The 139841-nt window shown below is 52.0% G+C and overlaps 3 protein-coding genes and 5 non-coding genes across 12 annotated transcripts; 7 read left to right on the forward strand and 1 right to left on the reverse strand.

The window, feature by feature from the left end:
* The first annotated feature begins 13194 nt into the window (after window positions 1-13194).
* On the forward strand, window positions 13195-19603 carry RPL3 (ribosomal protein L3). Its single transcript, XM_027540742.1, has 10 exons — window positions 13195-13362; window positions 14339-14531; window positions 15270-15438; window positions 15994-16129; window positions 17030-17216; window positions 17707-17867; window positions 18370-18471; window positions 18842-18937; window positions 19183-19302; window positions 19508-19603. The coding sequence occupies exons 1-10, from the start codon at window positions 13210-13212 to the stop codon at window positions 19550-19552; spliced, it is 1362 nt and encodes a 453-aa protein (XP_027396543.1). The 5' UTR covers window positions 13195-13209; the 3' UTR covers window positions 19553-19603.
* Window positions 13826-13889, forward strand: LOC113893839. Its single transcript, XR_003511362.1, has one exon. It is a non-coding gene; the product is annotated as a small nucleolar RNA SNORD43 (small nucleolar RNA).
* Window positions 15938-15993, forward strand: LOC113893866. Its single transcript, XR_003511386.1, has one exon. It is a non-coding gene; the product is annotated as a small nucleolar RNA U82P (small nucleolar RNA).
* Window positions 17276-17369, forward strand: LOC113893860. The gene has a single exon (XR_003511383.1). It is a non-coding gene; the product is annotated as a small nucleolar RNA U83B (small nucleolar RNA).
* LOC113893861 lies at window positions 18636-18729 on the forward strand. Its single transcript, XR_003511384.1, has one exon. It is a non-coding gene; the product is annotated as a small nucleolar RNA U83B (small nucleolar RNA).
* A 2598-nt stretch (window positions 19604-22201) lies between the features above and the next one.
* Window positions 22202-22336, forward strand: LOC113893849. The gene has a single exon (XR_003511372.1). It is a non-coding gene; the product is annotated as a small nucleolar RNA SNORA2/SNORA34 family (small nucleolar RNA).
* Window positions 22337-23562: 1226 nt separating this feature from the next.
* On the reverse strand, window positions 23563-83623 carry LOC113892211. 2 transcript variants are annotated; one of them, XM_027540743.1, is made up of 3 exons: window positions 81462-83604; window positions 64312-64384; window positions 63145-63536 (listed from the first exon to the last, which is right to left on the reverse strand). In XM_027540743.1, the coding sequence occupies exons 1-3, from the start codon at window positions 82202-82204 to the stop codon at window positions 63342-63344; spliced, it is 1011 nt and encodes a 336-aa protein (XP_027396544.1). In that variant the 5' UTR covers window positions 82205-83604; the 3' UTR covers window positions 63145-63341. The 2 variants fall into 2 exon arrangements, with proteins under 2 accessions (XP_027396545.1, XP_027396544.1); XM_027540744.1 differs by lacking the exons at window positions 63145-63536; window positions 64312-64384 and adding an exon at window positions 23563-24103 and having other exon boundaries at window positions 81462-83623.
* Window positions 78571-99894, forward strand: PDGFB (platelet derived growth factor subunit B). 4 transcript variants are annotated; one of them, XM_027540747.1, is made up of 7 exons: window positions 78571-79956; window positions 88224-88320; window positions 90620-90709; window positions 91848-92056; window positions 93309-93450; window positions 97790-97943; window positions 98445-99894. In XM_027540747.1, exons 1-6 carry the CDS (start codon window positions 79894-79896, stop codon window positions 97915-97917), a joined length of 729 nt encoding a protein of 242 aa, XP_027396548.1. In that variant the 5' UTR covers window positions 78571-79893; the 3' UTR covers window positions 97918-97943; window positions 98445-99894. The 4 variants fall into 4 exon arrangements, with proteins under 4 accessions (XP_027396548.1, XP_027396547.1, XP_027396549.1 ...); XM_027540746.1 differs by having other exon boundaries at window positions 78572-79956; window positions 98296-99894; XM_027540748.1 differs by having other exon boundaries at window positions 78574-79956; window positions 97793-97943; window positions 98296-99894.
* The last annotated feature ends 39947 nt before the right edge of the window (window positions 99895-139841 follow it).

Genomic DNA, 139841 nt, shown 5'->3' on the forward strand with positions numbered 1-139841 from the left:
GAAGGGATAGGCTACCCACTCCAGTATTCTCGGGCTTCCCTAATGGCTCAGATGGTAAAGAGTCCGCCTGCAATGCAGGAGACCTGAGTTCAATCCCTGGGTTGGAAAGATTTCCTGGAGGAGGGTATGGCAACCCACTCCAGTATTCTTGCCTGGAGAATCCCGATGGACAAAGGAGCCTAGCAGGCTACAGTCCATGGGGTTGCAAAGAGTCGGACATCAGTGACTGAACATTAGCACTAGCACTGAAGAAGCTAAGTTAAAATCCACAGTGTGGATAACGTCTGAGGAGGGGAGAGAGACTGGTTTACAAGATCAAGTGACTGGGGAAGGCTCCCGAAGAGATTATATAGAAGGTACAATCTGAAGAGTACAGGGATATTTAAAGATTAAGAATAAGCAAGAGAGATCACTGGGACTTCCCTGGTGGTTCAGTGGTTACGAATTTACCTTGCAACTCAGAGGAGGCAGGTTCAATCCCTGGTAAGGGAAATAAGATCTCATGTGCCTCAGGGCAACTAAGCCTGTGAACCACCACTATGGAGCCTGAGGACTCCGGGGCCGTGCTCCCCAATTAGACAGTCCCTGCACCACAACGAAAGATCCCACATGACACAAGCAAGACCCGATGCAGCCAAATAAATAATTATTTTTTTTTAAAACAGAGATCCCTAGTTATCCTTTTAATGACAAGCTAGAGTTTTGAGATTAGTTCTTTGTAGTTTAAAGGTTCTTCTTTGCCCTTAAACTATTGTGCAGCTCTGTACATTGTAGATAAAGGACAGCCATACAAATAAGCCTTATCTGTACACATGCAAATAAACCCTGTCCAGAGGAATGACACCTCCCAGCCCAGCAGAAAAAGCCAGTTTTATGTCTATTTGTAAATTTATTTAAACATTTCTTGACTCCATATAACTACGTGATTCTGTGTTCTACTTTGATCCGTTTGTGGCATATGCCTGGTTCCCTCGTCAATTAATGAGCTAAATAAAAATCTTTGACATATGTTCATTTTATATCTGTACAAGTGTCGTGATTTTATCATCTTTTACAGTTTATGCTTTAACAAGAATAGAAGTCAGCTTGTGTTCCAGGCAGGAAGAGAAGCAGATCTCAAGGTTCTGCTTTGGGTGGGGTCTCAGGTGGAAGCGGAGAGGTCAGTGAGAGGGGCAACCTGAGGAACACGGAATGTGATGGGTCCCAGGTGGCAGTCCTGCGGGTCTCATGGGAAGACACTGGAAGATCTTTTTTTATTTTTATTTATTTCAGTTTGATTGCTTTGGTTCTTTGTTGTAGCACGGGCTTTCTGTAATTGCGGCGAGCAGGGGCTATTCTTTGTTGCGGTGGGCAGGCTTCTCGTTGCGGTGGCTTCTCTTCTTGCAGAACACATGCTCTAGGCACATGAGCTTCAGTAGCTGCAGCACACAGGCTCAGGAGTTGTGGCTCTTGGGCTGCTCTGTGGCATGTGGAATCTTCCCAGACCAGGATTGAACCCGTGTCCTCTGAATTGGTAGGCGGATTCTTGTCCACTCTGCCACCAGGGAAGTCCATGGAGGGTCTTTTTTTTTTTTTTTAATTTATTTATTTAGCTGTGTCAGGTCTTAGGTGCATCATGCAGGGTCTTTAGTTGCCGCCTGTGAAGTCTTTATTATGGCATGTGGGATCTAGTTCCTGGACCAGAGATCGAACCTGAGCCCCCTGCACTGAGAGCACAGAATCTTAGCCACTGGGCCACCAGGGAAGTCCCTGGAGGGTGTTAATCTGTGGTATAATGGTCTGATTCTTGGTGTAAAGGGCATCTAGCAGCTGGGTGGAGAAAGAATGTATTGAACGGGCAGGAGGGGGACCACGAGGATGTGTGTGGGGACGGGTTCAGCAGTCCAGGTGGGAGGTAACCGTGGTCTGGCCTTAGTGGGTTGAGCATTGAGGAGGCAGCAGTATCAGCTTGAACCACAAATAAATGGGGATGGCACAGGCGAAAGTCTACAAGGGGACACCACATCTGATTTCATTCACAGGGTAAATGCCCTAGGCCTGGAAACAGAGGGAACTCAGCTGAGCTCGCCTTCACGACACCTTCATGACACCGGGGCGTCAAAGTGGCCACAGAAACCCTGAGCGGGAGGGGAAGGCTTGTGGGTGAAGGAGAGAGCTCCACTAGATGATCTCAGGGAGTTACCTAATTCTTTTTTAAAAAATAAATATATGTATTCCTGTTGTTTAGTCGCCAAGTCGTGTCCGACTCTTATGTGCTTCCATGAACGTAGCCCACCAGGTTCTTCTGTCCATGAGATTTCCCAGGCAAGAATACTGGAGTACATTGCCATTTCCTCCTCCAGGGGATCTTCCCAACCCAGGGATCAAGCCCACGTCTCCTGCCCTGGCAAGCAGTTTCTTTTTCGCTGGGCCACCAAGGAAGCCTAAATATATATATATATATATATATATATATATATATATATATATATATATATGGACCTGGGGCAGATGATAAGTTATATAAATATGTATCTATATATTATATTAATAATAATTATAATCTGTATATTATATTCTCTCTATATATAACATGTATATTTATGTAATTTATCGTCTGCCCCAGGTCTTAATTGCCGCACTCATGATCTTTGACCTTTGTTGTGGCATGCAGGAGCTTTAGTTGTGGCATTTGAACTCTTGGTTGCAGCATATGGGATCTAGTTCCCTGACCAGGGATTGAACCTAGGCCCCTTGCATTGGGAACATGGAGTGTTAGCCCCTGAACCACCAGGGAAGTTCCAGGAAGTTACTTCTTTTGAGAAAGCTCCTTTAAAACGGAGATGATACAAGAGTGGGTTGATTGAACAATCCAATGAAATAAAAAACTATTCCACCCTCAGTAAGTGGCAGCCAATTTCATTTCAAAGAATGAATGCCTCCAGCACATAACTAACCTTTGCATTGCTATAGTGCTAAAAATGTTTTTGAATCTTCTCTAGAGCTGAGATACAAGATAAGATCTGTTGTTTCCTGTGGCCGCTGAAACAAATTATCAAAAACTGGTGGCTTAAACAACAGAAACTCTACTGCAGTTCTGGAGACAGGAAGTCTGAAAGCAGATGTCGCAGGGCTGGTTTCTTCCAGAGGCTGAGGGAAGAAGCCGACTGCTCCACGCCTCCCTCCCGGCTTATGGCGGCTACAGGTGGCATCAACACCCCTTGGCTAATCTGTTTCCCTCTTCTCGCGGCCTTCCCTTCTTTTTCTCCTCCCTTAGATTCTCTTATTAAGATGCCTGTCATTAGGGTTAGGCCCCATCCTAATTCAGGATGACCTAATCTCTAGATCCTCAGTTCAAAGTATCCTTGGCAAAGACCCTTTCCCCAAATAGGGCCACATTCACAGGTTTTAGATGGGCATGTCTTAGGGATGAGATGGTTGGATGGCATCACTGACTCAATGGACATGAGTTTGAGTAAACTCCGGGAGTTGGTGATGGACAGGGAGGCCTGGCGTGCTGCAGTCCGTGGGGTCGCAGAGTTGGACACGACTGAGCGACTGAATTGTTGAACTGTTGTCTTTGGGAGAGCACTATTGAACCAACTAGAAAAACCCACGTTAATTTATTTTTTCATGTGGTGAACCAGCTTCTCCAACTCTATCTGCTAAATAATCCCTGCTCTCCCTACTGTTTTGTTTTTTCGTTTTGTCCATGCTGCAGGACTTGTGGGATCTTTGTTCCCCAACCAGAGATGGAACCAAGGCCCTTGGCAGTGGTGAAGAGCTGATTAAAGACCCCAATGCTGGGAAAGACTGAAGGCAAAAGGAGAAGGGGTGGCAGAGGATGAGATGGTTAGATAGCATCAATGACTCAGTGGACATGAGTTTGAGCAAACTCTGGGAGACAGTGAAGGACAGAGGAGCCTGGTGTGCTGTAGTCCATAGGGTCGCAAAGAGTTGGACGCAACTTAGCCACTGAAAACCAACAACCACCTTGGCAGTGAGGCCCTTGGGCACTGGACCACCAGGGAAGTCCCTCCCCATTCATTTGTGATATCACCTTTTCAATGTACTAAGTACCTATTTGTACCAAGTTCCCATTTGTAGCCAGCTTATGTCTGGACTCTGCATTCTATTTGTCTGCCTGCTTTTTCTGCCACATTGTTTTAATTACTGTGATTTTGTAATATGTCTTAATATTTGGTAGAGCAAGGCTCCCACCTTAGCTCTGCTTTTTTTAAAATGCCTTAAGATTTTAAGGACCTTGATCTTCCATGTACATCTTAGGATCAGTTTATGAGTGCTTCCCTCCCTGCCCCAAATGCCTTGGGATTTGGGTTGTAATCCTAATGACTTTATAATTTGGAGAAAATTGACTCCTTTAAGACATTAGGTTAGTTCACCCATGAACTATGTCCGTCTTTATTCTGGTCTTCTTTTTATGTCCTTTAGTAGAATCTAAGTGTTCTCCAAGAAGGCCTTGTATGCTCTGTTAGGATAATTGAGAGGGAAGAACATTCTACAACTTACAAATGACTTATTTTTATATATCCCCTCTCTCTGGAGCTTTTTTATCCACATTTTACAGAAAAGGAAACTGAGGCCCAGAAGGGTCCAGGAACTTTGCCAAGAACACACAGAAGCGACAGAGCTGAAACCAGGCCCCCTAGCCCAGGCCCTGGCACTCAACGTGTCTTGCACACTGAGTACCACCCACCCTTGCCCCCGGCTCAGCAAAGGCTTGGGTGAACAGATCTGATGCCAGTCAATCTCTGATTGACAAAGGTAAACCACGGACATTTCGGAGGCTGGCTCACACTTAGTCATTTATTTTAAGACCTGCACAAAGAGACACGCAGCGTAGATATACAGAAGAACAATAAGAATACAGGTTGCCTTGACTTGTTGTGTGAGGGCTTGCCTGGATGAAGATCTGAAGTCTGTCTTGCTTGTGCTACTGCTGTGGAACCTGGTGCTAATGGGCACCTTGCTGGCCCCCAGACTGCAGCCTCCTTCTCCCTCGCTGGCATCCTTGTCCTCAACCACTAGGCACAGGCTGACGGAGGCTGGCCTGAGCCCGCTCAGGGTGGCCGGGTCAGGCCCAGGGAAGCGCTGGCTAAAAGGAATGGTGGTCACTGGAAGGACGGTGGTGACCGCATCCAGATCTTTGGAGGGTGCCTTGCGCAGCCTAGCCCATCCCAGGGACTGCAGGCCACCGCCCCACAGGGCCCTGGCCACCTGTCCCATGGCCACCCCAGCCTGTCCAGGCAGCGGAGCAGCAGGGACACAGCCGTCTGCTGCAGCACAGCCTGTGGCAGCAGCTCCAAGGCCTTGCTGTGCTCATGGTGGAAGTCGACCAGGCTGTAGTAGGCACACTGGGCCACAGACAGCAGAGCGAGGTGGGCCTCCCATCGCAAGTGCCGCTGGAGCCATGGGACGCAGCGGCAGGCTCTGTGCATCAGGGTGGCCAGCAGCTGAAGGCCCCAGCCCCGCGCGATGGTCAGCAGCCGCCACAAGGTCTGCTGGACGGGCAGCAGCACCTCCATGCACAGCCTCTGGGCCAGGAAGAGCACCCCCGTCACCTGTAGATTGCTGCCCCAGAAGACGCAGAAGCCCAGCACGTAGAGAGGCAGGCAGTGGGAAGCCATGTTTGCCATGGCTGCCTGCAGCCCCAGAAGCGGCCGGTAGAATCTCAGCAGGCTGGGCCCACACAGGAGCAGGAGCTGCCAGGTGCCTCGGGCCAGCCCGCTTCCATTCTGCGGCGCATCACCTTGACAGATGGTGGTGGAGGAGCCGGGAGAGGGGCCTTCATGACCCAGAGGCTCTGTGCCCAGCCTCCCGTTCTGGGGGCATGGAGCTGCACTCATGCCACAAGCTCATAGTAACTGGCGTTCTGGCCCAAACGCCCTGTCAGCTGAGCCAGGAGGTTGTGCAACAATCAGTGACAGCACAAAAGGTCAGGGTGTGAACTCTTGTCAAAGAGGGAGCATTGTTGCCTCAATGGGTAAGGGAGGCAGCCTCTGAAGCTATGAAGTTTAGGTGGGGCCTGCTGTGTTCATGCCCACACCTGACAAATGACAGCCTGAGCCTTCTCGGAGCTAGGCCCTGCAATCTCGGCCACCATGAAGCTTATGGTCTGGCAAGAGAGATGACAAACCCAGACAGTGTATTAAAAAGCAGAGTCATCACTTTGCTGACAGAGGTCCATATAGTCAAAATTGTTTTTTCCAGTGGTCATGTACGGATGTGAGAGTTGGACCTTAAAGAAGGCTGAGCGCCGAAGAATTGATGTTTTTAAACTGTGGTGTTGGAGAAGACTCTTGAGATTCTCTTGGACTGCAAGGAGATCAAACCAGTCAATCCTAAAGGAAATCAACCCTGAATATTCATTGGAAGGACTGATGCTGAAGCTGAAGCTCCAATACTTTGGCCACCTGATGCGAAGAGCCGACTCATCGGAAAATACCCTGATGCTGGAAAAGATTGAGTGCAAGAGAAGGGGGAAAGGGAGGATGAGACAGTTGGATGACATCACTGACTCAGTGGACATGAGTTTGAGTCAGGGAGATAGTGAAGGACAGGGAAGCCTGGTGTTCTGCAGTCCATGGGGTCACAGTCAGACACAACTTAATGACTGGACAACAACAAGAGAGATGGACACTGAAATACGCTCATGACAAAACTGCCTCACTCAAGTCCTCTCTTCCCTCTTGCCCTCACACTTCTCCATTTTTTTTTTTTTTCTCTTTCTGCTATGAAAGAAAGCAGAGGGATTGAACCTGGGGCCCTGGAAGTGAGAGAGCTGTGTCCTAACCACCAGACCACCAGGGAATCCCCCTGTGCTTCTCCATTCTGCTTTTCTGGTCCTCCTAACCTCCTGCCGCCAAGGCTGGTCCACACCTTGGGTTTTACCTAGCAGCAGAGAATAACTGCCCTTCAATGATTTGAGCAAAACATGGGCCCTTTTCCATTCCTTACTAGCTCCATTTTGAGAAACTATTGACAGAGGACCATTTATGAACAGTCAGTTCATTTCTTTCCAGACTCTTGATTTTTTCTTTGGATTAAATCAGTAATCAGGGATCAAGTAACCTACCTCCTTTGTTTTGACCTGCTGTAAACAGCTCGCCCAGATGGGCTCGGTGTGTCACCCGGATTTCACTGGTCTGCACAAATGTGCTTAACTGTGTATTCACTGTGGGGTGATGTTCAGGGTGTCATTAGCTGCATCCCATTTTGATCCCTTTCGGAGAACCCTATCTCCCTGAGAAATTTCTTTAAAGCCTTATTCCAGGCACAGTGGATTCCTTTGGCCAGTGTTTATCATGTGGATGTTGTGAATCATGTTACTAAACATATTTATCTTTTGTATTTGGCTGGAAGAGGCTTGAAGCCAAATGGAAGGACTACTATGGCATGAACAGTGGTCTATAATGTGTGTTTTGGGTGTGATCCTGAAACTGAGTGGTGCCCTGTCGGGTTCCCGGTCATGGAGGCCTTTTTGTCCCCCGTTTCTTGTAGGCAAGACTCCAGCCTCCATGACCTTCCCCGAGTTCCAAAAGGCCAGTTCCAACAGTTGCTAATCAAGGGAGGTACAGCCAAGAAACTTTGGCTGAGGAAAGATTAAAGAGACTGTCCAGTGGTTAAGAATCTGCCTCAAAATGCAGGAGACGCAGGTTCAAGTCTGGTCCAGGACCTAGGATCTCACCTGGCACAAAGTAACTAAGCCTCCACACCATAACTACTGAGCCCACATGCTCTGGAGCCACACGCCACAACTAGAAAGTTCCTGTTGCAATGAAAGATCTCATGTGCCATAACTAAGACCCAAGGTAGCCAAATAAATAAATATGTCAAAGAAAAAAAAAAAGATTTAAGGCATCAGAGAAGCTCATCAGAGACCCTACACATACCCTTAATCTTATCAGCAACCTCACCGAAATCTATTGCCATAAAACTTCTCACCAAACTCCCAAGCCCTTTGCCTGGCAAAGCAATAAAGCTTTTATTTCCTGCTTCAGCCAAAACCCTCTGCGTGATTCAATTCTGCACTGGTATATACAGAGAAGCTGAGCTTTTGCCATCAATCCCTCTCTGGCTTCATATTATTTCCCTTCTCTCACATTCTTAGTTTCTTCTTGTTGATTTGCATACATCTTGCTGTATAGCCTTAGACTTGTTCTTAGAAGAAGAGATGATACAGTTAACTCCATAAATGATTCTAAACTTATACACAGAAGTTAATCTATCCTTTATAAAAGTAACACTGTGCTGTGCTTAGTCACTCAGACTCTTTACAACCCCATGGCCTGTAGCTTGCCAGACTCCTCTGTCCTTGGGGATTCTCCAGGTAAGAATACTGGAGCGGGCTGCCAAGCCCTCCTCCAGGGGACCTTCCCAACTCAGGAATCCAACCCAGGTCTCGCGCAATGCAGGCAGATTCTTTACCATCTGAACCACCAGGGAAGCCCAAGAATACTGGAGTGGGTAGCCTACCCCTTCTCCAGGGGATCTTCCCGATTCAGGAATCGAACCAGGGTCTCCGGCATTGCAGGTGGATTCTTTACCAGCTAAGCTACCAGGGAAGCCCCAAAAGTAACACTATCTACCCAATATTCCAAAATGGTTATCTTAACTCCTGCTATCTCTGCTTGCTCTCCCAGGCCCCTAACAGTGACTCATACAAATAGTCCCCAGATCCTATAGATCCTAAAGATCTCCTGATTCTGATCGTTCGTGTCGACTCTCAGGGTCCTTTTCCTGGTCATCCACCTGATGGCTTGCAAGGAATAGTGAAAGCCATACTTTATCCCCATCTTTCAGTTCAGTTCAGTTGCTCAGTTGTGTCTGACTCTTTGCGACCCCATGGACTGCAGCATGCCAGGTTTCCCTGTCCATCACCAACTCCTGGAGCTTACTCAAATTCATATTCATCGAGTCAGTGATGCCATCCAACCATCTCACCCTCTGTCGTCTCCTTCTCCTCCTGCCCTTAATCTTTCCCAGCATCAGGGTCTTTTCAAATGAGTTAGGTCTTCACATCAGGTGGCCAAAGTATTGGAGTTTCAGCTTCAGCATCAGTCCTTCCAATGAACATTCAGGACTGATTTCCTTTAGGATTGACTGGTCAGATCTCCTTGCAGTCCAAGGGACTCTCAAGAGTCTTCTCCAACACCACAGTTCAAAAGCATCAATTCTTCAGTGGTCAGCTTTCTTTATAGTCCAACTATCACATCTATACATGACTACTGGAAAAACCATAACCTTGACTAGACGGACCTTTCTTGGCAAAGTAATGTCTTTGCTTTTTAATGTGCTATCTAGGTTGGTCATAGTTTTTCTTCCAAGGGGCAAGTGTCTTTTAATTTCATGGCTGCAGTCACAATCTGCAGTGATTTTAGAGCCCCCCAAAATAAAGTCTGACACTGTTTCCACTGTTTCCCCATCTATTTGCCATGAAGTGATGGGACTGGATGCCATGATCTTAGTTTTCTGAATGTCGAGTTTTAAGCCAACTTTTTCACTTTCCTCTTTCACTTTCATCAAGGGGCTTTTTAGTTTTTCTTCGCTTTCTGCCATAAGATGCAGATGGTGTCATCTGCATATCTGAGGTTATTGATATTTCTCCCGGCAATCTTGATTCCAGCTTGTGGTTCATCCAGCCCAGCATTTCTCATGATGTACTCTGCATATAAGTTAAATAAGCAGGGTGACAATATAGAGCCTTGACATACTCCTTTCCTGATTTGGAACCAGTCTGTTGTTCCATGTACAGTTCTAATTGTTGCTTCCTGACCTGCATACAGATTTCTCATGAGGCAGGTCAGGTGGTCTGGTACTCCCATCTCTTTTAGAATTTTCCACAGTTTGTTGTGATCTACACAGTCAAAGGTTTTGGCATAGTCAATAAGGCAGATGTTTTTCTGGAACTCTCTTTTTCGATGATCCAGTGGATGTTGGCAATTTGATCCCCATCTTTAGTTGACCTTTTGTCGTTCTTAGGCACAGTGGGCTCGGTACACATTTGCTGAATGAATGAATGAATCCTTCACCTGACAGATGGGAAAGCTGAGGCCTGAGGCAGTATCTCTAGAGGAAAACAATAGAATGGGAAAGACTAGAGATCTCTTCAAGAAAACTGGCATTAATGAAGGAATATTTCATGCAAAGATGAGCACAATAAAGGACAGAAATGGCAAGGACCTAACAGAAGCAGAAGAGATTAAGAAGTGGCAGGAATACACAGACGGACTATACAAAACAGTTCTTAATGACTCCGATAACCATGATGGTGTGGTCACTCACCTAGAGCCAGACATCCTGGGGTGTGAAGTCAAGTGGGCCTTAGGAAGCATTACTACGAACAAAGCTAGTGGAGGTGATGGAATTCAAGCAGAGCTATTTAAAATTCTAAAAGATGATGCTATTAAAGTGCTATATTTAATATGCCAGCAAATTTAGAAAACTCAGCAGAGGCCACAGAACTGGAAAAGATGATGCTGTTAAAGTGCTGCACTCAATATATCAGCAAATTCGGAAAACTCAGCAGAGACCACAAAACTGGAAAAGGTCAATTTTCATTCCAATCCCAAAGAAAGGCAACACCAAAGAATGTTCAAATTACTGTACAACTGCGCTCATTTCACATGCTAACAAGGTCATGCTCAAAATCCTTCAAGCTAAGCTTCCACAGTACATGAACCAAAAACTTTCAGATGTACAAGCTGGATTTAGAAAAGACAGAGGAACCAGAGATCAAATTGCCAACATCTGTTGGATCACAGAAAAAACAAGGGAATTCCAGAAAAAATCTGCTTCTGCTTCAATGACTATGCTGAAGACTTTGACTGTGTGGATCACAACAAACTGTGAAAAATTCTTAAAAGATGGGAATACCAGACCACCTTACTTCTCTCTCCTGAGAAACCTGTATGCAGGTCAAGAAGCAACAGTTAGAAAAAAAAGAAAAGAAGCAACAGTTAGAACCGGACATGAAACAACAGACTGGTTCAAAATGGGAAAGGAGTATGGCAAGACTGTATATTGCCACACTGTAAATTTAACTTATATGCAGAGTAAGTACAGCATGCGAAAGGCCAGGCTGGAACTGGGCCAGTGCCCCTTTCTCATCTTTGATGGCTGGCTCGGAACTGGCCAGTGTGCCGGTAGCTTGCTGATGTGTTCCAGTGAGCGTACACTGAGGCTCAAGGTCTAGTGGAAGCGGACTAGTCTGTTGTTTTGGACCTACTTGGTTTTAATCAGTACGTGGTGTCCTTGGGATTTGTCATTCTTTCAAAGGTTGTGCCCTGCCCCCTTCCCTTTTGTGTCATTCCCACAGCCTGGTGCAGCATCTGACATGCAGCAAGACTTCAGGAAGAATTTCTTATTGAGCGAATGAGTGACTCAGGACCCCGGAGCTCCTTTTCCAGTGAAGAGGCGACTGAACCCTGAGTCTGATGTCATGAAAACCTAACCTAGAATCAGGCTTGAGCTCTGTCCTTTCTTAATTGTATGACTTTTGCCAAATTATTCCTTTTTGGCCTGAACTTAGTTAAGGGACAGTGTGGGCCATAATTCCTTGTCTGCCATTCTGAAATAAAAAGTTGTTATTTATAATGTTAAGTTTCTGGTATAAAGGACAGTGATTTGGTCATATATTCTTTTTCATATTCTTTTCCACTATGGTTTATTATAGGATATTGAATATAGTTCCCTGTGGCATATAGTAGGACCTTGTTTCTCTATTTTATATACAGAAATTTGTATCTAATCCCAATCTCCCAATTCATTCCTTCCCTAACCCTTTTTCTCTTTGGTAAGCATACCTTTGTCTTCTATGTGAGTCTGCTTCTGTTTGGTAAATAAGTTCATTCGTATCATATTTTAGATTCCATGAGTGATATCACAGTATTTGTCTTTTTCTGTCTTCACTCAGTATGATACTCTCTAGGTCCATCCATATTGCTGTAAATTGAATTATGAAAAAACTTAAGTCAGTTGGTGGCAAAAACGAAAGTAATCTGAATTTTTTAGGCAGCAAAGTTAGCCTTGAACTGTGGGGCTATTTATTCCACTCCATGTGAATATTCATGTCTCTTTACAGAATTAATGTGTTTCATTAAAGAGCTTAGGGAGGATTACATAATATACAGTATGTGCACCATATTGCATGATATTATCTAAAACATGAAAAATGCTGAATTTGGAAACAGATCTGGCCCCAAAGATTTCCAATAAGGGGCTGAGAACTCTCAACACTGCCACTGAGGGATGGAGTGAAGGTTAAATGAGAACGCTTTCTTAATAACGGTGTGAGCAATGGCCAGGCCCAGAATCAAAGAACAGAACAGGGTGGGATGGAGGTGGAAAGTGGAAAAGTGTGTGTGTGTGTTCACCCACAGAAAAGAGGCTGGAGCAGCTAGTTAGGGCAGATTCTTGGCTTGCAGGCTCAGGAGTTAAGCCTTAAACCAGAGGAAATAACTAGGAGTGGGGGTGGGGAAGGGCACGGGAAGTAACCAAAAGATAATAATCTGGATGGACAAGCCTGGCGGCAGGGAGAGCAACTAGGAGACTCCTAGGTGACCACGAGCCCAGGCAGAGATCAGCGAGGGTCCTTCATGCAGAGGATCTGGGAGGCAGGGAGAGCCAGGCTTCGTGACACCCGGCAGCTGGTGAGGGTTTCTCCGCCTCAGACCTTTAGAATCAAGCGCCAGTCCCCGCAGCCCGATACTGGGAGAAATGGCCTAGATGGAGCTAGAGGGAGGGGAAACCCCAAATTAGCACGCATTAAAGGCAAGCTGGTGTCGGGAAGCGCCTCTGAGTTGGGAACCAGGAAAACCAGGGGCTCAGTCTTTTCTCTCCAACTTTGAGTTGGTGGGGGCTGTGCAACTGATTCCACTTCGACATGCCTGCAAAATGGCAACATCGATGATCTAGAGTGCCGGACGGAAATGATATACCACGTGAGAAAACGCTTTGGAACTGAAGCCCCAATAGGGTTATTCAATTCCAGAAGTGACTGACCCTTTTCCTTCACCGTAATAGCGCGTTTCAACGTTTCCTCAAAAGTTGGCTACTGTCCAACGCTTGTAGGGCGATAGTATTTTGATATTCCGCCGGCGCGTCCTAGAATTTTCAGGAAGTGTGATCCCAGCCGCTCGCCGTAGGACCTCTAAATCCCACCTACCAAACTGACGCCCTGGTCGGAACGCAAGCAAGGCGAGAACGAGCATGCGCGGAAATGGAGTCCAGCGTCGGCCCCGCGACCCGACGTCTGCCGCGGGTGCGCGCTCGCACGCCGGAAGGGGCGGAGCCAGACTAGGATTTATATATCTCGCGCGGCTAGCGGGCCGACCTCTACCGGCAGCTTCCGACGGCAGCATGGTATGTAGTGTCATGGCGGCTTCCTCTTTGTCGTGGTGGCAGGGCTGAATCCGCGGCACATCCCCGCCATCTCGGTTCACCCGGCGCCGGGGTTCTGCTGTAATATCACGGGGCACTCAGCGGAACCCGCGGCCAGGTCTATTTCCTGAAAACGTCCGGGACTTGAGGGTGGTTTGGGGCCTGCCTGTCGGCTGGCTAGAGGCCTTGGCTTGTGGGGCCTGGGCCCGACGGTTTTCAAACCATGGACTATTCCTAGATTTTTATCTCAGCATTTGAGATCCAAGTCGTGAGCCCTTTGGCAGGAGGACCTTGTGTGCGATTGTTTGGCTCTAGTGTTAAAGAGGTTCAGAAATCCAGGCCGGCAGGCTGGAGAGGGTATTCGGGACAGGGGTTGTTGAGGCCTCATTCTGAAACGTCTGGGAACGTTGGTACAACTCCTTTGGCCTCTAGAGTTGTCAGAAACCAGAAATGATGAACTTACTGACGGGCGGACAGAGACACTGTGCTGATTGTCAGGTTCTGATTTGGCTCTGTCGAATTCTAGTGGCCACCATTTTCCGGTTTGGCTCCCGTTGGGAGCATGGGGAATCCTTCAGTACCATTGTCCACCACCCAGCCCTTTGACAAGGAGTCCCTGGGCAAAATGGCAATAATGATGATCAGAGTCTTGAGTGTAAGGCTTGTTAAGCGATCCTTAATGCGACTCTCTGCTGTGTGTTTGTCTTCTTAAAGAGGAAAAGGGGGATGGTTTGTTTTTAAGTTACAAGGTGAGGGGTTGAGGGGTTGAAGTAAATGTTCAAGTTTGACTGAGTAATACCTTTTGGATGTGTGATTACAAATAATTAAACAATTCTGAATGTAGATATCTTACCTGGGTTGCTGGCATGGAGTCGTCATTGCTTGAAATCCTCCTAAAACCTAGGCCTCTGGGAACAAAGCTCCTCAGAAGGTGCTAATGTTCTTCTATTTCTCTTAGTCTCACAGGAAGTTCTCTGCTCCCAGGCATGGGTCCCTGGGCTTCCTGCCTCGGAAGCGCAGCAGCCGGCACCGCGGGAAGGTGAAGAGCTTCCCCAAGGATGACTCTTCCAAGCCTGTGCACCTCACTGCCTTTCTTGGCTACAAGGCTGGCATGACCCACATTGTGAGGGAGGTCGATAGGCCAGGGTCCAGTAAGTACATGCTGCATCTTTCTAGCTGATGGGAGAGCTGGAGTTGACTAGATGGGGCCAAGCAGTCAGAATGGAGCAGGCTTTGGCGAGATCAACAGAACTTCTGGACTTCAGAATGGAAATATATTTTAGGATTGATTAGTATTCCGGAGTTCAGGTGACTGGCATTGTTCTGGGCAGAGGGGTGTAATGAAGTCAAGGAGCGTGGTGAGTAAATTTGTTAAGAGCCAAAGAACAGAAAGGTTCCCCCGCTGGCTCAGTGGTAAAAGAACCTGCCTGCTAAGCAGGAGACCCCTGGGTCGGTAAGATCCCTGGAAAAGGAAATGGCAGCACATTGCAGTATTTTTTTCCTGGGAAATTGAAGTAGAAAAGTGACTAGAACATGTAGCACTGATGACTGAAACAGATAGTGTTAGACAGTTAAAACGGTTTCTGGGCTCTAGTGTTACTGCCTTACTATACTTAGTATTCTTGTATTCTGAAAGCAATAAGGAATTTGTCTCTAGAGATGGCTGCAACAGACCAGAGCTGGAGCCAGACTTATGTGGTTGAGTAGGGTCCAGATGGTTTTCATTGAGTTGAAAATATCTGCGCGCCAGCTGAACAGTCTGCAGTGAGGACAGGCCTGAGAGGTGCAGACTTCTGCAGACCCGTCCTGTGAAGCAGATTGCTGGCCTGGAAGGGTGCGTGTGGGGACTCGCTAGTCCACTCAGCTTTGACCACCTACTTTATTTGCAGAGGTGAACAAGAAGGAAGTGGTGGAGGCTGTGACCATCGTGGAGACTCCGCCCATGGTGATTGTGGGCATCGTGGGCTACGTGGAAACACCCCGAGGCCTCCGGACCTTTAAGACCATCTTTGCTGAGCATATCAGCGACGAGTGCAAAAGGCGCTTCTACAAGAACTGGTAAGGGAGCCGCGGCTCGGCTCACCCTGGGCTGGGCCAGGGGAAAGGGCTGTGTGCTTTGTGGGGCCTCAGCTCCGTAGTCGGTGGCAGGGCAGCTGCTTTGGCGTCACATTTAGTCGCCTCTTGGGCAGAACAGTTCTCAGGAACAATGGGAGCAGCGTCCCGGGACATTTCCTTTGGTGTTGACCTCGGGTGCTGCCTCAGTTCGGCAATCCTTTAGGTTGCTGACAAGTATGGGGGTCTGTTTAGAGTGGTAACTGATACCCCCAGCCCACCCCAGGTGTGTGGTCTGGTTAATGGCTAATTTGGAGCAAGAATTTATTTGTGTGTCCGAATGTTGTGTTTCATTATTAACCTTGTGGACCTCTGCTCAGCTCCGCTCGGCTCTGCCCGATGAGCTCCATCCAGGCTCCGCTTGCCGGTGGAAAAGGCTCCTTAGAAGCCGGCAATGAGCCCCGTCCCCACACGGTGCCTGTGTGCCTCCCCCTCACCCGTTGGAGGGCTGATGAAGGCTGGCACCTGGGCCCCCTCCCCAACTCTGCTCTGCTCCTGAAGGCATAAGTCCAAGAAGAAGGCCTTCACCAAATACTGCAAGAAGTGGCAGGACGCAGACGGCAAGAAGCAGCTTGAGAGGGACTTCAGCAGCATGAAGAAGTACTGTCAGGTCATCCGTGTCATTGCCCACACCCAGGTGAGTGCTGGCCAGGGCCACGGGGAGGGTCACTGCCCGCTGCTGCCCGGCTGAGGGATGGCCTACGTGGTCACCGGTGGCTCTGGGGGGCACTCTGTTATCTTCTGAATTGACTCTGTGCTCAGACTGGTTTTGTGCCAGACCTCGTGATTTTAGGGACAGTAAGATTTTCAGGTCCTTAAATGTATTTTCCTGGGGGACGAGAGATTGTTAAAAGCAACAGTCCAGCCAAGGCCCTGCCTTGAGACCTGGGTTCCTGAGGCCAGAATATAAGGACGCAGGGTAGCTTGAGAAAGCATCCAGTGGCTCCACGCAGGGTTTTTTGTTACCAGCAGAGGGCACTGTGTCCCCAGTGAATCTTAATTAGATAAAACCATGACCTGTTTTTAGGAAAACTGGTTGAAGGAATTGGTGAATCATAACTTACGTAGGTAGTCTAGCACCTAACTGAAAATAGTGTTGAGAGGCTGACTTGAGTTGAATTAGCTTTAGCTTTTAGTTTTCTGGGTTAGACTGGGTATAACCCAGTTGTTAAACCTGTGTGTGTACCTGTCATTTCTAAGTGAAGAGTAGTCTTGTGTGGTTAGTGGTGACCACGTTACCACAGATCCGTGCTGTGTCCACTAAAGGTAGCTCAGTAGTACAGCACTGGGCAGCTTTTAAAAAGCTTTGTTTGGATTTTGGTCCTCATAGCTTGTATTTGCAGCCTTACACTGCTCTTTTAAAAAGTGGCTTATTGGCAGTTAACAGCGTGCTAGATGGCTAGGGTAAACCAGAGCAGATACCCCAAAGGCACTGGCCAAAACGACCAGTCGGGAACAGGGAGCTGGTTGGTGGAAGGTTCTTGGTATTTGGCCCGGCTTGTGGTCCTCTCACGCTGAATCCCCTGTGCCTTTCTAGATGCGCCTGCTTCCTCTGCGCCAGAAGAAGGCCCACCTCATGGAGGTCCAGGTGAACGGAGGCACTGTGGCCGAGAAACTGGACTGGGCCCGTGAGAGGCTCGAGCAGCAGGTCCCTGTGAGCCAAGTGTTTGGCCAGGATGAGATGATTGATGTCATTGGGGTGACCAAGGGCAAAGGCTACAAAGGTGAGCTTTGCAGTGGCCTGCGTTGCTGTGGTTACCCTGGGAGAGTGATGTCGGGCCGCGCTGTTCAGTGATGAGGCCCTGGAATGAGCGCTGGGCACAGCGCCCGAGTCAGACTGCGGAAATGTTCCTTGCTGCCTTCCTTCTGAGAACAGCTCTGGTCAGGTGGTTGGGTCAGCGTGTGGGATTGGGGTGAATGGTTTTCAAACACACTGCAAAACACTGGGCTCGGGGCTTCGTGAATCCTCTTGGGTCCACGTGATATTCTGGTACAGGGATGATTCTCTAAGACCTGAACTTGTTGCTGAAAAGGGTTATGTCTAAGCTGATAATCACCTTGGATGGATGGAGGTATAGTAAGGGAGAGGATTGTTGCAGTCAGGTGTTGTATTTCTTTGGACAAAGTACCACGAACTGAAGTTGGGCATTCATAGCACGAAAGGGCCAGTGGCATGGTGCTAGGCATCATGTTAACAGCCTGTGTCTCTTCCAGGTGTCACCAGCCGTTGGCACACCAAGAAGCTGCCCCGTAAGACCCACCGAGGACTGCGCAAGGTTGCCTGTATTGGGGCGTGGCATCCTGCCCGGGTGGCCTTCTCTGTGGCTCGGGCTGGGCAGAAAGGCTACCATCACCGCACTGAGATCAACAAGAAGGTGAAGTGCACGTGGGGGCCCTGTGGAGACTTCAGCCTTAGGGGAGCAGAGTGGCTCCGCTTTGGGGATTGTGTGGGGTTCTGGTCCTTGTCATCAGTCCACTGGGTGGAGCATCACGTGGACTTAGTTGCTCATGCCTGGTGGCACAGTTGTGACTCGTCAGTGTCCTGGTTTGTAAAGTGCCATCCTTGAACGTGATTCTGGTCAGGTTGAGGATGGGAGCCTCGTTTATCCTCTTCTGTCCCGTGGTGTTGGAGAGGCCCCATCCCTTATCTCCCTGGATGGCATTGTTCAGGCCCAGGCAGCTTTTCTTTGCTGCAAACCTGGGACGCCCCATCACGAGGGTCAAGGTCATAACTGCTTTCCCAGAGTCCTTTGCAGGCTACCCTGCCCCCAAGTTGGGGAATCATTTGTCCCTAATGGCAGTCCTTGCCTCCAGTCAACCTGAGTCCCTGCCTTGTTTTCTTGTTAATCAAATATTTATGCTCATTTCTTCCTTCAGATCTACAAGATTGGTCAGGGCTACCTCATCAAGGACGGCAAACTGATCAAGAACAATGCCTCTACTGATTACGATCTGTCTGACAAGAGCATCAACCCTCTGGTGAGTAATGGGAGCTGTCCTTGCAAATCCTGTCTGGTCTGGCCGGGGATTTCCCTGAGTCCCAGGCCTCCCACAAGGGCCAGGATCAGTTTTTACCCACAGTTCACTGGTCCCCTGGGCAGCATCCAGCTGTGGTGGGGACTGTTTGGTGCGGGGTGGGGCCAGCTGTGCAGTGATGAGACCCTGGAATGAGCGCTGGGCACAGCGCCCGAGTCAGACTGCGGAAGTATTCCTTGCTGCCTTCCTTCTGAGAACAGCTCTGGTCAGGTGGCTGTCCTGGGCCCACGAGGCCCAGGGCGTGGGTGTTGTCAGACCTGGCTACAGCCTCATGCTTGATCTGTGCTGACCCGATGACCTTGCTCCTTTCCAGGGTGGCTTTGTCCACTACGGTGAGGTGACCAATGACTTTGTCATGCTCAAAGGCTGCGTGGTGGGAACCAAGAAGCGAGTGCTCACTCTGCGCAAGGTGAGGCTGGGCGGGGAGTGCCGAGCTCTGTTAGGGGAGTTGGTTGGGAGGAAAAGCAGGAACCGCTATGCCTGACGTCTTAGGAGGAGAAGATTCCCTGTCTGGCCTGGCCCACATGTTTGTTGCTTGCTTATATATATATTCCTCATCTGTATCCTTGCCTCATCCCTCTAAGATGAAGGGCTGTGAACTAAGGTGGTACAGGCAAAGGCTTGGCTCTCTAACCTTCCCCTTTTGGCCCACAGTCCTTGCTGGTACAGACCAAACGGCGGGCCCTGGAGAAGATCGACCTCAAATTTATTGATACCACCTCCAAATTTGGTCATGGTCGCTTCCAGACTGTGGAGGAGAAGAAAGCCTTCATGGTGAGTACTTAGCTTGCTGCCCTCAGGCTGGGGTGGGGGTGGCTTTCAGCTTCTGTCACCTGTCAGCCTGCCCATGTGGTGCTGATACAAAAGGTGCTTCTTTTGTGCCAGGGCAGGGGAGACCAGTCCAGAGTCTGGCCACTGGGGTTGGGAAAGTTGTGACTGCTGCCTTCCGTCTCTAACCTGGCTGCTTTTCTCTCCACAGGGACCACTTAAGAAGGACCGAATTGCAAAGGAAGAAGGGGCCTAATAGAACAGATTGTACAGCTGGTAGAACCTCAATAAAATTATTTTCCAGTGACATCTGCCTCTGACTTTGCTTTCTCAGTTTTGGCTGCTTCCCTTGGGCCCTCATGCTCCCTGGGTCCCCCCAGCTGTTTGCCCTACCACGGTGGCCCCATGCCTGGTGAAGATAAAGCAAAAGTTGAGAGCCAGCAGCTTGGGGAGTGAGCTTTGTGTGAAATGTTTGTCATTGGGTAAGGCGTCTGGGTCACTTGGGTGGCAGTGCACGATCTGGAGTCATTGTCACCCACTGGCAGGGCAGACCCTGGCTCTGCTGAGTGTCCAGCTACATGGTTTAGTCACTGATCACTGGAGGGATTCCAGTTGGGGCTTGCTGAGGTTCTTTCGTAGCCATCAGCCAGATTCTGGCTGTGGGAGAGAATGGATGTCAAGCAGAAGGGCCCCTTGGGGCTCAGAACACGAATTTGCTTTGTGGCAGGCCCTGGTGATTAAAATCGACTTCATTAGAATGAGAATACGGGTTGGTGGGGGCTGAGTGCCTTGACCTGGCTCACCTGGCTGGTCATGTTACTGAAACCCTATGTGCATTCTGGTCTCTCTCCGGTCCCTCTGTTGTGCTGACCATTGTTGAGCATCTGGCATCTTGCAGGTCAGTCAGCAAACTCCTGGGAGATGGAGAGGGAAGCCTGGCGTGCTGCAGTACGTGGGGTTGCAAAGAGTCAGACATACAGTAACTGAACAACAGGCTGTTGAGCAGCTTGGTTCCTGGATCTCTGCACTGGCATCTGGGGTCTCGCCCACCCTTTGGTGCAGTGAATCCCAGCATCTCCTTTCCAATCCAAGCTGCCCACATCATCTGCCTATGTGGCATGTTTTGCTTTGGCCCCACCTAAGCAGGGCAGAGACCACAGCCCCCGCACTTCTGACATCCCTGCCCCGCATCTTGGCAGCCAGCGTTCCGGTATTCTCTGAGCCTTGGTTTTCTATTCTTTGGAGGAGTCGTAATGGGAAGATTGGCCCAGCGAGCATGTGTGCTCCACTGTCGACTGACCCAATGGACTGTGTGCAGCATGCCAGGCTCCCCTGTGCCATTTTGCAGACAAGAGTCCAGGAGTGGGTTGCTATTTCCTTCATGGGATCTCCCTGACCCAGGAATCTAACCCAAGGCACTGTGGGTTCTGTGTCAGGATTACTGGAGGCAGCCTGAGTTGAGCCTCTGGTTCTGAATAAACATGCCCCCCCACACCCCCACCCCTGCCCCCTCCACGCTTGGGTGGGTTCTGTGGTAGAGGAGGCTGAGCAAGAACCCTGAAGTCTGGGGCCCCTCCACCATCTGTTTGCCCAGCTTTCCTGGAGTCCCTTCGGAGCTGAGTAGGGCAGTGGGCCTCAAAGCCAGCCTCTGCTAGTTTGCTACCCTCGCAGCACGTTTTCCCAGGACCTGGGCCCTTACTGGCGGGAGCTGCACTCAAGGCTGGAGCCACCAGGGGGCGAGAGTGGGCAGCACCCAGTTGGGACAGCCTTGCAGGACTCTGGACTTTGCGGGGGGTTCAGTTCCCTCCCCAACCAGGGCTCTTCAAGATGCCCCATAGTCCCCGGCGTCAAGCCCACAGCCAGAGGGTCAGGACCTGCCCCAAGGCCCCCAGGCAGCTCTGGCAGAACCAGAGCATGGGAGCTGGGTTCCTGGTCTTGTCGCTGCAGAAGCTCCTCTCCAGTCACGTTCTGGGGAAGGTGCTGAGATGGTTGAGGCCCCACCTCGTCCCCTCACCCACCCCAGTTGCCTTTGCCTCTGAGCCTGTGGGCCTCCGCGGACCTTATGTCAGCCCTGGAGCCTAGCTGCCCATCCAGCCCAGGTTGGAAAGGCTTTGTTGGTTTGAGATGTCTTGGCTGGGCCTCACTCCCTTTTAGGAATCTGCCCAGGTGTAGAGGATGACTGGGGATGTGGGGTCCAGAGAACAGGCTGATGGCGTCCACACATGCACCCAACAGCAGAGACAGACCGCACCCTCCTGGCCCCACACCTGTGCACAGAGACTTCAAGAGCAGGCTTGCCTGACTGAGCCCCTGTCTGCCGACCATCCCCATATCCCCATGTCCCCATCTCCTTGTTTCTGCCCTGCCCCTGGCCAGGGACTGATCTTGGGCACCTCCCAAATCACAGATCTGAACCTCGGCCTCAGCTGGTTGGAGACAGACACCTTGGCAGTGGTGGTTGTGGGACCTAGTGCAGAAGGTGGGTCCAGTGGGTGCACAGAACGGCTGGAGCTGTGGTCAGAATGAGAATTTGGGCTTCCCAGGGGCAGCAGTAAGCCCACGCATGTGTGTGGGATCAGCTTCACTCTTAAGAAACCCAGAGTGCCCGCCAGACACACAGGTGCTGGGGAAGCCGTGCTGAACTTAGAGGCCCAGCTCTTGAGCTTATCCTCTAGCTGGGGAGGGCAGACAGCAAACACGAGCAAACAGGACAGTTTTAGGAGTGACGAGGGACTTCCCTGGTGGCCCAGTAGTTAAGACCGCGCTTCCACTGCAGGGGGTACAGATTCTATCCCCGGTCGGGGAAATAAGATCCTAGGCTGTGTCTCACAGCCTAAAAGAGTAAAAAAAATAAAACACTGGTCTGCTAAGGTTTATTATTTAGATAATAGAAGCGATGGATGCTTTGGCCCTGAATCAAGGCCAGAAGTTTGCGGAAGCTGTCAGTGTTAAGCAGGAGCCTAAAGAAATCTTTGTGTGGTCTGTTGGCCTTTTCAGAACTTTAAAAATGAAATAGTCAAATGATTCGAAAGAAACGTCTGAGTCATTGGTGATAGATGTGGGCTAATACTTGCTTGTAGTTGATTAATGCATTTGTTAGTTGATTCCAGAATTTAGAGATCCCTGATATAACTTGGGGCTTCCCAGGTAGCTCAGTGGTAAAGAATCTGCCTCCCAATGCAGGAGACATGGATCCAATCCTTGGGTTGGGAGGATCCCCTGGAGGAAGAAATGGCAACCCACTCCAGTATTCTTGCCTGGAAAATCCCAGGGACAGAGGAGCCTGGCGGGCTACAGTCCATGGGGTTGCAAAGAGGCAGACAGAACTGAGCATACACACAGGATTTAACGTGTTCTTTAGAATTACGATACTGTTAGTAAATCCAATTACTACAAAAAGAATTGCTGTGGATCTAAAAACAGTAGGATGATTCTGAATTGTGCGTGCTGTGTAGCTCCAATCCATGGGATTCTCCAGGCGAGAATATTGGGGTGGACTGCTATTTCCTCCCCCAGGAGTTCTTTCCAACCCAGGGATTGAATCTGTGTCTCTTGGCAGGCAGGTTCTTCACGACTGGGGCCACCCGGGAAGCCCCTCTAAACTGTGAGCTTCTTTTGAATATTACCGTTTTGTAAGGTCAGGGTCCTGACTGGTATATTTTACTCTTCATTCAAATTGGAAACTTATATTTACTATTGGGTTGTAAAACTTTTTGAGCTGAGTCTTGGATTATGAGGGGCTTCCCAAGTGGCACTAGTGGTAAAGAACCTGCCTGCCAATGCCGGAGACTTAAGGAGACATGGGTTCGATCCCTGGGTTGGGAAGATCCCCTGGAGGAAGGCATGGCAACCCACTCCAGTATTCTTGCCTGGAGAATCCCATGGACGGAGGAGTCTGATGAGCTACCGTCCATAGGGTCACAAAGAGTCGGACATGACTGAAGCGACTTACACACACGCGCGCACACACACACATTGGTTAGTGAAAGGGCTCTATATTATAGACATTGACTGAGAACGTTACTTTCATAGTGTATGCTTTTTTGGCTGTGCCATGCAGCTTGTGGGATCTTAGTTCTCTGACCAGGGATTGAACACAGGCCTCGGCAGTGAAAGCATGGCATCTTAACCATTGGACTGCCAGGGAACTCCGCTAAATGCACTTTTAAAAGAAGAAGAGGGAGGGGGGTTCAGGATGGGAGACACATGTACACATGGCTGATTCATGTCAATGTATGGCAAAAATCACAACAATATTATAAAGTAATTAGCCTTCAATTAATTAATTTTTAAAAAAGAAGTGCTAAATGCTGTAAAGAAATAAAACAGGGATCGAGAGAGATGGGGCAGGGGAGGCCTTTCTGAAACCTGAGGGTATATCGGATCCAACCTCGTGGAGCTCTAAGGGCTGAACATGCCCCACTCAAAGAGACCAGTGGGCACATAGGCCCTGAGGTGGGAACGAGGCTTTGGGGCTCAGATCTGAGCTCTCAAAGGAAGCAACTCTCCAGGGGAAGTCTGGAGAGTGAGTGAGCATATAGTAGATGCTCAATAAACGTTCCCTGCATCTCTGGGACTCATCAATGCTTGGGTTCATCTGGGTGTCCCATATGGGGGTCCCCAGGCCTTTCCGTGGACCCGCAGTGGGCGGAACAGCAGTCCGGGCCTCCTGAGATCCGTGTCTGAGCGTGTCACGGAGAGCGGTCTCCAAGTGCCCCCGGAGGTCTGTGCTTCCTGTCACCAGAACCCCATACAGGCCTCTCTGGAATCCTGCGGTGACAAAACAAGGAGCCTCATTCCATTCCTCCTGAAAAAAAGAATAAAGAAAATACTTGCTGGAAATTTCTGAGCAAGTGAGAACATGGAGACGGCAGAAGCCACCATCGCCTTAAAAGGCAGAGCCAGCGACTTTGTGGAGCTCACCTGGAGACGGGCTTGGGGTGGAGGTGCTCTTCCCCAATCCTTGTCCCTCAGTCCTCATCCCCCATCACCCCCAGCCCTGCCCCTGCCCCGTGGGTGCCTGGCCTTGGCTTCCAGCGACCTCACCCTTCTCCCATCGGCTCTCTGCACGCAGCGGCTTGTCTGAAGCTTCTGTGGGTCCCCCGCCCTCCTTACGACATCCTGCTGCTAGGCTGGCACTCAGAGCCTGCTGTCCCCTCCAGCTTCCTATGCCTTCCGGAATCCGGTCTCCTGGCTGCTCCCAGGAACCCCCAAGAGCTCTTCCTGTCCTTCCAGCAGAGGCTCCAAAGCCTGAGCTGGACCCCTGCGAGGAGAGAGGGTTAACATCTACGAGCCCAGGAATGAGGGAGGTGGCATCCAGGACACTTCCAGGCCCTATTAACACATTGTTGTTCAGCCGCTAAGTTGTGTCTGACTCTTCTGTGACCCCATGAACTGTTGCCGGCAGGCTTCTCTATCCATGGGATTTCCCAGGCAAGAATACTTGAGTAGGTTGCCATTTCCTTCTCCAGGGATCTTCCTGACCCAGGGGTTGAACTCACATCTCCTGCATTGGCATGTGGATTCTTTACCACTGAGCTACCAGAGAAGCCCCTATTAACATCAGAACTGTTAAATGTTGAATGACTGCCCGTGGCACCCATCAGCCCTCTGGATCCACAATGCTGCCCAGGGCCCAACTTCACCAGCTCCTTGCCCTTGATAACCAGCACTCACGTTGACTTTGAAGGCCTCCAGAGGGTGGTGCCTGGGTTAGAGGTGGTAGTAACTATGAATAATTTATACCTATCGGGCACTGTCCTATATCCTTCATATATATAAACTCAATACTCAGGCAAAGGAGAAAAGGAAAGATACATTCATCTGAATGCAGAGTTCCAAAGGAGAGCTAAGAAAGCCTTCCTAGGTGATCAATGCAAAGAAACAGAGGAAAACAATAGAAATGGGCAAGACTAGAGATCTCTTCAAGAAAATTAGAGATACCAAGGGAACATTTCATGCAAAGATGGGTTCAATAAAGGACAGAAATGGTATGGACCTAACAGAAGCAGAAGATATTAAGAAGAGGTGGCAAGAATATACAGAAGAACTGTACAGAAAAAATCTTCATGACCCAAATAACCACAATGGTGTGATCACTCACCTAAAGCCAGACATCCTGGAGTGTGAAGTCAAGTGTGCCTTAGGAAGCATCACTATTAACAGAGCTAAAGGAGGTGGAATTCCAGCTGGGCTATTTCAAATCCTGAAAGATGATGCTGTGGAAGTGCTGCACTCAATATACCAGCAAATTTGGGAAACTCAGCAGTGGCTGCAGGCCTGGAAAAGGTCAGTTTTCATTCCAATCCCGAAGAAAGGCAATGCCAAAGAATGTTCAAATTACCTCACAATTGCACTCATCTCACATGCTAGCAAAGTAATGCTCAAAATTCTCCAAGTTAGGCTTCAAAAGTACGTGAACCGAGGACTTCCAGATGTTCAAGCTGGATTTAGAAAAGGCAGAGGAACCAAAGATAAAATTGCCAACATCCACTGGATCAAAGAAAAAGCAAGAGGGTTCCAAGAAAACATCTACTTCTGCTTCACTGACTACACTAAAGCCTTTGATGGTGTGGATCACAGTAAACTGTGGAAAATTCTTAAAGAGATGGGAATATCAGACCACCTTACCTGTCTCCTGAGAAATCTGTATGCAGATCAAGGAGTAAAAGTTAGAACCGAACATGGAACAATAGACTGGTTCCAAACTGGGAAAGGATTATGTCAAGGCTGTATATTGTCACCTTGCTTATTTAACTTATATGAAGAATACAGCATGCGAAATGCCAGACTGGATGAAGCACAAGCTGGAATCAAGATTGCTGGGAGAAATATCAGTAACCTCAGATACACAGATGACATCACCCTTATGGCAGAAAGTGAAGAGGTACTAAAGAGCCTCTTGATGGAAGTGAAAGAGAAGAGTGAAAAAGCTGGCTTAAAACTCAAAATTCAAAAAATGAAGCTTGTGGCATCCGATCCCATCACTTCATGGCAAATAGATGGGGAAACAATGGAAATAGTGACAAACTTTATTTTTTGGGCTCCAAAATCACTGCAGATGTTGACTGCAGCCATGAAATTAAAAGACGCTTGCTCCTTGGAAGAAAAGCTATGACCAACCTAGACAGCATATTAAAAAGCAGAGACATTACTTTATGGACAAAGGTCTGTCTAGTCAAAGCTATGGTTTTTCCAGTAGTCACGTATGGCTGTGAGAGTTGGACTATAAAGAAGGGCTGAGCGCCGAAGAACTGATGCTTATGAAGTGTGGGGTTGGAGAAGATTTTTGCAAGCCGCTTGGACAGCAAGGAGGTCATACCAGTCAATCCTAAAGGAAATCAATCCTGAATGTTCATTGGAAGGACTGATGCTGAAGCTGAAACTCCAATACTTTGGCCACCTGATGCAAAGAATTGACTCCTTGGAAAAGACCCTGATGCTGGGAAAGATTGAAGGTGGGAGAAGGAGGTGACAGAAGATGAGATGGTTGGATGGCATCACTGACTCGATGGACATAAGTTTGAGCAAGCTCTGGGAGTTGGTGGTGGACAGGGAAGCCTGGTGTGCTGCAGTCCATGGAGTCGCAAAAAGTCATACACGGCTGAATGACTTAACTGAACTGAACAATACTCAGGATCACCCCTTGAGGCAGCTCCTATTATTACCCCATTTTATAAATAAACTGAGGCTCAGAGAGAGTGTGCAACTTGCCCGAGGGCACACAGTGTATAACTGATGGGGTAGGATTTGAACCCAAGCATCTCTTCACCCTAATCCTATGGTATTAGGACCTGCAAAGCATATTTTGGCTCAAAGGAGAAGGAGTTGGTGCTTATTTGGTTTTTGTTTGTTTGGGCATTGCTATGTAGCATGCAGGATCTTAGTTCCCTGACCAGGGATAGAACCCCTGCCCCCTGCAGTGGGGGGCATGCAGTCCTAACCACTGGATTGCCAGGAAAGTGCCCAAGGAGGCTTATTTGTTGAGTACCTACTATGTGCCAAACCTTATGTTAGACCCTTTCAAAGCTACTTTATTTAATCCTTGCAACCACTAGTCCCATTTCACAGATGGGGAAAATGGAGGCCCAGAGAGATTCAGAGACTCTTCCCAGGTCAGAGAGTTAGAATGTTCTCTGCCTGACATCTTAGATGCTATCTCCCTGGGTGATCATGACAGTCCTCTGAGCGGTGTGACAAGGTTCCTGGCATCACTCCTGTTATCACAGTGAAGACATTGAGACCTGGGAGACTAAGTCAGAGCCCCTCACTCAGATCGGACTCTCAGCAGTGCTGAAGCAGAGAGCCAAGTCCAGGCGCCAGGAGGTTGGTGCTAACCATTGCGCTGCATTGCCTTCATCGACTAGGGGCCTGGAGGCTCCCGGTGAGGAGTGAGAGAGGATGCCACATCCCAGCAGCTCCCGCGGCACCAACCCCCCCTCGTAGACACACGCTCCGGCCTCTGCTTGCTTGAGAGGTGGCAGGGTGGGGGGGCACCAGGAGGTGCTGCCCTCAGGGCGGCCAGCACACTGGCGGGGGTGCCAGGTACCACAGTCGGCCCCCTCCTCTTGCCTGAGCCCCACAGCTGGCCTCCGGGTCACCAGGCTTCATGTGACTATGGAGAAGTGACCTCTTCCCGCCGTTCCCCGCCCCAGCCCCTCGCAGCCAGGCAGAGGAAAAGGGCTGTGAGAGAAGGCGCTAAAGATAGCTGACCGGCCAACTTCCCCATCTCCCTGGCCACTACCTCGTCCCCCGCCAGGGGCTCCTCCAAGCAGGCCCCCCCCCCACAGCAGCTGCTCCCCAGAGCCTTGTCACCCAGCCTGGGGCATCACACAGGGACCCAGGCCGTGGTCCTAATGTGAAGGTTCCCCACCATCCAGGCACTAGGCCAGGCAGGGATGTGACTTGTCCATTCTCGAAGTCCCTGCCCCCCTGCCCCCCAGGCTGACAGGAGGGGAGCATTTTTATCACCCCCATTTTCTATGTGGGGAGCCTGAGCAGAAGGGGGCAGCAGCTCCCTGGAACACAGCAGCCCATTCACGCCCCAGTGCACACAAGCACACCTCCACCCTGACACAGTCACCTGGTTCCATCTGACTGAACACACCAGCACGGCGACACGAAGGCCCATGGAGACAGCATGCCTTCTTGTTTCCTCGGGTCAGCTGCTCACCTGAGCGCTCCAAGATGTGTGCCATCAAAGGCAGGGCCCTACCCTGCTCCAGAGCTTTCCATGACTCTGCAACACATTTCTTTGTGCATACAGCAAAAACATGTATTAAGCACATCCTGTGCATCTGGCTGAGCACCGAAGAATTGATGCTTTTGAACTATGGTGCTGGAGAAGACTCTTGAGAGCCCCTTGGACTGCAAGGAGATCAAACCTGTCAACCTAAAGGAAATCAGCCCGGAATATTCATTGGAAGGACAGATGCGGAAACTGAAGCTCCAATACTTTGGCCACCTGAGGCGAAGAGCTGACTCACTGTAAGAGACCCTGATGCTGAGGAAGATTGAGGGCAGGAGGAGACGGCGGTGACAGAGGATGAGATGGTTGGATGGCATCACTGGCTTGATAGACATGAGTTTGAAAAACTCCAGGAGATGGTGAAGGACATGGAAGCCTGGAGTTTTGCAGTCCATGGGGTTGCAAAGAGCTGGACACGACAGCGACTGAACAACAGCAGTGCATCAGGCACCTTGGTGTGGCATTCAAAATGCATCACCATTTAGCCCCAGTCAACCTTCCAGCTCATCGCAGGCTGGTGTGCCCTGGTCTTGTGGGACCACCAGAGTCATCCTGCCCAGGCCTTCTGGCTGTGCTGTGATGACCTCACAAGGTGAGTCAGGCTGGATCCCAGCTCAGCCCCTTCCAGCACTGTGACAGATCCCGAAGACCGCAGTGAGGATTCAGCGGGTCCTGTGTGGGACACGCCGCTGACCTGAGTCTTCACTCCATGTCCAATCCACACTCCCTATCAGTGAATACTGAATGTGTGGACAGAGCCCCAAGGAGGCAGTATTTTACTTCTGTTCCACAGATGACCAAACCATTTGCCACAAGAACTCAGTATCTGGGCCTCAGTTTCCTCATCTGAAAGAATGGGGGCTCAAGGCAGCCTGGGTTGGATTTCGCAGGACCCTTTTAGCTCCAAGGCTGAGACAGTGAAAGCCAAAGGCCATCACAGAGCAAGGAAACAGAGAGTGAGAAAAAGGGAGGGAAAGAGAGATTCCACGGGCAGCAGTAGTCAGGGAAGGCTTCCTGAAAGGAGGAGGCTTGAGTTGAACTCTGAAAGCTGAGCAACACCCGGCCAGGGCTAACCTGAATAGGAATGTGTGGTTCTGGAAGGGTAGGAAAGCACAGTGCAAAGGAATGAGTTTGTAACAGGGATTTCAGGCACAGCAGGAAGCAAGTCGAGAGAGATTTGGGGGTGGCTGGTGGGAGGTCTCCCCTGAGACTGTCGTTGCACCTCATCGCAGGGAGCCCACTTCTGCAGACCAGGTTGGAGTGGGTGGGAGTGGGGCCTCGTGGCCTTGTGTATCTGTGTATCTGGAGCTTGCCACACATTGGCTGTCTCATATTTTATTTTTTATTTTTGGTGAGGCACAGGCTTCTCTAGGGCTTTAGTTGCCCTGCAGCATGTGGGATCTTAGTTCCCCAACCAGGGATCAAACCTCTGCCCCCTGCACTGGAAGGCAGATTCCTAACCATGGGGCCACCAGGGAAGTCCCCTCTCTCTCTTTTTTAAAAAATATTTATTTATGTTTTTGTTTTAGTCGGGGTCCGGGATCTGCACTGTGGTGTGCGGGCTTCTCTCTAGTTGTGGCATGTGGGCTCAGTAATTGCAGGGCACGGGCTTAGCTGCCCTGTGGCATGTGGGATTTTTAGCTCCACCACCAGGACTGAACCCGAGTCCCCTGCCTTGGAAGGTGGATTCTTAACCACTGGAGCCCCAGGGAATTCCCTGCATTGGCTCAGTTACTCGTCACATCTAGAGGGGCAGCCGGCACAGAGAGGACAGCCAGTTCACAGACTAGGAATCCAGGCTTGACCACTGGGGTTCCTCTGTTCCCTTTTATCTAGAGGAGGGAAGGGAGAGGAAGTTTTTCACAGAAGCAGGAGGCCCACCCCTCAGAGCTTCTGCCAGGCTGTTCCCCCTGGCAGAACGTTTTCCCCTGACGCTCTCTCTGCTTCCCCTGCACCATCCGCACCAGCATTCTCACTCCATTACTTTTGCTGCTCTTTGCTCCATGTCTGTCTTCCCGGCCACATGGCACCACCCCGGGTCAGAGGCCAGTCTGTTCTGCTCGTTCTGTGCCCTCTGTACACAGCACAGGATACATAGCAGGTGTTCAACAGATACTTCTTGAAAGACCAACTGACCGAAGGCATGAATAAACAAGCTTAAGAATGAACGAAATGGTTTCTCCAAGGTCATCCAGGTAGTCAGGGAAGCTGGGCCCCGGGGGAACCCAGGGCTCCTGCCTCTTGCCTTCTGTCTGATTTTCCTGCTTCTGTCTGGACGTCCTTGTGGAGGGTCCACCCAGCAGCTGGAGTGACCTTGTTAGAACTCAAGTCAGGTCACCTCCCTCCATATGGAGCTTCAGTTTTACAAGATGAAAAGAGTGACAGGGATGGGTGGTGGCTGCCAACCGGGTGAATGTATATCAGTATTTATTGATTTATGTCTTCAGCCGCACTGGGTTTTAGCTGAGGCACGTGGGATCTAGTTCCCTGACCAGGGATCGAACCCTGGCCTCCTGCATTGGAAGCGAGGAGTCTTAGCCGCTGGACCACCAGGGGAGTCCCATGAATATATTTCATATCACTGAACTGTGCACTTAAAAAGGGTTAAGGTGGTATATTTCACCTTACTTGTATTTTAACACACACGCATGCACACACATGGCATCGTTCCTCTGCTCAGAACCCTGCATGGTTCCCATCAGTGCCCAGTCACTAGAGGAGAAGCCTGGGCCACCTTAGACACCCTACCACCCCGACCTCACCTCTCTCACTCTGCCCACACTCATGCTCATCCACGGCCACACTGACCTCTCCGTTCCTCTAACATGGCAGGCTCACTCCTGCCCCAGGACCTCTGCACTGGCTCTGTCCTCTTCCTAGAAGGCCTCTCCCTAGAAGTCTGCAGTGTGTTCGTTGCTCAGTCGTGTCCGACTCTTTGCAACCCCGTGGTCTGTCTTTGGAATTCTCCAGGCAAGACTATTGGAGTGTGTGGCCAGAGGGGATCTTCTTGACCCAGGGAGAGATGCTACTTTCTCACTGCAGACATCACCCTATTTACTGCTGCTGGAACCTGCTTCCCCAGTACTCTTGACCTGGTCCCCCCTCCACACCTTTCTCTCTTCTGCAGCCTGTCCCCTGATACTGAAACCAGAGAGAAAGGGGCAGGGCACAACCTTTAAAAGAATGACATAGCCCGAGGACACAACATAAACGGAGTAGAACCAAATATGTTCGAGATGGCAGATGAGCCAACTTCCGCTAGACCTTGAGCCTCAGAACACGCTCATTATAACACATCAGCAAGCCAAATACACGCCCACAGGCACCATGACAGTCCCAAGGCCGACCATAAAGGTCAAAAAGTGAGCGCGACCCGATTCCTGGAAATTCCCCACCCCTTTCCCCCAAACAGCTGGAATACTCCTCCCACTCATCAGCCCATGAGTTTACCCTCCCCTATAAAAACTGACAACCCCCATGCCCTGGTGGTGCTCAGATAAATCTGCTTCTTACCTATCAGTTTGTATCTTATTGAACTCTTTCTGTGACGAGACATCGAGAACCTGAGCTTCATGAAGTCCTGACTCCAAGAATGTGGTCTCAGTGCAAAGACTGCAGGTTCAGGTCCCAAACTAAGCTCCACGGTTCCACTACCATCTGCAGAATGGGCTTACTCATCATTTTTACTGTTTGTAGTCCCCTCTCCTGTTCTCCAGGTTTCCAGAGAAGTTGGGAGTGCGTGGAAAGGGATGTGGTCTGGAGCGCGTGAGAGAGAGAACTCCAAGAGGCCAGCAACTTCCTCAAAGCAAATTTAGGAAAAAGCTGAAGTGAAAAAGGCTTGGGCAGCTGAGGGTTTCCTGCAGGCGGTCCCAGGGGCTGGGGGCTTGTGTCCAAGTCTGAGTGTGCATGTGTGTGACTGTTTTTCTGTGTGTGTGTTTCTCTGCACACAGGTATGTGGGTGGTGGGCAGAGGGGGTCCTGAAATAAGAGCTCTGCCCTCTGTGGGCTGTAGGGGTCGAGCTAAGTGGTCTCGAGACTCCCCAGTGCTTCGGGCTCAGCGCTTCTGCCCCTCGCCTGCCCAGGGCGACATGATCTAACAGGACGGCATGTGGGCTCTGGAGCCAGATTCTCAGGGCCCCCATCTCAGCTCTGCTGCTGACACTGTGACTTTGAGGAAGCCATTCAGCCACACTGGGCTTGGTCTCATCATCTGTAAAATGGGCGTGATCTGCCCAGAATCCGTTCCTAGGTTTGTTGCTGGGATCTGATGAGCGGAGGCCTGTGAGAGGCTGGAACCAGCCGTGGGGCCTCAGTAAAGACCCACAGTCCCCATTAGTCTAAGACCCAGGTGGGGTGAGACCCCACCCAGCCTCGGGGAGTGGGTGTCCCGGCAGAGGCCGCCGCTGGCAGGGCAGTGGGGCTGCAGAGGGGAAACCCAAGGTGGTCCAGAGGAGACACTGGCCCCAGGCAGGTGGTCTCACTGAGGCCTCAGAGATGAGGATGCTCTGGCTGCGGAAGGATGGGGGAGTCAAGGAGGCTGCAGGGAAAGAAACGGCCTGGCAGAGGCCACCAGGAACTCAGTGAGACCCATGCTTGTGGGATCAGGGATGAGACTGAGTGCAGCCACAAAGCCCTAACGAGAGCCAAGCTGCCTTAGACTTTGTCCCTGGGCAGTAGGGAGCCATGGAAGTGTTTGAGCAGGAGCTTAGAGGCCTCTGCCCAAGGCTTCTGAAGAAAGTGCAAGTGTTAATCACTCAGTTTTGTCTGACTCTTTGCAACCCCATGGACTTTAGCCCACCAGGCTCCTTTGTCCATGGGATTTCCTAGGCAAGAATACTGGAGTGGTTTGCCAGGCCCTCCTCCAGGGGATCTTCCCAACCCAGAGATCGAACCCTGGGTCTCCTGCATTGCAGGCAGATTCTTAACCATCTGAGCCACCAGGGAAGCCCAAGGCTTCTTCTTCCAGGTTAATGAGGAGGCACTCTCCCAGCATAGGCTGAGAAGATGAGACATTTTTTGTACACAATACTGAGACAGCAAGGCCTGAGTAATTACAGCATGCAGCTTAGTGGAGGAGTGAAGTCTTAAGCAGGCAGAGAAGCCCAGGGGAACATGATCTGGGAAGGCTTCCTGGAGGAAGACGCCCTGGAAGTGAGCCTTAGTGGAAGCCATAAGAGACTGCTGCAGTGAGCTGGGTGACTTTGGGTGAACGGCTGCCCTCTCTGGTCTCAGATTCCAGGTGCCCTGCCAGGCTCAACTGAGGCCCCTCCTCTGTGGCTGTCTCAGCTCTGACATTCCGCGGTCAGGGAAGGGGACGACTGGAATCTGCCAGGGGCAGATTCTTGGTTTTGACCGAGAGCCCGCCTGCCTCGGTTTCCCCTCTGCATAGGGCTGGGGCGAGGCAGGGAGAATAATAATGCTTGATTGTCAAAACCTTGTACGCCTCGGGGGCCAGATGCCAGGGATTGTTTTCCATTCCTAGGAGGGTGGGCCCTTCCTGCCAGAAGAAAATTCCAAGCTCCTCCAGCCAGGGAGGGGGTAGACCCTGCCACCCTGTGACCACACACCCGCCGCCCGAACCTGTGGCATCAAGGGCCTTCTTTCTCTTCTCCTCTCTGTTGGCAAAAGGAAGCCGCCCAGGGCGTGGAGGAGAGGCCCTCAGCTCCTTCAATTTGCTCAGAAGCGCCCCCTCTCCCTTCCTGCCTTTGCTGTTTCAGGAGCAGGGAAACCTGCCCAAAGCAGGGGCCAGTGGAATGACCCCACCAAGGCCTGGCTTGGTCTGCTCCTGGTTGTTAGTCTGGGTGGTGGGAAGATTCCCCGGGCTTGTGTCCTCTGAGATAATGTGCTTGTTGTTTGGGAATTTTCTGCTTAATCCTCCTGTCAATGCAGGAAACTCCAGCTTGATCCCTGGGTTGGGAAGATCTCCTGGAGAAGAGAGTGGCAACCCACTCCAGTATTCTTGCCTGGGAAATCCCACGGACAGAGGAGCCTGGCGAGCAACAGTCCATGGGGTCACAAAAAAGATGACTAAACGACAACAGAGAGCTCTTGATCCCAGAACTCCACCGTGGAAATCCACGTTTCTGTGGTCCTGATCTTTGGTTGCAAGAGATTGCATTTCTGAAATTATTTGGTTCAAAGAGTCTTGGGGGCCTGGAATAAAAATATTCCAATATCTGATGGTCCTGGAATTTTCTCACGGTGAGAACCCACAGTTCTAGAATGTTCTAATTCCCAGTGTGGTCCTGGACGTCTGGATCCAGTTGCCTGTAGTTCTGTTGCCACACCTTGTTTTGAGGATGCCCCAGGAGCTGGTGGTAGAGCAGGAGGAGCCACTGGGGAGGGGGCAGTGGGGGGGGGTGGCACAGTGGCAGGCCAGGTGCACTGGTGTGGGTGTTGGCGGCAGCTCTTGCCGACAGCTGGGCAGGGGCCATTGTCTGAGCTCATGGCACCTGGCCCTGACCCAGGACTGGGAGGGGACCCAGAGAGGCCAGGCTGAGAACCTTCCAAACACTCCGGCACCTCCTTCCTTTCCCTGGGACCCTCCTCCCGTTGCCCACTGAACTCACAGTGGCCGAGAGTGCTGGCCCATTGAGGGAAACCCCCCCGCCCCCCATGAACAAGTAGGAGAGTCTGGGTGCAGCCTGGTCCCACTGAGGACAGGGGCAGTCCAAGAACTGTCCCCAGCTTCCTGCTGCCAGTCCAGGGCTCTTCTCATGTGGTCTTACATTATGCATCCCCTCAAACACCCCTCTTCCCGAGACGTTTGGCGTCTGGTCATAGACTCTCACCCCCACAGCATCCCGGGTCAGGAGCTTAGAGTTTGATACCCGGGGGGCCTCAATCTTCCCACCTGGGTCCTGGAGGAGGTGCGCCGTGTGCCCCTGGGGCCCTGACCACATCTGCTCTGACTGTCTGCTTCTTTGGCCCCTGGCCCTTCCCCAGACTCCCCTGAGCTCTCCTGGCTTCCGTGGGGAGGGCCTCCCCACCCTGCCCCACGGCCCCACTTGGCTCGCTCCCAGCAGGCTCGTGGGAGCTGGAATTTGGAGCGGTCCCTGGCGTGTGCACGCTGCCTCCCGCCTGCCGGGGCACCTCCCTTGACTCGGGCCAGAAATTCCTCCAGCTTGCTCCCAACAACCCCCCGGGGAAGGAGGAGTGGTGGGAAGGGGCAGGGAACAGGCTGGAAATCAGGACTCAGTGGGGGTTTGTTGGGAGGGAGCCATGGTCTGGAGACACCCAAGGCCGGACAGGCCTATGAGAGGAAGAAGAAGAAGGGGAAGTGGGTTCTGACCACGTCCCACAGCCCTTGTCTCCAGTGCCATCGTGTATGGTTGAGGATGGCCTTTGGGTCCTGCTATGCCCTTCTCTGATGCTGGGAAAGATTGGGGGCCGGAGGAGAAGGGGGCGACAGAGGATGAGATAGTTGGATGGCATCACCGACTCGATGGACGTGAGTTTGAGGAGACTCCAGGAGATAGTGAAGGATGGGGAGGCCTGGCGTGCTGCAGTCCATGGGGTCGCAAAGAGTCGGACACGACTGAGCGACTGAGCAGTAACAACAACAACATACACTTCTATGGATTCACTGATTCAAGTATTTAACGAGCACCTACTGTGTGCCAGGCGTTGCACTAGGTTCTGGGCTACACCTGTGAGTAAAAACCTGCCCACAGGGCACTTATATTCTGGGTGCAGACAGACGATGATGGCAGACACATCTGAGTTGTACTCCCTCAACACCTGCTCCCCAGACTGTCAGTTCCTGGGGGTCAGGACCATCCGACCTTGAAGCCTCTGGATCATTCTGAACTCAGCCCTCTTCCAGCACTCACGCCTCCCCTACCACCCTAACCCAACAGGGTGCTGGGGACTGTGGTCCTTGGCTGAGCATGTTGTCCCAGAGAACATCTGCCCCCAACTCCTATGTAACCTTGGGAGAGGTGTGGTCCTCTCCAGGCCTCAGTTTACCTATCTGTAAAGTGAGACATTGGGACCATCTGCGATGGGCCCACCTCCTCCACCCCGATGGCTTCGCACTCAGGTGTCCAAGGCACACGGGAGCCAGTCATCTTCCAGTGGCCTTCAGTTGCTGGGGAGGTTGGCCTCGGGGCTGGTGACATATTTCCAGCTGCCTGCTTGGCCCCGCTTCAGCTTGCCTGGTCCTCTAGCTGTGTAGCCCACAGCAGTGATGTCACTGCTGGGGAGACAGTGACCTCAGGTGGGGGTTACCCTGCCTCAGGCTCCTCTGGCCTGCTTCCTACAGGGAGCCTTCATGGGTTACTCTGCTACTCTGAGCACCTCTCAGCTAATCCAGACCCTACTATGGGCTAGACCCTCATCTGGGTGCCAGTGGAGCCACTCCAAATCCTTCTGGCATGCCTAGAGGGCTGGGCAGTGGTCTCCCGAGCACAGCGAGGAGTTTCTGTGAAACCTAAGCTGCTGTGTGCTCTTGGGCCAGTCACTCTTCCTTGCTGAGCCTCCACTCCTCTCCTGAAGCAGGAGTAAGTTTCCAAACTGGGTCCTTCAAGGCCCTTCCATTGAAGAGCAGGTGGGAAGCCTGACCCACGGCAGGTGGCCCTGAATGAGTAGCAGAAAGGGATGGTTCCCTTGGTAGCAGGGACATCTGGAATATTCCCTACCCTCAGGCTGTAATGGCATCCCCGAGCTGAGCTGATGTCTAATCCAGTCCCGTGCTGGGCTGCCTGCTCCCCTCCCAAGGCCCAAAACAGAGCTCTAGACCCCCCAAACCTGCTCCTCGCCGGCGGTCTTCAGCTCAGTAAAGGCACCATGCCCACCCAGTTGCTTAGGCTAAAACCCACCAGTCCCCCTTGCTGCCCACAGACAGTTACACAGGCGAATCTCACTCAGCGGGCAAGAAGCCAGGGCGTGGAAGGAGCATGGGCTGTGGCTGCACGTGTGTGAAAGTCGAGAGCAGGCAGATGTTTCCCCTTGGGCAGGAACGGGGTACCGACCAGAGGGAGAACGAGGATGCTTCTGGAGGCCAGAAGAGATCTCCTCTTGATCTTGGAGCCAGTTTTGTGGGTAGGTTGAATTAAAAAAAAAACTATCAGTTTTGATTTTACTTCATGCAAACATGCATGCTAAGTTGCTTCAGTTGTGTCTGACTCTTTGCGACCCCATGGACTATAGCCCTTAGGATGGCGCGGATGAAGGTTCAGGGAGATGAGACCAGAAGGAAGTGAGGAAAGGGGCCTGGGAGGACAGTGCGAGCAATGGCCCTCAGAAGAGAGATAAGGACAGGGTCCTGATCCACCCTGCGGGGTTAGAAGAGGTCATTGTGAGGGGAGGGGCATTGGAGGTTGTCATTTTAGGGACTGATATATATATATATATACATATATATATCAGGTGGCGCAGTGGTAAAGGATCTTTCTGCCAGTGCAAGAGATGCGCGGGTTTGATCCCTGGGTCAGGAAGATCCCCTGCAGTAGGAAACAACAACCCACCCTAGTATTCTTGCCTGAAAAATTTTGTGGACAGAAGCCTGGCAGGCACAGTCCACGGGGTTGCAAAGAGCTGGACATGACTGAGCATGCACACACAACAACATGTATGTATATTTAAATTGAATATTTATTTATTTATTTGGCTGCCTCAGGTCCCAGTTGCATCTTTCTTTGTGGGGCACGAGCTCTCTAGTTGCAGGGCATGGGCTTGGTTGCTCCACTGGGATTTTAGTTCCTCAACCAGAGGTTGAACCCACATCCCCTTCATTGCAAGGTGGGCTTGTAAGCCCTGGACCACTGGGGAGATTTCTCTCTGTGTATTTTGATTGTGCCACCCAGCATATGGGAATCTTAGTGCCCTGATCAGGGATGGAACCCGAGCTCCCTGCAATGGAAGCATGGAGTCTTAACCAGTGGACCCCCAGGGTAGTCCCTACTTGATTTAAAAAAATTTTTTTTAAATTTGTTTGACTATGCTGCGTCTTAGTTCCAGCACTTAGGATCTTCAATCTTCCTTTTGCACGCAGCATCTTCAGATGTCACACGTGAACTCTTCGTTGCGGCACGTGGGACCTGGTTCCACCAGGGATGGAACCCTGGCCCCCTGCATTGGGAACGCGGAGTCTTAGCCACCAAGCCACCGGGCAAGTCCTGAAGAGCACCTCTTATCTGACCCCATCTGCACCTGTTGTTTTCTCTTGAGGGGGTTCCCATCTCCCCTGGGCCAGGGTTGCCCTGAGTCCTCACCCTGCATTAAAGCTTCCAGCTGTGCCTCCCCTGGGCGTGGGCTGGGACACGTGTGCCAGGTGAGTGAACAGTCTCTGACAGGCTGCCCGGCCTTTGTGTATCAGGCACACATCCTCGCCGTGAGGATTTGTTTGGACATTTCCCCCACTGGGTGCAGCTCAGAGCTGTTCTCGCAGGAAGAAGAGGGTGTGGGCTGGGACTCACGACCCGGGCTATATCTCATCACTGTGCCTGGGTGGCCTTGGCAAACTCCTTCCTCCCCAGTCGGCTTCCCGGCCTATAAAATGGGGATATTCACACCCGGGCAGGGGTCGTCAAGGGCCAGTCCAAGGCTGGCCCACTGGAGGGGTGTCCAGCTGCCCAGGAGTGCAGGTATAAAGGAGAGGAGGCGTTCTTAAGAAACAGTAATTAACTAGGGAGTCCAGCGATTTGGATTTTGGCCTCTGTGACTTGGGGCAAGTCATCTACCCTCTCTGATCCCTGCTTGGCTCCAAGATAGGTAATGTGGCTGCCCTTTGGGGCTGGGGACTGGGACAGGGGTGTTCCGCTCCTAGAACCCCACCTGGCAATGAAAGGACGTGGGGCGGTGTTGGCGGCCGGGGGCAGCGGCTGCTCAAAGTGTCTGGGGCAGACAATGGCTCTGTGTGCAGGGGAGCGGGCGGGGCCAGGCGGGTGGCACAGTGGCTCCCCAGCAGGAATGTGCCAGCCTGTCTGGGAATGCAAGCATGTTGCTCCCCGCATGGCCTGCTCCCTGATGGGGGCTCCCACCCTGCAACACTCGGTGTGTAGCCCGGAATGGCCAAGGGAGCAGAAGGCCAAGGGAGGCAGGCTAGGAATTCCTGGGTCCGCATCTCCTGCAAGACAACCTCCTGGGCTTTGGAAGAGTGAGGGCGAGGGGAAGGTGGGGAGCTTCTCCATGCCATTGACTTGCTGGGTGACCTTGGACAAGCCCTTGCCTCCCTCTAGCCTCGTTTCCCCGTTTGGCAGATGGTCTCTGATGGCCCTGTAGGGATTTCCTTGGTTAAAACATTTCTCATGGCCCAATCATGAGAATCCCTCTGCCTCATTCTGCTCCGTGGAGTGGGGACTTGGTCTGTCTGGGTCACCACTCTGTCCCCAGGCCCAGAACAAAGCCTGGCTGTGGCTGTGCTCAGGAAACGTTTGCTGAATGAAGCCGCATTCATATTATTTGGATTATTCTCTGCTTGTTGCCCCCAGGCCCTTTCTCTGCTCATCTCATCCTGCCTTTCAGCTGTCCCATCCTGTGGGTTCTCGGGGCAGTGGGTTTCTGGCTCAGCAGATTCCACTGGGTTTCAGCCAGTGGGAGGCGCTGGTGGGTGGGCAGGTGGGAGGATGGAGGAGGGGTATTTGTCCCCCCGTTCTCCTCCTTGGTCACAGCTGGGCCTGCCACAGCTGTAGCCCCTCTGTGTGTGGCCTGCGCCCTGCCTCCCCTCTCACCAGCTTGCAGACCCTCAGGCCTCCTTGTCCTTCCTCGGCTCTGGGGACGCTCACAACTCCTCGGACACTTTTCCAGGGGCTTCACATCTCATCTGCCCGTAGCTCAGAGGGGTCCCTTCCCCAAGATTTCCTCTCCTAAAGCCCCTATCTCTGTTTCCTGCCAGGACCTTGACACGTTCACTTGCTTTATCCTCCCAGCCACCAGGCCAGGTAGCTTCATGATCCCTATTTTAAGACGAGAAAACTGAGGCCCGGAGAGGGTTTATGAATGACTCCGAGGCTTGTGGCCAGAGAATGCCAAGATTTGAACCCCTGTCTCTGTTACTCCAGCGTCGAGGACTTTGGTCCTAGGCAACACATTATTGTCAGCTTTTTAGATGATCAGCTTTTTAGATGGTAGTTAAAGCTCAGAATGCTCAGCTGGAATGGCCATCAAGTAATAAAAGAAACAGTCATGTGCCCTGACTCTTACGCGAGCACAGCCTGGAGTCCCTGGCCCACTGCCCATTCAAGGGGTCCACTTCTCTCTTCTCCCTGGCTGGGGTGAGGAAAGGAGCTGGGTGGGCGAGGAGGTTTGCAGTCAGGGCCAGCGGAGTCCAGGGCTGGGCGCTTCCTCCAGCAGGGCTATCTCCAACCTGTAGCCAGGGCGGACAGGAAAGGTGTGCAGACAGCCCTCTCCCAAGGGAACTCCCCGGCCGGTGAGTCCAAGGACCAGACAAGCTCCTGCACTCCGGAGGTGGCTGAGGCTGTTGGATGACTTCATGGGCCTTTCCCACCCCTGAGTCACCCACACCTAACTCACCCGCCCCTGGGCACCTTTGGAGGAAAGGAGGCGGCTGGCTGGGCTGGCGGACAGGGTGGGGCTCTATTACCTAACGGTGCGGGGCGAGATGGGGGAAAGGAGGAGGGGGTCCGCCCCTGGACACGGGGTGCTGCCTCTGTGTTGCCTCTGGTGCATCACAACGTCCCCTCGGGGGGGTTCATCTAGAATCCCACCTTCCAGAGCAGGCTGGCCCGAACCGGCCACTTAAGGACTGTGGGTGCGGTTGCCTCAGTGCAAAGAATATGTCCCTGTCTGTCTGTCTGCCTGCCTGCCTCCTGTCTTGTACGCTGCACAGGTGTGAATCAGCCCAGGTGAGGAAGCTGATTCACCTTCCCCATCTGGCCCTGGAGAAAGGGCCACTTTCTCTTCCCTGGGGGTTGGAATTGAACTTCAACTTGACTGTTTTATAAAGACAGTGACTCTGCCATGGGGGATGGGGGGAGGACTCAGGGCCAGGACTTAGGGTGTCAGACCACTAGGAGAATGTCACGGACACCTACTAAGCACCTGGCTTGTGACATCCGTTCAGCAGGCATTATTTCAGACAGTCCTCAAACCAGCCTGCTGGCCATGTCCTCATTTTGGCAGGTGAAGAAAGTGAGGCTCTGGGGTTGGGGGGAGTGACCCACCTAAGGTCACACTGCCCAGGTAAGTGCCTGTGGGTGGAGGAGGTCTGATCTAAGTCCAAGATTCCAGGGGTTTTTTTTGAGGGGTGTTGTACTGGCGGGTATGCATGGGGTGTGGGTAGGCTCTTAGTTCCCCAACCAAGAAGTCCCTAGCCCAGGGGTCTTGTCCTTGGAGGAACCCTCTTGCCCCAGGTAAGGCCGGGAGGGGCAGAGGCAGAGAAGGGAGGGGGGTTCAGAGCCAGCCTCCTTTTCGCACCCCCACCCGTGTCTCTCGGTCCAGGGGTCGCCTGGGAAGGGCTGAGCTCCTCCTCCTCCTCTGTTCTGCTGTCGTTATCCTTTAAACAGCCTGACGGTTAATTAATTACCGAGACTCAGAGGGGCTCGGTCTAGTGCACTGGGTGCCTGTGACCCGGGAGCCCTCTCCCAGCCCCCAGGTGAGCAGGCGGACACACAGGCAGGGCCTGCCCAAGTCCCAGAGACAGTCAGAGGTCACTCTCACTGCTGTCGGGAACCCTGCTCGGTCCCTGGCCGAGGGTACCGCACAGCCAGCCATCAGCAGCAGGGCAGGGCAGGGCAGGGGCTGTCGGAAGGAGGACAGACCCGAAAGGCCAGGCAGGGCAAGGAGGGCCGCTGCGCCCCGTCCTGGCTTCTGTTTCATGGGTCTGTTTGACCCCCGGCATGCCCTGCCCACCTCCGCGCCAGCTCTGAGGGCCCTCTGAGCCCAATCAGGGTCTGCCAACTGGACAGACCGTGCCCAGCTGGGTTCTGACCCCCTCTGACCCTTCGCTGGGCTGAACCTCAGTTTCCCTAGCCTACCTCGCTGCCCAGCTTGCCTCACAGGGTCACCTGGGAAGAATGACCCTCCAGTGGAAACGCTGGGGGCTGCAGTTGGTGGATGTGGAGAGTGGGGGGCAGGTCCTTGCTGAGACAGGATGGAACACATGACTCCTAACTCAAGGGCTGACCTTGGCCTAATCCTTTCTCCTTTTCCAGCCTCGGTTTCCCCATGTATAAAATGAGGGGTCGCATCAGTGAATGCCCAGGACCCTGGGGGGACTTTTAATGGGTGAAAGAATGGGTTGTTGGTGCTATGCAGAGCCCCAAGCCCACTGCTCCCCTCCCTGCCCCCACCATGTACTGGGTGCTCAGCTCATCCTCCCAGGGAGGCGCTGGGCTGTGAACACCAGCAGCCATCTCTCCAGTAACACGGGAGGCTCCTGATCTGGTCATCTGAGGACCCCTGGCGACTGTCAGCTTGGTCAGCCAGGGCCCGTGTGGAAGAGCTCAGTCCTGCCCACGGTGACAATTTACCTCATCGCTGAGGAGACTGGGCCTCCCGGGAAACCTGAGACGCTGACCCTGGGAGGCAAGGGATCTTGGAATACATCCGGTCTTCTGGGATTTTAGAATTGTTTTAAATTAAAATGAAATATGGGACTTCCCTGGCAGTCCGGTGGTTACAATGCCACACTTTCACTGCAGGTGGCATGGGTTCGATTAATTGGAAACTAAGACTCCACAAGCTGAATGGCAGGGCCAAAAAAGAAAAACAACTAAAATGCAATAATACAAGTAAAACCAAAGTCCGTAAAGACACCTTCCGTGTAGGAAGGCACATTCACCTGCCCCCCTGCAGGGGTTGAAGAGTGTCCCCTAGATTTTTGTCTACCCAGAACCTCAAATTGTGACCTTATTTGGAATAAGGTTTTTTTTTTTTTTTTTCAGATGCAATTAGAATAAGGATCTCAAAATAAGATCATCCTGGAATTGGGCAGGTCCTAAATCCAAGGACAATGTCCTTATAAGAGAAAGGAGAGGGATTTGAAAACGGAAACATGGAGAGAGGAAACAGGGACAGAACAGAGATGGGAGGGACGTGGCTGCAAGTCCAGGGTGGCGGGAGCCACCAGCAGCTGCGGGAGGGCAGGAAGGATTCTGCCCTAAGACTTTGGAGGGAGCCGGGCTCTCATGACACCTTGCTTTCGGACTTCCGGCCTCTGGAACTAAGAGAATAAATGTCTCTTGCTTTTAGCCGCTCAGTCTGTGGTTGGTTGTTACAGCAGCCCCAGGAAACCATTGCAGACTCATCCCAGAGCCCTTCCTAGTGCCCTGTCTGTCCCTCCATGGCTTCTCTCTGCTCCCCATGCAGAACTAACTTGTACACAAGAGACTGTGCTTTTCAAATAGACACACAGCCCACATCGTGTCCTGTAAGTGGCTGTCACCCCTGTCCACTGTGTCTGGGGAGGGCTCCAGGTTCTTACTCCTACAGCTAACTTCATCATTTCTAGTATCTGCAGTTAGTCCGCCCCATGATTCTACACGGCTCATTTAACGAGCCCTTGCGGATGGATGTGCAGGTAGCTTCCATCTTTTCTCCGTGTGCGCAGTGCCACCATGAGCATCTTTGCACTGTCTCTTTTGCACGTGCCTGATGATTTCTGGGGCACAGAAGATCCCTCAGAAGAAAAATTCCTGAATCAAAGGGTAAGCCCGTGTACAATTCTATTGGTTTTGTCAAATTGAGTTAAAATGTGTTAGAAACTTAGATACCTGAGGAGAGAAGCAATGGACATAGACTTTTCGGGTTTATCGTGTTGGATACTTCCAACCCCAGAATCGTGAGGGAGAGAGGAAAGGTCCTTGGAAAGGACATCTATGCTGGTGTCTCACTTGGGGTGACACAGGAGTGACCACTCTGAGTCCCTCTGGGGTGAGCAAGAAGAAAGCAGAGAAGATAGGACCGGGGGTGGGGTGGGCCCTGGGAGAGCCCTGGTAGGAGCGAGGCACCTCCCCAGCCTGGGCACCCGGCTCCTCTGAGGCTGCCCCTTTCCAGCCAGGGTGCAGGGCCAGCTGGGTCCCTATGGCCACGCACACTGGTCCCTCTGTGCGTGGCACTGAAGGAGCCGTGAATGGAGGGCAGGGTGGGGACGGGGGAAATGGGGCCACCTGCTCTAGGACTGATCTGCTAGCTGTGGCTGGAGGTCTGGGCTCGGGCAGGGCTCAGGGGGTCTGGGATAGACAGTAGTTGCCTGCCTTGGGGCCACCTCTGTCTTCAATTTGGTGGTTTTAGAAGATGCCCTGCCCCTTGGTATCTGACAGTCTTCTTACAGAGAGGTGGGGGGAGGTGTCTGTGTTCCTTTCCCTTAAATCTGGGTTCTGGGGATGCTTGGGCAAAATGATGGAAGTGATGCTGTGTCAGACCCAGGCTGTAAGAAATGGCAGCTTCCACTACCCGTAACCCGGGTTGCTCACGCTTGGAACTCAACCACCATGCTGTGACAAAGCCCGCCAGCTCCATGGAAGGGCCATGTGGAGGGGAACAGAGGCCCCCACCCCCACAGAGCTAATGGATCCTCCAGTCCCCTACTGAGTTGCCCCATGCCTCCCGGAGCAAAACTGTGCCTTCCCCGATGAGCTCTGCTGAACTTGCAGATCTGCTTGCTCTTGTTTCAAGCCATCAAATTTGGGGGTCATTTGCTACACAGTGACAGCTAACTGAGACACCCCCACAGCCAAGAAAATCAGCACCAGTGCCTGAACACAGGCTTTGGGGTCAGTCCCACCAGTCTTATCCCAAGATCTCTCTCAGCCTCTGTTTCTTCCTCTGCAAACAGTGGTTGTAATAGCACCTGCCTTGAGAGGCGCTGAGAGGGTGGAATGAGATGAGGGGTGGAGGGGCTGGCAGAGTGCGAGCCACGATGCGTGGCAGCTTCTATGGCTGTTGCCCATTACTCTTATTTTCATAGGCACTAGAAAATGACCCACTCCAGGCTTCATTAAAATAGTCAGATCCTTCACTGATCATTCCTTTGGGGGCCTCCTCCTCCAGGAAGCCTTCCCTGACCATCCCAGGCTGAGCTGCTATCATCTTTGTGCACCTACAACCCCCTGTTTTCTCCCCACCATGACGTGGGTCCCACTGTGTGGTCATGGCCTGTTTATAGCTGCCAGGCTGGGAGCTCCTCAAGGGCATCAACAGAAGGGCTGGCAAGGGGTTGAAGAGCCTCATGGGAGGACGGTATGTGTGCACACAGGTGGGTGCCCTGGAGCTGCTTGCTGTGGCTGCGTGGCCCTCAGCCAGCCAGTGCACCCTGAGTGTGCCCTTGCGTGAGTCTTGCGTGCGAGGCCTCTGAGTATTTTGGCCGGGTCGTGCTCACGAGGATCCGTGTACACATGTCTGTAGGTATACGTGGCGTGGGTATGTCTCAGTGCTTGTGCCCTGTGTGCACGCCTCTGTGCACAAGCATGTTTGTGTACATGTGCCCGTGGAGGGGCATGAGTGCCAAGTACACGGGTGTGTCCATGTGTGTGGGCGCGTGCTCCCGGGGGCAGGCTGCGGCAGTGAAAATGCTCCCTGGAGCAGCTGCTACATCCGGGTCTCACCATTCCTCATTTGGGAACTAAAAATAGCCCGGGCCCAGCCCTGTCCCAGCGTGCCGGGGGCGATGGGCAGCCCCACCGGGCACCCTAGCCAGGCTACTGCCCTCCCCCCTTCTTGGGCGACTGCCCCGCCTGCCAGTCCCCGCCTCGGGCTCCCATGAGCTCAAGCATGCCCTGTGCGGCCAGGGCAGTGAGGGGGTGGGGAGGTGCAGAGGCCCTGCCCACGTCCAGGCGCTGGACGCAACAAGGCCTGATAAGGTCAAGCGAGGCGTGGGGTCCGCCTCTCCCTCAGCCAAGGCCAGCCGGGCGGATATGAGTCAGCACAGGGGGCACTGGGCAGCCCAGGCCTGACCACTGGCTGGTGACGGGGAAGGCCCCCTGGGGTGGGCTTGCCTCCCTGGACAGGACAGGAACTGGCTAGAAGGAATCACCTGCTGGTGTTGGCCAAGCCCTGACCTCATTCTCCACCTTGAGGAACCCGACCTCCACTTCCGCCCAGAAAGCCCCACTCAGGGCCTTCCTGTTCTCGTCTGGTCATACCCTGGGTCTCCTGAGGGCTGCTCTGCCCCACAGCCTTCCATATGCCCCTTTCTCTGGAAGTCCTTACTGACCCCCAGGCTGGCCTCGGGCATCCCCTGGGCTCCCAGCTCCCTCTCTGAGTTCCTCACTCTCAGAGTCAAGCCTGTTTATTTGTCTCTGGAGCCTGAGCTTCTAAGGCCCAGGAAGCCTCTTTTCCATCTGTGTTCATATGTGGACCCCCACTTCTTCCCTTCATAGCCTAGGACGTGTCATTCTATCCTCCTCCACAGGGGAGGAAGCTGAGACCTGGCCAGGAAGTGACTGGCCCAAAGTCCCCATTTGCTGTGTGACTTTAGGCTGATGGCACAACCTTTCTGGCCTCCTTATCGGAGGAATCAGTGGGACACTAGCCTCTTGATGATGCTGTGTTGTCTAAGGGGACACTATGAATTCTTGAGGTATCCTGCCTACAAATCCCACCCTGGACAGGCTGCACTGGGGGGTCCCAGACACAGGCTCCACTGGGGTCTGTGTAGCCCCCAGCTAGATCGGCGGTTCAGGGGTAGAAATGCTTCTGGTTGGAATCCAGATGGTTTCCAGACCTGGGGTTGAGCCATTCCCGGAAGGAAACCAGCCGCTCTAAGCCCGGCTTGATGGGCAAGAGCATGAGGGTGTGTCTGGGGGCCCGGAACTGCCCTCATAACTTTCAGGAAGGAGTCTGAAGAAGGCGCCAGGGGTCTGGGGCCTGGGTTGGGCCAAGAAGACCTCAGACGGTGGATCTTCAGTGGACAAAGGGAAAGGGAGGAGCAGGGACGCCGTGGGAACCTGGGCCCTGAGCTCTGAGCCACCTTCCACAACTTCTGGTCCTGCAGCTCAGTTTCCTCATCTGTAAAATGGGGTCATAATAGCCTCACCTCCCAGAGTTTTTGTGAGGACTGAAAGGCTCACATGCTCAGGGCCTGGACACATATAGCAGGCCTCAGGGGGTAGCTCTCCTTTTCCATCCTCTCTAGCTCCCAGGGAGCTTGCCCCCGACCCCAGGACACCTGCAAATCCCCCTCCATGCTCCAGGTTCAGAGAGTGACAGGAGGGAAAGAAGAGGGGACAATGGAAACAAATAAAAAAAGGATTCACTTGCTGAAGGCTGCTGCTCACGTGTCCAACAATTAAAATACATCACAGGAGTGGAGTGAACAGCTCCCACTCCATTCCCTAGTCCAGTTTCTAGAGTCTTCCAGGGATGACCTAGGCAGACACATGTCAAGAAATGTTCACATGCTTTCCTCTGCCTTAAACACACGCCCGTCGGTGGCCTAGCTCTTCCTCTCCTGCACCTTGGCGAGTGGCCCCGTAGGCCCCTTGCAGAGCTTCCTCGTTCTTTTCTTGCGGCCCTGCCTGCGGGTGTTCCAGCACTTGTTCAACCAGACCACAGATGGAAGCTGGTCTGCTTTCCCTTTCTCTCTTTCCTCCTCTCTTTCTTTTTTCCTCCTTTCTTTCTCTCTTTCTTCCTGTTTCTTTTCCCTCCCTCCCTTCTCTCTCTCTCAGCAAGGGGACAGTAGAATGGAAGTGTTTTCCTTTGGGAATCGGGGACGGGAGACGTGGGCTTGAGTGTGGCCTCTGATTCCCATCCCTCAGGGGGTCTTATCCATCTCGCTTCCCCTCCTTCAGCCTCAACTTCCTCCTCTGTCAAGGGGTGGTTGCTTCTATCAGTGAGACAGCATCGCGAACTGGTGGCCCACAGGCTGCATCTGTTTACGGACTGTTTTGCTCCCCTCAATTTTGCCCAGATCTAGAGATTTCGCATTAAAACACAGATATCTGGCTTCTCTTGAAAAACAAAACGTCTGGCAAAGGCTGCCTATAGTCAAGTAGCAGCAGCCTCCTTTGGACGGGCGGGGAGCTCCCTTAGCCCACATGGCTCACTGACCTTTCTGCCTGCTCCACAAGCAGGTTTGTGATGTTGGGGTTAGAGTCCTGCAAACATGGTGGTGGCTTTGTGAGCTCCCCGAGGGCACGGTCCTCAGTGCCCAGCACGGGCTCCAGCTTTACCTCTTGCCAGCTTCTCAGGCTGTCTGGGACTTTGTAGCCAGAGCCGTGAGCAATCCAGGCCTGAGGCCCCAGGCCTTGGGTGGGAGGCTCCAGAGCGTCTCCCCTACCAGAAGGGAAGCGGAAGCGCCGGCACCACGTCTGTCTGGGATGGGCTCCAGGCTCCAAGCCAGGCGGCTGTGTCCTGGGAGGCGGCAGCTGAGGCTTCTTCCCTAGGCTGGAGCCGGAAGCTAGGCTACGGGCACCTGGAGTTCCCATCTCCTGGTCCCCAGGATGTGGGTTCCTGCGCACAACCTCCCACAACTTCCTCTTCCCCACCTACAGGCAGTCACATCCTGTAGGGGTGGGCCAGGCCTGAAGGGGAGGCAAGGATGAGGGTGGAGTCCTGGTGGGACCTTGGGGGGATCCTTTCTCAGGGGCAGTTGAGATCTCTTCTTGGTCGCAGGGTACCTTGGAACACAGTTTGAGAACCACTGGTGGAGCCCTATAGACAGATGGAAAAACAGGCCTGGAGAGGAAAAGGGTGGAAGGGCCAGAGCCGGGGAAGCCCTTGCTGTCCCCCTTTTCTCCAAAGTCTACTACAGACCCAGGCACATGAAAATGTAGCTAATGGTGCCCTAACTCACCTTCCCTGGAAAGGCTGCCCTGACAATGTCTTCCCAGCATACACACACATACATACACACAAATGCCCACCAAGTGCCTGCTTCGTGGGGTTGTAAAGAGCAAAAGAGATGATCGCGCAGGGAACAAAGCTGCCAATCCTAGCTGCTACCACCTGTGAGTCTAACCAGATGCTGGACAGGCAAGCTTGAGTATCTCATTTGTTAAATAGCTTTATTGAGATATAATTTACATACCATAAAGTTCACCCATTTAAAGTGTGTGGTTCAGTGGTTTTTAGTATATTTACAGAGTTGTGCAAACATCACCATAATCTAATTTTAGGATTGCCCCGCAGAGCAAACTGATACCCATCAGCAGTCACTCCCCGTACCCTTTGCTCCAGCCCCAGAACCACCACTCTAGTCTCCATGGATTTGCCTACTCTGCACACTTCATACAAATGGAATCATACAACATGCGGTCTTTTGTGATGCTCTCACTTAGCATCATGTTGTAGCATGTATCAGTACTTCATTCTTTTTCATGGTTGAAGACTATTCCACTATATGGATGTGTTCCTTTTGGCTCATCCATTCACGGATGGACATTTAGCTTGCTTCCGCTTTTCGGCTATGAGGAAGACCACTGCTACCACCATTCCTGGACAAGTCTTTGTTATGGACATGTTTTCATTTCTCTTGGCTATATACTGAGGTGGGGAGTTTCGGTCTCAAATGGTAACTCTTAGTTCAACATTTCAAGGGGCTGTTCAACTGTTTCTAAAGTGGCTGAATCATTTTACACTCCCACCAGCGATGTATGAGAGCTTCATTTCTCTATATCTTCACCAACGCTTTTTCCCCATCTGCCTTTGATTATAGCCATCCTTATGGGAGTGACGTTTTAATTTTTATTTCTTTAACCATTAATCATGGTCATCTTTTCACGTGCTTATTAAGATATGTTTTGGGGAGAAATGTCTATTCAAATGACAGCATCTCATTTAATCCTCACTAAAATGTCATGAGATCTGTACTATTATTGTCAGCTCCTTGATGTCAGAGGAAAACTGAGGTTCAGAGGAACTCATGAGAGATGGTAGGGCCAAGGCTATGAGCCCTGGGCCCTTACACTGGGATACCACGTCTGGGGAGGAGAGCCTTGTGCAGCTCAGAGTCATGGAAATGGAGGGCACAGGCAATGAGGGCAATAAGGAGGCCTGAGGAGCCCCCCTGGGGCTTCAGGCTCAAAGAAATGAGCCCTGGGACTTCCCTGGCGGTCCAGTGGTTAGGACTCCGCGTTTGCACTGCAGGGGCACACGTTTATCTGCTCTGGGAACTAAGATGCTGCGTGCTGTGGGTGCGGTCAAAAAACACAAATGAGCCTGTAGTCCTCCTAATGTCTTGCTCTGTCTCATTCTGGGGCCTTGGACATCTGCCTCAGCCTCAGTTTCCCCATCTACCATTTATTCTGCCATGAGCATAAGATTTGCTGCTACAAGTGAACTCCTTGAAAGCAAGATGGTGGGGAGCTTCCAGACCCCCAGGTGGCTCACCCTCCATTCACTGGCCTGCCGGGGCCAGCTGAGGGCTGGGGTCTCTATTCTGGGTCTTGGGCCAGCCTGCACTCCTGGGGCCCAAATGCTGGGAGGTTCTGGGCTGCAGGGAAAGCCTTGCTCAGGCTGGGGGTGGGCGGAGGGCAGGCAGGCAGTGCCTGGGCTGCTGGGCTGTGGGAAGCAGCACGCTTGTCCCTGGGTGAGCGCGGCCTCCTCCCCTCTGTCCACCTGCTGTTTGCACCTGGGTGAGGGGGTGAGGCAGGAAGCTCGAAAGGGGGCAGGGCTGGGGTCAGGCTGGTGAGCACACGAGGCTGAGAGGCCCTCCTCTGGTAAGAAACCGAAGAGTGACTCGTTCACTTGTCCATTTATTCATTTATTTAATTTTATTATAATTTTTTTAAATTTAATTTTATTTTGGCTGCATCTCAAAGCATATGGGATCTTAGCTCTCTAACCCAGGATCGAACCCATGCCCCTGGCCTTCAAAGGCAGTGTCTTAACCACTGGTCTACCAAGGAAGTCCCGTCATTCATTCCTTTATTCATTCATTTGAGTGTGTGGGGCGGGTCAGAGCGGGCTCCCCGGGGGAGGTATGGGTGGAGCCAGGCTTTGGGAAGAGTGGCTGCGGCCCTCAGGTCATTTTCCAGGGGACACTGGAGACTGGGCCCCCTCCTGCCCAGGAGCTCTGGCTGGCTTATCGCCTGCCTGTCTCGGGCGGCTCTTCCGATCGGCTCCTTGGGTTTCAGCCCCAAGTCTGTGATAGTGGGGATGTGGGAGACCCAGAGGGCAGGTGGGTGGCCCCGCTGCGAATAGGGCTCCAAGCATCCCGACTCCCCCGGGTTATCTCTGGCCTGGGACAGGCTGGGAAAGTGAGAAGCTGTGTTTATCTCCTCCACTTCCCTCTGGAGATAGGGCTGCCTCAAAGCCCTCTTGTTCTGCCCCCTTCACACCCAGCGGTCTCGTGGGAAGTGAGGGGGGTAGGGGGCTCCCTGGCAGCACCGAGGCTGTGGTGGGGGAGCCAGAAGTGAGGCCAAGTAGACTGAGCACCGGGCGGGCAGCAAGGGGCTGCGAGGGGTTTCATGCTCACCGAGCATCTACTATGTGCCGGAGCAGGGGAGAGATTGATACGCGCTCACACCAGGGGGGCCCAGGCAGCGGCCAGTCAGCTGACCAGGGCAAGCAGGTCCGAGGACCCCCTTCTAGGACAGGTGAGACCCGCTAGTTACTAGCTCATGAGGAAGCCTGAGGGCTGGAGGCGGGGGTCTGGGCAGTGCAGGGGGGCATTTGGAGACCTGGAGCCGAGGCTGGTTACTGGTGGATTTGGGTGTACTTTAGGATTTAGCAACCTGGAAGGTCCCGGTGACTCCCCAGCCTATACGGTGTCGAGGTGAGGGGCTCAGGGCAGAGACAGCGGGAGATAACGTCTGCTCGTCTGTGAAGAGACCTGAGCATGGCTCATCCTGCACAACCGAGGCGGAAGCAAGGTCCCCGAGCCGGTGGCCGCAAGTGGTGCCGGCGCAGACTAGGGCGGCCGACTGGAAATTTCTGTTTGACCATTTTTGACAAAAACGGCCATTTCCTGTGCTCAGGCAGTCGTGAGTACTGGTGAATGTAGGAATTCAGGTTTCTCAGGCCTTGTTCCAGGTACTGGAGGCACAGAGATGAGTGAGGACGGCCAGACCCTGTATTCAAGAGCCTAGGGCCAGTGGGCAGACAGGTAATTGCGGGTAAAAGGTGGCTGATGGCTCCAAGGAAGGCGTGGCAGACAGAGTAACTGCGCCCGCGCCCCCCACCCCCACCCCACTGCCCAGGATAGCCAAGTCCTAATCCCTGGAATTTTGCCTTTGGGGCAAAAGGAATTCTCCAGATGTGATCACGAGATGGGAGGAGATTAGCTGGATCATCCATCAGGGCCCAATGGAATCACCAGGGTCTTTGTCAGAAGGAACAAGCTGAACTGCACACTTAAAAGCAGTTGAAAGGACAACTGTTACGTTAGATCTATTTTACTGCAATTCTAGAAAAGTAATAATGTAGTAGACCCCACGTCATCGAATTGTATACTTCATTTATTCATTTACTTATTTTGACCACATGGGTGGGGGTGGGGCTTGCGGCATCTTACTTCCCCAACCAGAGAGTGAACCCGTGGCCCCTGCTGTTGAAGTGCAGAGTCCTAACCACTGGACCACCAGGGAATTCCCTTGGAACCGGATACTTTAAATGGGTGAATCGTATGGTATGTGAGTTACATCCCAATAAAGCTGTTTTTAAAAAACCAAATGGAGGGACAAAATACCCAAGTAGCACTCCTCAAACATGTCGAGATCAGGAAAGACTGAGGAACATCACAGACAGGAGGGATGCGGGTAACAGAATGTCACGTAGGATCCTAGACAGATTCTGGAACAGGGAAAGTACATTGGTGGTGAAGCTGGTGACATCTGAACAAAGTCTGCAGTTTACAGGGCCGTATATACGTTAACCATCTCATCCTCTGTCGTCCCTTCTCCTCCTGCCCTCAAGCTTTCCCAGCATCAGGGTCTTTTCCAGTGAGTCAGTTCTTTACACCAGGTGGCCAAAGTATTACAGCTTCAGCTTCAGCATCAGTCCTTCCAATGAGTATTCAGGGTTGAGTTTCTTTGGGATTGACTGGTTTTGATTTCCTTGCGGTCCAAGGGACTCTGAAGAGTCTTCTCCAGCACCACAATTCAAAAGCACCAATTCTTTATGGTCCAACTCTCATATCCATACATGACTACTGAAAAACCAAAGCTTTGACTATACGGATCTTTGTCAGCAAAGTGATCTCTCTGCTTTTTAATGCACTGTCTAGGTTTATAATAGCTTTTCTTCCCAACCTGTAAGATTAAAAATTTATGTTGCTTTAAGTCATCACATTAGTGGTCATTTGTTACAGCAGCCACAGGAAGCTGATACCGAGGGTGAGGACAGATAATAACGACAGCCACAATAATGAACACTTAGGAAGGGCCCAGCATGGTTCTTGAAGCACTTCACATGTGTAAACAGTTGGTTGTCAAGCACTCCTCAGTAGACGGACCGTTATGGTATTCCCACTATACAGATGAGGTGCCTAAGGCACAGAGAGGTTAAGTAACTTGTCGAAACTCACACAGCTGGGACAGCAGAGTGGGCTTCTACGATGGCAGCTGAGTGTATGCGTGTAGCTGCTGCCCTCACTGCCTGGCTTCACCCTGGGTGTGAATTCTGACCCCGTTTGGCCCGTGTTGAGACCTTTGAAAGAATTTGATTAATCTCACAACCATCCTATGGAGTAGATGTTTTTGTCATTCTGTTTTACAGGTGAGGCAACTGAGGCCCACTGAGATGGAGCCCCTTGCCCAAGTCACAAGGACAAGGCTGGGCAGCGTTTCCTAAAGATGCTGCTGCTTCCAACTGGGGCCTTGGAGCCCCTTCCTGCCCCCTTCTCCACATTCCCTGTGCTCCCTGAAAGGGAATGGCATCCTCGTTAAATGTCCCCACACCCCTGCATGCCAGAGAGGGACATCCCGGCCCCATTGTTCAGGCCAGGAAGCCACCCCCTCCTTGATGGCCAGGAGAGGCAGTCTCTGGGGGGAAGAGTTCCTTCCCAGAGAGGTGAATGCTCCGGGAGCAGGCCCTGGCTGGGTCCAGGACAGAAGGCATACACTGGTCCTTTAAGGGCCAGGCCAGGGGTCACTGAGTCTCTTAACCTTTTCTAGCTGGGTGGACCTAAGACCAAGGGCAGCTGCTGACAGCAACTGGGGGAGGGGAGAAGAGGCTATTGTTTAAGGCATGGCCTCCTCCTTCTCTGAACTCAGTTTTCTCAGCTGTAAAATGGGAGAGAGGGGCTGGGGCTCTGTAAGCCCCTGGCATCCTCTGAGCCCGTGACCCCAAGGATGCCTGCTTCCTGTTCATTCATAAAACAGAGTGAGCACCTATTGGGGCGCTCACACCATGACTTTTCCAGTTAAATCTCACAGCGACTGGGAGTGAAGCATACCATTACAGTTTTTTATTTTTTCATTTTTTAAATAATTTTTGTTTATTAATATTTATCTTTATTTTTTGACTGCGCTGGGTCTTCACTGCTGCACGGGCTTTTGCTCAAGTTGTAACGAGTGTTGGCTACTCTCTCATTGAGGTGTGCGGGCTTCTCATTGTGGTGGCTTCTCTTGTTGAGGAACACAGGCCCCAGGGCGTGCGGGCTTCAGTCATTGTGGTTCCAGGGCTCTAGAGCACAGGCTCAATAGTTGTGGTGCACGGGCTTAGATGCTCAGTGGCATGTGGGATCTTCCCGGATCAGGGATCGAACCCATGTCTCCTGTGTTGGCAGGAGGATTCTTTACCCTGAGCCACCAGGGAAGCCTTACAGTTTGTTTGAGAAGTGAGGAGGGGATTCCCTGGCGGTCCAGGGTCTAGGACTCAGTGCTTCCACTGCCTTGGGCCGTGGGGGCTTCCATCCCTGGTTGGCAACTAGGATCCCATATGCTGTGAAAGTGAAAGTGTTAGTTGCTTAGTTGGGTCCGATTCTTTGCGACCCCACGGACTGTAGCCCGCCAAGCCAGCCAGGCTCCTCCATTCATGGGTTTTCCAGGCAAGAACCTGGAGTGGGTTGCCATTTCCTTCTCCAGGGGATCTTCCTGACCCAGGGATTGAACCCAGGTCTCCCGCATTGCAGGCAGACTCTTTACCATCTGAGATACCAGGGAAGCCCCATATGCTATGCGGTGTGGCAAAAAAAAAAAAAGTGAAGAAACTGAAGTGCAGAGAGGTTAAGGAGTGCCCAAGGTCATCCATCTGGGGAGCTTAAAGCTGGGATATGCACCCAGGACTCAGACTCCTTGGGCTGTCGGAGGCCACTAGCCATCCCCTCTGGTCTGTAGTCACCATTCACTCTTGCTTTCTCTCTAACCTGCACTGAGGGGTGGGAGCTGTATTAGGGATTGGGGGTTGAAGAGTGAGCATCAGAGGGTCTGGCTTGTGAAAATTTTTTTTTTTTTTTTTTCTGGCTTGTGAAAATTTAAGAACCCAGATGATGCTGGTGCTCCAGTAACTCCTACCCTGCCAAGCCCTGTGCTTTCTCTGGGATGGACCAGGGCTCAGGAGCCAGTTGCAAACTGCCCCCGGGGTCAAGGAGGGCTTCCTGGAGAAGATGGCATCTCAGCTGAGCAAGAGTATGCATTAAGCAGGCAAAGGAAGAGGGAGAGGACCTTCTGGGCAGCGGGAAGCCCAGGTTCAGAGAAACAGGAAATCTCCAACCTGCCTTGTCAGCTCCCCTCCCCCTCCCCCTGGCCTATTTTCTCAGCACTGCTTCTTGGCCTGGGGACCCCTCTGAGCTTCCCCTGGCCGAGGCATGGCTGTTTGTCCACCTGCAGGTCCTTCTGGTACCTGAGAGCTTCTGCACTAAACTGTTAGCCAGGTGCGGTCGAGAGCCTGGACTTAGGAGCCCGACCACCCCATTTAGACCCTGCCTCTCGCCTGTAGCTCCGTCACCTGCCTTGAGACTTGGCCTCCTTGTTACTGTCTCAGTGTTATTCACGATTGTTACTGTTCTTAGTCCCTCCAGCCCAGCTCACATCACGAAAGGCCCGTGGACTGCACTTGTGCAGGAAGCACAACTGAAGAGCCGAGCACGGCGTGGGGCCAGGTGGCCGGGGGCGGGGTCTGGGCCGCAGCAGTCCCCAGGGACCATCTGGGAATCTGGCCCTGCCTGGCCAGGTCTGCAGAGTATTCAGGAGATGCCAGCAATCCAAGAACTCTCCCAATTTTTAAGGGAAGGCCAAATTTTAGAAAACAGTTCGGGGTTGAGAAAAACTGGGCTGGATCCTGCCCTCGGGGCTGCCAGATGTCACCCTCTGCCTCCTCAGCGCTGCTCCGATTCTGACAGGCCAATGAGCATCTTTTCTCGTTGGCACAGAGCCGAATGCCAGGGCAGTCTTCCTGTTAGCTCTCTCCCTCCATGCCTTCGGGATGGAAATGTCTTGAGGGCAGGGGTTTTGTCTGTTTTGCTCACTGCAGTATTGCGAGGACCTAGGCCGGTTCCTGGTGGCTCAGAGGTTAAAGTGTCTGCCTGAAATGCGGAAGACCCGGGTTCGATCCCTGGGTCGGCAAGACCCCCTGGAGAAGGAAGTGGCAACCCACTCCAGTATTCTTGCCTGGAGAATCCCATGGACGGAGGAGCCTGGTAGGCTATAGTCCACGGAGTCGCAAAGAGTCAGACACAACTGAGCGACTTCACTTTCACTTTCAGGCCTGTTCCTGGCATATAGGAGGTGCACCTCTTCTGCTGAATGATTAGAGGAATGCCTGATGGTACAGGGAGGTGAGGTACCAAGGAAGGATGGTGGGCAAAGCTGATTGATTGGCTGAGTGACTGTGGACACTTCACATCACCTCTTGGGGCCTCTCTTTGCTCTTCTGTAGAATGGATGGTGCTTAAGGCCTTTGGAAAGCAATTCGACCCAGTGTGCCAGAAATCTATATGACTCACTGACCCAGTAATTCCATTCCAGCCAAGGAGATATCCCTAAATATGGAAAAAGGAAAGCTTTATGTACAAAGATCTACCAAAATACATTATTTATAACATCGAAAAACTGGAAATAACGGAGATATCTGACAATAAGGGAATGGCTAAATAAACTATGGAACTTCCACTTGACAAACTATTAGGCAGCCAATAAAAATGAGGTTCAGAGAAGAGGAAAAAGAAACGGGGTTACAGGGAGTGAAATAACCAGAAAAGTGCCCATGATATAATGGCAAGTCAAAAAGGCAGGATACCACCGTTTTGTTTTTTTTCTTTTAATATACAGTATGACCTCAGCCAGGTTTAAAAAAAGGTTCCAAACAAAAAACTATAGAAGGAAATCCATCAAACCTTAACAATGATTGTCCTGGGTGGTGGGGCCGTGGGTGGTGATTTTTCTTCCTTATTTTGACTTTTCTGCATTTTTCAGGTTTTCATAAATGAACATGTATTGTTGCTTCATTAAAAATGAAAAAGAATGTGAATTGGGAAGTGGGAGTTGATGCAGTTTAAAGTCTACCCAGGTCTCTGAGAGGGAAGGTCACAGTCTCCTCCGGGGAATCAGAGAAGGTTCTGGGCTTGGGGTTGGCAATCCAAGTTCAGAACCAGGAGTGTGTGTGTGTGTGTGTGTGTGTGTGTGTGATGCTAGGCAAATCGTTCCATCCCTTTGGGCTTCAGCGATGTCCCCTGTCAAATGGGGCCCGGTCCCTCACTTTACAGTAGCAAGAACAGGACAAGAACATGGCTTTCTCATGCCTTCTGAAACTCCAACTGAACGAACCCAAAGGTACCCTTATTAGCAGTTCCTGGGAAGGCCAGTTCTGCTTCCAGTCACCTTGGGAAGATGTCAGCATCTTTGTTTGGAGTCCTTGGGAGTATTTTTGGCCCCCCAAGGTACAGATGTTCCTGACTCATTTTGGAAAGTCGACCGGGGGTAATTTCCAGAAATGCATCACTGTGTGGAGGAGGAACAGGGCCAGGGACTTAGAGTCCTGGGTTCTTGTCCCAGTTCTTCCTCCACTGCTGTGCGACCTTGGGCACTCAGCCTTCCTGGCCTCAGCTTCCCCCTGCCACAGGCTCTGGACACAGCAGTCACTAAGACCCCTAAACTCTGTTCACCCGAGGCCCTCTCACCAGCCCTTAGGGGCAGGGATGCAGGACTCTGAGAGGCAGCCCCTTAGTGGCTGGGATCCCCAGAACCTCCCGTGTGTGGCCTGTGACCTCATTTCTGGCCCACCATTCCCCGGGAGAGTGTGGGGGTAGGTGGGTGGGTGGTTTGGGGGGATATATCCCAGAGAGTGTCTTGAAGCTCAGTCCATGGGGTGGGATTACCCTCAGTTTCCCTCAGTGCCCACTGTCACATTTGACCCCTCAGAGGGTCCAGCAAGGGGAGGAAGGGCAGAGGCTGCTTTAGGGCTGGCGGTGGGTGTACAAGAAAGAACACCTGTGTACGCACAGCCGAAATATACAAGTGGTGTGCACCAGTTCTCAGCCAGCGGTGACAGTCACCCCGTCCTTGATACCACAAGGAACCCCAGAGCCTTAGTCCTGGATACTCCCAAGCCTCCTGCTCTGACACACAAGAGATGTGCAACAGACCTGTCAGCCCTCAGGCACAGATCAAGGACATCGGCCCTGATTACTGTCTAATTAACCTGATGGTTAATGCGTGTCCAGTGCTTCCCATAGGAGCCACCACTGTGAATCTTCAGACCCGTTCCGTGAGATAGGCCCTGAAGCTCTTCAGCATCTATAGATGGGGGACTGGAGAATCAGAGGGGTTAAGAAACTCCCCCGTGATCACAGCTGGCATGGGCACAGGGCCAGGATTTGACCCAGGCCACCTGGCTTGAGTTCACACTCGTGATCATAATGTTTCGAGACCACTTAGCCTCTTCCAGCTGCGGCTTTGGCAAATGCGAAGCTCAGCACAGGTCAGTGGCTTCCCAAGGTCACACAGTACATGTGTGCAAAGCCCAGACCGGCTCCAGACGTCTGGCTTTGGGGGATGGGGTCTTTACACTTGAACTCGAGGGGATCTGTCTGTCATAGTCATCTTTGACTTCCGTGGCCAGCACGATGCTCAGCAAACAGGCCAGTGGCTAATGTGCCAAGTGGACCCGGATAACTTCCCTGTTTGTTCATTCATTTATCCGTCTGTCCACTGAGATCCTTCTTGATGCCAGGCCTATGCCTGGCCCTAAGGTATAGAGATGAGCAAGACCTCTCTTCTGCTCATAACCCAGGGACCTCCAGGAGGCGGTAACAGCTGAGATGTGAGGAGGGAAGAAAGGGTGTTCTGGGCCCAAGGAATGGCTGATGCTTTTGGGGAACCCCCAAGTTGTCTGGGAGGGTTGCTGAAAGGGAAGGAGAGCAGGCTACCAGGGTCCGACCCTACTGGGAGGGGGCGGTCAGTGGGTGGGGGAGGGGTGAGAAGGCAGTCAGTCGGTCAGCCGCTCCGACCTCCGCCATCCTCTCTGGAAGTCCAAGAGGGAGTGAGGAGGGAAGATGCAGTTTCGTAAAGGATGCGGTTCCTGCCTTCCCGGGTCATAACTAGAAGGGGAAGTGGCGGCTGGGCGGGGGCTGGGCTGCAGCTGAGGTCACAAGGCAGGAGGGGTGGTGGCGGAGCAGCACCCTAGCTCGGGCCTGGGGGGCTGGTGGGCAGTTCTGCAAGCGCTCCTCCGTCAGAGGCAGGAAGGGGAGAGGGAAGTGGACCCAGCACCGGGGCTCCTCTGACGGCATCTCCTGCTGCTGCTTCCTCACTTCCCACTGGCCTTGTTGCTGTTTCTCCAACGCATCCCACTCCTTCCTACCTCAGGGCCTTTGCACCCGCTGTCCTTTCTGCCTGAAATGACTCTGTTCTCTCATTCATTCGCCTCTTAAATATCACCTGCTTGACCCCTCTGCACTGCCCTGCCCCCTCCCAACCTCCTTCCCCATTGCAGCACCACTTTCAGTTCAGCTCAGTCAGTTCAGTCGCTCAGCCGTGTCCGACTCTGCGACCCTATGAATCGCAGCACGCCAGGCCTCCCTGCCATTTAATCAGCTTGTGCTTACTAATTTATTGTTCTTCCTCTCAGGACGTAAGCTCTGTAAGGACAGGATCTTGGTCTGTTATGTTCATCCCTGAATTCCCAGCTCCAAGCACAGTGCCTGGCACACAGTGGGCCCTCGACAACATAGCACTGGGCATTCACTATATGCCAGGCACCATCCCGTGGGCAGTTACTCATTTAATTCTGAACATGCCATGGGCAGTGGGCCAATCCTGGATTGGTGGGGCCTGAAGCTGAATCATTCTTGAGATCTGTAAGGAAAATGTGATTAAGAACATGAAATAGATGATATCCCTTACATGCAGAATCTTAAAAAAAAAAAAAAAAAAAAAAGGTACAAATGAACTTCTTTGCAAAACAGACTCACAGACTTAGGGAACGAATTTGTGGTTACCAGCCGGGGAAGGGTGGGTCGGGGGAGGGAGAGTTAGGGAGTTTGGGATTGCCATGTTCGCACTGCTGTATTTAAAATGGATGTAGGGGTGGGAGGGAGGTCCAAGAGGGAGGGGTTGTATGTATACATAGAGCTGATTCACTCCACCGTACAGCAGAAACTAACAGAACATTGTAAAGCAATTATATGCTAATAAAAATAAGTTAATTTATTAAAAAAACTAAAGTGGATAACCAACAAGGACCTACTGCTTAGTAGAGGGAGCTCTGCTCAATATTATTTAACAAGCTAAATGGGAAAAGACTTTGAAGAAGAATAGATACATATACAGGTACAACTGAATTACTTTGCTGTTCAGCTGAAACTAACACAACATAGTTAATCAACTTTGCTGCTGCTGCTGCTAAGTCGCTTCAGTCGTGTCCAACTCTGTGCGACCCCATAGACGGCAGCCCACCAGGCTCCCCTGTCCCTGGGATTCTCCAGGCAAGAACACTGGAGTGGGTTGCCATTTCCTTCTCCAATGCATGAAAGTGAGAAGTGAAAGTGAAGTCGCTCAGTCGTGTCCGACTCTGCGACCTTATGGACTGCAGCCCACCAGGCTCCTCCGTCCATGGGATTTTCCAGGCAAGAGTACTGGAGTGGGGTGCCATCGCCTTCTCCATAATCAACTCTACTCCAATATAAAATTTAAAAAGTTTTTTAAAAAAGAACAGGAAATAGGAATGTTGCCTTGGATGGGGCCATGCAGCTGAGGGGTGCTGGGGCTTAAAGCTCATTTGTCACAGGGCAAATGTGCTGCCTCTGGGGTGGAAGATTATTCCTATGTTACACGCAAGGACACTGAGGCATGGAGATGAAGTAACTCGCCCCTAGGCTTGCAAGGGGAAGCCCTGGGATTTGAACTCAGGAAGTTTGGATTTGAAGACTCCAGAAGGTTTTGATGCTTTAAAGCTTTTACATTTGTTGACCACATAAATGACTGGCTAGCCTTCAACAAATGATTTACCTTCTCAGGCCTCAGCCTCCTCATTTGGACCATGAGGATGTACCCCGGATGGGCAGAAGGGCAGCTCAATGCCTCTTCTTTTATCTTCTGAACTATCAGGGGTTTTGGTTGAGTGGAAGGATTCTGGAGTCATTCATTCACTCATCCATTTTTTCGTTCATTCAATAGACATCAAAACTCTCCATGCCAGGCCCTGAACTAGGCAGTGAGGACAAAGCAGTGAAAAAAAAGTTGATCTTAGGCTTCCCTGGTGGTCCAGTGGCTAAGAATCTGACTACCAGTGCAGCGGATACAGGCTCAGTCCCTGGTCTGGGAAGATTTCACAAGCTATGGATCAACTAAGCCCATGCGCCACAACTACTGAGCTGGAATGCCCTAGAACCCATGCATCACAAGAGAGAAGCCACCGTAATGAGAAGCTTGCACACTGCAAGGAAGGGTAGTCTCCACTCGCCGCAACTAGAGAAAGCCGGAGCCCAGCAATGAAGACCCAGTGCAGCCAAAAATTAAAAAAAAAAAAAAAATAGAAGAAAACAACAACAACAAAACAAAGTTGCTCTTGGCGGGGAGCTCCTGTGACAATGAAGGCACACGTGAAAAATGGAGACGTAAGTTATCACTTCCCTGGTGGCTCAGATGGTAAAGCATCTGCCTGCAATATGGGAGACCCAGGTTTGATCCCTGGGTTGGGAAGATCTCTTGGAGAAGGAAATGGCAACCCACTCCAGTATTCCTGCCTGGAGAATCCCAGGGACGGAGGAGCCTGGTAGGCTACAGTCCATGGGGTTGCAAGGAGTTGGACACGACTGAGCGACTTCACTTCACATCATTAGGAGGTAGAAATTCAATGGAGAAAAGTGAAGCAGGGAGAGGATGGGGAGTTTTGGGGGCACATGGTGGTCAGGGGGGCCTCATTGAGTAGGTGGCATTGGGGGTAAGAGCCGAAGGGGTAAGGGAGTGAGCTAGGCAGACCTCAGGAGGAAAAGCAATCCTAGGCAGAAGGAATCACACGGGCAGTGGCTCTGGGGAAGGGCTGAACTTGATGAGTTTGGAGAAACAGCTGAAGTGGAGTAAAGGAGGGGAAAGTTGGGAGGGTTGAGGTCAGAGAGGTCGTGGAGGCAGGTCATGTAGAGCCTGTGGGTTGCTGTCAAGACTTGAGGGAGATGGGAGCCACGGGAGGGCTCTGAGCAGGTGTCTTGGCTCCATGGGTTCACTCTGGCTGCTGTGCAGACCACAGACTGCAGGGTCCAGGGCAGAAGCAGGGAGACCAGTCAGGAGGCTGCTGAGTGGTCCATGCAAGAGGTGATGGGGGGCCCAGATTAGGGTGGTGTGGGTGGAGCAGTGAGAAGCAGCTGGATTTTAGAGTATTTTGAATCATGAGTCCCACAAGATTTACAATGGGTTGTGTTTATTTTTTTTTAATTGAAGGATAATTGCTTTACAAAATTGGTTCCATTTCTGCCATCCATCAACATGAGGGCTGTGTTTTAATTAGCCACATAACCAACCAACCCCACACTTTACGCGGCTTAAAACAACAAGAATCATCTTACTGTTTTTCATAGTTTCTATGGGTCATGAATTTGGAATGGGCTTGGCTAGATGGTCTGGCTTGGGGTCCCTCATGCAGCTGCAACCAGTGGCTGCAGTCGGCTGGCTGGGCATCTCTCTCCTCCTCCTGTTCTCTCTGGGCTCTTCTACTTGGTCTATGTGGGCTGGTTGGGCTTCCTCCCAGCATGGTGGTGGCTCAGTGCTCCAGAGGTGAGTGTCCTAGGAGAACCAAGTGGAAGCTACATCACATTTTCTGACCTCGCTCAGAAACCACAGAGCTTTGCGTCTGCAAATTCCAAGGCTCTCTAGATTGGAGGAGGGGGAACACAGAAGGATGTGTCTCTCCATGGGGGGAAGGTCGAGGTTGGCTGTAAGGAGAGCATGTCACAAATTGAAGAAACTGTATTTGCATGCTCTCACTGTACAAGACCAAATCGCTCAGCCTCTTCACGCCTCCGCATCCTCATATGTTAGAGGGAGCATTGGATACCAGCTACATCCTAAGGTTGGGATTCCTTCCACACGCACCACGCCTCTCACAGGGCTGGGCCCAGGAACCAAGACCTACCCTCCCTCCTTCTCACCAAACATGTTGGCTCCACTCTGTGCAGCCTGGAGAGAAGAACCTCTCCGCGGAAAAGATGCAATCAGCAAGGCTTGGAGTGACTGTGCCTCTCCGCGGCTGTTAACTCAGTGCCTTCTGCTTGGGCTGCCCTCCTCCTTGTGTGTGCACAGGTGTGCTTACGTGCACACCCACGGACTCAGGTGCCTCTGAGCGTCTTTCTCTCTCCAGGCAAGCCAGCAACACCCCCTGAACTCCTGCTTCATGACGGTCCCCTCGCCCTCTGGTCAGCTGCTCCAGCAGGAAGCCTTGACTCTGCTGCTATAGCCGAATGCTCACCTGGCCCTGAGGGTTCCTCTCAAGCCCTCCACCTTTCTTCCACCCTTCACCTCCATCCTGCCGGGCCCCTCCACCCTCCTCAGCCCTCCTTACCAGGACCCACGCAACAGCCGGTGTCAGCTCCTCCAAGGCAGGCGTGATCACATCACACACCTTATGCGGCATCCTGGAAAGTTCAACATTATCATACTAGAAGGCAAGCCAGTGCTTGCCTGGGGCCAGGGGTGAACGTCACTAAGGAGGGGCTGAAGGAACCTTTAGGATGAGGAATTAATCTCGGTCCTGATGGAGGTGGTGCTTACACCACTGTATACATTTGAGTTTGACAACTGGCGACTTCCACTGTGTGTGCATGACATCTCAGTAGAGCTGACAACAAAACCATCCATCCACGTGCTTGTTGAGCACCTACTGTGTGTCTGGCACTGCTCTAGGCACTGAGGCAGCAGACAAAACAGACCAAATCTCGGTCTTCCCTGGTGGCTCAACGGGTCAGGAATCCGCTTGCAATGCAGGAGGTGTGAGTTCAGTCCTTGGGTGGGGAAGATCCCCTGGAGGAGGAGATGGCAACCCACTCCAGTATTCTTGCCTGAAAAGTCCCATGGACAGAGGAGCCTGGGGGGCTACAGTCCAAAATGTAGCAAAGAGTCGGACACGGCTGAGCGCGCGCACACTCACGAGTGCAGGCAGAAGGCAGACACAGCAACTACAGGGGCTACACCAGGCAGAACTGCTATGGCGACTGTCAAAGCAGCCTCAGGGGTAGGACAGACAGCCCGCGTTGAGGACGGCAGTGACCTGTGTCCCTCTCCAGCACCCTCTCCCAGACGTCGCCCTTTGAGGCTGCTCCCCAGTGGCCAGGGGCGGGGCTAGACTGTGGGAGTGGGGTCCCAGTAGGAGGAGATGCCAGCAGGAAGATACACACGTGTCCCTCTCAGCTCTGCCACACATGTGGTTAGAGCTGATGTGAATCAAGCACGTCCTCTCTCAATTTTTATCTCAATCTTCCCAAGAACTCTTTAAGACATGTACTGTCTTGATTCCATTTTAGATGGGGACTAAGCGGGTAGTTGCCCCACCTAAAGTCTGAGCCTGATCACGGAGAGCAGGGATCTGCAGCCAGGCTGTCTGGCTTGGTGTCTGTGGCTTTTCACCCAGACCAGTGGGCCCTGGGAACAACTGTTTTCAGTCTCTCCTGCCCATCCAGAGGCCCTGCGACCCATGCATCTGCAGCACCTCAGAGCTCACAATCGTCTCCCCGCCTGAGATGGGAGGAGGGTCGGTTAATTATCCCCGTTTTGCAGAAGAGGAAACCAAGGGAGAAACGTGGTTTTGGGTCTCTCTCAAGGTCACCTGGGGGTTGATGGTGTGACCAGACCTCGCGTCCCTGACTTCTGATCTGTTGGCCTTGCCCTGCCCTCCAGGAGTGTTGCTGCCAGTCACTCCCAGTTCATGTCCTCCTGCTGAACAAACTCGGGAATTTTCTGGAGAGCTAGGAGCAGAGCGAGGGGTGAGGGGTCAGTGATGGATCAAAGGCATGGGGCGGGCAGGGGAGCCTTTCCGAGGACGCAGAGAGGGCTCTGGGGTGGGACAGGGATCGGAGCCAGTCCCCCGTGAGGAGCCAGATGTCCTGGGTTCCACAGGGAACCCAAGAATAGCAGCTGTGCCTCATCTAGGCCTGTCTGGTGGGGGTGGCTCATCCCAGCCTGGGTGGGGAACAGGGACTGTGAAGGACTCTGGAATCCGGACCCCCGAGGGAGAGCAGGGTCAAGGCCAGGGGCGAGAGGAACCCGAGCAGTCCCTGTGCCCCTGTCTGTGCGAGGGCCGTGTCCTCTTGGCACCTGTCTGGGGGTGAGGAGTGCTGGCCCAGGAAGTGTGGCTTCCAGCCCATCCTTGCTCTCTGTCCTCTGCAGGAGTCCGTGCCCGGCCAGGCATTGTTTGCGGGTATAAAAATAAAGGCCTCTTGGCCTGGGCCCTGCTGGCAGAGGGAAGGAGGGGGCAGCCCTGGCCCAGGCCTGAAGGGCATCTGGCTGGAAAAGGAGCCTCACCCAGCTCCACCATCAGCAAAGCTGGGCATGTGGGGGGTCCCCAGAGAATCTCCAGCCCCTTGGCTTCTCTTGCCACAAGAGGCACAGGAGCGTGTGCGGGTGTCTGGGTGCTGGCTGCCTTCTCCCCACTCCAGTCACTCAAGTCTGTCTCTGACCTTCACCAGAGGCTTCCAACAACCTGAGCCCACTGGGGTATACCAGATTCCCCAAGACTCTCTTTCCCCTACCCGCTGGTAACAGTGACAGCCATAGCTCGGTCACCTGGTGGGGGAAGGCACCGCTATGGTTTATTACCATTGGATAAGTAAGGCAATCGAGGCTCAGAGAGTTTAGTAACTTGGAAAAGGCCACACAGCTGGTCAGTGGAGGAGCCAGGGCTCAACTGAGTTCTGTCTGACTCCTGAGCCAGGACCCTAACCAGGGACCGCACTGCCCCTTGCCGCTCCCGAGCTCCACCTCTCCTGGTCTCTGGTCCCGTCACAGCAGAGAAGCTTCCTAGTTCCCCACAGTGGCCAGGGAATGCGGGGATAGGGCAGCTGATCAGGAGCGGGGAGCTGGGGGGGGATCCAACAGATAAGGAGCGCTGGAGGGTGCCAGGCACTGGAAGTGGGGTGAAATAAAAGTCACTCAGTCGCGTCTGACTCTTTGCAACCCCATGGACTGTACAGTCCATGGAATTCTCCAGGCCAGAATACTGAAGTGCATAGCCTTTCCCTTCTCCAGGGAATCTTCCCCACCCAAGGATGGAACCCAGGTCTCCCGCTTTGCAGGCAGATTCTTTACCAGCTGAGCCACAAGGGAAGTCCAGGAGTTGGGTGGTGGGTTCCTTATTACATTCTCACACGAAGTCCTTGTGCAGGGGGAATCATGTCTATTTTGCAGATGAGGAAACCAAGGCCCAGAAAGTCTACCGCTGTCAAGATAAGATTTGAACCCAGATCAGTTTCTGTCCAAAGTGCTGTTCCTCGATCCTGGTCTAATAGGAATCTCACAGAGCATGGTCTCCCCTCACCCCCAGCTGGGATTCAGGGTAAAGCTAGGGGATGTGGGCTTGGAGGGAAGAGTGGGATGCGGGCGCCGTTCCTAGGGAACCAGCTTCCTTGCTCCTGGAGGGATGGTGAGTAGAGAGTCAGAGGGTCAGCAGTTCACAGAAGCTAGGGGTTGGAGGGCAGCTCCAATGTGAGATGTCCCCTACCTGGGAAGCGGCAGGCAGGGCCCAGCCCTCCCCTGGCTCCCGGCAGACAGCTCCCCATTCCAGACAAGATCCGGTGATCCCCCATCCGCCCCCGTGGCCCCCACCGAGGTTGGCACGCTGTTGCTGGCACTGGAAAGTGACATTCCAGAGGCCCCCCCACAACTCCCTGCCAACCCCAGATTCTTGGCAGAGCAGGAGAGCGGGGGCTTCTGGGAGGGGAGAGGGTTGTGGTGGGAGGGGCCTGGCCATCCCCCAGGGACCGTACATCTCCAGTTGGCTCACCTCTACCCCAACTGGATCTTGGGTACGGCCCACAGCTCAGCCTACAGACTGGGAGAGCCGGGCTGAGGGCAGCATTTCAGACAAGATGCTCTCTTTAGGTGTCAAAGTCCCTCTTACTAACTCCTATAAAAGGTTTTCCAGGCAGAGCACCAACATGCTGTGTGACCTTGGGCAAGGCAGATACCCTCTCTGGGCCTCAGAGACCCACGAAGACTGAAGCAGGTGAATCTCGAAGATGTCCTCTAGCAAATGGTTTTTATTATGCCGAGATGCTACAGCTCCAACATCCTCTCTGGTCTCTCTGCCCTCCCCCTCTACACAGCAACCATAATTCTCTTAAATCTTCGAGTCAGGCACGTGACTCCCTTGCTCATCACCCGGGGGGAGGGGACCGCCTCTCGCACGGGAATGTCACCCCGCTTCTTCCTCACATAGCCCCTGCCGCCTCCTGATCCCACGCCTCCCCACCCTACCCCTCCTGGGATGGTCTCCTGGCCTCCTGACAGCCCCAGCCTGACAACCTGACCAGTTTCTTCCCTCCAGGCCATCTGCCACCCTTGCCTCTCCTCTGGCCTGGGGGGCTTGGCCCCACCCAGATCTTCAAATAGTTCATTCTGATCATCCAAGACTCAGTTCAAATGTCACCTCTCGAGAGGCCTTCCCTGGCCCATTTCTCTGAACCAGGGCCCTCCGGTCACGTTTCATGAGCCCATCTCTTTGATTTCTTTTCCGTCATAACATGTGTCATGACAGAAAGGATCTTCGTCATTTATTGTTTACTCCGTTGATTCTTGTTCTTCCTCTGATCTGTTTACTCCAGGAGGGCAGGGTTACCTCCTCTTCCACACTGGGCCCAGCACAGAGCACACATTCAACATACCTTTTTTTTTTTTTGGCCATGCCCCACAGCATGGTGGATCTTAGTTCCCGGCCCAGGGATTGAACACGTGCCCCCTGCATTGCAATCTCAGAGTCTTAACCACTGGACCACCAGGGAAGCCCCATCAATACATCTTTTTTGAATGGATGATGATGAAACTCTGTGTTTCTTCCAATATGTCCAGGCCTCTGGGTTGTCAATGGGAGCTTCTTCCCTGGGTGCTCACTGCTCTCTCCCTCCGTGGTGGACTTCCCCAGCTCAGGCTGGTGGTAAATTCCTGGGGACTCAGCCCTAGGCAAAGCAGCCTGAGGGGGAAGGAGGGAGGGAGGAAGAGAAGGAGGGTGGAGGAAGAGAAGGAGGAAGGAAGGACTTATGATCCCTGGTCTCAAGGCATCTCATTCCCCAACAGCAAGAGCACAGCGCTGGACCTGGAAACCCCCTCGGTCTAGCTGCTGGGGCAAGCGGTTCCGGGGTGACCTCATCGCCTTGAAAGGAGGGCAGCAGGGGCAGGAAGCAGAGGACGCATCAGATGGGCTAAATTTAGAGCGTTTGATTCAGCCCAGGCAGGACAATATTCCTGGAGTCCCCATTGTTTGTGACGGGCCAGAGGGCAGGCGGTCCACTGAATGGCTGGGTCTGAGCCATGCCAAGCTGTCTGGGCCTGCAGGGGTGGGGGGCGGTGGTGGGGTGGCCCCCGGCCTGCTGGAGGAGAAGCCAGGCCAAGAGTCAGCAGGGCAGAGCTGGGGTGAGGGGTGGCGGTGGTGGGGGTGCTAGGGGTGCTACCCTTGGGATTAAGGCCAAAGGTAAGAAGGAGGGGGCCTCACAGATGAGAAGAGGAGGCTCTGGGTGGCCCTGATCATAGCCGTGCAGCTGTGTGATGCTCTTCACAGCCAAGACACCATCGGTCCTCCCCACAGCTCTGCCATTTTCTAGTCAGGGGTGGGGCTCAGATCTAAGGCATGAGTTGCTGACCACCACGCAGACGGCTCAGGTCCTGACTCCCATCCTGGATCCACAGCAATCAGCTGTGCCCCAGCCCGCACCCTCCCACCAGGACAAGTACTGTGTGCCTTCGCTCCAGCGTGGCCCTCTCCCCAGCGGGCCAGGCAGCCACAGGGCTCCGCCTGCGCGCAGGCTCCAGAACCTGTTGCCATGGCAACATGGGGTCCAGGCCTGCCCTGCTCTGGAGAGGAGCCTGAAGCTGAGGACTTCCTTGGGTGAGCAGGTGTGTGTTGGGGTGGGGGGTGGCCACGGCTAGGGCTGCCTTCTGACCCTCATCTGCCAGAACCCGGGACTGAGCCAGCAGCCTGGCCAGGCTGCCCCGGACTGGTCACACTGGCTAAGCCGGGATCCTTGAGGGTGTCCTGTTTCTGCACCCACGCCTCATGTCCACCCCGAGGTCAGGCAGCCAGAGGAGGAGGACGGGGACTGTCCTTGGTTCAGAGCCACCCTGGTGGGGGAAGGTTCAGTAGGCCAAGTGCCCAGGAGCCTTGGGCTCCTGTCTAAGCCCCCATCGCCCACCCTGCACATCCCCTGGAGGCCCAGGAAACTCCTTGGGCCACCTGCCTTGGAGATGGGGGAAGGGGGACCAGAAGTTCCAGCAGACCTGCTCTTCCAGCTGACTGGGACAGGAGAAGGGAGAGGACCCCAGGCTTCAATGCTCAGAATGGCCCCTGGCCTCCGTCCTCTTCCCAGCTCAGGGAGGACCCCGGGAATGAAGTCCACCCAGCCCACCCTGCCCCACGTTCCAAATGGGTGAGCTGAGGGTCTGAGCTAGGAGGAGGCTTGTCTGAGACCATGCAGGGGAGAGCAGCTTCCCCCATCCTCCTGAGCTCTGCCCACTGCGGGTCTCCAGGCACCAGCTCTCTGCCGGCAGCCCAATGCCCTGCCCGGAGTGGCGGCCCAAGGCTGTTCACTGCTTCTCTTGATTTCACATCATGACTCATGTTATCATGTTCTCAGGAGCTGAGTAACCACCTGAGTTATTTATACCCTGGCTAAGCAGGCTTCCTTCCCTCCTCCCAGAACCCAGGCTGGGAGGACGAGTGGGGGTGGGGAGGAATCTGGGAGGGGGACGTGGACTGGGAAAAGGCAGCTGAGGTCCCCCTCCCCCAACCATATCCCCTCCCTTAGGGTACCACCCCCATAGAGCGCCCAAAAATAGCGGTGCCTGTCCCAGCACAACAGGATGGGCCTGGATCTATGGCATCGATTTATAGGTATTATGATGGTTTGGGGAGGGGGGAATTCCTTTCCCGAGCGAGTCACCCGTCTGGAAAAATAAAGAAGGAAAAAGCTGAAATTTTTTCCTTCCATCAAAACAGGAAGGAGCTGGGAGAGGTGGGGGATGGACGGAGAGATGAAGGGTGGAGGCCGAGATGTACCCTCCACCCTGTGGTGGTCTTCTGGGAGGGGAGACCCCGGCCGGGCACCTGCACACAGGGCCCCAGGGGCGCTAGGAATGGCACCGCGTCTCCCCTGTGTGGGCCATCCCTGCTGCCCCAGGCATTTTTGTCCTCTCTGACCCCCGGGCCCATGTGCCTTCATGGACATAGCACACAGATGCTGATATGCACAAGACCCGTGTCCCTCTGGTCCCCTCTCACAGCCGAGTCAGATGCCCATCCCCGCAATCCCCTCCAAATCCCACGGGAGAAAAGGTCTTCCTCTGGGTGAATGGGACTTGGGGAAGGGTCTGCCTTTCTGACCTTTGCTGTTCCCTCCCCTTGAGGACTGCCCTGGAAGTCCTGTGAGTTCAGTTCAGATCTGGCTTCGCTCCAACTCCAAGGGGCAGGGCGAGCTAAGGGAAGTCAATTTCCCTCTCTGAGCCTCAGTTTTCTCATCTGTAAGGAGGGTATGGTCTTCTCCGTGGTGCTTCCCTCTGGGGCAAATTTCTGGGACCAAGTTTTCCAAGTCAGGGGGCTGATAACCACAGCCCCCGTTTACTCGGCATGCTCTCGGTGCTAAGCACCTACATCCAGTCACTAGATTAACCCCCCTGACCAAATAAGGTATGTTCCAGAATCACCCTCATCTATGGCCCAGAGGGCAGGGACCACCTGAGGGCCACACGGCTGGGATGTGGTGGAGGTTGGTTGTGAACTCTGGGTTCCTCAGCATGGTTCATATCCAAGGAAAATGAAGGAGCACCCCAAAGAGGAGGGGGAGGAGGGGAGGGGGAGGGGGGAGGAGTGGGGACAGGGGGAGAAGGAGGAGGGGGTGGGGAGGAAGGGGGGAGGGGGAGGGGGAGGGTAAGAGGAGCAAGGTGGCCCAGCTTCCCTGGGTCTCACGTTCCCACTGGGTCCATCAATGACAACCCCGTGGCTACAGCAGGGATGTGCCCGGTGACAGGCAGCCTTATGCCCGCTGCGTGGTGGTTACTATTAAGACGATTAGTCACTCCCGCCGGGCTGCCCTCTGTTTGCTTGTTGACTTATATAAGCACCACCCGAGGGTGTTTGCACAGTTGTCTCGGTCCTTCTGTCTTTCGCCTGCCTGCCTCAGCCTGTAAGCCCCTCAAGGGCAGGGGGCTCCAGAGAGGTGAGCTGACAGTGCAACGCCCGATTCTCTATGAGCACAACTCCCAGGCACCACACAGGCCACGTCGGCACACACTCCCCACCGTCAGGTTGTGTCGGGATCCCACTCGACAGGTGAACACGCTGAGATCTTGCACTGCTCTCCTCCATGCCCAGTGCCAGATTGGCCCAGGACTGCCACCCCAGCAGGTCCAGCCCTGAAGCCCAATGCACTGGATGACATCTGACTTGGCTGCCTCCTGATCATGTGAATTAGGGAAGTCACGTGATCTCTCCAGGACTCAGTTTTCCTGTCTGTAGAATGGGGATAATACACTTTGCTCTCCCTGGATTGTCAGGTGGTTCAGGGATTGAGCCATGAAATCACAATGTTGGAGCCTTCTGGACCCATGCTTTAGAGCAGGGATCCTCAGACTGTGCACACGGCTCACCAGGGTCTTTCCAAAATGCAGATTCTCACTCAGCAAGTCTAGGGTTGGCCTGGCACTGTGCATTCCTGATAAGCTCCCGAGGATATGGCCGCTGGTTTGTGAGGTGGGCCACACTGCGGGAGGTAATGGTGGAGAGCTAGACCTCGATGCAAACTGAGCAAGTATGTGGTGCCAGGCTCTTTCGTATTGTTTCTGCTGTCCAATCCTCAGAGCAGCCCTGCAAGGCAAGTGTGGCTATCTCAGTGTCCAGATGAGGAAAGTGAGGCTCAGAGAGGCCAATGCCCTGCCCAAGGACACACAGCTAGTAACTGGCACCCACTGCAGGGTCTCAAAGGCAGACCTGCAGGGCTTACCTAGCAGGGTCCTTGTCCATCAATCTTGAGTATTGAAGCCACATCAGACCTTCTCCCAAAGGGGCACTTCCTAATGGCAGTGGGGGGAGATGGGGTGTGGGTGGGTGAGCTGAGGCAGAGAGAGAGGACGACCAGGACTGGACCACGTATACCTCCCATGCGCATTTCCTTTCTCGAAGCCTCTAGGGTCCACTGCCCAGTACGTGGCAGCATCATTCATGACAGCGTGACGTTTCTTTAGCCAGGGGTCCAGACCAATGCCCACCAGAGGGCCCTCCCTAGAGAGCTGTGGAGCTGGGCCAAAATCTGAGGGTGACTGAGGGTGGGGCCCAGGTGGGCTGGGCACTTACATGTCTTCCTCTTTGCCTGGCCTGGCAGATGGGTGTAGACATCCAGAAAGTGATTCTGGCCCCGGCTGCCCAGGTTCAAATCCCAGTCCTGCCCTTCCTCATCCCTGCCCTGGTGGAACTGCACCAAATCTTGGTGTTCCCATCTGTAAAATGAGGTGATCATGGCTCCTCTCTTGGGGCTTAACTAAGTCAGTACACCTGAAGGGATTGGAGCAAGCTGCCAAGGAAGTGAGTGCCACGTAGACATTTGTTCTCATGAATGTTGATGAAAAATCTCTGGCTTTTACACTGCAGCTGGCTTCCCATTGACAGGTCCATTATGTTTCCTGCAGTGACAAATATACTCCCCTGGAAAGCTGGTGAGGGTTTGTCTGCTGTTGTAGGTGTACCCCACCCAGGGGGCTGTCTGCTACCTGCCTATCCCATCCTTTCCAGAATTCCTAGTCAAATCTTCGGCACGCAGCGGCCAGGACACCCTGGTTTGGAAAGGGCTGGCTAACCCAGATCGAGAAGGCGGCTTCCCACCCTGGGGTGGTGGGCGAGGCCTGGGGGCCCACTGCCCCCCGCCCTGCCCAGCCTCCTTCATCTGGCTTGTGTAATTTGTTTGCTTTTCTATGTGTAAAGTGACATGAAAATCTGGGCAGCTGTGATCCAGGCCACACAGGGAGGCATCATGTATCAGGGTGACGGCAAAAGTGTGGGCATTCAAATTCTGGCACGGTGACTTCCTTGCTGGGTGACACCAGGTAAGCTAGTATCTCTCTCTGACCTTCGGTGCCCCCTTCTCCAGGTATGAAAACTATGATACGAGCACCAGCCCTCTGGGAAGTGGGTAAGGACTCTGCCCGTCGTGTTCGTTTGCTGCTGAAAGGGTGACCTTTGCTGTACTTCTCTCAGTGCTCTCAGTTTAGGTAAAGCTCTGGCTCAGGGCGAATGCTCCGGAAGTGAGGCTGTCTCAGTGAGCAGGGTGCTCCAGGACCAGCAGGTGAGCAGCAAAAGGTGCAGTGAGAGCAGACCAGGTGCCAGACGGGACTTGTCTCCCAGTCTGTCTGGCCCGGGTTCCCTCACCCTGGGGGGCTTTACTCCATTTCCAGCCAGCTTCCAGGACAGGTACATCAGAGCTGCCCGTCCAAACATCCTCTTCCTTGTCTGGAGACTGGAGGAGCTAAAAATGCATTGCCTTGGTCCTGGGAAAACAAACACGACGCTTCCCTTGTCTTTGTCTACAGGACACGAGGTCCAAGGCTGCGAAGGCAGTGTGGTGGCTGCTCCAGGCTTCCCTAGGCCTGCGGGGGCAGGGGCAGGGGGTCGGGTATCTGTCTGTCTGCCTTCTTGGGGTCTCTCCTGCCTCCCTCACGGCCTCAATGGCCTGAGCCTCAACCAGGGTGGGAGGTGTCTAACAGGACACATGCTGTGGCCTCCCCAGCTGTGGGCTGCTAGCCCTGCCTCTGGAGTTCACCGGTGGGTGTGTGTGGGCACACACGTGTGCAGCTTAGAGTGCTAATAACGCACACAGGGACAACTGATGACACTGCTGGACCGCCTGCTCCTGCTCTCAACACTCAAGATGTCTTAACTCATTTGACTCTGTGAGGCAATTACGATCATCATGCACGTTTTACAGATGAGGAAACCAAGGCTCGGAGAAGTGGGATGACTCGTTGAAGGTGACGAGCTAATACGTGGTAAAGTGGGGCTTTGAACCCAGGCAGTTTTTGCTGGGAAGCCTTGTCTGCTGCCCTTGCTAAGTCTCAGTTTCCTCGTCTGTGAAATGAGCACGCACAATGTAACACTTCCCTCTCCAGGTGATCATGGGGGCAAGGCAACGGCAAAGGCCTTGCCATCAGGGAGGCAGGGGACTGGCCAGTGAGGGGGTCTGGGGGAGCCGATGGCAGCTACAGGGTGCAGGGGCAGAGGACACACTTGGCCATCACTCAGCTCGGGCTGGGGTCTCAGGCCATTTGTGGGCTGGTCTTGGACCGTCCCCAGCTTGACGCTCCAGTTCCTCTTCCATCAAGCCGGGAAAAGCTAACTTGCCTGGCAGAGGTATTTCCAGGGCTCCCTTTGCAGAGCAGGAATACCCAGGACACACCGTTCCCATCCTTCTGGACTTGAGGGCACCTGAGGGTGGGCTTGAATCCAACTCCTCCCCCAGCCCCTGGTCCCCACTCCCATGGTATGAGATGCTTTCAATGGACGAGGGTTTAGCTTGCTCTAAACACAGGCCCCCTCCAGCACCTATTTGAGGGCTTCGGCTGCTCAGTTTTCCACTTGGGTCAGACCTATTTGGGGTGAGGGGGAATGAGAATTACGGGAGTGTGGCCTCCACCTATCATAATTCACTCCCAGCCCTCCTGGAAAGCCTGGTTCCTCAGCGGTCCCAGTGCCAAAGATGGGCTGGGTTCTTCAAGGGGGTGCCCCTCAGATATCTTGTGCACCTCAGTTTAGAGGCTCATGTTCCAAGCTCCCTCCCCAACTTTTTCCACCCTTCAGATGGAAGCAACAGGCCAGGAAGAAACAGGTAAGATGTTGACTCATTTATTTGTTTCTTCAACAGATATTTATTGAGCAACTACTGTACAGCAGGAGCTGAAATGGGTGTAGTCTAGTGCCAGACCCATAAAAGGGCAACGACAATGCCATGGGGCAGGGGGGGTTCCCTGGTGGCTCAGATGGTCAAGAGTCTGCCTGCAACACAGGAAACCTGGGTTCAATCCCTGGGACGGGAAGATCCCTGGAGAAGGAAATGGCTACCCGCTCCAGTACTCTTGCCCGGAGAATCCCATGGACAGAGGAGACTGGTGGGCTACAGTCCATGGGGTCGCAAAGAGTCAGACATAACTAAGTGACTAACACATCCACTTTCAATACTATGGGGGACATGCTGTGGGAACCCAGAGTAAGCACCAAGCCTGAGGGCTTCCTGGAGGAGGTGTTGGTTAAGCCCAGCCTATCAAGAGAAAAAGTAGGAGGTGTTCGTCCCCCTCCCTGCCACGCCCATATTGATATGGTGCTTGCTGCAGGAAAGGGCTCTGCTCAGCATGGCATTCAGGTCCATGTGCCATGTGGTCCCTGCTGCCTCTGCTGTGGTCCCCGTCTTGCCACTTCTAACCAGTGTGCAAAGGCATCTTAGGTTGGAATGATTTATGCCTCCCTAACTCAAGAGGCTGGCGGTCCCAGAGTGCCAGGGCTGGCTCTCCTTCCCGATTCCATTCCCGAGTGTTTCACACAGGGCCTGCATGCAGTGGGTGCCCAACGATGCTGCTCCCAGTAGCCTTCTCCCATCACATCCCCCTTCTGAGGCTGAGCTGTGTGCGCTCCCTTTGTGCTCCTACAGCACTCTGTATTTAAGTCAAAACTCATATTGGTACAGCACTCTCAGTTGGCAAGGTGCTTTTTCAGGGGTTTGTGTGTTTGATTTGGTGTGTTTTGTTTGGTGTTTGTGTGTTTAAAGCTCATCAAAGCCCTGTGTAAGAAGTGCCGTTGCGGTCATCGCCATCACCTGCCGGGACACGGCACAGCGTGGTGGTTTAAGCAAACGTGTGAGCGCAGCAGCCGGATGACCTGAATTCAAGTCCTGACTCCACAGCTATGTGACCTTGAACTCTGTGGTTATGTGACCTTGCTTCACTGACTCCATTTACAAGACAGAAGCAAACATATCTCACTGGAGCACTGAAGATCATATGCAGAGTAATAAGAACACTACCAGCCATAAGGACACCTCAGTCATAACGGTAGCTATTGTCAATTATAAAGAAGGATACAGAAGGTCAAGGTCAAGGTCACCTAGCTGTCCAGTGGAGCAGGGTTTTATCTCTAAGTCTGCAGACTTCAAATCTTGGGTTTGGGGATTATCTTCCCATCTTCCCCACCCCATCCCCCTTGTCACCCTGTCTCCTAATTTATCTGTTCGTGCCTCTGTCTGTCCTTCCACATGGGGCTCTTCCAGAGCAGTATCAGCACCAAGCCGTCTCCCCAGTGCCTGGACGGTGCCTGGCCACGGGGGACTGTGTTGAAGGAATGACGCATTCCATGTACCAGGCATCCTGTTCTGTGCTTCCACATGGATTATCTGTGCCTCCAGACCACTCTATGAAGTAGATAACAATTCTTCTACAACTGTCTTCAGCTCCAATAAAGCACTTATTGGTCTGGATATATGTGAATACTTGTGAATTCATCACACCCAGCCAAGACGACAAATGTTTTCACCCTCCCCCTCCAAAAATGTCCCATGCTTCTTGGAAATCCTTCCCTCCCTCCAATTGTAGATTTCTCTCCAGTTTCGAGATAGGGAAGGAAATCGAGGGACTGAGAAGTTAGACTTTCCAGAGACACTTGGTCAGCAAGTGGCCACGCCAGTATTTGAACCAAGATGACCCGTCCGCGGCCAAGCTGCCTTGGCGGTAATGGGAAGAGGGTGGGAGTGTGTGGCGGTCTGTAGAGACACCCCCCCCCGGGAGGTCCTCCCTCCTCACCGCCCCTGCTCAGGCCCAAGAAGACAATCTAGGAAGAGATGGTCGGTGTGTCTCTCAGAAGGGTGTGTGCACATGTGAGGAGCAGGCTGCCACCCCATAGGGATGTTTGGGTACAAAGGGCAGACGACAAAGACAGCACAAGGAGACCAGATAAAGGTGTCCTCAAGCCAGGAGCCGGGTGATGCGGTGGGCCTGCGGGCCTCATGGTGGGTGCTGGGCTCCGCGTGTGAGCGTGTGACTCTGTGACTGTGACCGTGTGACTGCTGAAGGCAGGGACATAGCAGCTCCAGGAGCTGGGGGGGCGGAAGGCGTTAACCGTATGAATGCTGGCGTGGGGTGGGGGTGGGGGGACCCGGCCTCCAACCTGGGGGCTGAGGGAGGTAGTAAACATCAGGGTGATTGGAGGAGCATGATGGCGGCCCTACAAGGATGCTGCAGGGTTGTGGGGTTTGTGTGACTTTGCAGTTCAACATTTTCAAATTCAGCCAATGCCGTCAGCGCCTGTTGTGTGCCAGGCAACCGGCTAGGAGGAGATGAGCGTATCAGGCTTTTGGCTGCATGGTTCGGGCTGCAGGGTTTGTGTGATCACCTTGTGGCTGGTTTGGGGCTGGGTGCTTTTTGCCCTCTCCAGGCATTAAGTCCTCACAATCCACCCACCCCACTTTGAGGCGAGATGGAGGAGCACAGAGAGGAAGTGACTTGCCCAAGGTGACCCAGCTACTCAGCGCCAGGCAGGATTGCAGAGCCTGAGTGCTTCAGCACCACGCCTGGGCTAGGGCCGCAAACCTCCAGTCTTGGAGGTGCCGCCTTGGAATCCTGCAAGCCAGCGGCTTGGGAGACACCCTGGCCCCCAACCACGTGGGCTAGAAACCAGGCCACAGACACTGCTGAGGGGCCCAGCGTTTGATGGTCCCTAGTTCTCCCTTGCCAGGGACCGGATTCCTGGGCAGAGGGGCGGCGGGGCTTTCGGAGACCCCTAAGTTCCCCCTCCTCGCCTCAGGCCCTCCTGGAGCCTTCCCCACCCTCCCGTTACTGACTCTCGGCCAGAAGAGGAAAAGCTGTCTCCACCCACCTCTCGCACTCTCCCGTCTCCTTTATAAAGGCCGGAACAGCTGAAAGGGTGGCAACTTCTCCTCCTGCCTCCCCGTGCGCCCGCAGCCTCCCCCGCTGCCTCCCCGAGGGCTCCCCTCTGGCCGCCAGCGCCCATCTTTCATTCCCCAGATAGAGATATTTTGCGCGCACACACAGACACACACGCGCAAAAAGGGGAAAAAAAAAAAAAGACAACCCACCCTCCAGCCTCGTTGCAAAGAGAAAGCCGGAGCAGCCGCAGCTCGCAGCCCGCAGAGGACGTCCAGAGCGGCGAGAGGGCGTGCAGACGGACCGACAGACTCGCGCCGCGTCCACCTGTCTGCCGGGCGCGGCCCAGGGCGCAGCGGACACGCCGCGCGCGCGGAGCAGCCGTGCCCGCCGCCCGGGCCCCGCGCCAGGGCGCACACGCTCCGGCCCCCCCCACCCGGCCCGGGCGGGAGTTTGCACCTCTCCCTGCCCGGGTACTCGAGCCGCCGCTGCAGAACCAACTTTGGAAAAAGTTTTTTTGGGGAGACTTTGGCTTTGAGGTGCCCAGCTTTGCACTTTCCGACTTCAGGGACCTTTCCAGAAAATGTTGCAAAAAAGCTAAGCCGGCGGGCAGCGGAAAACGCCTTTAGCCGGCGGAGTGAAGACAACCATCGACTGCCGTGTTCTTTTTCCTCTTGGAGGTTGGAGTCCCCTGGGCGCCCCCACACGGCTAGACGCCTCGGCTGGTTCGCGACGCAGCCCCCCGGCCGTGGATGCTCGCTCGGGCTCGGGATCCGCCCAGGTAGCGGCCTCGGACCCTGGTCCCGCGCCCAGGCCCTCCCCAACCCCCCAACGACGGAGCCCGGGCTGGGGGCGGCGGCGCCCGGGGGCCATGCGGGTGAGCCGTGGCGGCGGCTGCAGCGGCCTGAGCGCCTGATTGCCGCAGACCCGAGCAGAGCCCACCTCCCTCCCCAGCCCCCGCCCCCCACCCTGGCCGCGGGGGCGGCGCGCTCGGTCCACGCGTCCGGGGCCCCGCGGGGCCGGGCCCGGAGTCGGCATGAATCGCTGCTGGGCGCTCTTCCTGTCTCTCTGCTGCTACCTGCGTCTGGTCAGCGCCGAGGTGAGTTGCGACGGCGGCTGGGGCTGCTTCGCTTCATTCATTACCCCATCCCTGCCTCCCGATCGCCCCCTCCTTTCGCTGCAGTGAACTTTGGACCCGTGGGCTTGGCGGCGGGCGTGAGGTGACCTCCGAGGGCTGCGACGCGAGGTCCGGGGGGTGCTAGGCTCTAAGGGGAGGGGGCAGCCGTGGCTTTCTTTTCCCTGGGGGGATCTCAGATCTCCGATCTTTTAAGCGTCATGGGAGGAGGTGTGTGTGGTCCTGTCCCCCACCCCTCCAAGAACCCGAGAATAAGCCCCTTCCTAGCCCAAGCAAGAGGGGTGGGGTGCTGCCTAGGCAGCAGGCAGCGCGTCCTCGCGAGCCCACTTCGGTTAAGCTTAGGTCCTGCCCAGGACCCGGCTTGCCCCGGAGGTGAGAGCTCGCGCACCGGCGGCAGCCACGCCAAGCTTCGGCGGGGGTCTGCGAACTACCCCGGCTCCTCCTCTCGGTCGGGGCGGGTGCCCACCGGGCCGTGCAGGTCTTGCCCGGCCCCAGAGTGCAGTGCCGGAGCCGCTTGCAGTCTTGGGCGCGGTGGGTGCAGAGAGAGGTTTGGGGCACCTGGCCTGAGGGGCGGAATAGGGGCTCGTAGGGAATCCAGCCCCGGCGGCGGTGTGTGCCTGAGGCCGCGCCATACCTGCGCCCGCACCCTGCGAGAGGACGCACCTCTCTTCCCCCGATCGCAGGGTGCGGAACACGCCGCCTCGAAAAGCCCCGCAGCAAGGAAGCTGGGATAGGGAAACGTCTGCGGGAGCTATCAGATCGTACGGGTCCCCCGCACCCCTCCCAGCCTCACGTAGCAGTGAGTTGGCAAGTCTACCCGGAATCCAGGTGGGAAAGGGGGCGGGGCAGGGAGGAGGCGCGAGGTGCCGGGGAGGAGAGGGCGACGGGCCGCGCGCCGCGCCTGGGTCCCGTCCCGCCAACGCTCGGCCGCGGCCGGGAACCCGCACCTCGCCCGCTCCCGGGGGGAGGACCGGCCGCTCTCGGCCTCCGACGAGGCGCAGGAAGGAGGCGGCGGCGGCGAAGGGGTTAAGGTGAAGAGCTCCGAGGCCGCGGCCGGGCCTTGGGCCGCCGCCAGCGCAGGTTGTTTTGACCACGGAGGAGCCGTCGCCGTCTCCTTTTGTTCTCGGGGCTCCTCGAGGGCCGCCGGCCGCCCGCCCTGGGGCCCCGCCCTTCCGCGGCCACCCGCCCCCCCCATCCCCGGCGGCCAGCACCCGGGAGGGAGGACACGGGGCTCGGCCCGACCGCCTGCAGGCCCCTCCCGACGTCCCCTCCTCTCCGCTCCCGCAGCCCCCCGGGCCGCGGCCAGCTGTTGGGGAGGGGGGCGCCGGCCGGCCCCAGCTGCCGCTTGCCTCGCCGCGGGGCCTGGGGGGCTGGGCCCGGTGCCAGGGCGTCCTGGGAACGGCGGCAGCGCCCCCGCCTCTGCTCTCCGCAGCCCACCCCGCCCGGCCCCCCGACTCGCGCTCACTCACCCCACGCATGCACACTCTTGGCCGGAGGCGATGCTGCGCTCCGGCGGGCGGGCGGGTGCGCAGAGCGACGGGCACGCACTACCGCGGCCGGGTCGCGCGCCCGCCGCCGCCGCCACGCCCGTGCACACGCGGGGCACACGCGCGCGCACCGCATACACACGTACGCACGGCCCCCGAACACGCAGCTTCAGCACACGTGCGCGCACACCCACGCACGCACACAGGCACGCAGGGCTCGTACACCCACCCTGTACCAGGTTCCCACCCCCGCGCAACAGGTGGCCCTGGAACCTGGTCACCTCTGCAGCCACCCCATTTCCTTCCTGGGTCCGATGAGGGGATGGAAACAGGAACCCTCCCGTCAGGTCCTGGCTCCACAGCACGCGCTGGTTTTTGCCCGACGCCCCTCGAGCATGACCCCTCTGTAGTTGCTTTTTCAAACCATCCTCAGGTGGCCGAAAAAGATGTTGGTGTGACTGGGAGCGCTGTGATGTCCAGAGCACTTCTCCCTTCACATAGGCCCGGCTTTGACCCTCCATCCAAGACTGAGGGCCCTGAACCGCTGAGGGGGTTTCCCACCCCTGCCGGCTCAGTCGTCTTTCCCTCCCCAGCCGGCTCTGTCGTCTTTCCCTCCCCAGCCGGCTCTGGGGAGGCTGGGTGACAGCTGGAAAAGGCCTCTCCAGGCCTGCCCTTTCCATTTCCAGCTTCATCCAGCACCTCCTCCTCCTGTTCCACAACTCCATGGGGGTGTGTGCTTGGTGCGGAGGCTCTGGCCAGGAAGCTGGTGCCTCTCTCCTCACTTGAATCACAGCATCCTTGAACGTGGTCTTCAGGAACTCACGGTTGTGTCGTGCTTTGCAGTTTATGAAGCACTTTCCTGCAGAGCCTGCGTAAGCCTCAGGAGGCTCTGAGGGAGGAGACCTAAAGGGAAAAGGGAAAACCTAGTGACATGGGAGCCAATCCAGGAGGGCTTCCTGGTGGAGGTGGCCTTGAGGTTGGTCCTGTCCGCTGTATGCCAGCAGTTGGGAAGGAAGGGTAGGGAGCTCTGAGGTGGGGCCTGGTTGAGGGTCGGCTGAAGTCCATAAGGTCTCATCTCCATTAGCTGAGCTGGCTTCCGGGAGGGTGACACTCATTGTCATGTGATGCCTCTGGCCTCAGCACCCTTCTGCCGAGAAGAAGTAAAGGGCCCACAGACCTTCATCACCCAGCTTCTTTCTTATTTGCTAATGGCCTTACTTAGTGGGAGACTGACTTGCTGGAATCTCCCAACCCTAGAAGTGTCTGCAAGCTTAGGATCAAACAGAATTTGAAGGCTCTGGTCCAAGACCCGAACTGTGTGTGTGTGTGTAAGAGAGAGAGAGAGATTGATTCAGCAGAAGTAGTAAAGAAATACTTGCCATGGGCCCCCTAAGACCCTCTCAGAATCTTCCCTCATCCCCCCCTTCTCCATTGAAGTACCCCTTCTAGTGCAGTTACCTTCATTTTCTGATTTATTTAGTTGTTTCTTACCCATTTTTCCTCACTGGAGTGTAAACTCCACTAGAGAGCTTTTGTCTTGGTCACCACTGTCTCCCCTGCTTAGAATGGTGCCTGGCCATGATGGATAATCTGTAAATATTTGTGGAGAGGACAGTGAATCCTTGAAGGGGGAGGGAAGGACCGGACATGTATCTCAGGCTTGCTAAGTGCTTTATAAACACGGCCTCATTCCGTCCTCACCCAGGGCAGCCCAGTACAGCTCTCCTGCTCTCCAGCAGACATCTTCGAGTCCCCCTGCACCATTCCCCAGTCTTGAGAGACAAGCATGTCTTTCTTTTCCGTGTCTTGGGACTTAGACTGCCAAGATTGGACAGAGGGGAAGAAACAGAAGGAAAGTGAGATCACAAATAGTTCTGGGTGTTTTGAGCTGGGCCTCAGTTTCCACCATCTAAAAGCACGCGTGAGAGAGGGAAGACTAGATTAGCTCAGAGTTTCTCAAGAGCAGCAGAATTACCTGGTCTCTTGAAAATGCAGATTCCTGGGACCCACTGGATGCTGGGAGTTGGGATCAGGGTGGTGGTCGTGGCTGGGGGCAGTGATTGCAGTGGACTGCCAGGATTGTAACTGCTGCTCTGGCCTCTCTCTTCCCAGTCTAACAGTTTTTCTGCTGGAAGGAGAGGAGGGAGCCCACTGGGGGGGGTGGGGGGGGGTGCTGGGCTAACCGTAATAAGGATGGGGGAGAGGGAGGGTCCCAGGAGCAATAGGGCAGGGAAATGCTGGTGGGAAAGGCTGGTTCTAAAAGGCTTCTATGGTCTGCCCAGAGAAGGCTTCTTCAAAGGGCTTGGCTTTGGCATCGAATCTAAATCAGGCCTGAGACTCTCAGGCAGGCGGGTGCTCTGAGGCCTTCTTCCTCTGCCAGCCACTGACAACGCCCCTGGTTGCTTGGGCCAAGCCCTGGTCGTCTCCCACAGCGGAACTTCAGGCAGCCTGGGGAGTGTGTATCTGTGTGCGCGCTGAGGCCCAGGCAGAGGGTGGGGTCCAAGCCCCTTTAATCTGCCAGCCTGGCTGGGAGCAGGTAATTCACCTGGCCTCAGCCAGCTTGTGCCCTTCCTACCTCTGCAGCTGGCATTGGGGGTGGGGTGGGGTGGGGTGGGGAGGAGAGGAGGCTGTTTGCTTTGGCTCCCTAGGAGGCTGGCTGTGCCCCAGCTGCCTTCTCTCGCCACGCCCTCGCCCTGCCAGGAACCCCAGGCCTGAGATCTGGGGCAGCTTTATCAGGGTGCCAGGCCTCCTTTCCCATTTCCGAAGGGGAGCTTCCCACCTTAAGGAGGTTTCTAGAACCTGTGCTCAGGAAACCCAGACTCTGGACTACTCACCCTCCCACACCACGAGGAGACTCTGACCCCCGGCAGGTGCCCCGAGTCCCCCCCAGGGCATCGCATCCTGGAGCTGACCACAAGGCGAAATGTCCCCACCTCTCAACCACCCCCAGCCCCGGAAGGGGCTCACCCACCAGCCTACAGGGCCCCCCGGCAAGTGCCAGTGTGGGGCTCAGGTGTCATTTCCTGTGGTTCGCACAGTCACATATCTCCCCTGGGTGGGCAGCTTTCCACCCACCCACTGTTATCCTCAAAAATGTCCTGCACTGTGGCCCCACGCATGCGTGCTACTCACTGCTGCCCTCAAGGAGCCGCACAGAAGAAATGGACGCGGACCACAGCGGGGCTCATTAACTACCCATCAATCTGTTGGCTGCTCTGCTAGGTCTGATTCTACCTCCCAATAACCCCCGCGAGGTATTGTGAGCTCCATTTAAAAGATAAAGAAGCTGAGGTTTTAGGTTGTTAAAAGACTTAACTCCGGGACTTCCCTGGTGATCCAGTGGTTAAGACTGTTCTTTCACTGCAGGGGGCATGGGTTTGAACCCTGGTGGGGAAACTAAGATCCAGTATGCCACAAGGCCAACAAATAAATAAATAAAATACTTACTCCAAGAACCCAGGTTTCCGTGACAGCTGAAGCCTTTGCCTTTTTGTCTACTACAGAGCTTCTCCGTCTCTGCACTGTGCATGTTTGGGGCCACAGAATCCTGTATTGTGGAGGCTGTCCTGTGCATAGAAGGATGTTTAGCAGCTGCACTGGCCTCCACCTACTTGATACCAGCAGCATTCCTCTATTTGTAACCACCAAAAATGCCTCCAGACATGGCCAGTGTCCCCTGGAGGCCCACTCGCCCCTGATTGAGAACCACCGCTCATGACACACACAGGGTAGGGAGCCGACAGCAACCGAGGAGCACCTCCGTGGTGTTGGGAGAGGGGGCTCTGCTCTGCCTCTTAGGAGTCGTGTAGACTTGTAGCTGTTTACTTCATTTTTCTGAGCCTCAGCTTCCTCATCTGGAAGATGGGAATAAAAGCAGCACCAGCCTCTTGGGTTTGGTCATTGATACAGCATTTAGTTCAGTGCCTGCCTTGTGGTTAGCACTTCATAGACATTAGCTGTGGTGTTAGTATCAAATCCAGGAGCTCTCAGGGCATTCTGGGCATCTGGTGGCCAAATTACAGAAAGCACATGCAGGAATCACCTCTCTGCTTAGGAAAAAAGTAGACTCTTTAGGAGGCAGGGTGCTTGGGGAGTGGTCCTCCTGGTGGATGGGGTGGGAGAATCATGCAGAAGGGAACCCCAGAGAGAGGGGGAGAGTCCTTCATGCATTTTACCAGCATTTATTGAGCGCCTACTGTGTGCTTCTCCCACTTCCCCAGTCTCTCTCTCAGGCTGGGAGGTTTGCTTCCATGAGATGGCATCTTCTTGGCATCATTAGCCGAGTCAGGAGCATCTGCTAGGCTGGTTTGGGGACCTGCCTGCTCTGCCATCGCTGGCAGCTGCAGCCGGTGCTCTAGGGGGCAAGGAGATCTTGATATGAGTGCTATGTGCCATTCGGGCCTGGGCGTTGGGCCCCTCTCCTGGGGAATTATGAATCATTACTCCACAAGAAGCCGAGGAGACCTGGCTGGGTACCCCACCCTTGGCTTCCCTCTCCTGCTTCTCTAGCCACCCCCAGGCAGGATGAGAACTGAATCAAGTGTCTTCAACCCCTTCTATTCATAGATGAGAGCCAGGACCAGAGAGGGGCGGTGGCCAACCTGAGTTCACGGGACGGTCAGTAGCTGTGGAGGGGGAATCCAGCTCTTTGGACTACTCACTCTGAGACAGACAGAACCCTCAGGCGGCATGGCCTGCTTTGGGCTTCACTGGAGATCAGCCCGTGCTTTCCCTTGCACGAAGTGGGTCCTGTGTTCACATCTGGAGACCAACAAAGGCGTGGTCTCTCTGGGTGGGAGGAGGCAGGGCAGGCTGGAGATGGGAAAAGCAAGTGCAGGCCAACCGAGTTGATATCCTTTCCATCTCACACGCGTATCATCTGGTTTCCCGGCTGTGCAGTCGTGGACCCGAGCTTCCAGCCAGGCTTAACTGCTAGACCTTCATGCTTCTCTCCCGACAGCCCTAGGCACCGGGCAGGATTATACACTCCACGTTCAAATGAAGCAACTGAGCTCAAGGCTCTTAAGGAATTTGCTTTAAAAGCATGGCCGTGCTCCATCCTGGGTCTTCTGGTTCCAGGGCTGACTCCAGTGGCCAGGGCTGCAAGTGATGAGGAAATGGAGCTTTGGGGGAGGCTAAAACCTCATCAATCACCAGGCTCCTAACAAACCTTTCTGGGAGCATCCCTGGGACTGGCCACAAGGCAGGATGACCTCCTTCACCTGTCAGGCAGGGAGAAGGCAGCTCTTTCTCAAGACGGCCTGTGCAGAACCCCTTAGCACTCCAGTCCTTGGAACGTAGGGAACTAGCTGGAGCAGGAGCACCTCTCGTCTTAATCTGGGGAAACTGAGGTGGGAATTGTATAACCTAAGGTCAGGCAGTAGTAAGCCTGGTCTGCTGATGCCCTCCCTGGGGCTCCTCGCACAAGACAGGGCCCTTCTGTGTGCTTGCACGTGCACGTGCGTGTGTTGTCTGCAGGGATGTGAGTTCGGACCTGCAGCCGATCTTGCGCAGAGCATCATCTTTGCCCAGAGATGCTGATGGTCAGAGTCTGCTTTTCAGCCTCTGTTCTGCCATCACCTCTTTCTTAAGACCTTTGCCGTCAGCCCCTCAGGTCTCCTTGGACCGTGGGGGACGTGGCCATGACCTTCCTATGAGGGCTGCTGTCATGTTATTGTGGGACCTGTGATTTCCCTGGAGGAAGCCCAGCTTCAAACAGGGCCTGTTAAAGTGCTTATTAAGTTTCAAGTGTTTTTGGTGGCAGGCCAGAGGGCTCTAAAAATAGGGTTTGGTTGGGCATGGGGCACGGGTGAACTTTCAGGTTTCCTGGCCATAGCTGAGGATTCCCTTCTCTCCTCTTCTGAGTGAGAGACTAAACAGATAAGACAAGTACATGTGGCCTCCTGAGACCATCCAGCTCTTCAAGCACTTATTAAACACCTTGTATACCCAGGAGGCTGGGAGTACGGGCTCTGCCATCATAAAGACTTAGATTTGAATGCAGCTTCTGCTGATAATCAGCTATAGGACTCTGACAAAGGATGTCACCTTTTTGAGCCTCTTTTTTTTTTTGAGTTTTTTTTCTTTTTAACTTATTTATTTTAATTGGAGGATAATTACTTTACATATTGTGATGGGTTTTGCCATCCATTGACATGAATCAGCCATGGGAGCCACTGCTTTTCCATCTGTCCAGTGGGGATAATTCGATCTCCCATGACAAATGCTGTCTGCCTTTAGCTGTCAGGTGTGGAGGGGAAGCAGAGAGAAATCAGATTGTTGGAGCCTCCGGAACCTGTAGTGTGATGGGGAGACAGGTGTGTGTGTGTGTGTGTATGTTAGTCGCTCAATCATGTCTGGCTCTTTGCGACCCCATGGACTCTAGTCCACCTGGCTCCTCTGTCTATGGAATTCTCCAGGCAAGAATATGGATTTCAAGGGGAAACAGATACATACGGTCAAATCTAACTTTAAAGCAAGCTGGGGTCTGTTTGGGGTGAGGGACACAGATCTGAGCTGGGTCTTAGAGACTTGGTCCCAGGGTTCTGTGCTCCTGGTTGTCCAGCCTGGAATCTGCCCTCACCCCACCCCACAGGCCTTCATCCTGGCTGTCCACTTGCCCTTGGCCAAGGGGCCCTGCGGGAACTTCCCATGGGAGGGAGTGTGTGTGTGCTGGGAGGAAGAGGGCCATGGCTGGAAAGCCCTGGCTCTCAGCTCACTTGGCCCCTCGTCTTTGCCTGGCAGGGAGACCCCATTCCCGAGGAGCTCTACAAGATGCTGAGTGACCACTCCATCCGTTCCTTCGATGACCTCCAGCGCCTGCTGCATGGAGACTCCGTAGGTAAATTGAATCCTCACCCAGTGCTCTGGCCCTTCGCTGAGTCCTGGGGAGCTGCAAGGGGCCGGGCAAGGACACGCCCTCTTCCTTGACATCCAGAGGACCAGAGGCCCGTGGCTGCCTGGGAGGGCTTGGCCACACCTGTCCAGGGCAGGCCTGAGTAGGCGGGAGGTTGCTACCTGGGACGTGGGGCATGGCAAACGAAGCTGGTACATGTGGCTGGTACATGTGGCTCTGGCGGGGGTGCAGAGGACGGGTTCCCAAGAGGAGGGGGCGGGGAGAAGGTGCCCAGGGCATCTGCTGAATGTCTATCCAGGTGTAGACTCAACCAGGGAGGATGGGGCGGGAGGAGCCATCTCCCTGCCCCTCTGGCCGAGGGCCCAGTCTCCCAAGGTCTCCTGGGGACACCTGGCTTGGACCAATGGGCAGCCCTGCCCATGCCCAAGAGCGCTCCCAGCGCATGGGCACGTGCTTGGTGGCACACACGTGGCGGGGCTGACGGGCTGGGTCGGGAATGTATTTATAAACGCTGTCTTCAGAGCAAATTCCTTTCTATTCTAACCTCTGGCCTGTTCCCTGGAGCCCTGGTCGGCACCCCCCCTGCACCCCCAGCTCCCCTTCCCTCTGGGGTTTTGTCTCTTTGTCACTTTGTAATCCTTGCCCAGACTGCTATCTACGGGGGACAGCATTTCCTGCCTTTGTTTCCTCTCCCCGTTGGGCCCCTGGCTCCCTCTCAAAAGCATTCTCGGGCCCTTTCAAACCCGCCTATGCCGGGGGCTGGCGAGGCACGCGGGAGGGGGACCCAGCTGGGCCCACCTATTGTTCACCAGGCCCCCCACCCCACGTCTCCCACACCCCTCACCCCATGCCCGACTGGCCAGCCCTGGTCAACACAATGGGGCAACTGCCAAATTTAGCCTTTCTGCTGTTTCTTTCCAAGGCCCTTGGCCCCCACCCTCGGGCAGCCCCTACGTACCCCTGGTGGGGGTCGGGATCTCCGAGATGAACCTTTCAATAGTGGGCCTGTTTCAAGGCAACCATGTGGCTATTTTTTTCCTAATCAACTTAACCTTTCCACAAAGCACATCTTTTCCCCATCTCATCCCCACCAGGGACATTCCAGAGATGGTAGAGAAAGGAAGGGAGTGAGAAGGACAGACAGACGCGCTGACGCAGGAGCAGCAGATTAGACGGAAAGGCACCAGTTAGGGCACGGTCTCCTCTGAACAGGACCCCCCGGGAGCCTGCACGGATGAGCGGGGAGCTTTGTCTTGGGCAGGGCCAGTGGGCTGGGGAGACAGAGGAAAAGAGATGAGGTGCTGTGTGAAGTGGGCAGGAGCTTGTCCTCCATGTCCTCGTGGTTTATTTGCTGACCCTTGAACCATCGGAGAGGTAGAAGGGGCTGCCCACAATTCAGCATGGAGCTCCGAGTCCTCTGCAGCCCTCACTTCCTGCAGCGGCTTCCGGCTGCCATTGCTAGAGAGAGAGATGCCTTCAAGGCATGCTGATGACACCGAGGTGAGGGCCGCACAGGCTCGAGAAGGGAGCTGTGGTTTGTGACTTTAGGAGTAAATGGACAGCTGAGGGCAGACACGGGGCACAAGGTTAGAGGGAGAGATATAAACACAGTGAAAGACTGGGGCCTAGAGAGAGACTCGTGCCTGAAAGGGGGCAGGGCACGGGCGCCCCTACCCCAGCAGACCTGGCTCTCCACCCTCTCTCGGTCTTTGGCCCCCACCCCCACCCCTCGCCTTCCCTCTCTCTCTCCCGCCCAACTGCGCCATTGTCCGGGGCTCTGGAGGGGCTGTGTCCAGGGCATGCTGGTCCCCCCTGGGGATGCTGGGAATTTCTCCATTCAGCACTTCCTGTGGGAACGCTGGGCGGAGGGGCACTGGAAACTGGCCTTCAGAGCTCTGGGTCCTCACCCTGCCCTGGAGGCCAAGGAGGGTTCTCTTACAGTAGCAAAGGGGATGGGTTATTTTTAACTCCATTGACATGGGTTCTGTCCAAATATGTGGTGGAAGGGCCGGGAGTGGGGCTGACGATCCCTTGGCGATGCAGTCAAGGGCCCCGCCACCCTCTGAGCCCTGCGGCTACCCTGGCGTTTGTTTGCCTGGCGGGGCCCCTCCTCAGAGATAGGACCCTCGGGTGTACAGGGAGCCAGAAGGGGACACTATTCCCCGGAGCGGTGGTGGTCCAGTGGGGGTGGGGGAGGGGAGCAATCCTCCCACCTGTCCTGGAATCCCCATCAGATTCCGGCCTTGGTCCGGCAGTTCTCAGTGTGTCTGACCTCCTCCTACAGATGAAGACGGGGCTGAATTGGACCTGAATTTGACCCGGTCCCATTCTGGAGGCGAGCTCGAGAGCTTATCCCGTGGGAGAAGGAGCCTAGGTAAGACTGAGGGTGATGGCCCCTCAAAGGTGGGAGCTGGGGACAGAGAACTGGGGACATGGCCAGCCAAGGCTGGAGGGCCGGCTTCTTCGTCCTGACGCTTGAGAAGGCGTGGAGCTAAAAGTGTGTAGCCATCCTTAAATACCCTCTATCCAGGAGATGAGTCATCATTCTCCCCTCCCCCAACACACACTCTTTTCTCGGTATAGTTCTTTCAAACCCTCATTTGTTCATTAGTTCCACCAGGGAGGCAGATATTATTGACCTCATTTTACAGAGTTGAAAACTGGAGCCCAGAGAGGGTGAAGAAGCAGCCTGAGGTCACACAGCCAGCAAGGGGTGATGCGCATCAGGCAAAGGAGGATATAGGTCACTGGGTCCCACAGCAGCATTTTTAGGGAGGCAGGTGCCCATTCCAAGCCCCTCCTCCTCACTGTCTGCCTACGGTCCCCAAATGCTGTAGACTGAGGCTGGGGCCCTGCCATATAAGAATCAAGTGGCCTGGGTTTCCTTCCTTACTCTGTGAATTTGGGCAGCTAACTTAGCTCTCAGAGCCTCAGTCCCTCTGTATGTGAATGACAGATGGCGGTTGCCCCAGCACTGACTGTCAGTCTGCTGCAGGCCAAGTTTCACTCCCATTACTTGTTCAACTGGCAAGTGCAGGGTAGGCAGAGTTATTGTCCCATTTCACAGATGGGGAAACTGAGGCTTGAAAAAAGCAACAAGATAAGACTATATTACAGTGTAAACAGCAATGTAAGGTAATACACAAGTAAGGGCCACATACTGGGCAAACTTATAAATGTGTGAAATCGTAGAATAAAATGGTGGAGGAACTGACATGTAGCACAGATCAGCACTCTCAGAACGATCTAACTTGACCCTTATAGTGGTTCTAGGGTGTAGATCTCCTCAACCCCATTTTGGAGATGGGGAAACTGAGCTCTCGAGCCCATCAGCAGCCTGCCCGAGGCCCATGGCTGGTAACCTTCCAACCCGGGGTTGCAGGAGGTGGGACGGGCCTTGCCTGCTTCTGAAGGCGAGCAGTCCTACAAGGGCTCGGCCCTGGGCTTTTCTACCGGCCAGGGGGCCTCTGGACAGGTCCACCCCCGCTGAAGGAGGTCCCTGCTCCTTCCAGGTTCCCCGACGGTCGCCGCAGAGCCAGCCGTGATTGCGGAGTGCAAGACGCGCACGGAGGTGTTTGAGATCTCGCGGCGCCTCATAGACCGCACCAATGCTAACTTCCTGGTGTGGCCACCCTGCGTGGAGGTGCAGCGCTGCTCCGGCTGCTGCAACAACCGCAACGTGCAGTGCCGCCCCACGCAGGTGCAGGATCGGAAGGTGCAGGTGCGCAGCCCTCGCCCAGCCCGGAATGGGGTTGGGGGCGGGTGCAGAGGCCTTCCCGGAGGGCTCCTGGGGTCTGTCCAGAGAAGGCCGACAGGCGTGGGGAGGCCCCCCAGGCTGGGGTGATCATGGCCACAGACAAGCCCCCAGGTGGATAAAATCGCCAAATGTTCCTGCAACAGACAGGTGCCTAACATACCGGACACTCAGGATCTTCTGAGCAGCTGTTCAGCTTTCCCCAAAGCTCTCCCCTATACAGGGATCTCCATTTTCTTTCTTCCACACAGAGAAGGGCTCATAGGTGCCCCAGCATTTTTAGCACCCACTTATCTCCCTTCAACAAGTCATGTCTTCACCAAGGGGGGCACAGAAGACCCCGCTCTCCAGGCAGCAGGCCCTGCAAGAGCTGGGGCAGCCCCTAGCAGAGAGTCAGAAGGCTGAAGCCTGCCCCTTTGCTGGAAAGATTGGGTATACACTGTGATTCAAGGGAAATTTTAGAGCAGAAGCCGTCCTTGGAGCTCCGCAGGGCAGGGCAGGGCCAGAGAAGTCTCTGATTCACGTGGAAAGGTTTCCGCACCCCTCTGGCCAGCCTTGCCACACAGCAGCTGCTGGGTGGACGGCACACCTCCCCAGGGCCCAGGACCGACAGGTGACCCCTATCTCCTCTTGCCAAGTGTTCTGCCTCCTCACCATGCTCCCCGCCCCTGTGGTCAGCCACGGCCTTTTCTTATGTCCCCCTTCTATTTCAAGTCTGGGCCCTGGGCCCGAGATGGCCAATGTCACTCTCCACCCCGGCGTCCACCGCCATGATATCTCCTGTCCCCAGCCCTGCCAACTCTATGGATGGACACCTGACAGCTGACCTCCCCCTTCCCGCCTCCCTCCTGGATAAAGCCTCCCCCTGCTTCCTTCCAGACAACCATCTCCCCGCCTCTGCCGCAGCCCCTGACCTTGGCTGGCGCTCAGGGAATGAGGATACCACAGGCCCCACATTCAACCCGGAAATGCCTTTCTCCCTCTCTGGGGGATCCTAAGGGGACTGCCGGAGGCCAGGTGGGGAGGGCTTGTTTTGATGGAAAAGCTATGAGGGCAGAGGGCAAAGTCCTGCCATTGTTCGGGCTGAAGCGCCTGCCCTGCCGCCCTCTGGGCTTTCGAGGAAAGATGACCTCAGGGGATACTGAGCAGGCAGGCGGCTCCCTCGGGCCCCTGCCCATGTGGTCCCCTTCAGAGGCACTTTGGGGGTTCTGTCCTCCAGGTGAAAAAGATTGAGATCGTGCGGAAGAAGAAGATCTTTAAGAAGGCCACCGTCACCTTGGTGGACCACCTGGCGTGCAGGTGTGAGACGGTGGTGGCTCGAGCCGTGACCCGAACCCCGGGGAGTTCCCAGGAGCAGCGAGGTAACTGCTCATCCAAGGTCTGCCTCTCATTGCTCAGCCCCGCAGCCCCCTTCTCCTATGGCAGCTGCTGGGGACACTCAGGGAGAATTGGATCAGGCACGCCCCTGGTTAAATTCACCTGAAGCTTTTCATAGCGCTGACAACAGTCCAGAGTCCTCCCCTGCCTGAGAGGGCTTATGCGAGTATGTAGCCCCCAGCTGGCGCTCTGTCCTTGTTTCCAACCAATGCCCCTCACTTATGCCAGCCCAGCCAGGGTGGTCTTATTGAGTGGCCAGCTAAGTTTCTGCCTCAGGGCCTTTGCACATGTCCGTCTGGGTGAAATTCACATCTCCTAGCTCTTCCCAAGCCTAGCTCCTATTCCTCACTTGGGTCTAAGGTCAGACGTCACCTCCTTCTAGAGGTCTGCTGGCCTCCCCGTCCAGGGCAGCCCCCCTCCCTGTCTTGCTACCACAGCCCCCTGCTTTGTTTATGAGTGCATGAAACGGTGGGAGGAACCATGACCTGGATAAGAGAACACCCCATGCATATATCATATCCAGATATTTGACAACTTGTCCTGGAAATGAAAAATCAAATTAATTCCTTGTAGCCTTCCCCCCCCACCCTTTTTTTCCCTTGTAGCCTTGATGAAGGAATTAGGGGCAGTGGGGGAAAATCACCAGAGAGATTTTAACTACATGTACTTCCCCGATGGCACTATTGGTAAAGAACCTCCTGCATGCAGGAGACATAAGAGATGCAGGTTCAATCCCTGGATCAGGAAGATCCCCTGGAGAAGGAAATGGCAACCCACTCCAGTATTCTTGCCTGGAGAATCCCATGGACAGAGGAGCCTGGCGGGCGACAGTCCGTGGGGTCAAAAGAGTTGGATAGACCAAAATGACTAAGCATGCATGCATGCAGTTTGACTTGAATTGAAATGGACTAAAAAATGATCTGGTCCAGTTGCCTCCTCTACATTATATGGAAGAGATGCCTGAGGCCTAGATAGGCCGAGGTCTTGCCCAAGGCCACACAGCCAGTTTCAGATAGGGGCATAACTAGAATTCAGGTATTCTGTTTTGTTCTTGGCTCTTCTCTCACTCTGACAGCTGTCACTGGCTCATTTCTTCTTTTTAAGTATTTAAAAATTTTAGAGCTAGAGATGACCTTACAAGTCCCTCCTTCTGTGTTACTAATAGGGCTGCTGGAGCACAGAGAGGTTAAGGGACTTAATGAGGGTTGCACAGCAGCAAAATTGAGCCTGGAACCCAGGTCTTGGAACGTCTAGTTTGGGGTTCTTTTGACTGTATTGTGCTATCTTTTCTTCCTCAGAGAAAAGTAAGGATTATATGAGACTCATTAAGTTAATAGGATTGTTGTTCAGTCACTGAGTTGTGTCTGCCTCTTTGCAACCCCAAGGAAGCACACTGGGTTTCCCTGTCCTTCATTATCTCCCGGAGTTTGCTCAAATTCATGTTCTTTGAGTTGGTAATACTATCTAACCATCTTATCCTCTGCTGTCCCCTTCTCCTTTTGCCTTCAATCTTTCCCAGCATCAGGGCCTTTTCCAGCGGGTCGGCTCTTCACATTAAGTATTGGAGCTTCAGCATCACTGAAGCTGAAGTGAACATGTGAACAGCATCACACGTTCCAGTGAACATTCAGGGTTGATTTCCTTTAGGATTGACTGGTTTGATGTCCTTGCAGTCCAAGGAACTCTCAAGTCTTCTTCAGCACCACAATTTGAAAGCATCAATTCTTTGGCACTCAGCCTCCTTTATGGTCCAGCTCTCACATCCGTACATGACTACTGGAAAAAACCATAGCTTTGACTATACGGACTCTTGTCAGCAAAGTGATGTCTCTGATTTTTAATATGATGTCTAGGTTTGTCATAGCTTTCCTTCCAAGGAGCAAGCAAGCGTCTTTTAATTTCATGGCTGCAGTCACCATCCACAGAAATTTTGGAGCCCAGGAAAATAAAATTTGTCATTGCTTCCACTTTTTCCTGTTCTATTTGCCATGAAGTGATGAGACCGAATGCCATGATCTTAGTTTTTTGAATGTTGAGTTTCAAGCCAGTTTTTTCACTCTCTTTCACAGTCATCAAGAGTCTTTTTAGTTCCTCTTCAATTTCTGCCATTAGAGTGGTGTCATCCACATATCTGAGGTTGTTGATGTTTCTCCTGGCAATAGTATTAGATAAGCATTAAAAAAAAAAAATCCATGCAAGTGACTGTTTTGATTTTCAGTAACTTTCTTTGGTTAGGGGGCAGGACAATCTCACTGTCATTTCTTACTAACAAGCTCCCTGAAGGCAGAGCCATGTCAGCCTCTTCCTCCTGCTCTCAGAGCCGAGCTGAGGCAGGGATGCCCTGGGAAAGGGCGATAATTTGACAGCTTCAAACTGACGTGCTGTACATTACTTGTAGAGTAACTATGGAGAGTGCTTTCTATTCAGGAAAAATTATATTCTTCTTTATGTTTAGAATGGGGTTCTCTTCCCTGCCTTTGTCTCATAGGATTTTCTAAACCAGTTTCTTAGGAGGCATGTTCAGCCACTTGCTATGTAGGTCTTGCCATTTTAGCTTCAGCACTTTGGCCCTGGGGGACAGTTCAGCTGGCAGTATGGCTCATGTGATGGTCAGTGTCAGGCCTCCTGGGCTCAAATCTCTGCTCTGTCACTTATGAGCTGAGTGATGACCTTGAACTTGCTCAGGCTTTGCCCAACCTAGTGTCCTGCTGATGGCTCGGTCTCTGGCCCTTCAGTGGCCACCCTGGGCAGCCTCCCTCAAGAAGGATCTGAGACCCACCTGAGTCCCTAAATTTCGCATTTGCTGCAGTGGGATAAGTGCCTCATGGGGACTTGTGTCTGTGAGGTGGAAGGTCAAGTGTTGGCCCCCAGAGAGCTGGATGAGCCAAGGGGGAAACTCCGAAGGCTCCCAGGAAGAGGTGGGCCTTGAGCTTGGCAGAGAAAACTTTCATTTCCAGGCTGTCTTCCTAGCAGCCCAGGAGGAAGAGAGATAGAAGTGAAGTGCTAACCTTGGTCAAGACTTTTAGGCACAGTGATTTACAGTCCAGTGATTGAAAGCATGGATTCCAGAGGCAGATCCCTGGGTTAAAATTCCAGACTTTCTGTCTCGGTTTCTTCATCTGTTAACTATTCACATCTCTGTCTGCTGTGAGGAGGAAAAGGCTTAGAACTTTGCCAGGTGCATGGTAAGTGTTAGCTAAGGGTTTCTGGTGATTTCCACGCATTATTTCCTAACCCTAGGAGGCCAGGGCAGCTGTTCTGTTTTAAAGGTATGGGAACTTAGGCAGAGAGTGTGCATGGCTTTGCTCAAAGCTTCCAGCTAACTCCTGGCAGAGCCCAGTTCGGATGCCGGTGGTCTGGCCCACCTTGCTGTGCTGGTGGTGAGGGCCAGGTAGACCACAGTTGCAGTGGGGGAGAGGACCAGGTCCCTGGTGGGAGGTGTGCTTATGCTCAAAGCCTAGTGGCTTCCGCATCCCATGACCGACCAGAAGGGGCTGAAGTGGGTAGGAGGAAACCTCAGTAGGAGGTCAAACTGGGGAAGAAAGAAACAAGTGAATGAGAGCAGCTGCTGTTTTTGCTGATCACTTCTTCTCTAAACTTAGTGGCTTAAGACAATGGCCATTTTCTGTTCTCTGGTCTGTGGGTTGCCTGGGCTCAGCTGGGTGGGCCTGCTGGCATCTCTTACGGTTGCAGTCAGTTATCTGGAGGCTGCACTGGGACGGCTGGGCCTCTGTCCCTCTGTCCCTCTCCCTGAAGTCCGGGGCTTCTCCTCACCCCATGGCCTCCACGATGGGATCCCCAGCAGGGGAACCAGACTTCTTATGTGGAGGCACAGGGTTCCCCAAAGTGCAAAGGTGGGAGCTGCCAGGCCTTCTTGAGGCTCATGTCTGAACCTGGCCAGTACCAGTCTGCCTCCTTATATTGGTTAACGAGGTCAAGTCCAGGCCAGGTTCAAGGGCATGGAAACAAGAGCCAGTGTCGGTGGGATAATGACAAATAAATTGAGGCCAGAACTCATCTGTTCCTCTCTGTGTTGGCCAGCATACTATTCCTTCCACTAGTCCTATGAAGTGGACAGTGTATTATCCCCATTTCACAGATGGGGAAGCAGAGGCGTAAAATGGCTCAGTCATTGTTCCTCAGGTGCAGCTGGTGAGCAGTGGAGTTGGGATCCAAACCTGGAAGGTCTGGTCCCAGACTCCCCTCCCCTTAGCCTGCAGGATCTGAAGAGGTCTGTGGCAGGCCTTGGTCAAGGGGGCATTGACATGCCCCGACCTCAGCCGGTCTCATCCACCTGCTAACCAGACCTTTCTTTCTCTCAAGCAGCCAGGACACCCCAAACTCGGGTAACCATTCGGACGGTGCGAGTCCGCCGGCCCCCCAAGGGGAAGCACCGGAAGTTCAAGCACACGCATGACAAGACGGCACTGAAGGAGACCCTCGGAGCCTAGGGGCATCTGCAGGAGAGTGTGGGCAGGTGAGGGCCAGCACTCTGCTCCTTCTCCCCGGCCTGGGCTTGGGCTGAGGCAGGGGTGAGGGGGAGAAACAGTTCCCCTACAAAATCCAGGCTCTAAGCCGTGATCCCCTCTTGCCAGTTATCAGTCGAGTTTTTTCACGGGGCAGGTTGGGTAAGGGGCTGGGGGAGGCCCTGACCCAGCTGTGTCCCAGTACATCTTAAAGGAATTGGAAGGTCTAAACCTCATACTTCCCAGTCCTAAGTGCTGCTGGAAATCAGAGACAGCTGGTCAACCCTGCCCCTGGTTGCCTGTGAGTGTGGGATGGAGCCCCAGGCTGTCTCTGACCCCCATGTCCCTCTGCTTGGCCTACAGGGTTATTTAATATGGTATTTGCTGTATTGCCCCCATGGGGTCCTTGGAGTGATTATATTGTTCCCCTCGTCCGTCTGTCTCGATGCCTGATTCGGACGGCCAATGGTGCTTCCCCCACCCCTCCACGCGTCTGTCCACCCTTCCACCAGTGGGTCTTCCCTCAGTGGCCTCCAGCGTCTTGCCAAGAAGCTCGAGAAGGAAACGAAGGACTTGGACTCCATCGCTGTCTTCCTCTCCTGACCTGGCAAAAATGGGATAGAAGTGCAAGAGAGACTGATGGGGTCGCTGTTGGGAGAAAGGGGCTTCCTTCCCCAGTGCTGTGGACTGGCCTGAAACCCTGCGCGTGGGCCTGAGGACCTCTCAGCATGGCCCACCTGGTCCCCGGACCCCCAGCCAGCTCTGATGCGAGCACCCCCAGGCCGGCCAGGGTGCTTATACTCCTGTGGCTGAGACCACGTGGGGAGCATAGACTGGAGAGAATTCCTCCTGCGGTGCCCAGGCCCGGTCGTCTCCCCTTGGTCACCTCTGCTCACAGTGGCTTCTTTTCATTTAATATGTTTGAATTATTGGAAGACGTGGACTCCTCTGGGCAGGTGTGGCCAGAGCACCAGGCAGTCAAGTGCTCTCTCAGACGGGTTAGGGATGAAGTTTGCTTCGAAGGTGGATGTAGGTGGTGACCCGGGCATCCACCGCCTCCTTCCACTTCCCACCCCAGTTCACTGTTTCCCATTTCATCTCTCTACCTCCATCCTGTGTCTCCTCCCTTATCTGTGCCACCAAGGGGCTCTTGGACCCCATATTGAAGCCCCAGATAACCCCAGTCACTGTTCTGTAGGACAGAAAACCAGGGGCCAGAGGGCAGCAGGGTGCCTGCCCATCGTATCCCAGGCCAGCCAAGACTGCCATGTAAGGTTGTACAGGGTGTGCACTGCACAAGGGCACTGCATGTGGGGATCACAGTTCACACACACCATAGACGTGGTCAATTTGTGTATTTATTATGACAATTTTTTGGCAAATGGAGGGATTCTTTTCCTAATTGACACGAAGGTTCTGTGTGGACTGGCTGTGTCTATGACCCAGCCCACGATTTGGAGTGGTCAGACAGGAGTAAGCCCTTGGTGAGGGGCACGGAGGCAGCATTTGTCCATGTGGCCTCCATTACCCCAAGTCCTCAGCTCAAGCAGTCTTCCCTTCAGGCAGGTGTGAAAAGCCCAAGAGAATGTCTCCAAGGGACGGGGCAACCCTGCTCCATGCCCCTGCTCACGCCCCTCCTCTTAGATCCTTTTGAGTTCCGGATCTGGTGGCTCCTCCCAGGAAACCAGCTCTTGGGCTGGGAGTGGGGGAGAAAAGGGAAAAGATCCCCAGGGCCCCCTAGGGGTGGGGTCTGACCTCCCACCTCCCTATCCACCTTCTTCTGCACTTTCCCCTCTTCCCTGCTGTCTCCCAAATCTGCTTTCTTCAGTTTGTAAAGTCGGTGATTATATTTTTGGGGGCTTTCCTTTTATTTTTTAAAATTTATTTATATTCCGTATTTAAAGTTGTAAAAAAAAAAAATAACCACAAAACAAAACCAAATGAATCCGCCCGAGATCTGTCTGTTGGCACTGCGTGCGACAATTACCCTTTCTGCATTGGCAGGATTTGCCGACAGCTTGCGGCGTGTTCCTCTCGCTCCCGGAGGCTCAGGCGCAAATTCACGCACACGCACACATACTCACGTTCACACATGCTTATGCACACATGCCAGCCTACTGCTCTGAGGGAGGCCTCCGGGAGTGGGTGAGAGCCAGGCAACCCACTCTGTACAGCTAGGTCCCACTGCAGCTTGTGATACCTGGGCCCCACCTGCCAGCCCTGTGCCCGTCACTGGCAGTGAAAAGAGGTGAATTTCTCTAGTCTGAGGGTCTCTACAAAGAGATCTCTATGGATTCTCAGCATCACGGGGTGGGACTGGCTGTGGGATGGGAGACCCACTGTGGGGAAGGCTGGAGGAGGTCCCTGAGGAGTGTGGGGTTTAGAAGGAGCACAGCTCAAGGTTGGGACTGGGGTCTGATCTTGGTTCAGCCCTTAGCCAGCTGTGTGGCCTTGGGCAAGTCATAGTCCCTCTCTGGTCAGAGCCCCATCTGAAGCACAAGAAGATGAGCAGGAGGCTTGTGGTCTCCTGGGTTCACCTGTGGGATTCTGTGCTTCCCCTCATCCTTGAAGACTTGGGTCTGATTTCATGTATCTGGGTCTTACCTGCTGGCAGACTGTGTGTGTGCTCAGTCATGTCCTACTTTTTGGGTCCCCATGGACTAGGGGACTTTTGGGTCCCCATGGGCTAGGCTCCTCTGCCCATGGATTTTTCCAGGCAAGAATACCGGAGTGGGTTGCCATTTCCTTCCCAGAGGATCTTCCCGACCCAGGGACCCAATCTACATCTCTTGAGCCTCCTCAATTGGCAGGTGGATTCTTGACCACTGCACCACCTGAGAAGCCCTTTGGCAGACTGGGGCTGACAGGGAAACCTAGGAGGTGGAGAATCTGACTCATGATAAGGACAATCTAAAACTAAAACCGTTTTGCCCCTGTAAGTAGCGAGCTCCCTGTCACTGGAAGTGTGTAAGTGACAAGTTGGCAGCTTGGTGACAAGTTGGCTGAGGTTGGACTGAATAACATTGGGGCACCCCTTGATTGGTTGGTTATTTGGCTGATTGATAGACTGACTGACTCATTCATTCATTCATTCATTCACCTTGATCCCGTATTTTGTGTCTGTCTGTGCCAGGGTCTTGGATAGCTATTTAGTGTAGATTCATCTGGGGATTCATAGCCCTGTGCTTGCAGTGGTGGCGGTGGACAGTGCAGATCAGAGGGCCCTATCTGAAGACTTCTACCCCTGCCTGCCCAGCCTGTCTTAGAACCCTCCCCATTCCCCAGACCCCAGGGTTCTGGGTCCCAAGGCACTAGAGAAGGCTCGGGAGGAGGGGATGGAACTTAGCAGGCAGCCGGAGGGCCCAGTGTATGTGACATCTCGGCATCTGAAAAGCAGCTGTGATGTTCCATGGACAGCTGCAGGAACGTCCTGGGTGAAACAGGCAGAGCTGCCTATATCTTGCCCCTTCCCGGGTGCTCTTGCCGGCTGTGCCATCCCAGGCAGCTGCAGTGTCCAGCCTATAGGCCTCTAGGGTCCTGGTGGGCCCTCTCTGAGTTTTAGAACCACCAACCTAAAATGACATTCTTCCAGAATCCACTCTGCTTGGGACAGGGCATTCCCTTCTTGGTTCCTTTCTCTGCCCTGTGGGCTGTAATACAGGCGTGATGTCTGGCACTTCAGCAGCCATCCTGAACACTGAGGTGAAAAAGTGCTGAGACTGGTGGAGCACAACAGAGGGGCCGGGGGTCCCTGACACCTGACCGCTGAGCTCAAGAGTTTTTTACATAAGAAAGGAGGAAATATCTCTATTTGACCTACTCTTATTTGAGGTTTTCTGTTCATAACCAAACTCAATCATAATATATAGCCCTGTTCATTCTGGGAAAGAGATGATATGGCTCCCAGGTTGGACCATTAATCTTCCACAATCCTTGGGCACTTAGCATCACCTTGTGAACTCTCCTCCTTTATTTAGGGCCCACTCAGATCTTGTTCTCCACCCCTACCCCCACACCCCAGGAATCTTCTCTGTCCCAGTTAGCAATACTTCTTCCTCAACTAGAGTAGAACTGTAGCCTTCCTTGGAGGCTTAGAGTTGGCTGCCTCTGTAACATAACAAAATAATGGACCTTTCACACTTGTAAAGAAAAATATCTATGACCTTTTAATACCAGTGGGATTGTTTTAAGGAATGGAGGAGGAAATGAAGGGTGAAGTAATGGCAAACAGGCTTAGAGAGAGTAAGTGACTTGCAGAAGATCACACAGCTCCTGAGTGGCTGGATCCCAACCACACCCTCCTCTGCTAACGCCACATCTGGTGTGTTTCCACTATTTCATAACATCAGACCAGGAACCCCAGAATCCCAACGCTTTTACACAACCTGGGGTATAGTCCTGGTTCAGTCATGTAGTGATCCTGGGAAAGTCACTGCTCCTTTCAGATCTCAGCCCTTCCTTTGGGCTTCCATGCAATTGTCAACCCACCAGTGAGTCTTGCTCCAGAACTAACTCCCTCACTCCCCACTGCCTTTTTACGTGCTTTATTTATCGCCATAAAACTTACCTCTTTTGGCTCACTCGACATGTATAGTTGACCCCTGAACAACATAGGGATTGATCCGTATATCATTTTTATAGGCAGCCCTCCCTATCTACCTTGCATCCTTGGTTCTTCCTCATCCACAGATTCAACCAACCAAGGACCACATAGTACTGTTGTATTTACTACTGAAAAATATATGTGTGTAAGTGGACCCATGCCATTCAAACCTGCATTGTTCAGGGGTCCACTGTACATCTTTTCTCATCTCCTCCAAGCCCCCACTGAGTTATTCTGTTCATCTTTCTGTCCCCAGAGCCTAGTACCTGGTACATAATGGCACTCAATAGATGCCCGTTGAATGAATGAACATAAAGTTCTGTTACCGGAGCAATCAAGTGTGTCTGCCCCATGTGGCAGCTTGGCTAATCTTCATCACACACTGTGGTGAGGCTGGGACATTGCAGTCACCAACTACAGATAAGATACTTCAACTTCTCAGCCATCTTCCTTGATAAGAAGATTCTTGCTAGCTGGGGGTCATGTTGAATCCATCTTCTAAACTATTCAGCCATCATCTCTCTCCATATCTGCATCTCTCCATTCATCATCCATCTATCCACCCCGCCACCCATCCACCCACCCACCCACCCTTTCACCCATCTACCTATCTCCCACAACATCCATCCACTCACCCATCCATCCATCATCCATCCACCCATCCATTCACCCATCTGTCCATTCATTCATCCACCCATCTATCTATCTGTCCTTCTATCTACTCATCCACCATCTCCCTCCTCCCTCCCCTCTCTATTTCTTACTTTTACCATGTCCCAAGATCTGTACTTGCCACCTCATTTTATTAACTTCCGAGGAGTATTGCACCAATGAAGAGAACAAAGGTTTAGCACGGAACACAGCTGGCCCCGTCCCAGCAGCACTAAGCCCCTGTATGGCCTTACAGAGCAGCTGCACAGGTTAGAGACATGAGGGCCACACACTGATCCTGGCAGGTCCCTCACCTTGGTCAGCGGTGGGGTGTTATTTTTTAACTCTCAGCATCCAGCAACGGGCCAATCACACTCGACTACCGTGCAGTAAAGATGGAAACAGAAGGAATGAGCACAAAATCACAGAGGGATGAAAAGTTCAGCTGCAGCCAGAGCGTGCATTTATATTCCAGGCACTGCCCCATTATTCTACTCAATTAACCCCACAATCCTTTCAGGCAGATATTATTGTCCTCCGTTACAGATGAGGAAACAAGGACTCAGCGAGGTTCAGACCTACCTCCCTCCTACTCCCCAGGGCATAGTTCTTCCATAAATGGCCATGGTCCCCTTGGGGGAATGTTTTGGGGAGATGCATGGGACCGACTCGGAGTGCAATATCAGGTCCTTTCCTTGCTCAGGGAGCTCTGGGTCTGCGAACGGACTTGGCTTTGAGATGGGGATGGGACCACCCATTGATTTCTGTCAAGTCAGACCTCTGTTTAGCAGACCCAGATCTTTCGGGTTATAAAAGTCTTAGGTCCAGACGTCCCTAGTGGTGCAGTGGATAAGAATCCACCTGCCAATGCAGGGGGCACGTGTTTCTTCCCTGTCTCTGGGAGATTCCACACGCCGTGGAGCAACTAAGCCCGTGGACCGCAACTACTGAGCCCACACACCTCGAGTCCATGCTCGGCAACAAGAGAAACCACTGAAATGAGAAGTCCTCGGACCACAGCAAAGAGTAGCCTGTGCAAAAGGAATGAAGACCCACCACAACCGAAAAATCAAAAATAAATTATTTTTTAAAAGAAAAGCCTTAGGTCCTTGTGGGTCGTTGATCCATGTTTGCCCTGGGGATTTTGTGATCCATTAACCCCACCCGTCCTCATGGTCAGACCACTGGGATGGCCACCTGGTCCTGCTGCTGTGATGGCCAGTCATGGCTGCCATGGCCTCGGCCCTCCCAAGGGCTAGGAGCCCCCTTACTCCGCCTTCCCCCAGAAATCAGGAGTCAGATCACCGGCAGCACTCCGCACCTGGACACCAAATCCTTTGAAAGTTGTTGGGTTGCCTCAGCATCCTGGTCCTCACCCTCTTGGCGAAGGAAAGCATGAAAGTATTTTGAGATGTCCTCAGGTGGGATGGGTCACCCACGGTTAACTCACACAGCTGTCTCTTCGTTCCACCTTGGCATCTCTGCCATCCCTGCCTTAGTGAGCGTGGGCCATCGCTGAGTCAGGCTTCAGCATGCCTGTGAAAAACAAACCAATCCTGAAAACAATTAGAGCCACCCCAGCTGATCAGTCTGACACCCCGAATCCAGCACTGCCACTAGGTACAGCTGTTTGAGATTCGTCTCGGTCAGTCCATTCACAGATTGTCTCTAGATTTTTGATGATATGAAATAACATCTGGGCAAAGTTTTGCCCAAAATTTGATTTGGGGTTGACATTCAGTGCTGCCCCATCCCACTGGCCATCTGGGGACGGCTTTGTGATCCGAAGACCCTGAAGGATGGGGGGACACAGGAGGCTCGTTAAATGGGCCCTGGACAGGGCCAGCATCATCAGACAGTGAGAAGTTGCTTCAGCTCTCAAGGGAGTTCAGTGAGCATGGGGGATCAGGGAGGGATTCAGCATTACCCCATACCCTCCCACGTGGCTCCATACAAAGGCGGAGCTCACAGTTTCCCAAAGATCTGATGTCCACGGAGCAGAGCTGATGAAAGCCATGGCATCTGCTAATGATATAACTTGCCACGCTGCAGGCTCAGATTCGGTTTCATTTTTGGCTGTCTTAGCCTTATGGCTGCAAGAAATCAGGTACCTTCAGCACACAAGTCCTCTGGTTTTGATCTGGCTCTGGAGTCAAGAATTCAGGACACTGTCTTCTGTTTCTTCATCTGTCCGAGCCAGCAGCACATTCCCACAGTCTATTTCCTCATTCCTTACATGCTCTTGTAAGGCAGTGGAATTTCAGTCTCAAAACCCCTACCCTCAACGGGCTCTTGATTCCAGGTGATTCCAGGTGGCGGACTGCAATTCCCATTTTCCTCCGCATGCCATAGGATTCCTGGTCTGATCCCTTGTTATGCTCTTAATTTTTACTGTCTCCAGTCCCAAGCAGTCCAGATAACCAATCTCAGCTTCTCTGAATATCCCTCAGCATCCATGGTCTGTAACCCCTTCTGGCACCAATTTCTATATAAGGCAGCATTCTTGGTTGCAGGCAGTAGAAACCAACTCAGGTTAACTTAAGCAGAAAAGGATGTTCAAAGAATAGATACTCAAAAGGGTATTCAAAGAATGTTGAGTGACTCATGAATCATCAGTGAGCTGGAGACCCAAGCTTGTGGTATGCAAACAAGATCGATGCTCCCAGGTGACCTCTGAGGCCGGTGCTCCAAACACCTGAAGGATGTCACAGCCCCTGTGACCAGCACGTCCCACACGCCAACACCCAGCCCTGGGCACCGCTGTCCTCGGGGCTCAGCAGGAAGGTGCTCTGCTCCTTGGCAGCCCAAGTTTTGTTTTTAAATCTTGAGTTGGTGCATCTGATGGGTGAGCCTTGAAGGCCCCAGCTGCAAGGGAGTCTGAGAATGTGGGATTGGCATTTTTAGTTTCTATTGAAGGGGGTGGTCCATGGGCTAAGACCCATGAAGTGGGGTTCAGAGTGGGTGGCCAAAACCCTGAAGCAAAACAAAAGCTAAATGTCTGTCTCATTCTGTACCACACGTCACTCATTTCTTCTAGGCTAGGCCAGAAGTCTACCTGCCGAACATTATCTCCCCAGGGGACCTCCCTGGTGGTCCAGTGGTTAAGAGTTCACCTTCCAATGCAGGGGACACAAGTTCGATGCCGGATTGGGGACCTAAGATCCCACATGCTGAGGCAACTAAGCCCGTGAGCTGCAACTCCTGAGCCCATGTGCCTCAACTAGAGGGAAGATAAAATGTATTTAAATAAAATATAAATTTTATCTATCTGTGCGCAACGAAGATTTCGCATGCTAAAATTAAGACCTGACGCAGCCATAAATAAAAAAACAAATAAACTCTTTTAAAACAGGTCTTTCTCTGATTCATTATCTACTTGGCCTTAAACTTGAGGACAGAGAACTACACTGATTTCACCGACTTTTGGATCCCCAGATCCTAGCACAGTTACGTCACAGGCTCACAGTAAGTCCTGCTGAATAATTGCATGAATCTATGCCACAGTCCAGGGTGGAGTTAAGTGAGGTGCTCACCTCGGTGCAGTTTCAGGCGACACCCAACACTCAGTATCAAGATAAGTAATATTTTCAACACGATTTTTAAAAATTTTATTGAAGTAGAGTTGATTTACAATGTTGTGCATTGTAAACCACTTTACTGTACTGCAAAGTGATTCAGTTATACGTGTATATACATATAATTCTTTTTTTTAAAAAAATTTAAAGATTTCTAACACCAAAAGCATTTTGTACTGGGGATACCAATGTTGTGGTAGATTCAGATGAACAGCAAAGGATACACATATATATTTTTTCATGTTCTTTCCCATTATGGTTTATCACAGGATATGGAATATAGTTCCCTGTTCTATACAGGAGGATATTGTTGTTTTTCCATCCTAAATATACTACTTTGCATCTGTTAATCTCAAACTCCCAGTCCTTGTCTCCCCCTTGGCAAGCACAAGTCTGTCCTCTATATCTTCGAGTCTGTTTCTGTTTTGTAGATATGCTCATTAACAGAAAAAAAAAATTTTTTAATCAAAATGAATGCAAAAAAAAGTCCACAGTGAACCAAATATCAAATTTCAATTAAGGACATGATCCAACCTTACACTTTCAGGATGTCTCACTTGCTTCACTCTAACCTTGGCCAGGTCAGATCCTTTATTTAAATAAAATATAAATTTTATCTATATTTATAATACAAATATTAGAACATTATGATAAATATTGTCATAAATTGTTTTATATAATTTTATTTGTTTTTGCCTATGCTGGCTCTTTGACGCTGCTCGGGCTTTTCTCTAGTTGCGGCAAGAGGGGGCTACCCTCTAGAGGCGGTGCTCAGGCTTTTCATTGCGATACGATGGCTTCTGTTGCAGTGCACAGGCTTTCGGCACACAGCCTTCAGTAGTTACAGCATAGGGGCTCGGTAGTTGCAGCTCCTGGGCCCTAGAGCCCAGGTTCAGGAGTTCTGGTGCTCAGGCATAGTTGCTCTGAGGCATGTGGGATCTCCCTGGATCAGGGATTAAACCCTTCTCTCTTGCATTGGCAGGCAAATTGTTTACCACTGGGCCACCAGAGAAGTCTTATAGTAAATTATTTAAACAAATAATATGCATGTGTGCTAAGTCATTTCAGTCATGTCCAACTCTTTACTACACTAAGGACCCTCCAGGCTCCTCTGTCCATGGGATTCTCCAGGCAAGAATACTGAAATAGGTTGCCATTTCCTCCTCCAGGGGATCTTCCCAACCCAGGGATTGAACCTGTGTCTCCTGCAACTCCTGCATTGCAGGCAGATTCTTTACACTGAGCTTCCAGGGAAGCCCTAAATAATATTATTTATTTAAAATGTTGTGCCCAAGGTGAGTGCTTCAGCAGCTTCACCCTAGTCCTAACCCTGCTATCCTGGTTCCATATTCACTGCTTTTTTTGCTTCTTTTTGTGGACTTGGTTTCTATTCTCACTCTATTGCCCCAGCTATCAAAAACCTCCTCCTGGGTCTCCCACCCCCAGAATATTCTGCCACAGTCCCCCTCACTCTTAGCCGCCCCGTGAAGCTTGCTGGGGGTAGAGTGGTCAGGTCACTCCTTTGTTCAAAGTCATCTGTGGGTCCCATCCTCAAACGAGAGTCACACTCGCCCACAGACGTGCAGAGGCCCCTGCCCTGATCTACACCCTGATCTCTCCCTCCCCAGCCGCCCCCGTGAACAGCCTGCCCTCCTGTCCGCAATTTGGGCTGCACCTCCTCCTTCCTTCCCCACTGTGCTGCGGGTTTCCCCACATCTAAGCCTCGCTGATCATCTTCAAGGTCAACCTCCAATTTGCTGTTAAAACTGCCCCCACAGGAATGTAAAATAGTGTCACTGCTGTGGAAAAGAGTACAGTGGTTGCTTAAAAGACTTAATGGAATTACTGTACGACCCACCAGTTCCACTTCTGGCTATACACACAAAATAATTGAAAGCACAGTTTCAAAGACATATTTGTACCCCACCTTCCCAGCAGCACAATAGCCAAAAGCTGTAAGCAAGCCAGTGTCCATTGACATGAATGGATAAGTAAAATGTGGTCTATACATACAAATGGATTATTATTCAGCCCCCCTTTTTTTTGCCGCATGATACGTGGGATCTCAACTCCCCGACCAGGGATCGAATTCATGTCCCCTGCAGTGGAAGCACAGGGTCCTAGATCAGATCAGATCAGATCAGTCACTCAGTCGTGTCCGACTCTTTGCGACCCCATGAATCACAGCACGCCAGGCCTCCCTGTCCATCACCAACTCCCAGAGTTCACCCAGACTCACGTCCATCGAGTCAGTGAGCCATCCAGCCATCTCATCCTCTGTCGTCCCCTTCTCCTCCTGCCCCCAATCCCTCCCAGCATCAGAGTCTTTTCCAATGAGTCAACTCTTCGCGTGAGGTGGCCAAAGTACTGGAGTTTCAGCTTTAGCATCATTCCTTCCAAAGAAATCCCAGGGCTGATCTCCTTTAGAATGGACTGGTTGGATCTCCTTGCAGTCCAAGGGGCTCTCAAGAGTCTTCTCCAACACCACAGCTTCGGCACTCAGCCTTCTTCACAGTCCAACTCTCACATCCATACATGACCACAGGAAAAACCATAGCCTTGACTAGACGAACCTTTGTTGGCAAAGTAATGTCTCTGCTTTTCAATATGCTATCTAGGTTGGTCATAACTTTCCTTCCAAGAAGTAAGCGTCTTTTAATTTCATGGCTGCAGTCACCATCTGCAGTGATTTTGGAGCCCAGAAAAATAAAGTCTGACACTGTTTCCCCATCTAATTCCCATGAAGTGGTGGGACCGGATGCCATGATCTTCATTTTCTGAATGTTGAGCTTTAAGCCAACTTTTTCACTCTCCACTTTCACTTTCATCAAGAGGCTTTTGAGTTCCTCTTCACTTTCTGCCACAAGGGTGGTGTCATCTGCATATCTGAGGTTATTGATATTTCTCCCGGCAATCTTGATTCCAGTTTGTGTTTCTTCCAGCCCAGCATTTCTCATGATGTACTCTGCATATAAGTTAAATAAACAGGGTGACAATATACAGCCTTGACGAACTCCTTTTCCTATTTGGAACCAGTCTGTTGTTCCATGTCCAGTTCTAACTGTTGCTTTCTGACCTGCATACAAATTTCTCAAGAGGCAAATCAGGTGGTCTGGTATTTCCATCTCTTTCAGAATTTTCCACAGTTTATTGTGATCCACACAGTCAAAGGCTTTGGCATAGTCAATAAAGCAGAAATAGATGTTTTTCTGGAACTCTCTTGCTTTTTCTATGATCCAGTGGATGTTGGCAATTTGATTTCTGGTTCCTCTGCCTTTTCTAAAACCAGCTTGAACATCAGGAAGTTCACGGTTCACATATTGCTGAATCCTGGCTTGGAGCATTTTGAGCATTACTTTACTAGCGTGTGAGATGAGTGCAATTGTAGTTTGAGCATTCTTTGGCATGGCCTTTCTTTGGGATTGGAATGAAAACTGACCTTTTCCAGTCCTGTGGCCACTGCTGAGTTTTCCAAATTTGCTGGCATATTGAGTGCAGCACTTTTACAGCATCATCTTTCAGGATTTGGAATAGCTCAACTGGAATTCCATCACCTCCACTAGCTTTGTTCGAAGTGATGCTTCCTAAGGCCCACTTGACTTCACATTCCAGGATGTCTGGCTCTAGGTGAGTGATCACACCATCGTGATTATCTGGGTTGTGAAGATCTTTTTTGTACAGTTCTTCTGTGTAGGGTCCTAACCACTCGACAAATACGGAAGCCCCATAGTCAGCCCTGAAAAAGAAGGAAATTCTAATACAAACTACAACATGGGTGAATCTTGACGATATTCTGCCAAGTCAAATAAGCCAGTTACAAAAATACAAAAACTGTATGATTCCACTTCAGTGAGGTCCCTAGGGGAGTCAAATTCATAGAGAGAGAAACTAGAATAATGGTTGCCAGGGGATGGGGAAGGAGGAGTAGGGAGTTAGTGTTTGATGGCATGATCGCTTCAGTTTTGCCAGATGAAAATGTCCTGGAGATGGATGGTGGCGCTGGTTGCACAGCAATCTGAATGTATCTGAAATCACTAAATTGTACATGTAAAAATGATTAAAATGCTAACTTTAATGTTATGTGCATTTTGTGAGTGTTAATCATTCACTAACTAACTAGAGTCGTGTTCAGCTCTTTGCGACCCCATGGACTGTAGCCTGCCAGGCTCCTCCCTCTGTCCATGGAATTCTCCAGGCAAAAATACTGGAGTGGGTAGCCATTTCCTCCTCCAGGAGATCTTCCTGATCCAGGGATCAAACCCAGATCTCCTGCACTGCAGGCAGATTCTTTTACCATCTGAACCACCAGTGAAGCCCATTTTACCACAATTTTTTTAAAAAAGAAAAACTGGGAGAAAAAAGACTGTCCTTGTGGTCAGAGTGAGCACTTTTTCCTCTGAATCCCTTAGTCATTCTACCCAAGATTCCTTTGAAGTAGGAGAGCCTGGCAGCAAGGTCTCTCCACAAGGGCAGGGGGTGGTGGGGAGAGAGGCTCAGCCCATATCTCTGGCTAAAGCACAGTGGCTGCAGTGAGCTTTGTGGGCAGCCCCCCTCCACCCCCAGGCATGGGTGCATTCACCTGTCATACCTGGGTACCGAGGTAGTCTGACCCTGCACAGTTGGAGCCAAGAGAGGGCAGGTGTGTGATGAGGTGTGTGTGGTAAGTGGGCCTGACATAGTCGCATCGCACAGTCTCCTGCTTTGCTGGCATGTGAGTCCCTCCATGCCCTGCAGTCTGGAAGAATAGTTAAGAACGCGGAGCAGCTCTCCAGTTTTGTTACTTCATTTGCTAAGTTGACATAAAACAGTCCTGGCTTCATAAGGCTGTATGAGGACCAAGTGAGATGCTGTATGGAAACTGACTGGTGGTGTGCCTGTCGCCTCACCTGACCGGTGGCCATCCTCCCTTTTCCCGATAAACAGAACACTGATCTGCTTATGAGGTCAGCAGAAATGCTGTGATCTCAGTGCCAGAAGATGAACTGTGATTGGTCAAACCCAGTCATGGACCTCTGATTCCCCTGGACCAGTGGTTGGTCTGAGTGTGGCCATGTGACCCTATTTTGACTACTGAGATGTAAGAGGAAGTCTGTTGGGTATAGAGGAAGGGTGACAGTGGAGGCTTTTCTGCGATAAAAAGAAAGAGACTTCCGAGGAGGTTGTCCTTCTCTATTCTCCCTTCTCGCTTTGAATGCAGATGCAGTGCTTGGAGGATCAGCAGCCATTTTGCAGTAATGAGGTGATGTGCATGATAACAAAGTCAAGGAAACAGTAAGAACTCCAGCTCTGACCCTGTCGAGTTATGGGACAATGCCAGGATTACTGTTGTTGTTTCTTGTTTTCGTATGATGGAAAAAAATTAAATCCCTGTTTCTCTTCCCTCAGCTGATATGAATTGGATATTTCTTTTGTTTGCTTACAACTGAATTTATTTTTATAGAATACACTGTCACATATGTTAGCTTTTATCTGCCCTCATATTCTTTTCCATCCTTGGGCAAGATGTACAGTTCTCTGAGCCTCTCATCGTGTATAAGCCGAAGGTAGAGACACCTGTCTCCCCAGGCTCTGGTAAGTATTAGATGAGACAGAGGCTGTGAAATTACTCTGTAGACTGTGAAGGCTTCAGCTGGGAAGGAGGGCTGCTGCAAGCCTCTCTCCTGGAGACCAAGGCTCCCTGCATGAGGAGCAAGCTAAAAAAGGAACAAGAGAACAAGCAGAGTCTGGTCCCAGCCGGTGGGTGGCCTCACCCCTGTTTCTGGGGTAGGAGATTTGATTACTGAGAGTGATGGGGTGGTTAAGTACTCAAGTTCTGGACTCTCGCTGCCTCTGCCCCTCCCTTAGGGTTGTGATAGCCTCTCTGTCTCAGTTCTCTCATCTGAAAAACAGGGGTAACGATAATGGTGAGCCAGATAAGCTTAGTGAATCAAGTGAAAAAGTGCATGTGAGTTCAGCTGTTTCAGTCAGCAACTGACATGTTAACACTGTATAACAAACACCAAACTCAGTGGTACAGAGCACTGAGAGTGCACATCTCCCTTACCAGTCTGAGAGTCGACGGGACTTGGTTCCAAATTACAGGTATTTGTTCCTTGACTGAGCAAACCTAATGAGCTCCTACTGTATGCCAAGCTCTGTGCCAGGTGCTGGGGTACTGTGAATGGGAGAAAGATCCTGCCCATACAGAGCTCATATCCCAGTCGGGTGGGAGAATGGACAGCAGTGGAAGCAGGAGGAAGAAATAGGGACATTACACTGGAGGTCCCAAGGTGGGGAGTGCTGAAGGGCCACTCGGTGTGGACCTACTGTGCACCACTGTGTGCTAGCTATGGGAGAGAGAGATCTCTGCAGGGGCACAAAACTGTGAGTGCATTTGCACCCCCCAGTCTGTGTGTCTGCGTGCATGTGCACAGCTGTCCGTGGGCATGGCTTTGAGTGCATCCATGTTTTGCTGGCAGTTCTATGTATTCCTGAGAGAGAGAGAGAGAGAGAGAGAGAGAGTGTGTAAGGAGAGAGGTGTGTGACTCAGACCTTCCCCGCTGTGGCAGAAGCTGAGATCTGAGGTGGAGGGTGGGAAGTGAGTTTCTCTCACACGCCTGCTCTGGGGTGGGGGTGGGGGGCCCCAGGCTGCCCACGACTTTGTGGGAAGAAGGTCTGGGAGCAGCCAGAATGTGTTTGCATTTCCTGGGTGATTGACGACGCCGGGGAGCAGGCTGTCTTCCCATGACAGATGTAGGAATGTTTCTGCTAATCAAGGCGGAAAGCAGGGGCGTGGGGGCCGTCGGAGCACCACCCACCCCCCAGCCCTGCTCCGTGGCCACCTGTTTGGGGCCTGGGAAGCAGTTGGGCGATGCGAGTGAGAAGCTCCCGGACCCGGGGTGACTCTGCCACCCACCCCTGCCTCCCCGTGGCTCAGACACCTCTCGCCTGCCTCCACTCCCCCCAGGGTAGGTGGGAGACGGGCGTCAAGGGTTCAGCCCAGAGGAAGATCCCACACACAGAGGGGGTGTTGAGTCGCGGAGTGGGACTTGGGGCCCCAGCAGCGGGGGCCCCACCCCCGACATGAGCTCCCTCCCACCACATAACCTGCCCTCCTCCCCCATGTGTTTTCTGAGTTGAGGAAAGATAGAGCCTCAGAAGAGTCAGTGACGGCAGGAAATCACCCAAATCAGAAAACTGAGGTGGCTCCAGGTCTCAAGGGGGTGGCTGGTCGTCCCAACCTCAGTGTTGCCCCCAGGCCCCACATCCTCCCAGCCCACTGCATCCCTGATCCTGTTACTCATGAAGCTTTCCACCTTGAGGAGGGGGCGGCAGATAACACGATCCTCCAGACCAGTGTGGTCCAGGCCTCCGCCACTCATGCATGACGCGGGTGACTCGCTGCTCTGTCTGCACACCTCCCTGGAGAGGGATGCGGGCCCTGGAAGTGTGAGGATTGTAACTGAGGGTGGGGTGGGCTGGGGTCTAGGGGGCTATTGGCAATGGTTGGCCACCAGTGGGAATGGCTCTCCCCTCCAGGAGCCACTGGGAGGCCCGAGGATGGGGCCTGGTCTTGATGCTGTGTGTGTGTGTGTGTTTAACTCTCCCTACACAGTCCTGTGGGCTTGTGCGGGAGGGGAGGACTTGCTGACTCGGTGACTTGCTTGGTTTCCCAGGAGGGACCCCTTGAGACCAAGCCCCAGCCCTGACCCGGCAGTCCCTTGCCAGGCGTGTCCAAAGTCACTTTCTCACGTTTGGCTCTGATATACCTCTTTTCCCTCTCCTGTTCCCAGTCAGGGAGGGGGATGTGCCTGTGAGTCACCCCATGACTCACACAGGCACACCAGGGCCTGGGAGGGGTGTGTGTATGTGCATGCAGTCGGGCAAATGTGTGTGCGTACAGGGCAAGTGTGCTTGCATGTGTGTGTAAGTGTGTGTGTTTACGTATTAAGGGGAGGAACCTCAGCTGGGGGTGGGAAGGGGACACGCCTTGGCTTCTGGCCTTTATAATTGTTAACATCATTGCAGCCAGACCGCCACTCGGAGGGTCACCTGATCACAGGACAGGATGGTCACCTCAGCAGATGGGTAAGGCCTGGGTACTGGTCTGTTTCGACCAGACAGGGGCTGACCCTGTGTACGTGGGAGCCCAGTGCCTTCTTGGATGGTTGCCTGGGAAACATTGAATTTGTCCCCAAAGGGAGTCCCCAGCAATAAAAGGTGCTAGAATTCACTTAAAATATTTTGCTAGAAACAAAATAAAACACAGGGACTTCCCTGGTAGTCCAGGGATTAAGAATCCGCCTTCCAATGCAGGAGATGCAGGTTCAATCCCTGGTCAGGGAATTAAGATCCCTCATGCCAAGGGGCACCTAAGCCTGCAGGCCGCAACAAGAGAAGCCCACGTGCCAAAGCTAGAGAGGCCCGTGTGCTGCAACAAAGATAAAAAGATATCAGCGCAGCCAAGATAAAAAACAAACAAAAATCAGCCCCCCCAAAACCCCACAACATTTTGCTGCTTGATTGAACAGATATGAATGGGCCACACAGAGGGATTTAGGGGTCTGTGCTATAAGACAGCGCTTCTGAAACATTACTGGGCAAAATAATCCCCTGGGGATCTTGTCAGAAGGCAGATTCTGCATCAGCAGGGCTAGGTAGGGTCTGAGACTCTGCAGTCTAACAAGCTCCCAAGGGAGGCCCATGCTACTGATCAAGGGACTGCATTTTGAGAGACAAGAATGGAAGAATGTCTGGCAGGGAAACTCTGAGTCAGTTCAGGAAGGTGCTTGCCCTGTGAATCTTGCGGCAGACCCTGCACCTCGGCTGTGAGATGGGATCACCCAGAGTTCCCAGAGAACTGCAACTTGTTCCATGACTGAGCCCTGACAGCCATAGGTTATGTGACTTGGGAACTCTGTGCCCTGCACCCATTTTCTGAAGACCTACTGTGTGCTGCTGAGGGGCATGAGCTGGGGGGAGTCAGATCTTGGGGGTTGAAGTCTGGTTGGGGATCTCATGGAGTTGGTGCTGGAGGGAACCGTTGAGGCTACCCCTCTGCTCCCATATGACAGATGGGGAAACTGAGGCCATAGGGGGCAGGAATGGACTCAAAGTCTCACAAGTAACTGATGGAGCCAGGACTTGAACACTAGCCCTCTTGCTCTCAGGGTAAAATTCTTTCCATCCCCAGAAGAGAGCACACAGGAGGGGCAAGGGGCCATGGATGAGCAGGCTGGGGCCAGACTAGGAGGGAGTTGGTGACCTGGACCTCACGCAGGTCCTGAGAGGCCTAAAAGCTTCCATTTTGTTGGAAGAACCCACTTTGGTTCCCACGATTTAGGTATTCCACTCAGTCCTCGTCCACCCTGGAAGTCTGCCAGGGCTTATGTCAAGCCTTCCAGTTTAGGCCTTCTGGTATCATTTCCCCTTGTTTCATGTGAAACCACATTTGTCTGCCTTTAGCATCTGGCTTCAGTCCCATTCTCTTAAGTTTCCTCAAAGGGGATGGCAGTGGTTCTGACACCCTGGCTCGCCAGCCACGGCTGGTGCTGGTCCGTAGAAATAGCATCAGCCCTCCTGGACTAGGGGAGGCGGGAGGGAAAGAGGGAGGTGATACCAGCTAAAGTCTTTTTTTAAATTAAACTTTTCATTTTCAGGTAATTGTAGATTCACACGCAGCTTTAAGAAATAGTGCAGAGATCCCATGTACCCTTTACCTAGTATCCCCCACTGAGAACATCTTGCAGAACTGTAGGACAACATGACAATCAGGATGTTAGCATGGATACAGTCAAGATAATGAGCATTTCCATCCCCACAAAGATCCCCGCTGTTGCCCTCTTACGGCCACACCCACTTCCCCGCTAATCCCTATCCTTCCTTAAACCCTGGCAAGCATGCGATTTTGTTATTTCAAGAATGCTATATAAATGGAATCATGCAGTATGTAACCTTCTGGGGTCGGCTTTTCTAACTCGGCGTGATTCTCCGGAGAGGCATCCAGGTTGTTGTGGACATGAGTGGTTCCCTTCTTATGGTCATCAAGTACTTTTCCACAGTGTGGGTGTCCCCCAGTCTGTTTAACCATTCATTCACTGGAGGACATCTGGGTTGTTCCCAGTTTGGGCTATTATGAATAAAGTTGCCATAGACATCCCAGTACAGGTTTGTTTGTGAACATAAGTTTTCGTTTCTCTAGCATAAATGCCCAGGAGTGCAATTACTGGATCATATAGAGTTGCATGTTTAATTTTTAAAGAAATTGCCACACTGTTTTCTAGAGGGGCTATACAATTTTACGTTCCCACCAGCAATATAAAGAGATGGGATTACCAGACCACCTGACCTGCCTCTTGAGAAACCTGTATGCAGGTCAGGAAGCAACAGTTAGAACTGGACATGGAACAACAGACTGGTTCCAAATTGGGAAAGGAGTACATCAAGGCTATATATTCTCACCCTGCTTATTTAACTTATATGCAGAGTACATCATGAGAAATGCCAGGCTGGATGAAGCACAAGCTGGAATCAAGATTGCCAGGAGAAATATCAATAACCTCAGATATGCAGATGACACCACCCTTATGGCAGAAAGTGAAGAGCTAAAGAGCCTCTTGATGAAAGTAAAAAAGAAGAGTGAAAAGTTGGCTTAAAACTCAATATTCAGAAAACTAAGATCACAGCATCCGGTCCCGTCACTTCATGGCAAGTAGGTGGAGAAACAGTGGAAACTGACAGACTTCAATTTCTTGGACTCCAAAATCACTGCAGATGGTGATTGCAGCCATGAAATTAAAAGACGCTTGCTCCTTGGAAGAAAAGCTATGACCAACCTAGATAGAATATTAAAAAAGCAGAAACATTACTTTGTCAACAAAGGTCCATCTAATCAAAGCTATGGTTTTTCCAGTGGTCATGTATGAACATAAAATTTGGGCTATGAAGAAAGCTGAGTGCCAAAGAATTGATGCTTCTGAAGTGTGGTGTTGGAGAAGACTCTTGAGAATCCCTTGGACTGCAAGGAGATCCAACCAGTCCATCCTAAAGGAAATCAGTCCTGGGTGTTCACTGGAAGGAAGGATGCTAAAGCTGAAACTCCAAAACTTTGACCACCTGATGCAAAGAACTGACTCATTTGAAAAGACCCTGATGTTGGGAAAGACTGAAGGCAGGAGGAGAAGGGGACAACAGAGGATGAGATGGTTGGATGGCATCACTGACTTGATGGACATGAGTTTGAGTAAACTCCAGGAGTTGGTGATGGACAGGGAGGCCTGGCGTGGTGCTAGTCCATGGGGTCTCAAAGAGTCGGACACGAACTGAGCTGAGTGTCTCTGCATCCTCTCCAACACTTGATGGTGCCACTAGTTTTTATTTTAGCCATTCTGAGAGGTACGTAATGATAGCTCAGTGTGGTTTAATTTGCATTTCACTTACAGTTAATGATGTTGAACATATTTTCACATACTTACCTGCCATCTGAATATCCTCTTTGGTGAAGTGTCTCTTTATGTGTTTTCTACTTAGATATTTTCTTCTTTTGCTGTTGACTTTTGAGAGTTCTTTACGTGTCCTGGATACTGGTCCTTTGTCAGATAGTGTTAGTTGCTCGGTTGTGTCCATTTCTTTGTGGACTGTAGCCCACAAGGCTTCTCTTTCCATGGAATTCTCCAGGCAAGAATACTGGAGTGGGTAGCCATTTCCTTCTCCAGGGAATCAAACCCAGGTCTCCTACATTGCAGGATCATTCTTCACAGTCGGAGCCACCTGGGAATCCCTTCTTTGTACGATAAGTGGTTTACAATTTTTTTTTCAATTCTGTATCTTCGTAACAGGTACTTTCACAAAGGAAAAGTTCTAAATTCCGATGGTGTCCAATTTATCAGTCTTTCCTTTTATGGATTATGTTTTGGTGTCAAGTGTAAAAACTATTCACCTAGCCTTAGATCCCAAAGTTTTTCTCCTGCATTTTTAGAAAGTTTTATAGTTTTATGTTTTGCATTTAAGCCTATGGTCCCTTTTGAATTAATTTTTTGTAAAAGGTATGAGACTTTTTAGGTTGAGGGGTTTTTGGTTTTATTTTGGGGGCTTTTTTTTCCTCTTTGGATATTCAGTTGCTCTGACACCACTTATTAAGAGTCTGTCTTTCCTCCATTGATTTGCTCTTGTGTTCTTATAAAAAAAAATCCATCAGGAATATTTGTGTGGTTTGTTCCACTGATCTATGTGCTACTCGTGCAGCCAATACAACAGTCTTGATTGCAGTAGGTGTATAATAAATCCTTTATGCCTTATAAAAGTTTATACCAAACCAAGTAGACCAGTTCCTCTCATTTTGTTCTTTTTTCTTCCAAAGTTGTTAAATGACTGAATCACTTTGCTGTGCACCTGAAACATTGTAAGTCAACCATACTTCAATAAAATATATATATTAAGAAAAAAGCAAAGCTGTTTAAATTATTCAAGTGCCTTTACTTCTTCATATAAATTTTAGAACAATCTTGTCTATAGCTACAAAAAATCTTGCTGGAGTGTTTCAAGGAATTCTGTTAAATCTGTATGTCAGCTGGGGAGACCTGACATCTTTTCTGTGTTGAGTCTTTCAATTAATGAACATGATATATCGCTCCATTTATTTATCTTTGCTTTATGTGATCAGCATATAGTTTTCAGCATGTGAATCCTGTATATGTATTTTGTTAGATTTACATCTAAGCATTTTATTTATTTTGAGAGATTATAAATGGTATTTAAAATTTGGTGCCCATATGCTTGTTTCTATGATATAGAAATACTATTGATTTTTGAACATATATATTGTATCCTGCTACCTTGCTGAATTCACTTATTAATTCTAGGAGTTTTTTGGTAGATTCTTTGGGATTTTCTATATTAACAATGATGTCATCTGTGAAGAGGGACAGTTTTATTTCTTCTTTTCTGATCTGTATATTATTTACTTTTCTTGCCTTCTTGCATAGGCTAGAACTTCCAGCACTTTGTTGAATAAAAGTGTGAGAGCAGATATACTTGTTTTGTTTCTGATCTTGGGGGAAAGGCATTTAGTCTTTCATTTTTAATTATGTTATCTGTAGGAGTTTTGTAGATACTTTATCAAGTTAAGGAAGTTCCTCCTCTATGACTATTTTTTCTGAGTGTTTTTATCATGAATTATCATGTCAAATGTTTTTTCTACATCAACTGATATGATCATGTGATTTCTTTTTTCTTTAGCCTGTTAGTAGAGTGGATTGCATTGATAGCTTTTCAAATATCAAACTACTTTTGCATCCCTGGAATAAATCCCACTTGATCATGATGTATAAATATTTTTATATGCTGTTTAATTATATTTGCTGATATTTTACTAAGGTTCTTTGCATCTACACTCATGAAGGAAATTGGTTCCTTGTTCTGTACTGTCTTTGTCTGGTTTTGATATTGGGATAATACTAGCTTTATAAAATGAATTGGGTAGTGTTTTCTCCTCTTCCATTCCCTGGAAGAGATCATGTAAAGTTGGTGTTAAAACATGTGGTAGAGTTCTCTGTGAAACTATCTGGGCCTGGAGATTTTTGATAGGGGGGGTGAGTTTTAAAAACTACAAATTCAATTTCTTTGATAGTTACAGAATATTTCAAATTATCGGTTTTATATTGAGTGAGTTGAGGTAGTTTGTATTTTTCTAGAAATGGGTATATTTCATCTAAGTTGTCAAATTTATGTGTGTAAAGTTGTTCATAGCATTTCCTTATAATCATTTTGGTGTCTATGGTGTCTGTAGTGAAATCTCCTGCTTTGTTCCTGATACTGATAATTTGTATTCTTTCTTTTTTCCTCTTTCTTTGTCAGTCTTGCTGGAGACGTCTCAGTTTTATTGATCTTTTCAAAGAACCAGCTTTCTGTTTCATTGATTTTCTCTATTATTTTTGTTTTCAATTTCACTGATTTCTACTTTTATCTCTATTATTTCTTTCCTTTGCTTGTTTTGGCCTTATTATATTCTTCTTTTCCTAGATTCTCGAGATGGGATACTTTCCCTCTTTTCTAATATGTGTGCTTAGTGCTATAATTTTCCCTTTCAGTAATACTGTAGCTGTGTCCCATATTTTGGTATGTTGTATTTTCATTTTCACTCAGTTCAATATATTTTTGGAATTCCTTTGAGACTTCCTCTTTGATCTGTGGATTATTTAGAAGTGTTTTACCTAATTTCTAAGTGTTTGGAGATTTTCCTATTATACTTCTGTTACTGATTTCTAGTTTGATTCCATTGCAGTCAGAGAACAACTTTGCATTATTTCATTTATTTTAAATTTACTGAGTTTAGAAAAAATGATATATCTTGGTACATGTTCTAAAGTTCTTATTGCTGTTGTTCAGTCGCTACGTCGTGTCCAACTCTTTGCGACCCCATGGACTGCAGCACATCAGGCTCCTCCGTCCTCCACTATATCCTGGAGTTTGCTCACATTCTTGTCCATTGAGTCAGTGATGCTAACCAAGCATCTCATCCTCTGTCGCCCTCTTCTCCTTTTGCCTTCAATCTTTCCCAGCATCAGGGTCTTTTCCAATGAGTCGGCTCTCTGCATCAGGTGGCCAAAGTATTGGAACTTCAGCATGAGTCCTTCCAATGAAAATTCAGGGTTGATTTTCTTTAAGATTGACTGGCTTGATCTCCTTGCTGTCCAAGAGACTCCCAAGAGTCTTTTCCAGCACCACAGATTGAAAGCATCAAATCTTCTCCACTCAACCTTCTTTATGGTCCAACTCTCATATTCATACGTGTTCTGAAAGTACCTGAATGTGTTTTCTGCCATTGTTGGGTGGTATGTTCTACAAATGTTGATCTGTTGGCTAATGGTGTTGTTGAGTTCTTCTATATCTTTGCTGATTTTCTCTTTGTTCTATCACTTATGAGAAATGATGTTGAAATCTCCAGCTGTAACTGGGGATTTGTCTATTTTCTCCTTTCAGTTCTATAAGGGTTTTCTTCACATACCTTGCAGTTTACTGTTTGGTACATACACGCTTAGGATTGCTAGGACTTCTTCGTAGGTTGACACTTCTATCATCACAAAATGTTTCTCTCTGCCTCTGGCAATTTTCTCTGCTTTGAAGTCTACTTAATCTGATGTTAATATAGTCACATCTGCTTTCTTTTGATTAATGTTTGCATGATACATTTGCATGATACATCTTTTAGAATCCTTTTACTTTCAACCTGCCTATATCATTGTATTTGAAGTGAATTTCTTATAGATATCATACAGCTGGATCATGTTTTTTTAATCCACTCTGCCAATCTCTGTCTTTAATAAGTGTTCTTAGACCATTAGTGTTGAATGTAGTTATTAATGTGTTAGGGCTTAATTTTGTTATTTTGTTTTGTTTTGTCTTCTCTGTGTTCTGTTTTAAATTCTTCTGTTTTCTTTTCCTGTATTCCTGCGGCTTACTTGAATATTCTTAAGAATTCCATTTTGATTTATCTATGGTATTTTAAGTGTATATCTTTGTATCGCTTTTTAGTAGCTTCTCTGAGTATTATATGTACATAATATATCACAGTATACTGGTGTCATTATTTTACAACTTTCAGTGAAGTATAGAAATCATCCCTCCCTTTAAGTCCTTTTGCTTTCTCCGATTTATAATATAATTATCCTAAATATTTTCTCTAGATACATTTAGAGGCATGTCAAATAGTGTTAAATTTTTTTTTTGCTTCAACTCTCGAATCCAAGAAGGAAATTCTAATGTGCTTACCCATATTTTTTGTTTGCTATGTTCTTTTTCCTTCCTTATGTTCCGAGATTACTTTTTAAAGAATCATTTCCTCTGTTTCAAGAACTTTTTTTTTAAGCTATTCCTTTAGATTGGAATTGATGGTGACAATCCTCTTGGTTTTCCTTCACCCAAGAGTGGCTTGATTTCTCCTTGATTTCTAAAGTATATTTTCTCTGGATATAGGATTCTGGGTTGAAAATTCTTTGCTTTCAGCACTTGAAAAATTTTGTGCCACCAACTCCTGAACTCTGTAGTTTCTGAAAGAAAATCCACTGTCTTTCAAGTTATTTTTTTCTCCTATAAGTAACATGTCATTTCTCTCCTGCTGCCTTAAAGACTTTTTCTTTGTTTCTAGTTTTCAGAACAAGTTTGACTGTGATATCTTTGTGTGGATTTCTTTGGGTTTTTCCTGTTTGGGATTTACTCAGCCTCTTGAATCTATAGGCCTACATCTGGGGCCAAATTGTCAGCCCTTATTTCTTTGCGTGCCTTTTTAGGCCTGCCCTCTTTCTCTTCTCCTTCTGGGACTCCAGGGACATGAATGTTAGATCTTTAGTCCCACAGCTCCCCGAGACTTTGTTCCTTTTGCTCTACTTTCTCTCTGTTGTTCAAGCTAGGTAATTTCTATTATTCTCTACATATAGTCTGTAACTTACAATGGTTCAATTTATGACTTTTTGACTTTATGATGGTGCTAAAATAATATTGGTAGAAACCATATTTTGAATTTTGTTCCTTCCCAGGGCTTACGAGATGCAGTACAATGTTCTCTCGTGATGCTGGGCAGTGGTAGCAAACCACAAGTTCCAGTCAGTCATGAGATCACAAGGGTAAACAACTGATATGCTTACAACCCTTCTCTGGACACAGACCATTCAATTTTTCACTTTCAGTTCAGTACTCAATACATTACATGAGATATTCAATGCTTTATTATAAAATAGGCTTTGTGTTAGATGGTTTTGCCCAACTGTAGGCTAATGTAAGCGTTCTGAGTACATTTAAGGTAGGCTAGGCTAAGTTATGATATTTGGTAGGTTGCTGCTGCTAAGTCGCTTCAGTCGTGTCCAACTCTGTGTGACCCTATAGATGGCAGCCCACCAGGCTCCCCCGTCCCTGGGATTCTCCAGGCAAGAACACTGGAGTGGGTTGCCATTTCCTTCTCCAATGCATGAAAGTGAAACGTGAAAGTGAAGTCGCTCAGTCGTGTCCGACTCTTAGTGACCCCATGGACTGCAGCCCACCAGGCTCCTTCGTCCATGGGATTTGCCAGGCAAGAGTACTGGAGCGGAGTTGCCATTGCCTTCTCTTTGGTATGTTAGATGTATTAGATACATTTTGACTTTTGATATTTTCAACTTGCAATGGGTTTGTTGGGACATAACCCCATCATAAGTCAAGGAAGATCTGGTTTTCACTAATTCTTTATCTCCTCCATTCTGTGGTTGACATTCTTCTTAAAAAAAAAAAATTATTTGACTGTGTGGGGTCTTGGTTGTGGCACGTGGGATCTTTCATTGCACGTGTGGGCTCTTCACTGTGGTACGTGGGCTTAGTTGCCTGGTGGCCTGTGGGATCTTAGTTCCCCGACCAGGGATCAAACCCACGTCCCCTGCATTGGAAGATGGATTCTTAACCCCTGGACCACCAGGGAAGTCCTAACATTTTTCTCTATACCTTGTATTTCTTTCCTGAGGCGTTTGACCTTTTTCATTTGTTTCAAGTATGTTCATAACATTTCTATTACCTCAGTCTTGGCACTTGTTGATTGTCTTTTTTTTAGGAAGTTTGAGATCTTCCTGGTTCTTGGCACAATGAGAAATATTCTACTAAAACCTGGACATTTTATGTTTTATGTAGATCCTATCTTCTTAAATCTTCTGCTTTAGCTGGTTTCCTCTAATGCTGCTCCATCAGGGCAAGTGAGGAGGCTGCTGCCTCACTGCTGCTGGATAGGGTTACAAGTCCAAGTTCCCCACTGGACCTCTGCTGATACTTGAGGCGATGAGGCTCCTTGTTACAGCCTAGGTGGGAGTGAAGTCCCAGGTTCCTACTTGGCCTTCACCTGGTGGGAAAATTGGAGCACTCACTGTAACCCTTTGAGGGTGGAAATATACTTTCCAAACTTGCTCTTTGCTGGCATAGTGGGGCTACAGATTTTTCTGAGGTGATTGGCTGGAACAGAGCAATTAATTCATGTCTAAAATGTTTCCATTTTGCTAGGCTGCCTCTTTTCTGGTTTTCCTTTTTTGAGTAGAGAGAATAGGCTTTTTTTTTTTTTTTTTTTTGAGGAGGGGTTGCTTTTATTGTCTAGGCTTCTTGGCAATTCCAGGTTGCTAGCTTCTTCAGCTCCAAGTCTGCGATGCATGAGGCAAATTAAAAGAAAGAAGGAAAACAACAACAACCAGAAAACTCATCAGTGTGTTTGTTCCTTGGGTTCTTTGATCCCCAGCTAATCTGCCTTCTTCTCCCCTCCTTTTAGAGTCTCTCTGTGTTTGTTTTGTATATTATGTCTAGGTTTCTAGCTGTACTTAGGAGGAGGAACAGGGAAAGAAGTCTGCCCCCTAAGTCTTCCCAGAAGATGTAAACATTTAAAATTTAAATGTTCTGTTTACCTCAAGGGCAGATTATTGAATTAATGAAAATCCTTTGTTCTTAGTACACTTTCAATGTCCATGCAAGGCTCTCTCCTGTTTTATATAAAGTATGCACTTGTATTTGTGTGTGTGTGTATAAAAAAAATCTCCGCTCATCCATGAACCAACTCCTATTCCCCTCCCCCCAAAGGCTCCATGCCTAGAGTACTCAATGTATGTCCTTAAGTACGTATGCAGCCCCAGAGGATATAGTTTTGTGTGTCTTTGTATGTGTGTGTGTATGTGTTTACACAAATGCAAACATGTCAGATGATGCTGTCAAATTGTGGTGCCGGAGAAGACTTTTGAGAGTCCCTTGGACTTCAAGGGGATCAAACCAGTCAATCCTAAAAGAAATCAACCCTGCCTATTCATTGGAATGACTGAGGCTGAAGCTGAAACTCCAATAATTTGGCCGCCTGATGCAGAGAGCCGACTCATTGGAAAAGACCCTGATGCTGGGAAAGACTGAAGGCAAAAGGAGAAGGTGGGGGGACAGAGGATGAGATGGTTGGTTAGTATCACTGACTCAGTAGACAAGAATTTGAACAAACTCCAGGATATGGTGGACAGAGGAGCCTGATGTGCTGCAGTCCATGGGGTCACAAAGAGTTGGACACGATGTAGTGACTGAACAACGACATGTCAGACATCCCATTTTATTTATTTCCCTTTTTCCCAAATAGGTCTTTTGGGTTTGACCCATGTTGTTCTACAGGTGAGCTACTTCTAACCACCACGTGCATCCACCACCTTTCACTTGCGTGCTAAGTCATTTCAGTCGTGTCCAACTCTGTGCCACCCTATGGATTGTGGCCCTCCAGGCTCCTCTGGCCATGGGGATTCTCCAAGGCAAGAATACTGGAGTGGGTTGCCATGCCCTCCTCCAGGGGATCTTCCCGACCCAGGGATCGTCTCTTACATCTCTTGCATTGGCAGGTGGGTTCTTTACCACTAGAGCCACCTAGGAAGCCCATAACATCTACTTACCTATTCCTTAGTTGGGGAAATCTGGGTTGCCTCTGCTTCACAGCTGCTGCAAGTGTTGCCAGGGATACACAGGGCGTGCCCCCTGTAGACCTGGGTGGAAGGTGCTCCAAGGTTTACACAGGTGGGTGGCTAGGTTACAGGCGCATGCTGTCATAATTGCTCCAAGTCCTGGCATACGCTGGGAAGGCAGTACCTGTTTATGCTCTGGTCAACAGTGTCTGAGAAGTCCTGTTGGTAAAACTAATTAAAATAGCTTTGAGAATTCTTTGGTGAAGCAGACATTATTTTGGCAAGGTGAGCGCTGCCCCCAAATCATGTTTGGGCTTGTAGATAACTAGGTGGCGTAACGCAAGTTCCCCTGGATTTCCCCTGGTGATCAGGGGAGAGTCCTGCCTGGGCAATGGAAGGGCACTGAGGTTTGAGGTGGGGATACATTTTGAAACAGGGCGAGACTTGAATCCTCAGAGATCCCAGAAGTTAAAATAACCTCTGGGGATCTGGCATGAATGGGAGGCAAAGGGGACAGTCCCTAGTATCGGGCCTGGCACAGTAAGTGAGTAAATGAAGGAGCGATTGGCCTGCATCTCTGCACATTTGCTGGGAGAGGGGGGTCTACGCTTCTGGGAACCTCAAATTTTATTTCCTACTTTGGCCATGCCAGCTGGAGGTGCACACTTGGAAAGAGACAACATGTGTCCTTGAGGCCACCAAACCCTTATCTATGATCTCCCTGCCCGTCTCTCCCAGCCTCCCATCATTCATTCATGAATACTGGCAGACACTGAACAGGCCAACAGTGCCAACCCCAGCACACTCAAAGTTTAACGTTCACCAGTGTAGTGCCCTCAGCCGAGACTCCTCTCAAGTGACCTTGGCCTGGCTTCCCTTTGATGTCTCAGCCTCTGCACTGGAGACCCTCCCCTGATCATCCAGGGTAAACCAACCCCATCCCACTCCCCCATCCTTTGCATTTTTCTCCACTGCTTGTCTGAACTTCCCTTTGGGGGCATTTATTGCAATTTGTCCATGTCTATTTATTTCTGCAAGTTTTAAATTTGAAAAAAATCTAACCTGCTAAATTAGGACTCTTTAATTCACAAGTGTAGGTGCCTGACAGGCTTTCCAGGTGATGCCAGTTGTAAAGACCCTGCCTGCCGATGCAGGAGACATAAGGGACACGGGTTCAATCCCTGGGTTGGGAAGATCCCCTGGAGGAGGGCATTACACCCTACTCTGGCGTTCTTACCTGGAGAATCCCCATGGACAGAGGAGCCTGGAGGGCTACAGTCCATAGGATCACATAGAGTTGGATACAACTGAAGCGACTTAGCACTCATGCACACATGTAGATGCCTGGCACATTACGAGTGGTTAATAAATCCTTTGAAGTGACTGTCAGATGAGTAAGGGCTGAAATGAAGTTACCTACGGTTTTTTAGAGAAGGCAGAAGCCCTCTCTGTCTGGAGCCAGAAAGGAGGGCTTCCTGGTGGTGGTGGTGACCCCAGACAGAATGTTTACCAACTGGAGTCAGGAATTACAGGTGGAGAGAACGACATGGCATGTCCAGGAAACCATGGATAAGCTGGTGGGGACCACCACAGAGGACTTTGGGCAATGTAGGTGGAGGATTTTTCTTTAAACTTTTTATCGTAGAGCAATATATGTAAAGAAAAGTGCTTACATCGTAAGCATTCTTCGGGATGAATTTTCACAAGCTAAACACACCTGTATAACCAGTGCCCAGATCAAGAGACAAGACATTGCCAGCACCCCAGAAGTCCTCTTCGCGTCTCCCCTCATTCCTTTTTCCCCAAAGACATCACTGTCCTGACTTTGGTGTTTTTGAAGCTCACACAAATGGAATCATACATATACTTCTTTGTGACCGGCTTCTTCCTCTCAACACTGTGACATACGTTTAATCTCATTTCATTCTACTGATGATGGACATTCACATTATTTCTGGATTGTGGCTGCACTGAATAAAGCAGAAGAAAACCATGAAGAAAAACATCTTGTACCTGTCTTTCCACAAACATATGCATGCATTTCTGTTGGACCTATGCCCAGGAGTGAAATTGCTGGATTCAGGGTGAGCATCTGTCCACTTTCCGTGAGACAAGGCCAAACACTCGTTGTACCAAATATGGTCCCTGCAGCAGCAGTGTCCTGAGAGTTCCGGTGGCTCCACGTCCTCACCAACACTCGATATTTTCTATGATTTTTATTTTAGCCATTTTGGCTGGTGTGTATTGGCATCTCGTTGAGCTTTTATTTTGCATTCCCCTGATGACTAATAATGTCTTCATGTGTTTACAAGCCCCTGGGAGAACCTCTTTTGTGATAGACCTGTTCAAAGTCTCTTGCCCATTTTCCACCGGTTGCCTCTCTTTTTCTGATCGATTTGTAGAAATTCTTTGTATATTCTGGTTATGCATCCTTTGTAGGGTACGTGTTTTGTAAGTACTCACTGAAGTACTCAACACCAGGGACTGATGTGGTTGAACTGTGTTTCTCAAAGCTCCCCCTGGCTCTGGATGCAGGGCAGGCTGCCTGTGAGACGGGGAGGAAGGGGTGCAGCAGTGGAGGTGACCAAGGGCAGCGGCTTGTGGCTTAGACGGCGGGGCCGGAGTCTAGAGCGACTTCAGTGGCAGCAGTGGCAAGCAACATCTGTCATGTCATGTCATGACAAAAACAAGATATGCATGGTGACAAAGAGAGGGGATGTCAAAGCTGGCTTCCAGGTTTCTCTGGCTGGCCGACAAGCTGACGCATTCTGCCCACCCGCCCGCCGGCAGCCAAAGGCGGCTTTGTCCTCCCAGGCCCCACCCAGGCCTGCTGGTCAGAGATGCTCTGGGGTCACCGTCAGGACATTGGAGAGAGTGCCCAGTGTAGAATCTGGGTCTCCCATGGCAACTGGGGGATAAACACCCCTCAACCCACACACACATGGCTGGGCTGGTCCAAGAAGACCCTGTGTCCCAGAGGGGTTGGCAGCTGCGAGATCTGGGCCCAGTCAGAGTGGACAATGACCCCCTGTCTGCAACCTTCTCACCCCTGGTGAGCCCAGGCTCAGGGGATGAGGGTCCTAGTACAATCCCTGGGGAAAGAGGAAAAACAGATCCTGCAGTGTCTGGCTTCCGATGAGCAGCGGGGACAGCGCTCTGAATCCCTCCCAGAAAGCCAGGACCCCCGCATCTCTTGTCCTGCTGAATTTCTTGACAACGCCCCACCCCCACTCTGTTTCTCAGGGTTCACTTGGGATAGCTCCTCCCCCGCCCTCTGCAGCTTGCTGCACTGGGTTCAGCAGATCACAGCATTTCTGCGGTGATACGGTAATTAAACCTGACAAACTCCCCTTCTGTTACATGAGGCGTGGAACGTTCACCATGTGCTGCACTGTGTCAGTGGCTTTGCATATGTGATGTCAATCACTCCTTCCAACGACCTCTCAGGGAAGTATTTGGTACATTTTATAAATGCGGACCCTGACTTGACCAAGTTCACACAGCCAGAGTGGCAGAGGCCGGATTTGAACTTGGGCCACTTGGACCCTGCAGCCCCCTTCCTCTCTCTGCTGGGCCTCTGGAATAGTGGGGGTGTAGGGGGTTTTGGATGTCCTCCCACCCTGTGGCCTCACCATCACGTGACTCTGTGCGTGGGAATGGGCATGACTAATCTGTGCTACGGGAGGAGGGGAGTCTTGAGAGGGCTCAGGTTCATACCCGGGCTTTGCCCTACCTTGCAAGGTGAGTCACTTTTCTTGGGGCCTCCACCTCCCCATCTGAGCAACGAGGTCATCCCTATGCAGCCTTGCTCCCGGGTTCTTGTAAGGCAGCACACTGCAGAGCTGAGCTCAGGTGGAAGGGGCTGTCTGCTTCCGTCATACGCTCCTTGTTTGGCTTTTTCCCAGTGCCTAAGCTGACCTTTTCTGTTCCCTTTTTTGGTGTTAGGGAAGAGTCAGATGGCTTCCCCAACCCCGCATTCTCCAGCCTGCCTTTTTCTCAGCTTAATCAGTCTCCAGCTGCCCAAGTGTCCCAGGCAGACCCTGGGTTCCGGCCAACGGTGGCCGCCCCCATCCCAGGGCTCCAGGCCGGCCGGATGGGCAGCTGGTACCGGAAATGGCCTTGATAGGAGATTCCCCCCCTTTCCGGTGCTCAACCACTTCCTCTCTGACAGAGCACGCAGTCTCTAGAAGGTTCTGCTGCGGGGACTGAGGGACATGGGCTGGGCCCTTGTCTGTTGTTCTCCAGTGTCCTGTAGTAGCAGACACTGCCGGGGGGAGGGGGGAAAGGGGGTCCTCCTTGGCACCCTTGGGGCTTCCCTGGTGGCTGAGATGATAAAGAATCTGCCTGCAATGCAGAAGACCCAGGTTCCATCCCTGGGTCAAGAAGATTCCCTAAAGAAGGGAATTGGCTACCCACTCCATTATTCTTGCCTGCTGAATTCCATGGAAAGAGGAGCCTGGCAGACTGCAGTCCATGGAGTCGCAAAGAGTCAGACACGACTGAATGATTAATACTTTCACTTTTCACTTTTTTTTCCTTAGCACCCAGTCCCTTGCCTCCGTCCTGACAGCACCCCCTGTTACCAGATGGGTAGACCCCATCCCAGCTCCAAATAGGCTCTGATTGGTTTAAGCCAGTTACTACATCTCATCCTGTGGTTGTTGTGATTGGTTCAGGGATAGTCACCTGACTTAGGTCAGGCCAATCACAGCAACCGCCTCTCCTTGAGGTCTCCAGGAGGTAGACTTTCTCTCCATTGGACCTGAAGAGAAGCAAGTAGACCCAGACCTGAGTGGAGGACATACTGAGATCCCCAGGGGAGAGCCAGCCTGGGAAAGGAGCAAATGTGACCACGTAGAGCTGAGAGATGGAGGCAGAGAAACCAGGTCCTGTCACTCTGCCTGCCTGACTGGATCAAGCTTTGCTTGAAACCTCAAAAACCCCTGTGCTTTTGGGTTACTATATAGCCCATAGATTTTAGTCTTTAAAAGCCCCCATTGTTATCCAGTTGCCAAGTCGTGTCTGCCTCTTTGAGACCCCATGGACTGCAGCATGCCAAGCTTCCCTGTCCCTCACCACCTCCTGGAGTTTGCCCAAGTTCATGTCCATTGAATTGGTGATGCCATCCAACCATTTCATCTTCTGTTCCCCTCTTCTCCTTCTGCCTTCTATCTTTCTCAACATCAGGGTCTTTTCCAATGAGTCAGTTCTTTGTATCAGGTGGCCAAAGTATTGAAGCTTCAGCTTAAATTGCTCCTATATGTTGGGTTTTCCTTGGTTCTTCCTTGGAATCCAGAAATCCTGAATAAGGCCTGTAGAATGATGAGGGCCAGGCCTCGAGTCCTTTTCCTGCATATCCCACTCACAGGACAGAGCCCAGGATCCAGCCCAGCACCAAAAATGTCCCTGTCCCATCCTTAGTCTCAGAGCCAGAAGAACATTTACAGGCCTTAAGTCCAGGGCCCCCCATTTTTCAGATGGGAGCACTGAGGCTCATCACTCCTCACCCTTTTCCTTTCTACTGAGTTCTTGCTGGAGGCCTCAGAAAGATGGGAGGAGCTGAGGATGTAGCCATGCTGAGTCCCCAGGCCTCTCCACCCCCAACTCCAGGTCCTCTGGGGAGGTGGGCTGTATTCTATATTGCTACCACCACAGTGGGCCTGGCATGCACACAGAATGTAAACAGCTCTCACTGGGGTACTCTCAGTAGTCTATAGGGTCAAGGCCAAGACTTTACCCTGACATCTGAGACTCAATCCCTTCTCTCTTTTCTTCTTCATCCTCTCTATTCCTCCCTTGAGCCAAGGAGGGGAAACTTGTCACCAATGTGCAGGCCTTGTCCCTGCAAAAATCTGTTGGATATCGCTGAGCCAACGGGTTGCATCACTTTAAAGTCATGACCGTGAATCTCTAGGCTTTTGGTATTTGTTCCAACTATTTTCTTCATCATTAAATAAAAGCTTAAGACAACAACATTTTATTATCTCACAAGGATTCTGTGGGTCATGGGTTTGGGAGGGTCTCATCTGTGTTGCTCAGGGTCTCACTGAGTGGCTGAGGCTGGAACATCTGAGCCCTGACTGGGCATCTCTCTCCCTCCATGGACTTAGAGACTTTCCAGGTTGTCTCTTCATGGGCTAGCTTGGGCTTCCATACAGTATGGCAGCTCAGGGTTCCGGCATGGGTATCCTACAAGACAGAAGCTCTTCTCATGTAGCTTCAGAAGGGTTGTACTGTTGTTCCACCCATTCCATCAGTAATGAGTAAGTCAAAAGCCTGCCCAGGTTCAAGTGGAGGAAAATTCGACTCCATTTCTTAGTGGAGGCATGGAAGGTTCTAGAAGAGCTTGTGGGGTGGGAGATGTTCCCATCTTGGGAAAAATGCGATCGGCCAGTGTGGATGGGTGACGCTGACACATTTTTCTGGTCTGCTTGTTTTCCCCTTCATGGAAGAGGGTTCTTTCTCACCTTCTCCTCCTTCTGCAAATATCCAGGGCCCTCTTCCCTTATTTATGATCCATGATCTTGCTGCTTTTTCACTGAAATAACAGAAGGAATCATGGGAAAATGCCCACATGCTCCTACAACCTGGCCCCCCACCCGCTCACACTGACATCCCCCTGGTCTTGTGGTTGGAGTATCTGAGAGTCTCCCTAAGGCCCACCTGAGCCCTGGATTTTATCCCCTTCTTGCAATTTGCATCCCTTCTTGCACCACCAATTTCCTCTCTTCCAGGAAAACTCTTCAGAAGAGAATGCTAATTCTTCTTCTGTCTTAAAAACAAAAAAGAAAATGAGTCAAACCCTAAAACAACCCTGTCTTCACCCCAACACTCAGGTTCGCTGCTCCCAGGCCTGCCCTCACATTTGCAATGCCCGGGAGAAGAGCACAGGAGAGAGGCCCACATACCCGAAATATCAAAATGATGTAAACACGTGGGCTAGCTGTTAACTCACACCCGTCTTTTCTTTCTACTTGAGAAGCTGATCTTAATGAAGTGTCTGGGTTCAGAACTCTCCCACTCCTTGAATGGTCGCAGGGGACAACCAGCCTCGGCCTTGGCACTTGCCCTGGTTCCCAGCCCAGCTCCCTTCTTTCTCACCCCTGGCTCCACCCACACCTTGAATGGCCCTGAGCACCTGTGTGTGGACACCTAGCTCAGACCAAGCTCTGTCCAATGCCTCCTGCCTCCGCCCCCACCCCTGCAACAAACAGTTGTCCCCTGGACACCCCTTGAGAAGAGGCCCGCATAGGGCTCTCTGAGCCTCTTGTCTAGATTTCAGGTGGCACAGTGGTTCCCCTCTTCAGCAACACCCCTAAGAAGCATTGGCTTCACTTGCCCTTTTGACTGCCTTTCCTCTATTCTTTTTTCAAACCCTCTCTTTCCTAAAAGGCTTGCCCCCATTGCTTGCAGGAACCGTATCTCTCACGTCCCATCCACTTGCATGCTGCTAAAGGCTGAGCACCTTGGCTGAGGACCAGCCCCCCATCTCTGCACTGCTCTCCTGGGCCCCCACCTCCCTGGCTATTCCTCTCAGGCTGCTCTGCTGGTCCGTCCTTCCTTCTCTGACTTCTAAATGTTGGGGGAAGCCCAGAGCTCAATCAGTGGACCTCTTGCCCACACCCATTCTCTAGGCGATCCCATCTTCTCTCATAGGTTAATTACCACCCACAAGCCCATGACACCTAAATGTCATGCCAGCTCTATCACTCCCCGAGGATGGCTTGCATTTATCGCTGGACATCTCAGCCTCAGCCTGTCCAACCTCAGCGCCTGCCTCCCTGCTGCCACCTATCCCGACGCTGCCCCACCCAGCCAGCCAGCCTCCCACAGCTGGGGTATAAACCTTGGAATTAGCCTTCCCTTTCCTTTACCTGTCCCCGGCCGATGCGGCAAACAATGTCAGCTCTGCCTTCAAACACATGTCAGATTCCTCATCTTCCTCACCTCCAGGCTGCCAGCCCAGTCCAGCCCCTGCCTCTCCCCAGTCTCTTACTGACCCACCCAACCCCAGGCTGAGCAGTTCCTCACCATGGGCCCCAAGTGGACCTCGCCTCCCCTGCCCTCCCCTCAGGCTCTGCGTTTGCCCTCCCTCTGCCTCTTCCCCAAGTCCTCCTCCTCCAGATCCCACACCTCACTTCCTTTAGTCTGGGATCAAAATATCACGCTCAGGTGAGACCTTCCCTGACCACTTCACAGCAAATGAACTGCCGCCTCCCCATGCAGCCTCATCTTTTCTCAGAGCACTTCTTACCATCTGGCCTCTCATACATTTTACTCGTTAATGGTTCTATTGCCTGTTTTCCTCCACTTGAATAGAAGCTGTGCTTGGGGGTCCCCAAACAGTACATGTGCGTGCTTGCTAAGTTGCTTCATTCATGTCCAACTCTGCGACTCCATGGACTGTAGCCCACCAGGCTCCTCTGTCCATGGGATTCTCCAGGCAAGGATACTGGAGTGGGTTGCCATTTCCTTCTCCAGGGGATCTTCCTGACCCAGGGATCGAACCCTAGTCTCCTGTGTCGCCTGCACCGGCAGGTGGGTTCTTTACCACTAGCACCACCTGGGAAGCCTGAACAGTGCATGACGCATAGTATATACTGAACAATAGGAATGTTTCTTGAGTGAATAAATGATGAGTGAATTGCTGACCAATCCTTTGAATGCCCACTTAGCTCTAGCACAGCGGGCTTCTAGTGAATTGCAGCCTGCGTGTCCCTCCTGCTCTGTAGTTAAATGATGCTCCAGACATAGGGCAGGTCTCTTAACAACACCCTGTTGCACTTCCCTGTTACCCCTTGCCCTCCCTGAAGCCCTCTTGTGAGCAGTCACCTCCTCCCTGAAGCCGTCCTGTGAGCAGTCACCTCCTCCCTGAAGCCCTCCTGATTCACCCATCTCTCTCTTTCTCTGGTGCCTTCCTCTGGGGAACACATTCCATCCGTGTCAGCATTGTCTGTGCCTGGTGACTGTCCCACCCTCCCAGTGGACAGTGCACTCGCCAGGGAGGGCTATATCTTGAGCATTTCTATAATCGCTCCACTGATCCCCAGCACCCAATAGGTGCTCATTCAGTGTTGGCTGACTTTAAGCTGCACATATGGCTTAGTTTTAAGTTCAGTGTTTTCCGCTAGGCCTTAGTTTAAGTCTTGTTTCTTTATTTTCTAGTTTGTCTTTAATGTGTTTTTTAGTACCTTTATTCTCCTTTTTAAAACTTTTAAAACCGACACATGCTCATTGCAGAAAACATGCAAAATATGCAAGGGTATAACTAAGGTCATGGCATCCGGTCCCATCACTTCATGGCAAACAGATGGGGAAACAGTGGAAACAGTGTCAGATTTTATTTTGGGGGCTCCAAAATCACTGCAGCCATGAAATTAAAAGACACTTACTCTTTGGAAGGAAAGTTATGACCAACCTAGACAGCATATTAAAAAGCAGAGACATTACTTTGTCAACAAAGGTCTGTCTAGTCAAGGCTATGGTTTTTCCAGTGGTCATGTATGGATGTGAGAGTTGGATTATGAAGGCTGAGCACTGAAGAATTGATGCTTTTGAACTGTGGTGTTGGAGAAGACTCTTGTGAGTCCCTTGGACTGCAAGGAGATCCAACCAGTCCATCCTAAAGGAGATCAGTCCTGGATGTTCATTGGAAGGACTGATACTGAAGCTAAAATTCCAATACTTTGGCCACCTGATGTGAAGAGCTGACTCATTTGAAAAGACCCTGATGCTGGGAAAGATTGAGGGCAGGAGGAGAAGGGGACGACAAAGGATGAGATGGTTGGATGGCATCACCGACTCAATGGACATGGGTTTGGGTGGACTCCAGGAGTTGGTGATGGACAGGGAGGCCTGGCGTGCTGCAGTTCATGGGGTTGCAAAGAGTCGGACTCGACTGAGCAACTGAATTGAACTGATAAAAGATAAAATTACTCCTAATTTAACAATCCAAAGATAACCATTATTAGCATTTACTAGCTAAGTATCCAGATATTAGCATTATCAGCATTCAACTTTTTCTTCTGGGCACCCATTTTATTCTTTTATTAAATCTTATATTGTGACCATATCTTATGTCACCACTATTCTTCAAAGACATCATCTTGAATGGCTGCATAATATTTCACTGTGTCAGTTTATCATAGTTTATTTCACCAAGGGCTCATGACACACACACTGCCCCCCTGACCTCTGCACACATACACAACCCCCACCCATCCACCCCCACACTCTGACAGCACGCTGTGTGATAAACACCCTGACACACACTCCGGCAGCTCCCCATCTTCACAATGGAGGTGATTTCCCAGCCCGGGGTGAACAGTGCACTGATCATGTGGACCCAGCAGGGTGGGGTTCCAGCCTTTTCCTCTTACTGTCCCTCAGACAGACAGATGTCGGGACAGACACCAGACAGCAGACAGAGAGAGCAGACAGGAGACAGACAGGGGTCAGGGGAAGTAGATGCAATGGCTTTGGGCTGTCTGGGCTTTTAAGGAGGTCAGGGATGGGGAAGGTGGGGCGGTGGGCAGCAGGGCTGTGCTCTGACGGGAAAGCCGCGGGCCAGAGCAAGTGACGGAACGGGGCTTCTTCTGCTTAATGCCCTCGAGTGTGTACAGAGGGAGACTGCAGAGCGGAACCCTCAGAATCCTGGGACCATGGAGGCTCTGCCCTCCAATGGTCAATGCAGGCGTGGAGGTCCAGCGCTGGGACCTCTCAGGGCTCCTGATTCCAGCAAAGAGCCTTTTCTGGCTCCCTGTGTGGCCTGGACCAGAGTCCCCTGGTCTCTGTCCCAAGAGCAGCAAAGAGCTTTTGAATTGCATTAAGGGGAAAGGAGGGCAGACGGCTCACAGGGTCTCTAGGACTGGGCAGAAGGGCTTGGGGTGGCTCTTGAACTGCACGAGAGGAGAGAAGGAGGGAGTCCAGACACTGGTGCCCCAGATTTGACCCCCAATGTGTCCATTCCAGCACATCCCTCCCACCCTTCCCCACCCACCCTGGGAGATCTCCCGGGTCCCCCAGTGCAGAGGACAGCTCAGAGCGGACAGGGGCCCGTGCATGGGTGTGGTCTCCCGAGGATAGGAGTTTCTGAGGCCCACCCCTGGGAGTTGTCCTGACCCTGCTCCTTCCCAGACTGCTCTGCTCTGTTTGGAGAAAAACAAGGAAAAGAATGAACGCAGCCCTCAGAAGTCTGGGGAAGGAACAGTGAATGCATGGGGTCCAGAGTCACCTCAACGTGGCTGACTGTGGGGTCTTGGACAAGTCATTTCCCTCCCAGGACCCCCCAAGACACACCCATGCAGGAGATTCTGGAGACTGACCACCCTGGGACTGCACTGTTTCTGGCTTTTCTCTGAGTCTCAGAAGTCTGCAGATCATTGCTGCAAATGGAGTTGGCCTAGATAAATAGTGGAAATCACCCTAACCTGCCCCAGCTTTTCAGTGCACAGAAGAGCTGGGTTTCTGCTCTTGATCAGGGGAAGAGGCTTTGCAAAGAGGCAGTTATCAGATCGTGACACCACAGGGTAGCAAGGCAGAGACTGCCCAAAGGAGGGAGACAACCCTCCCATTTTGCAGATGGAGAAACTGAGTCTCAGAAAGGAAAAGTAAGTGTCCCAGGTACCAAAGACTAGAATTTCAGAGCCCTCTGCCTCTCCCTCTCCTTCCCTGATCCAGCCACCCCTGCTCCCCCCAGTCATTCTCCAGGGCTTCTCCTGAGTGGTAGTGGTAAAGAATCTGCCTGCCAAAGCAGGAGACACAAGAGCCAAAGGTTTGATCCCTGTGTTGGGAAGATCCCCTGGAGAAGGAAATGGCAACCCACTCCAGTATTCTTGCCTGAAAAGTCCCATAGACAGACAAAAATCCCATTCCCTGGGGATGGGGGACAATCTGGGGAGCCCCACAGGCAGAACTAAAAGCAGAATCCTCTTCCCTAGCGACAATGAAACGTACATTACCATATGTAAAACAGATAGCCAATGGGAATTTGCCGTATGACTCAAGGAACTCCTACAGGGTCTTGGTAACAACCTGGAGGGTTGGGATGCGGAGAGAGGAGAGAGGGATATTTAAGTGGGCAGGGACGTGAGTAAGCCTGGGACTGGTTAGTGTTGATGTTTGGTAAAAACCAACACAATACTGTAAAGCAATTATCCTTCAATTTAAAATAAATTAAAAAAAAAATAAAGAAGCAAGTCAAAATACAAAAAAAAAAGAACCCTCTCCCCTATTGGCCCCCCAGGTCTCTCTTTCCTGGGTTGGGGTTTGTCTGCTTCTGTGATAGCCTGGGGTGAGTGGGATGGTACGAGAGAGGGGTCCCCTGTCCCCTCAAGTCCAAGGGGCACCCCAAGTGGGATGCTGTTCTGCCAGGCCAGGCCAGCGTGGCACTGGGCCAGCACCCCCGGCAGCGCCTGCTCCAGGCAGCTGGACAGGCTCCGGCCAAGAATGCCAGGAATGCGGAGCGGCTGTGTCCTTCCCGCTCCTCTTCCTCCCCCCACACCGAGAACAGGATATTCCCTGTCCAGGGAAGCCCGCGGCCATCCCCTTTATGGGAAAACCACAGGGCACAGGGCATGTGGTGGGCACCGCTCCTGCCCTGGGATGGGCACTCGGTACAGGAGCGCCTGGGGGGGCTGGCACCAAGGGGGAGCACACGGCGGGCCTGTGCAGGATGGATGTTTGTTGAGGACCTACTACGTACCTTGTGCTTCATTCACAGGTTGATACTCAATCTCACCAACCCTATCAGGTTCTCTCTCCCAGGTGAGGAAACTGAGACTAGGAGGGGCCAGGGAACATGCCTGAGGGTACCAGCTGGCAAGTGCCAGAGGCAGACTTGGTCCAAGCCAGTCTGACAGTTGAGCCAACTTGCTCTCAGTTGAGGCCCTTGCTCTTAGCCGCCAGGCCAGTTGGCCTCATCTCCACTGTGGCCCCTAAAGGCTGTCTCCTGGGGCCCCCCCATGACACTGCAGAATATGGGGGCATGCTTCAGAGAGGCAGACCCTTCCCTCCATGGGCAGCTGGTCTGTTTGGCAATATGCAAAGGATTAAGGTGGGAGGTTGTCTCTGAGATACAGGGGCTGATGCTCAGCTCTGCCCCCCACCCCCACCCCTGTTCTTGCAGAAGCTCAGCATCAGGGAATCCAGGAGTTTGACCAGGGTTCAGGATCCAGGAGGGGCTCTTTCTGGACCCTCGGTGATGGGCAGGGGGGTTGTCACTTGTCCGAGGGGCAGGGATAGGAGGTAGCCCTCTGGGAAGGCTGAAGGGAGATTCAGGGGTGGAGGGGGGAGAAATGAGGGGCACTAGGCTCCAGCTGTGAGATCCTAGAGGTGTCCCCACACTCCAGGCTGCGGACCTATCTCTACCTGCTTGCTCCGGCCCTGGGTCTGGGCTGCCCCTCTCGGACATCACCCTGGTCAGCTCAGGTGCAGCCTTCCCATCCCTGACCTGGATCAGGCGCTGTCGGTGGGTGGGGACAGACTACAGTGCCTCAAAGAGCTGTGCTGCAGAGGTTGCCTAGAGCCAGGCCCACCAGGACCCAGACCCAGGTGATGGGAGAACAAGGGGTCATCGACACAGGAGGACCGACCCATTAGAAACAGAGGCACCAAGTCTCAGGGGGGCAAGTGGCCTGCTTGAAGTTCACAGAGCTGTCACCTTGCAGCTGGGGCCCA

Source organism: Bos indicus x Bos taurus, chromosome 5 (genome assembly GCF_003369695.1).
Source record: "Bos indicus x Bos taurus breed Angus x Brahman F1 hybrid chromosome 5, Bos_hybrid_MaternalHap_v2.0, whole genome shotgun sequence".
NCBI lineage: Eukaryota > Metazoa > Chordata > Mammalia > Artiodactyla > Bovidae > Bos > Bos indicus x Bos taurus.

Bases quoted from the DNA above. Each gene is read 5' to 3' on its own strand.
- LOC113892211 (XM_027540743.1), bottom strand. From the start codon at position 82,204: ATGGAGTTGTGGAACAGGAGGAGGAGGTGCTGGATGAAGCTGGAAATG. The intron at 64,385-81,461 runs GTGAGTGAGCGC...TGAACTTTCCAG, and splicing joins CAAGAGTGTGCATGCGTGGG to GATGCCGCATAAGGTGTGTG. The intron at 63,537-64,311 runs GTAAGGAGGGCT...TGGTTCTCCTAG, and splicing joins CGGCTGTTGCGTGGGTCCTG to GACACTCACCTCTGGAGCAC.
- PDGFB (XM_027540747.1), top strand. From the start codon at position 79,894: ATGAATCGCTGCTGGGCGCTCTTCCTGTCTCTCTGCTGCTACCTGCGT. The intron at 88,321-90,619 runs GTAAATTGAATC...CTCCTCCTACAG, and splicing joins GCTGCATGGAGACTCCGTAG to ATGAAGACGGGGCTGAATTG. The intron at 92,057-93,308 runs GTGCGCAGCCCT...TCTGTCCTCCAG, and splicing joins TGCAGGATCGGAAGGTGCAG to GTGAAAAAGATTGAGATCGT.
- RPL3 (XM_027540742.1), top strand. From the start codon at position 13,210: ATGCGCGGAAATGGAGTCCAGCGTCGGCCCCGCGACCCGACGTCTGCC. The intron at 17,217-17,706 runs GTGAGCTTTGCA...TGTCTCTTCCAG, and splicing joins CAAGGGCAAAGGCTACAAAG to GTGTCACCAGCCGTTGGCAC. The intron at 19,303-19,507 runs GTGAGTACTTAG...TTCTCTCCACAG, and splicing joins AGGAGAAGAAAGCCTTCATG to GGACCACTTAAGAAGGACCG.